Genomic DNA, 119,520 nt, shown 5'->3' with positions numbered 1-119,520 from the left:
TTTTTTTTTGCGTGTCTGTCTGAAGGATGTGAAGGTTGCAGTGGGCAAAGCTCCTGCAGAACACGCTTCTGTGGCAAACGGAGCATAGCAGGGAAGGAGGCACGCCTGGCTGCCCTCCAGCCGCCCGTCCCCCTCGAGCTGCTGCCACTGAGGAGGATTTAATTTCTGTTGGATTTACAGCACAGATAGAGTGGTTTGATTTATGTTTTGTTGTTTGTTGGGGTTTTTTTGTTTGTGTTTTTTGTTGGTTTTTTTTTTTTTTTTTTTTTTGGTTGGTTGGTTGGTTTTTTTTTTCCGGTTGGTTTGTTGTTTTTTTTTGTGTTTTTTTTTTTGTTTGTTTGTTTTTTTTTTGTTTTTTTGTTTTTTTGTTTTTTTGTTTTTTGTTTTTTTTTGTGGTGTTTTTTTTTTTTTTTTTTTTTTTTTTTTTTTTTTTTTTCCAAGAGACCCATAACTATGAAATACCAAGCGGTACCAGCTGTACTTCAGCTTGCTCCTGGTCAACTCAAGCAGGCGGGGGGCTGCGTCTGCCTCCGAGGCCACCGCTTGCCTTGGTGCCCTGCGAGCTCTGGCGTGACAGCAGCTGGTGTCTCGCTGCCTGGAAAGCACCCAGCCCGACGGGCCGACTGACTTGTGCAGTAACCAGCAGGGATTTCATACGGTGGAAAGTGAAATCCCAAGCGCTTCCCGACGTTCCCTGGAACGGTACTGTGCTCTCATCTCTGGAGAGTGATTGTGTTGCAAGGAAGAGACCAGCAACTCCGTGGAAGGTTTTTCAGGTGAGAAAACGGAATTACATGTAATTGGCTCCCTGTGTCACTATGTATTATTCATTCGGGGGGGTTTTATGCCAGTGAAAACTGTTCCTTAAGCCTTGACAGAAATCCTCACTGGGCCCCTTCATCGAATGCTTTTTTCTTAATAGTCCTGAATGCTCATGCTGTCCTGCTAAGGGACAGGTACTGGAGCAGCTGATAAAAAACCACCTTGAATAGAAAAATGCCATACAGATATGCATCATCCTTTGAGGGTATTTCTTTTTTAAACATCTACATTTCAGCAGGAAAATTTCAGAAGTTGTCAGGACCCTCTATGCAGGATATGCCAATTTGCAGATGGACTGAACCGAAGCCTTCTCTTTTTTTTTTTTTTTTTTTTTTTTTTTTCTGTAATTCATGCAGTGCAGCCTGGTTTAGCTAGGTCTGCTCATTGTGCCTCATGACTTAACTCTCCACAGTTTGGTTAGATAGCCGGAGACCACAGGTGGGCAAGAAGCTGGAAAGGGCAGTCGAGTTCCTCCCTCCTGCCCGTGCATTCCCGCTTGCTCCCAGCAAACCTGGCATTTTGCTGGATTAGTTATTCCACCAGTTGAATGAGCTGGACAGAATCGCTGGAGCCCGTGCGGGGGATCGGGGATGGGAAGGGGTGAGATGGTGTCTCTCAGAGCCAGCGAGCTGCTGGGTGTCTCAGCCGTGCCCAAAGCGGCGAGGAAACATTCCCCGGCGTGGGTTAGGCAGCTCCAGAAAACACCTCTCTGTGTGACACACAGAGGTGACGCCCTCTCACAGGTATCTGCATCTCTTCTGAACCCCAAGGAAAGGGGCTTGGACTGGTTTGCAGGTCTTCAGGAAAATTACAGGTGTTCCCCCCCCCCCCCCTCCTCTTCCTTGGAGCCCTCTTTGGGAAAATTAAACAAGCAACAGAGCTGCTCAGCGACTTCAGCCATAAAGTAGGGCAGAAAAGATTTGTAAGAAATGGGAATTATTCCTTTTAAATTATCACAGGTAGAATTACGAATACATATTGTCATTTGGTTCATTTAAAGAGCTTCTCCATTACTTACAGAATTTCTCACCCGGAGAGCATATTCCGCAGAGAGAGCAGCTGACCGTCCAGCCTGCCATCTTCCCGAGGCAAGCGAAAACTCGACTGCCAGTTTGGAAGACTTTCCATATAGTAAATTTTGCAAATAAATCTATGAACTCCAAGTCACTGAAAACTGCTAAACTAATGTTATCAGCGATAGCAGTGGGCAGAGATAATCCCTGGAAGAGCGGACAGGAGGGAATGGAGGCAGCGAGGGGCAAAGAAAATACACCAGTATCTGTGGTGTGTCTCTGATTTAGAACAAGGTTGGCTTTTTGACCCAACATTTTCTGACTATTTTGTAGATAAGAGTTAAAACCAGCCACAGAGGCTTGCTCTGGTCTGCTAAGTAATATATTATTTGAAAAGAAAGTGATTCAATATGAGCCCCCTCCAGTGTCTCCTCCATTTTTGGCAAGTTACCTTGCGTTCTCAGGAAGGTGTGCAAAGCTGTCGAAAAAGGTTGCTCAAAATTACTTGGGAAGCCAGTTTCCCAGCATTCTCTTTTGAAGCTTTCTACACAGCAATGACTTTGGACGGAGTTGTAAAAGACTTGATCTGAGGTTGTGGAAAATACCTCCGACAGCATCTTGAAAAGAAGAAATTCAAACAAACCTGTCTGTCACCCAGCAGGCTGGTCACCCTGTCCAGACTGTAGAACAACTTGTTTACCAACATGTTATGAGGTAATATGAATGCAAAATCAAAATAATAACCAACAACAGGGAACATCATTTAGGTCCTCCCCTGTGTACCTGATGCCCAGGCCTGCCCTGTGGAGAAATAATGCTGGCCGGACGATCTGAAGTCCAGAGGCAGTCTGCAGAGTGGTGGCAAGCTGTTCTGTCCCATGGATTAAACAATTAAAACCCGAAATCAGCTCGTTCAGAACATGAGACATCAAGCAATTGATTTCGGTATGGACCTACTCCTTAAGTGGGTCCAAGATTGCTCCTATCTGTTAATAGGGAGGCCAGGAGGTCATTTCTGGGGTGGTAAACACAAACCAGGGCTTCGAATACGCTGTGAGAGCAAAGGCTTCCTCGGAAATAAACCTCTTCAGCCGTGTGACTAACGCACAGGGGGATAATCCTGTATCAGCTCAGTTCCCCCGGGGAGCTGTAAAGGTGGTCTGCCTGACGACCCTGGAGGAGCCCTTTCTCTAGGATCATCCCCCGGACCAAACGAAAAGAAAGAGGGAAAGAAAAGTGCTCCTCGTCCCCAGGTACCGGGTCGCTCATACCACCCCCTCTGCTCTCAGGAGGTCAAGGGGGGGACTATTGCCAGGGAGAGACGGTTTGGAAGGTTCACCTTGGGGCAAGGCAGGGAAACTGTATTCAGAGGTGTGGTGGTTGAAGGGCGCAGATCTCAAGTCACCCAAGTAAGCAAAGCTATACGATATATTCACAGATACCTCCAAAGGCATTGCAGGCTGTCACAGCGTTACAAAGGAGGCCTGGAGAGCACCACACGGCAAATGAGAAGGGCCAACTCAGCCTGCTTTGGAGAAAAGGTGTTTTCTTCTGCCTGGCTAATCCCTACGTACAGCGAAATATAGCATTTTATGATAAATGCTCACAAACTCTGGACCCATTTTGCTTTGGCTGTGGGAATATTGACCACTGAGCAGCATAGATTATGTCAGCCAGAGCCATGCTTAGACCAAGATGTGATTTATAATGCTAAACACAATTAGTAAGGACATGCCAAACTTAGCAAACTGGATGACCCAATTCAGTTCCCTACCTATAAAATACCTATATAATTAAGAAATATTAATTATGCACAATATTAAAGTAAACCGTATCTATAAAAATACTTATTGGTAACATAGTCATACAAATATGTCATTCATATATGAAGTAATAGATGCTATATATATATAATGTCTATATATATTCATATATATATATGAAATTTATAAATTATATGAATTTATAAAGTTCAGAAATTTATAAAGTATATGCATACAAAAAGCCTCTCGCCTCCCGGTGATAACGTGAAGTACTCAAATATGTTAATGATGACCATCTCTAAGAAAGCCAGCATTAAATAATCGTTCCGTAAGAGGAACAAATCATTCAGGGTATAATATGGAGGCTACAAAGAGAAAACAGACCAGCTGCCTTTTCACTGAACACTATGGAGCACTGGCACGGGAAGAGGCAGGGGCTTCTGTGAAAAACCATACTTCCTCGGGTAATTAAAGTTATTATGCATATTAATTTTGCCCAGTCAGGTTTACATTTGGCACTGCTCTCGGCACGTTGGAATTGCCAATGCTCGTTGCATTCTTTGATGGCTATAAAACTGTGCAGAGGTTTGGGGATAACGAGCGGGCCAACTGCCGCTGTGTCAGCCCACTCTCAGGGAGACAGAAGAGGTTGGAAAAAAAGGTTCAAGCAGTTCCTTTTCCGCTTCCCCTCGCAGCAGCTTCTCGCGCGGATGATAGCCGGCTACCTCGCCCCAGCCTCTCCTCCCACACAAATAAAAAAAATAAACGGGAACCCTTAGGAAGCAGATGGGCAAAAATCCACGCTTGCAGGCACCCTCCTGGATGCGGTCGGTGATTTCTCACGCGGCACCGATCGAACTGTGAGCTCTCGTTAGGGCCCCCAAAAAGCGGCACAGGAACCACTTGAACACCCCTGCTCCAAGCGTGTGCGTGTTTGTGGTATTTTTCACTTTTGGTGCCACCAAAGGTGCTTTTCTATACGTAGCCTTCTACTGACAAAGGTGATGAAATATTTACTTCCCGGCTGCGTCCAGCAACAGGAGCTCAGGTTTCCCTGTGCTGGCTGCTGTGATACTGAAGCCAGCTCCTTGCAGGAGCCAGCAGCGTGGGGACCCTCTGCCTTACGGTGCGACAGCGTTCGTGTGCCACAAATCAATCAGCGATGACGTTAAATAACGGCCCCACCGAAAGCTCCGTTCCGAAACAAGGTGAAGCAGCCTTTCAAAAGAACGTACAAACGTAGTCGTATTGAAAGCAGACACGTTGCGTTATCAGCCTGGCTGCTCTCCCAGAGAAGTGCAGTGGAAGAGCTGCCACTCAGGATCTACCCAGTTTCCGTGCAAGGGATGCGTGGTCTTTGACCACCCTCTTCCAACAGCTGTAGTCACAGACTCCTGAAGCGCTGCCTTATGAGTGAAATAAAACAACACTGGTTTGGTGAGCGACAGAACTGAACGGACCAGCCATATTCGACTGATTTTGTTTTGCTTTGCTCTTGAGAATTTGCTTAGCGAACTCAAATTAGACTAACACACTCAAAAAAATACTTCGTGGATGTCTTCCGCGATCACTTTTTCACTCGGGGCTCGCGAAACCTGTGCTTTTTATTCTTTGCACGATGGGCTGTGTTAGCCCTTTTCTTTCCAGCCAGGGGCACTCTTTGCCTGGGGCTCTCCCAGCCACGCCGAGGCAGCCCTGTGCAGGAGCCTTTTCAGGCTTACGTAGGGTTTTCTGCCCCGGCACTCCAGAGCGTCTGCATCTGCTCTTTGGTGGAAGGAACCCTGTCAGCTGCTGCGTGGCTGGGCCACCAGAGCCAGGCTTTGCTGTGAGACGGAGGGCAACTCACTCACGGTGACTGAACCTGGTCTTGGTTCCGCGCTCCACCTGGAGAACGGTCCCCGCATTCTCGGGCAATCGGTTGTACAACTTGCCCATTCGCGAGCCATAAATGCCCTCAACCGTCGGAGGGTTTCCAGGACTGACTAAGCTGTTGGGGTCAGAGAAAGCCAAGGGTAAAATCCTGGACTCAAACTGCATGCCAGCTCTCCAAAGAAGAAATAGCCACGTACCACGGTGAGGTCTCCTCTGTATTTAAAAACACAGTTGAACCGGTTTAACTGAAAAGTTAAGCTGAACAAACGTGCACAGACTCTCTTGGGCTGTTTTTAACCAGGCTAATATTGACTTGACTTAATCAATCAGAACCGTCTTGAGGTTTAAATTGATATACATCACTCATCCTGAAATCAGAGTTTCCGCCCAGAGAGATGTGGCAGCTTAGCCAAAGTGTTTTCAGTGGGGAGCGCTGCCGTGCCACCGGGCAGAGGGCCATATCCTTGACCATAGCCCTGAGCTCTCTGCCAACCCGTTCTGGATTCCTTGCAGCTTTCGTTTACCCAACGGAATGGTAAGGTGCTTGCTTCTCTCCTACAGCTCGCTGCTGATGGGCTCTCCCGTACACAGCAGTCCACGGCACCTCCCAGAGCAGTGCAGGGCCTTTTGCTCCCTTTTGGCTAATTATCACGTCCCACTTCCATTCAGGCAGCTGGCCGCTGCCAGAGACCCTTCCCCTCGGGCAGCCCCCAGCACCACGCTGCAGCTTTGCTCTACCATTTGGATTTGGGAAACTTCAAACCCCTGCGTGCAGTGCTGGGTAAGAGCTGCATCGTCACTGTCCTCCGCGGAGAACTGCTTCTCTTTCCATCAAGTAAAGCACTGGCTTAATCTTTAATTCAAAGCTGGCTTTTGAGGATCACAGACCCAGCTCAGGAACAAAGTGAGCCTGACAACAGTCAGAGGCAGAAGATGAAATATTAATCCATGCTTTCGTGACATCCAGACTGGATTATAGTAATTCCCTGTCGGCAGGTCTTCCCAAGGCCACCTCCTCCAAAACGCGGCTCGTTTCAGAAGCCAGCCGTGAGATTTAACCACGTGCTGCCAACAAACAGCCCATCTCCCAAACACTGAGCTTGGGGCTTCCTTGGAAGACCTCTATTCCTTCTTTATCTCCAGGTATGCTGCTCTTCAACTGCCAGGTATTGAGCACATCCACAAACATAACTATTTTTAGCCACTAAAAAAAAAAATTCTCAGCCTCAGGATGTGCCTACCTGTACAAGAAAGAAAAAAAACCACAGAAAATCTATAAACATGGTAGGCAAAATATACAAGCACAGTAGGCAAGCTCTAGCTCTTTCCCTCTTAAGCCCATCATAACAGGGCACAGGACATGGTCCATTGGTTGCCCTTCTTCTTTTAGGGGATTAAGTGGCATATCCTCAGGGCAAGAATTAGTTAAATTGAAAAAAAAAAAAAAAAGAAAACCCAACAAAATTAGACTGTTGTGAAGAGCTGAGTGTTGTACACCAGTCAGCTAGGATATGACCAAAGTAAAGGGAATGTAAGGTTGGATGAGAGAAAGGAAACCGCCAGCACAGGGGCATATGGCTGAAGAAAACACTGAGGGAAGAAAACAGCTGAAAGCCAACATCACCATCCATGTATTTCCAGAAGCATCAAAGCTGCAGCTGATCCTGTGCCGGCACACGCTGGATCAAGCGCAGGGCTTGTTCCAGCCAGACTTGCTTGTCTCCTCTGGGTCTCAGTTTCCCCATAAATTCAACAGAAATATTTTCCCAAATCACAAGTTAACTCATAAGGTCAGCTCTTGGTTATCATGTAATGAGGGAAAAGGATGGGTGGGAAAACCCATAGAAACACAACCACATAATGAAAACTATGTCAATCAAGCAAACAGAGCACATGACATCTATTGGCTTTGGAAAAGCATGTGAAGTCCTTTACAGATGGCAGAGGCAGTTTGGACGGAAGGGGCTAAAAGGGAGCCTGGGGCCATCCCAGTAGCCTGCAGATGTCAAACGGTGGTGAGGCTGGGCACCTCCAGAGCGCAGAGCGTGGCTGGGGGATGGCTGAACCTGTACGGCTTCCGAGGACAGAGAAGCGTCAGATTCTTCATGTCTTCCCCACAGCACAGATATAGACTCTTAAAGGTATTATCCTTCAAAACCCACAAAAAAAAAATAAGCACATCCCTCACGGTAACAGGAAGCTGACGGTGTCTTTGGACCTGTTCTTCCCACAGAGTGCTTTCCTTAGGTGAATTAGTATTTGCCGTATAGCAAAACGTGCACTGAAAGCTTTGCCTAGAAATGCAAGACTAAAAAAAGTTTTGCCTCATATACCACCATCATGCCCTACTTTTTCCAAAGAGTTCCAGCTTTTGGAGATTCCAGTGGGCTATTTAACAGATTTATGAAGTTATGAAAGCAAAAGCCAGGTCCACGCAGTCTAAATGCCATTCAATCCCTGTGTTGCCATTTCCCATCAGCTGCTCTCTCCTGAAAGCCTCGTGCTAGCCAAGGAGCCACGTAAGGCAACGACACTCAGCAGGAATGTAAATGATGTAAATGAACCCGAGTCAGGAGAAGAGAGGCAGCAGGGGGGAGAGGCAGCGGCAGCAACCCAGCAGCGGCAGCAGCAAGTCAAACAAAGCCAAGTTCTAATTTAACAGTGATAATCCCCCGCCAGAGTTAGTTCAACATCACATTAATGTATGGGCATGAAGCTTCTTACACAACGGGGGGGTTTGTACCCACCCAAAATAACCTTTGGATTTCTGAGCCCGGGGAAGAGCAGAAGCAGCATATCCTTCAGTCCTGGCCTGAAGGTCTCTCCTCTGTGTCAGACCAGGCATGCCAGTCGCGTCACGGTTATCAAACCCAACCCAACCAGGGGATAATAAAGCTTATGAAGTGAGTAGGAGATGCTCTGAGCACGCATTGGAAAATGCTTTGGGAGAATAGCAGAGATTTCGCTACCTCCGGTCCGGGCAAGATCGCCTTTTAACCAGGCTGTGCTTGGTTATTCAAGCATCAGCTTGACTCATTTCCTGTGAACTTGTCCAGAAACGTAGCTGAGGCAGGTGGTATTTGGATGGGGCTGTAAAAACTTCCTAGGCACTGAGGGAGGGTCACGAGTGAGCAAGAAGCAGGCGGTGGTAAACCAGGCACTGGGGACACCGCAGCCAGCTGAGCCCACACTCCGTCCCAGGCTAGAGGAAACACATCACTTCCCCACCTGATTTATACAAAATTACTGAAGTAAATATAAAAATAAATACTATGGTCAGTACAGTGGTCAGACATCTTGCTGCGATGTGAACTTGAGTGTGTTTTACCCTGCTTTCAGCTTCAGTTTTAATGATGCTGCCAATCGCCGAGTTTGGGTTTACGTAGCCGGCAATCCCATTAAGATGCACGAAGAGTATTTTTTTTTTTTTTTTTTCTTAGCGATAGTTTCAGTCAGCCTGAAAACCTGCATGACAATGCGCTGGTTACACCGCACACATTTTCAAGACAGCATCAAGAAAACCATAGCGGTGGGCAGGAGCAGAAATGGGAATTCTCAAGCACCGTGTTGCACCCAGACCTCTGCAGCAACATCTACGCTTGCAAAATACTTTGTGAGCGGCTCATACCTTTCCTAGGATTCTTTGCAAAGTGTTTCTGTTAATTTCAATTATATTGGCATCTTTCCTTTGAGGAAATACGCACCGAGGCAGTGAATGCTGGAATGCTGGCAGGGCACGTAGCTATTTAAAGGCTTTTTCACATCTGTTTTCACAGGCAAGCTCTGTTAAATTGTAACAATAACCGCGTGCGTTTTGCTGGTTAGCAACCATTTCCACGAAAGTTAAGAAAAGCTTCCACCGAAGCGGGCTAGAAATCCAGATCCCTTAAAATCTGAGTCCATGTTCTAAACGCCATGCTCTAGGGATTGCTGGAAACACCGTATCGAGGGCCTGGATGGATGTGGGCTTTTATTCGGTTACTCCTAAGCATCACCCAGCAGATGCACTCACAGCTGGCGAGCAACCCCACACATCTGGTGAGCAACCCCACGCGTCTGGTGGGCAACCCCACACGACTGGTGGGCAACCCCACACGTCTGGTGGGCAACCCCACGTGTCTGGTGAGCAACCCCACACGTCTGGTGGGCAACCCCACACGTCTGGTGGGCAACCCCACACGGCTGGCGGGCAACCCCACACGACTGGTGGGCAACCCCACGTGTCTGGTGAGCAACCCCACACGTCTGGCGGGCAACCCCACACGACTGGTGGGCAACCCCACGTGTCTGGTGAGCAACCCCACACGTCTGGTGGGCAACCCCACACGTCTGGTGGGCAACCCCACACGTCTGGTGAGCAACCCCACACGGCTGGTGGGCAACCCCACACGTCTGGTGAGCAACCCCACACGTCTGGTGAGCAACCCCACGTGTCTGGTGGGCAACCCCACACGACTGGTGAGCAACCCCACACGTCTGGTGAGCAACCCCACGTGTCTGGTGGGCAACCCCACACATCTGGTGAGCAACCCCACACAGCTGGTGAGCAACCCCACGCGTCTGGTGAGCAACCCCACACGGCTGGTGGGCAACCCCACACGTCTGGTGAGCAACCCCACACGTCTGGCGAGCAACCCCACACGTCTGGTGAGCAACCCCACACGACTGGCGAGCAACCCCACGTGTCTGGTGAGCAACCCCACGCATTTGGTGGGCAACCCCACACATCTGTCGAGCAACCCCACACGTTTGGTGAGCAACCCCACGTGTTTGGTGAGCAACCCCACGCGTCTGGCGAGCAACCCCACGTGTTTGGTGAGCAACCCCACACGGCTGGTGTCGGGCGCAAACTCAAAACATATCCCATGGTCCAGAAAAACCCCCACTGTTGTTCCCCCCGTCTCCCACCAGCTGCTCACCAGTGACAAGCCTTCACAGACTCTCCTAAGGAGTGGGGCCTGACGGCTGGATGCCGCCCGTCACCAGCAATGCCCCACGCGCTGGGGGTCTCCCAGCTGCCTCAGCCCTGAAGACCATGCAAGGCAGCGTCCTGGGAAATGTCTCTGACAGTGGCCCTCCAAACTCCTACAGCACTAACACCTGGGTGTAAACCCTCACCAAGGAAGGGTACAGAGATCATATTGTGGCTGCTGGTGCTGGTCTCTGAGGCCAAGGGCTGTCCACTGCATCACGCACGGACCTGCCTGGGACAGAACAACACAGGGAGACACACCTCTAACACAAAAGGCTGTTGAGAACACTTCAAAACACCTTCTGATACCTCAGAACCCCTTTTAGGCTTTGTTGGTGTTCACAGGCAGCCTTGAAAAGCCTTTTCTTTGAGTAAATATTTGTTGTTTTTTTTTTTTTTTCCCCCCCAATGTACAGATCTCTCTCACGCTCAGACTCAGTCGACTCCAGGGGGAAATTCTGAGCAAGCCAAAGGCACATTTTGGGCGCTACGGTGCCTCCCTTTGCGGAGGGGCTCTCGTCTGGGAGGCCGGCAGCAGCGACGCACGGCCGGGAGCGTGCCTAGCTCCCTCCTAAGTTTCGGGGAACTGGGACGGGGGGGGAGTTTGGGACAGAGTTCCCTGTGCCAGACAGCGTGGCAACCTCTTCCCCGAGGGCCGAAAGGAAGGGCGGCAGACGGGATCTGTGCTTCTGGAAACGATGGGGGCCAGGCAGGTGAAAGCTGCTAGGCACACGTGTGTGGTTTTTTGATCCCTGTCACAGCTGTTGCGTCCACAGAATAGATCCTCATGTTTTGCTTGCTCCGAGTGCCTCAGACAAAGCAGCCCTGCATACTCACGTGAGATGCGTTCGCTTTCCTGAACTGCGCCTTCCTGAAGAGTCCTCCTTTCAGCCCCAACTTCAGCGTTGCCAGGGTGCGCTGCCGAGGAGGCTGTAGCAGTTCCCTCTCAAAATGCCAAGGTGAGATGAGCCCAGCTGCGACCGCGATCTGTCGTTAATACCTTCCCAGAGCTCCGCTCATCTGCCAAACCACCCCTCGGCCAGTCTACAGAAAACGCCAACCCGACTCTCAGATTTCACTGGCAATTTTAGGGAGCGAAAAGATGCGCGTTCAGCTGGAGGTCTCTCCCCCCGGGATCCTTTCCCAGCCACGGCTTTTAGACACCTCCGCACACCTGGACGGGCTCTCGCCTCTAAGAAGCCCAGCCCAAACCAGTACCAGCCGCTTTATCAAGTTTAATGTGTGACTTGGTAAGGCACGTGCAGGAGCCAGGCCTACCCTTGCCTGGCCGCCCTGGGCAGCGCGATGCCAGCAGATGGGACAGGCTCACGCATCATCCGCTGCTGCCTCGGGGCGACCCCAGCTCCAACAGGTTCTTCTTACAAGTCGAATCCCTCCTCCTACCCCTTTTTTTTTTTTTTTTTTGCAGTGTCTTTCCCTGCCGCTCTTTCTTTTCTGCTTTGTCGTTGCTGATGGGAAAGGCTGTGGAGTCCGGAAAAAAAAAATAAAATAAAATAAAATAAAAAAAAATAATCTCACCCGAACCTGCATTGATCACGTTGAAGTGATGCCCCAGCAAACTCCACCAGATGCTGTAAGCGAGCTGCACCAAGGTCAAAAATCTGATCTTTAAGGAGCATTTCTGTTAAGTTTGCAGAGTAAAAAAACAAGTTCACCTCTCCTTTTACACTCGAAGAGCTTTTGCTGCACAGCTGGTGGAAAGCAAAACGTCTTCAGCCGCACTGTTATTAATGCCAGCAAATATGGCTGAAAATACACAGGGGTAATATTCACTGCTTGTAGCTTATCACATCCATTAGAACTATAATGCTATCAAAGTAATATTCTCCATTTACATCAGCTCTAGATTTTTACCTCGAGTGCATATCATAAGCTATCAAAATGCAGTGGCCCATAATGAACACAAAGGTGCCATCTTTATTTAGACACCTTTCCGAGCAGCAGTGCTAGGTCGCTAATGCTATTTGGAATTGCTTCTCAGGGTAATTGGTACATCTCTTCTTCCTGAAGTGCTGTGCTTTAATCTTTTCACTCTCTAATCTCAGCTCCTTGCAGACAGCCACAGATATATTTGTATTTTCAGAACATAAAGGACAATAAATCAAGAGTGAAGTTCCTGCTTGGTTCTGACTATTAAAAGCATTTCAATATTATCTCCGGGCTGAGCAGATATTTTGCCAATTGCTTTCCAGTCTTGTTTGATTATAGGCAAAGCAACATATAAGTGAAGGAGAAGCTGCAGAGCAGTAACCCTGGGACTGCTTTTATAAATTAACATGGGGTTTATGTCGTTCCTCAAAGAATGTCTGTGGCAGAGCTTACGGGGTTTCTTCTGCTGAAACATACAGTACACTCATTTATTAGGAATTGCAAAATTAGGATATTTTCCCCCAGTTATTAAAATCAGGTAATACTGAATTATACAATGTGTATCAGTAAAGATGTACATGTACACCTGTGTGTTAAAATAGTAATTATTTTTTCCCCCCTTCCTATCTAGTAAGTTAATTTACTCTGAAAAATTGTGTTCAATTGTTTTCAAAGCAATTCAGGTTTTCACTCATACCATCTTTTCTTCTAAACTTGCTGTTCAAGCTAAGAGCACTGCACAGACAGGTGCTCCTTCTTCCAAGGGGCTCTGCTGAACTCCAGTCCCCTATTTTTGAAAGCATGGGGCCAACGCAGCAACGAGTTGGGGTCGTATTTTACACGCCAAATTTCATTTCATTCCCTGAAGCTTTACAACGCATTTGCGTCCACGAAACGCCCAGAAGCCAATGTTTAAAAAGTGGCTTAGGAGCCATCGAGACACAGAGCTGAAGATTGGACACAGTCAGGTAACAACACTCACGTTCCTGGGCAGAGCTCCACAGACCAAACTCACATAAAGCGAAGGGTCTGCCCCCGAGTCTCCTCCTCTTACCCTTTTCCAGGTTGATGTGCCTTACAGCGTTTGAGAAGAGAGACGTTTGGAGGTCCCTGCCTCATGTGAAATACCTCGTTTGAACGCTCCAGTCCTGCAAAAAAAAATCTGAAATGACTTGAATGCCTTGGAGAGTTACCACCGAAGTTAACAGGACTCAGTAAACACAAGCCAGAAATCCTCCGAGAGCCTGCGTGGGATGGGAGAACAACCTGCCTTGAAGGAACCTGCACCCGTAGGGACCTTAAATCTCCCGGGAGAGATCTGCTCACGCACCACGGGTAACATCTCGTATACCTTTCAAGGCACAGATTCTGCCTTTTAACCCAACAGTCCCACCTCCTGCAGAGGGACCAGCCGCCAGAGAGCGACACGCGCCGCGCCCGACGGCAGCCCCGAAAAAAAAAAACAAAACCCCCCCCCCCGTGTCTGTAAACAAACTGAACACACGGACCCAGGAAAGAGGAGTGCTACGAATCGCGGCAAGTAGTCAGGCCACGCTCTGTACTTTCTGTAAATATTTATCCTAACGACAACTGGCTGATGGTGGAGCAGCTCTTGGACACGCAAAGCGGGGCTCCCCGCGCTGGTGCGCAGTGCGGGCGCCGTTCGGCGCGGTGGGAAGCGAGGCTGTGCTTAACGAACGTCCTCCTAATAAGCTCAGTCGAAAGGCTCATCGAAGGCTTCAGCCTTTCACTGCCGACCCCTCCGGCTGCCACCGGTGTCGCGTCAGCAGCGGGCTGATGTTTATTCTGTTCTGGGTGATCAGTCAGGCCCTGAAAGAGAATTCTTGCATTTGCTATTCATTATCTTTTATCCAGTGAGTAGGAATTAGGCAACGGATCAGCTTCTAATGTAGCTTTTTTTTTTTTTTTTAATTAGCAACTCAGATTTAACACCGTAAAAATCTGCCTACAAAAAGGATGTTAAAGGTGTTCACCCAGACTGTGAGTTCCAAGGAATCCGATCTCACATTGCTTAACGCCTCTGGGATAAATAAAATATCACATCTTAGTTTCTAAAATTGACTGTTCTCTCTCTTTGTAGGTACACACACACTAGAATATTAATTAGGTCTCAACTTCAACTATAATATGTCTCAGTTCCACATCCCACATACACCTATTGCTGGCTTTTGCAGCAAAGGCAGATAATACGTATTTCTTTATGCTAAACCTTGTAGGTGAAAAGAACCACGAGTTTGTTACAATAGGTTTGCATTTGCCGATTTTCCTCATCCAGAGGTCCCTCCCATGCAAAAAGATTCAAGGACACGGGGATTTGCAAATCAATGGATTGTGCTTCCAGTACACAATTAGGCAGTGGAAACTGAGGTCACCGAGCGACATAAGAAACGGCCGGTATCCAGTTCTGAAACGAGATGGCAGCTCGGCTCCTTCGCCCTCATCACCTTCTCACAACAGCTTCCCAGAGCACACGTGAGTCCGCCTCCGTGCCGATCCACTTACCATTCTGGTTTTAACGCCCGCGGGTTTACCGCTGTGGTCACAGCTCCGGTTCGCCGCAGAGTTAAATACATCGAAAAAAAAAAAAAAAACAACAACAAAAAAAAACCAACCCCAAGGAAGCCCGAAGCGCTCCACCAGCACGCCGCCCACGCTCTGCAAGTCTCCAAGAGGCAAAGCTACGAAGCCTTCAGCTTCCCCAAGGGGTGTCCCCCCCCCGTGCAAACCCAGCGGGCCCCCCCTGCCTTTACAGGTGCCAGGGCACCCAAGGGGGGGGGATGAGAAAGCCCCCGACCACCACCCCTACAAACCCCCCCCCCCCGGCAGCTGAAGGCTCACCTCCCTCCCACCCAAACCCCTTCGGCGGGGCGCCCCTTTGCCCCTTCACCCCCCCCCCCCATCAGCGTTAGGAGTCTCTCGGCAGGAACCCCGAGGGTCACGGCCCCCGTTCGCGCGAACCCGCTCCGAATTCGCAGCAGCAACCACGGGTTGGGTTTGGAGAAACGAACCCCGAGGTCAGCAGAGCTCAGACAAATGGAAGGTTAGTCCTCCCTGCAGAGCAACACGTCACTTGAAAGATTAAAGGAAGCCTAAGATTAGGTGTACGTGACTTCAGAAAAAAGGCTTTTTTTTTTTTTTTTTTTTTTTATTTAAATACCGAGCAAACTTTTCAGATAAATGCAGCAGGTTCACAAGTAAGTGTAAAACGAGGAGAAAAATGACGCCTCTCCTCCTTCAGACCCAAACACTGGCACGTTGGTGCAATTTTACTCAGAAAGGCATTGAACATATCCGTGGTTTTAGTCACCCCTGAAACGTGACAAGATACTGGTTCTTTCAGCCGCTGGCAGCACGCAGAAATTAGTAGCTAATTTTTTATTCCATTTTAACTAACGCTGCTGTTCTGTATTTCAAGAGACACTTGTGGTTTAAGAGGGAAGCCAGTTTAGCTGCTGTGCTCTCCAGAGCACTTGATCCTCCGTACGTAAGAAAGGGATGTCATTAGCCTTCTGAACAGGGTATCAGACACCCACCGACACCTGAGAGCCTACCAAAAACGGCCTGTAAGAAGTTATTTTACATACGTCCATAACCGGCTGCTCGTTTGCCAGCTAGAAGGATAAAAAACATTTCGCTGAACCAGCTCTATCACACCAGTGTAAGAAAATACCAGAGGTAATACACGTGTCCTCGCTGTCGGCTATAGAGAGCTCACAGCTCATTAACAGCTAAACAATTTTTATAATCCTTAAAATCACTGTGGATTACAAATGCTTTCCTTCTCCTAAAGCCGCGAGTGACCTACCGAACGCCAGCCACTCCAGTTTTCTAAAAATATCTCCAACGCAAGCTGGGCAGCTGAGATTATGTTACAGGGCTTCTTCCAAGGTCACTTGCAAGATCTATGCTTGCAATGGCTCTAGCACCCACGTTTTGTCCCTGGCAGCACTGGGAGTGTGTTCTGCAAAAAATCATCTGCATCCACGCCCGCCCATCAGCTCCAAGCAGTAACACATTCCATTCTCAGAAAAAAAGGTGTTCTATGTTTTTTTTTTTTTTTTTTTTTTTTCTTCTCAGCTCTGATCGGCATCCTGAAGGAAAGGGAAAGAATCTTTGCAACAGAAGTGACCACTTCGTTCCTGGAGTGCTTCATGAAATACAACCCCTTCCACCGAGCTCTCAGGCTTCCAACCTAAACACCAGTGCTACCGTTTTATGAAAAGACTCAAACACCAGTACACAGTAAATGCAGTCTGTTCTCTGATGGTGGATGGGTAAAACCAATAAATACATGTTCTTGAAGGAGATCCTAGAGCGCAGCAACAAAATACAAACCTCTACCTTCCCAAGAAAAAAGTGTGCATGCCAGCGGTGTGATTGACAGAGAAATTTTGAGGGGAATAAAAGAATTCTTTAGGAAAGCAAATCAGCACTTAGTCATTACCTTTGCTAATTTTACAAAATACAATTATGCACAGCACTTACCAAAGGCTACAGCTACAATGAAGATTTCTTTTACTCGTCCGTTGAAGAAGTCTGAAGGTTTACTGCTCTAGACTTGACTCGGTTTCTTCTCACTGAGGCTCCTCCAGTCACTATGATCTGCATTCCTCTTTTACTGACAGAGCAGACGATGTTAGCTGTAACCAGTTATACTTAAGTGTCTTTATCCTGTGAGGGAAGAGGTTTGTGTGCAAAGAAATTGAACTAAACCAGAGATTTGTCTTCTCAGTTCTTTATGTCATTGCAGCATCTGACCAGCAACGTCTCTTCCTGCTGTAAAAGTAACTGTACCCTTCCTGACAGCCCCACGTCTTCTAAAACACAATTAATGTATCTTAATCCTACAGCTAAAGGCATCGGTCTAGATTTAAATCTCATTTTAAACTCGATATACCTGAAACTGCAGGGGACATGAGAAGTGGTTTATAAAACCCACACCTCCCTCCTCCACGAAGACGGTGAGTATTCAGAATAAAATTATTCCAAAGGGACAAAAACGTGTGCCCAATCCATCCCCGCCACCTCTGTATGAAACAGATTGCTGTGAACATTTCCACTGAACGGCCAGGAGCCTGTGAGGATCACACCACCGCGGATAAAAGTACAAGACTTATGTTTCAAGATATCTGACGACAAAAAGGGGTCAACCATACTGCTGAAACTAGAAGAAAAAAAGTTTCTAATTACTATTAACATTTACAATACTGCTGATAGCAGGGCCATGGAACTTGGAATAATTGTGGACAACCCAGGAAACAACATGCCAGGCACCATGCACAGGTATTTCCCCCAAATTTTCACGAAAGAAGACATTTTTTGAATAATGTAGCCCATCACTACGTGAGTGCAGAGACTAAGGACATACCATTGCAATAGTCCCAGGGCTGCAAATCTAGCGCATCTGTACTGCATCACATCTATTTGTTCTATTATATACACACTACACATACACTAAATATAGGATGGCCAAAGCATCAGAAAGGTTCCGGAAACATTGCAGCCATTTCTTCAAACTCTTGTGAGTCGCTTGTACTATGGCATGCACTATGTAATGTTAACTGCCGTTTTATGAGAAACTTGCCACCTCTTCTGATAGCAATACTTTATTTTTCTGAAAGACTAGAACTTGAAAAGCAAGGGAAAATGTTTAATGTCATTCCTTTTACCATACTGATTTATTACCAGGCTTAGACTCTATAGCTTCACAAAATCGAGTGAGGGTCTCCAATGTCATAGGGGAAAACAGCAACTCCCATTCTAGCTGGTAGCACCCACTTTTCATTTTAAACGAGACTGGGCTATCCCAAACAGCTCATCCACTGTGCCGTAAGACTTCCTAATAAATTTCACTATCTATAAAATGTTGATTAGTCATGCAGCATTCTGTAATAAAATCCCATAAACCCCACAAAACCGCACCCTGCTGATTTACACTGTACTTACAGAAAAAAAAAAAGAGCCCAATATACAACTCCATGCTTTATTGTTGCGTTATTGCCACACTGACAATTACAGAAAATTTCATTTGCAATCATTTCAAGGTAACATTTGAACACCTCCTATGTTTGCCTGTTATTGTAACACATTTTAAAAGTATCGATAACCATCAGTAGGCAACCCGGATCACCAGTTATGGTTATTTTGGGGAAGGTAATGCTTTGGTAAGGACACCTCTGTATAAACACGGATACCCCCCCCCAATATATAATATGCTTTCATACAGAGACATTTTCTAATCGTATAGGAATTCTAAAAGCCACTAAAGCTATCTCGAGAGTCATACTCCGTTGTACAAACTTACACATCCATCTAAGTAATCAAGGACAAAATACAGGTACTGTCTATATACGCTGCATATATTGCATGAACAATCAGGAGCAGCAGTTGATAATTCAAAAGCATCCACGTTGCTAACTTTTAGTATTAGAGTGGAAACGTGGTTTTACTTTCAGAAGCGCTTCTACCAGCTGTTACTGCACGTGGAGGAGGGGTACACAGCCCCACCTAACCGTGGGTCCTACACCGAGGTATGTTTAGTGTTCCACTGCCACCAAGGCAGTCGGCAGCGATCCGGCTCCTCTGGAAGGACACTTCCATTTGGCCAAAGGTGCTGCACCTCAACTCTACCGACCCCCCCCCCCCTTCCATCACCCCTGACTGCAGCTGGGGTCCAGGCCAACACGTCAGATGTAGGCACAGGACCAGCGGAGCCGAATCCTGCTCCCCTCACTCTCAAGCCAGCAGCTCCCAGCAGCAAGCGACCGATGCTCTGCTCTGCTGCTGGCTGCTGCTGGCTGCTGCTGGCTGCTGCTGGCTGCACCATCAACCAGATGCCGCCTCTTTCTGTCCCATCCCACCCCTGCAGATGTTCCCCCGGGCTCGACAACGCCACCCCTCACGAACGAGTGAATCACCTGCACGCTCACGAGCGGCTACAAACGAGGCCTGGGACGCACCGATGTCAGCAACAGAGAGAAGATCTTTAAAAGGGTGCATACCCTAAGACAGAATAACTCTCACAAACAACACTCACTCCTTAAGGCAAGTACGGTTATCTACTTAAATTGAAAACAAGGACTGCATGTAGAGGTTGTGCGTCATTCCTCAGGTGTAGCACAAATATATCCATGCATACCCTCTGCGAAGCATCACTTCCATTTCAAGCCTGTGAAGGGATGGAAATGCCAGGTCCCTCTCACCTACACGGGGTGAGTTATTCCACTTGTGAAATGGGCCGTATTTCACATGATTTTGTTGTTGTTTTGAATCAGCCGCTCCGGGAATAATTATTTAATCCGCAGAAATTTTTTAAAATAGTATTTTAAAATCTGTCCTCACTGGTTTCCTATACTATCTGATTTTAAACATAAATGAGCTAGTAAAGCCTCAAGCAACACCAAACTTTCAGTGAATGTTTGCAGCACTAGCTCCAGTTTTACAAACCTAGAGGATACTAAAGGCTGTACTGTATTTAAAAATTACTGTCAGTTAAAAACAGAAGTACACTTAAAACATGTAGGTGGAATGTCTAACAAATTATTTTCCTGGTTTTTTTGGAGATGAGTTGCAGAAGGAAGATAATAGAGCTCAGTGATTTTGAACTGTGCAATCTAAAGATTTAGTTACGTGGCCAAAACTAATCCAATCGCTCTATTTGAACAGTAACTTTTTTATTCCCTCATATTACTACTGTCCTTATTCACAATAAGAAGACTAGGAAAAAATACGATGCGCAACAGAGGTTTGGTCATAAAGTTAAACACGTTTACTAATGATATGTCTTAGTTTCAATCAGATATCTCAAACCTCAAGTTAAAAAAGAAAACCTGTTTTTCGCCAGTTTATTTTAACTTCAATTCTGGAGGGTCCTGAGCTCCTTCAGCTTGTTATTGGAACTAAGAAATCATCACCTCATAAAAACAGAGCCCCCAGAGAGACCCACGAGATCACAAATCCACTGCCTATAGCATCAATGTTCCTGTAGCTCTCATTCCTCTCCCCTTTCCACATCCACAGACCTCCAAATGGAAGAACCTCAGCAAGACTGTGCAAGTTCAAAGGGGTGCAAAGAAGATCCAGCTGGATTTCCGCCCACCTGAGAGTGTTTTTGGGCCCTTTTATCACCTCACTAGTGGAAATCGGAGGGCACAGTCACTGGAGTGCAATGCCATAGGATACTGAAGACTGGAAGGGCTCTATGTAATCAAGACAGCCACTGATTTCTATCTCGACACACACCACAAACTCCCTCCAGATGGTAAAGGTACTGGTACAAAAGGGCTATTCGTCCTTATTGGCTTAGCGTAAAAACTACATTAACTATCTGGTATTGCAATGCCACAACTAGAAGTACAAGTTTTAAGCTCATTAATCCTATTATTCATACCAAAGTTTTATCTTGGCAGTAAGAAAATCTTATAAAAAACCCCCACCCCTGATCAGCAAAATACTTAATAGAGAATTTTCCATCCGGGATAACAACTGAACAATGTCTTAATTCTTATTAACCCTCAAGAATTAAAGTAAATGAAACGGCATAATATTTTAGAGGTCAATTTTACTGATTTGAGTGTGAATCCTGAAGGGTTTTCATCTTCTTTTAAAAACTTATTCACTGATGGCAGTTTGGCTGAGGTTCTGATGGAGAGCTCACTTGCGAGGCTGGTGGATGTGCTGTTTGACATGTTGCGGGTGAGGAAGCTTTTCCACAGAAGGATGTGGTTTCTGATGAGCCACCTGAGCCGCAGCTGGAGGGAAGTCCTTATCACCCTGTTCAAAGAACACACCAGGAACAATTTCAGAAACCTTAAAAGCAGACTTTTCAGTTCGAGTGGATGTAAGTTTTAAACGTGTGAAAAGCAGGTGGAAATCAGTGTTGCGTGTTACCCTGAAGTCCCCCTGTACACATCCTACCTTGACATTCTTTTAGCCAACTTCAAAATTTCTCTTATGCAAGTTTCACTTCTTCCAATTCTACACACCATCCAAGAACACGGTATCTTAAAGTGACCCAAGGGAAAAAAAAAAAAAACAAAACCAATATTCCTATCTTCAGTGCTTAACAGCTCCTCATACTAAGCCACTTCCACTGGCTCTGTACGGCCAGATCTCATTGACCTGTTTGGTTTACACAAAGCAACCAGAAAGAGGAGACTATTTTACAAATACAGCAAGGCAGTGTGAAAAACCACCCCCATCAGAAAACCTACGGTAGGAGCGCCAGTTCTGTAGGAAGACAGGCAGGATCTAAACCCACTTTTGACTCCAACCTTAGGGGTGGCTGGCTTTTAAGTTTAACACGTTCTTTTGACCAGGTCTGGTGGCGTTAGTTCTCGCATGCTGCTGTTGGGCAGGCTCAGCTCAGGTGTACCCCTTATGCCACCTAGTTAGAAATGTCATTTCTAGGGTCAGTCCCACAAGGTTTCCAAAAAGCAATGGGAACCAACTACCACCAGCGCTCAGTGTCAGGGGGAGGAGAATAGCACCACAACTTCCCCGTTTAGAAATGGGGACAAATATATCATCAGCCAGAAACGGGCTGCATTCCACGGGCTCGTGGGGTGACAACCTCACGCGGAGGTATTTTGTACAAAGCTGACATCGCAGACGGCCTGTTCCACACCCGACCCCGTTTCAACCTACTCCAAACTCTTCCCTTCTGTTCTGACACAATTTTTTCTTTTTAATCTTGCTCATTAGGTTAACTTTTTACATTTCTTCACTTTGTCCTCTACTCCAAGTCGCTTCCAGTTTTCAAAGATCTGCTCTTCTCAGACCTGGCATTTTCTGCCTTCTTTCCCACTGATGCTGCTGTTTGCCTTTTCCATACCTCTCTGATCCCTCACACCTCGCTGTCTCAAATGGCTGATGGGAATGCAGCTCTTCTGTGACATGTGGGGACTGTCACGCTTGAGCAGATGACAGTCAGTCTGTAAATTTCAGCAGAAAACGCCTACCTTAGAATCAAAATATTGCAGAATAATTCAGGTTGGAAGGGACCTCAGGATGTCTCTAGCCCAACCTCCTGCTCAAAGCAGAGCCAGCTGTAAGATCAGACCAACTTACTCAAGGTTTTTGTTCAGTCTGGCCTTGAAAACCTCTAAGGACAGAGACTAAATAGCCCCTCCAGGCAACCTGCTCCACTGCCCGAATGTCCTCACGGTGAAAAAGTTCTTTTTTTTTTTTTTAATGTCTAAGTCAGGCCCTTCCATTTCAGTTTGTGTCTGCTGTCTCTCGCCCGTCTGCTGTGCACCGCTCCAAACAGCCCGGCTCCCTCCTCTTGCTAACTTCCTTGGAGATGCTGGGAGGCTGCTGTGAGGTCCTCCCCAAATCATCTCTCCCCTCCCCATGCGAAACGAGGTCTGTTCCCTCAGCCTCTCCTCCCAGGGCCGGTGCTCCAACCCCTCAGCCACCTTGGTGGCCTTCCAGCGGTCTCGCCCTGGAGCACCAACCCCTTCCACGCGCCGGGGGGGGGGTCCCAAACTGGATGAACCCTTCCAGATGTGGTCTAGAGAGTGCTGGAGCGAGGGGGATAATCCCTCCCTTCGGTCTACCAGCTGCTGTTCACGCGGCCCAGGACGGCTTTCTTGCTGTCTTGCACGTGGCTGGCTCGCGTCCCGCCGCTTCCCGACATTCTTCCAGCCTGTTGTCCTGGGGTGAGTGAGTGGGGGGTTTTTTGCTGGCAGGGGAGGGGGCTATCGGGGCGGCCCCCTGTGAGAAGCTTCTCGAAGCTCCCCCAGCTCCAAGTCAGCTCCACCTCTGCGCCAAAACTGAGCCCATCAGCTGCGCCTCTGCCAGAACGTATTTAAGAAGGGACGTGGTGAGGAGCAGTGGGACTGGTGAGGGGGAGTTGGGGCAGCTGCGTGAACACCAAGGTCAGTGGGGGAACGGAGGAAGGAAGGAGGGGGGAGGTGTGCCGGGGCAGAGACCCCCCTGTATCCTGTGGGGAGACGGCAGGGCGTCCCCCCCCTGCCACCCATGAAGATCTACGGTGGAGCAGACATTGATTTATGGCCTGTGGTTCCTGCTCAGTTGATCAAGGTTCTGTGCCCGAAGAAGGCCGGGGTCTCATGGGAAAAGGCAGCCCCACTGCTGTAATTCAGCGCTGGGAGGATTGCAGCATGCGGGGGTGTCCCACGCCGGAGCAGCTCGGGAAGGGCTGCAGCCGTGGGAGGGAATCCAGTCAGAGGAAGTTAGTGACCCATGACGGAGCAGTGTGGGGAACGCTGCGGCCCGTGGGAGGGACTCATGTTGGAGAAAATTTGTGGAGGACTGTCTGCTGTGAGAGGGGGACCACGATGGAGCAGGGGGTAACAAGTTCCGGACACTCCCCTCACCGAAGATGAAGGAAGTGGCAGCGCTGCCTGCACCCCCCATTCCCTGCCCCTGCGCCCCTGGGGGAGGAGGTAGAGATATCGGGAGCAGAGCTGAGCCCGGGAAGAAGGGAGGGGTGGGGGGAAGGTGTTCTCAAGATGGGGCAATGCTTCTCACTGTCCTACTCTGTTATGTGTTGTTAGTGTCTGTAATAAATGTATGTTCTTTTTTTTTTTCTTCCCCTAACGAGTCTGCCTTTTGCTCGTGATCATAAAGGGGGATTTTCCCCCATCCCAGTCCTATCTTGAACCCCAAGCCTGGCTCTCTGTCCCTTCTCATTGCCGGAGGGGAAGGGAGAGAGAGCTGCTGCATTGTGGTTGGCTGTCAACCAGGCCCAAACCACGACACTGTCCAGGTCCCTCCAAGCAGCAGCCCTGCCCTCAAACTTATTAACTGTTTCTCACAAGTTGGTGCCATCTGCAAAACCTGATGAGGAGCCTTCTGTTTGATAAAGACATTCAACAAGGCAGGTCACGGTATACAAACCTCCACTTGACACTGAGGAGAGCTATTTTATACCAGGAAGCTTGAAAACACAATTGAAAAATTACTCCTGTTTCAAAAAAAGCATTGCTAGGTTTTGTTTGTTACTTAGGGAAGAAATTTTAACACACGTTTGGGAGCTACAAAGTCTCAGAAAATGACAGAACAATTTTGCTCTTCATAGGTTATTAAATAAACTGGTAGCTGACAGCTTACTGGAGATTAGTACCCCATCAAGTAACTGATTAGCTGAAGCAGAGGTAGAAAATTAAGAAAATAGTTTAATTTTTGAATCTTTTGCATGCCTACTAAACAGGGGGCCTGTGTTCTTCATGTCTGAGATTTCCTAAATCACTCACTCAAAAAAAAAGAAAAAATCACTACCCCGTTAAAGTGCTATCAAAATTACTAAACACTCACGCAATAATTAGTTAGAAGTAATTAGGCATTTAAGTGCCTAAATAAGTATCCACCTTGGTGCAGACGGAGGTCCAGGACATACAGCAGTGTCTGTCCACCACCCTCGCAGGGTAGGGACAGTGGCATCAGCTCGCTCTTTCCACCTACGGGATCTGACAGAAACCCCGTCACACACCCCAGAGGTGTAAGGCCGTCGTAATAAAGCTACCCATTACGTAAAGGGCTAGTTAATACTAATGATTTCCCTCCTAGATTTCCAGGTCCCACCTGCTGCTAAAATCCAGGGAATAGCGCCGTAAAGTAAAACGGTATAAGTGATTTTAATAAATAATTTCAGTTATTTCACACGAAACCAAAAAGAATGCTCAAAGGGACTTACGCAAATATAGAAAACATAAAGCCTCTTCTCATAAAAGGGGAAGGGGAAAGAAAAAGATTAATTTTGCTCTGATCAGTGATAATTCTGAAAAGCCTACAATAATTTTTCTATGATTCAAAAAATTTTAATGATAATCTTACCCTAGCAATGACACCAGAGATGAACACCGCTGGTTTAGGTGGGCTGAAAAAAATAAAGGGGATTATTTGTACAGATTATTTAGAATGTAGAAACAAAAAGTACATCACACATACAATGCAAATAAAAGTGTTATTTTTGTCAATTAATGAACGCTTCAAGTGGACAAGACAAAGTGTTATTTTTGTCAACTAATGAACACTTCAAGTGGACAAGACAAATCAAAGTGTTATTTTTGTCAATTAATGAACACTTCAAGTGCACAAGACAAATTTCATCTTCAAATGACAACTACCTTGCTAGTTCTTACTGCAGCCAAGAACAGACCTGCAGGTTTTGGCTGCTATTACTTCACATTAGTTGTGACAGCAGTAAAGCCTACTGCAACACCACTCCATTCCTTACTTAAAGCTGACAGTGTTTGCTTGTTTGCACTGGTTTCTTAATCCTCAAATTTTATATATAAGCTGTCAGCAGTACTTCAGGCTTAGTATATTTGTATTACAACAATGACGCTGTAGTTGGACTAAACTTATCGCTGTGATGGAGAATAAAATAAAATTCAAGTTTATGTCTGTCAATCAAATGGATTAAGATACCGAGTCTCAGAAAAAACAACACTCAGTACTTTAAATCATAGATTCCAAAGCAGATATTTATCTACTCTGTTACACAGAAGGCGAATCACATCTGCAATAAAACAAAGGTTTATCGACGTGGGGGGCCAAAGTGCAGCCAGGCTGAACGGTTCATCCCCAGGGGAGGGGGGGCATTGCCACAGTGTCTAAATTAGAAATACTCAGCACTTCAGTGGTCTCCTGGGCAAGTAAAACCAGAGGCGTGGAGAGGCCTGGAGTCTGCAGAAGGATCGAGGCTAGGAGCTCCAGAAAATCTCCCCCAGCAGAGGCAGTATTCCCGTAAGAAAACCGTGCGACCCGAGGCACGGCGAAGGGGAGGGGAGCGCGGGCGTAAAGCTGTGCCCCCCTCCGAGCACGCCCCTAACCCGGGGGCTCGGGGCGGGCGGCTCGTTACCTCGCACCGTGGGAAGGGTCCCTACCTTTGGGGTGTTACAGCTGACGAGGTCTGAGCAACGGCAGGCAAATACAAACCAAATGATTTATGAAGGGAACGGGACCGGCTGTTATGACGCACTTTGCGACCACACAGCTTGTGAAGATTTATTAACGTGATGTTACGTGAAGTTAAGGTAACAAGCAGCACGGTATTAGATCTCGATATAATGGTCCAATAAATATTGCCACAGCCCTGGTTAAGTTGCAGCATTGGTACACAGTCTCTGAACATCCTCGTTATTTAATAGGACTCATCATCCCTCCTACCGATTTTTAAAAAGTCAGAAAGACAGGATCAGAAAAAGGGAGAAAGGAAGGAAGTTCTGCTCCAAAATACCTCCATTTAAGAGACCAGTGATATTTCCTGCAATAAGGAAGAACATTTTGATAGCTGTATTAAACCGCTTTGATCCAATTTTCTGTTAGTATAAACTAATAACAAGCGAAGATCAATAGCAAAACACTTTCATTTTATCCTAATTGTACTGAGCCAATTAGCATGTTACAGTCTGCATGAGATTTCCTGGATGCTAAGTAACTGACTCAAATAACTCTGAGAAAACACAGATGCACTGCAGTGGCTTAAGATACCATTCATAAACTAACACCGTGATATTATAAAGGAAATGAACAGTAAATGGAAAAAAAAAAAAATGCGTGGCAAGTTATTCTTCAACTATACGTGGAATCTGACTTTAGTAACACTCACGAGAAACAGTTATTTGTTTGACATTGCGTTATTAACAATACTGGATAGTGAGAAATTCAAATCAGATGGATTTTTTTCTCATATTCTTACCACGACCTTTCGGTGTTCACTATGCTTGGATGATGCATGAAATTCAAATCAACATTTCCCAGAAAGAGCCTGTATTTGCTGAACCCGCTACAGCTTGTCTGACCACCACACCCCGCAGGATCTGCTGTGCTGCATACTTCTTGCTTTAACGACGAGTGAAATGCTCTATGGTTTTGGCCAAAAATGACAGCTGGAAGGAATCTCTTGCCTAACAGTTGTTTCAAACCCAGCTTTCCCCATTGCATGGTGCCGAAATCTTCTCAGAAGCCCCTATCTCCTGTTTGAAATGCCATGCTATTAATATTCAAAGGACCCAAGCTTGCAAGTGCCAAGTTCCCTGGTACACAATAGAGCTGAGAGGGTTAGAATATTTGTCACGTTTCCATACTTGCTTTTACTTGGTTGTATGTGTCTTTGGCTAAGGAATTAGGATGAAGATTCCATAAAGATCGTTTTCATACTGAGTTAAGCTAAAATCCAGTCTGAGGTTTACATTTCGGGTAGTATCGCAGAAGTAGCTAGCATATCTTTACAAAGAAGACAAAAATCAGCCATGCTATTTTCCTGGTAAAAACTATATCCTTCCGATATAAAGCATTTATCTTGAACTCTATCATCAAATAACATATTTATCCTTGTTTGCACGCAGCCGGTTCTGCGACCACCTTCAGTTGCAGCGTCTGAGGAAGAGGACACTAATTAGGACTACCCCACGGGCACGTGGTAGGCACCAAAAGCATCTCGCACTCACTTGCCTAGGGTTCACGCGGAACATTTTAGGATAGCACAGGGCAATTCACTGACACACAGGGAACAACATAACAAGAAATGAGAGTCGCAGTAACGTATCTACACCCAGATGCAGAGGGACGGATTTGTCCCTGACATTCACGCTTGCTTGTCCTCTCCACGGATTTTTTTTGACAGGACTCTTCTTAGTCTCCGCTAGATTTCCAACTTTTCAGTGGAAGGACTAAAGGGAATTGGCTTCCCGCTCAAGCACCCTCTATCCCCCAGTCACAAAGATCTTTGACAGAAATCCCCGGCACTCATTCCTGGCTGACCGGAGTTCCCACACTCAGCTGTGGGCACACACTGGAAATGAGGCTTCACTTCTCAATTTATTACAAAGGCAAAATGCTTCGCTCCCATGGAAGACACACCAGCCTATTAGGAAGCTCGTTTTCATACAATAATTATTCCCTAGTAGGGGAAAAGACAGAAAGCTGGCCAGAAACGTGAATGATTGAATGTGCCTGTATTTAAGTTCTTATGCTAAAGCCACTGGCTTTCCCCTCGTTTTTACCAGGTTACATTGTCCCAGTAAAGATCTTTTAAAATTGAATATTATTAGTTATCTTTGATGATCTACAACACCAGAATCAGGCTGGAGCACGTATAATCACGTGTCTATACTAATGAAGAATTCAGCAGATCAGAGAAAGGCCTGGATAATCAGTCACCGATTCACGCTTTAATGTAATTCTTAACGAGAGAAATCTTTCTAGAGATGAACTTCTTTGCAATAAATTCAATCTCTACTGCCAGACTCTCAAACCATTGGTTTTTGCAGACCCAGATGAGCTGCCAGGACCGTAACTCTGTAACTGCACTTGGGGACATCTACTGGGAGTGCAGTGTTGCAACATTACTCATCATCTTTCCCAAGGACCTACCGAAAATAGAAACAAAAATGGAGCATATGCACAGGCTATCATCACTACATTTGTGAAACACTTTCAAGTGCTTTAAATTCCATTGGTGTTTTATGCAAAGCAGAACCTACATTTCCAGTATTTTGTAGGCTGTGATGGTTGCTTTGAGTATATACTTAATCTGATGAAAATCGGTTTGACAGATGTTGCTTTGAAGACGCAGCATTCCTTTGTCTAGGCATCAGTAAACAAAAAATCATTACTTTGACAAAAACTGATTTTGAGTATCCATATATGTGCTTTACAGCTATTTAATGCACACATTTATTTAAAATTAAATAATAGCCACAGCTGAGATCGTGTAAGGAATAAAATGGCATGTTGGCCAAAACTGCTTAGTGTGTGTGTCAATACTTTCAGAGCAAAACCTTATTTTATTATAACATATGGAGGAAAAGAATGCGTCTGTTAAGATCTGAGCATTCAAAGAACTTATGCTGATTTTACGTGTGTGATGCTGCTAAGAACTGCATCTGTTTAACATCAGACTCTCTGCTGGATTCACTTATCCCGATTGTATTCAAATAAAATAAAGATTTCTATTATTTCATAATACTTAGCTTAAGTAAGATCTTTATCTGACAGCGCAAGTAAATCACAAAGAAGATGGAATGCTTGAAAAGATCGTTAACTAGATGAAAGGAGGCATTAATAATACTAAATTCTTACGCCTTCACCTTGGAGGGATTGGCTGGCAGACATACTGTAAAGACAAACGCTCTGACATTGGAATTACTGTGCAACCTCCTACAGGCGGCGGAACAATCGGAGGGCAGATGAGTATTTATCCAATTCTATTTAAAATACAGAAACTGACTAAATTAGTTCCCCGGCTGAACAGGGGACGTCCTGGCTACTGACCACACCTACCTGCCCATGCAGTGGTATGTGCACCAACCCGGGCAGGGGCTAGGCACGTCCACCGGCCCGGCCCCCCGTTTCCCGTGGAGGACCGTGAGCATCGCTCCCGGCGCGATCCGGAGCAAAGACCTACACTTCAAGTTGGCAAACCCGGGAACAGAACCGTGCGTACGCGTCGCCCCGTTCCACGTGAACTACAACAGCTCCTGAAAAGGAAAGGAGGCTCGCTGTGGCCAGGCAGTGCCGAAGACTAGCGCTTCGCGTTCACTGGCGATCAGAAAAAGCAAGACAGCATGCTTAGGACAAATAAAGAATGAGAAAAAGCAACGGTAAAAATAGTACCTCACAGTATGCCCCATTTAAAATACTGTATTCAGGCCAGGAACTCCACAAGTAAAGAATCAGAGCAGAAATAAAGATGGAAAAAATAGCTGAGAGATCATGGAGAACCTTCTATGTGAAGAAGGAGCTAAGAACTATTTGCATACAGTATACAAAAGAGTGGAGAACATTGTTCCCATTTACCTTCATTATAATGTAAGTAGAGACACCTGAAGAAAGTAGAAGGCATACATTTAAAACTAATAATAGCAGATACCTTTAAAATACCGTAGAATTAGATGCAGAGCCTCCTGAAAATAAGGCAACGCCAAGATCAAGAATTTAGTCAGATTCGAGACTAGAATTAGACATTTATATGACACATACCTATTCACATCCATTAGGATAGAAATCCGTAAAGTTATATGAACGCCGATGCCCCAGGGCTCAAGTTATCCTGTCGTGGTTTAACCCCAGCCAGCAGCTCAGCCCCGCGCAGCCGCTCTACTTAAAAGAGGACAGAACTACGCAGATGCAAGGCTTTTGTTAGACTAGATTTTTTGGTCAATATAGGTAAAAAAGTTAAATACAATAAAACTACATCAAACATCTTCTAAATGGGAACGATTCATACTTGTCTTTTCATACTTGTGGGAATTAATGATACGGCTTATCACTGGCAATCACCTTCTGCTATTTAAGTGGGCCTGGCAAACAGATACACAAAATATATAAATAACAGCACGACGCAGCGTGCAGCCAGCATGCACCTCACCCCTCCAGCACCCCCAAACACCAGGGACTTGAGAAACGAGCAGAACCTTCTACTGAGGAGCCTGCCCTGTATTTCCTTCCTCACTTCCAAGTAAACATATCATTCACTCTCAAACAAGTCGCTTACATAAGCAAAATGAAAAGCACATATGAGACAGTAAGATCTGAAGTTACCTGTCGATCCCCTGACTGTTCCCTGACTACGGCGAGTTTTGCTATTTTCTACCTTGTCCTGGCATGACACTCGCCCCATGAACAGAAAGCTCTCCAAATATGCTGAGCAGAATTTCATCTTCAGTCAACAGAACTTCAGATTATAATCCTGTCCTTATTTTTCTGGAATTAAAAGCATTTTGGCCTGTTGTTCAAACCATCCAGCTTAATCTTAAAGGTTGCTTAGAAATTCGTATTTTCTGCTTCCGAAACATGAAAGCTAGCTAGTCTTAGTTGCAGACTAGAGCCTCTTTAAAGATGTCCAGATACTTCTTTATAGGGGTGCTTATTTTAATTTACATAGTTGCCTTTGATTTTGGCATTGTCTGCGAAAATAAATTCCAAGATGATTAAAAACACAGAGATGATTAAAAACGCATTTCTCATCAACAGAGTAAAACTAACAAGCACACTGCTCATCAGCTTGCCTGAAATACTTTCCCATTGGTTATGATATATTTAGGTTATTCATTTTCTGGACGGAAAAGTAATAATTAGTCTGACTGACTACCAGAGGGAAATATTCTAGCTGATTGCATGGGGACATACAGTATCTGATATTCTATGATAATTTATCCAGTTGGGGTCATTTATTTATCTGCCATAGCTTTCAAACCTTTAAAATCACCCACAGGATGGCACTGTTGGACCTCTGAGTATCGTGTAATGTGAGTAGGGAACAACCTCAGAGGAATCCAGATGCTGTGGCACATACTAAGCCCAGTAAAAAGCAGTACTTCCCCTTGATGCCCAATCCGGATGAAACACAATACAGATATACACACAAATTCATATACGTACCTACGGACACTACTTTTGGCAAACAATTTTCTTGTCCCTGTGCACCAGTCTGTGCCCCCATACACCCCGCGAGATAGCTTCCACTCTGCCAAATTTTCCCTTTTCCTATGCAGGCAAAATTAATGCAAGTTTGAAGGAAGAACTCAACGCCCAATCAGGAAATTTTAATGACTATTTGTTTTGCTATTCACACACAGGCAGATTGTGTGTCCTGATCTTTTAACGAGGTGGTAAATCACCGGCCATTATATTTAATAGCAACTGATTGACATTCATTGTTCTTACATTCACTGTCGATGTACTGCAGCATATGGCCCGATTAATCTCACCAGCCTCTCATTCATCTTTGTTTTTAGCACATGCGTTAGCCATAAAATATTATTTAAGAAGTATATCCACCACGTCTTATCTTGTTGCATATGACATTGCTATCAGAGAGTAAATTTTCCTTCATGCCTTCTTCTGATCACAAAAAGAAGATTTAAGTATTCCACCTTTTCTATAGACTCAGAGGACTTAGAAATACTCTGTAATTCTCCAACTACTGGTTCATTTATTAGGGTTCAACCCTGCTATCATGGTACCTACATTTAGCTCTCAGTGAACGTCATGCCATGGGCAGCCACCGCAGCATTAGCGCACTTTGTATCTGCAGCCACTTAACCGTGGAAAAAACGAGAACTAGGAAAACTGACATAAAGCAAGCAGTACTTAAAGGGCGACACGGCTCAAGGGAAACTCTAAACTAAGGAGTGAAGCCGGGCAGACTTTAAGCATTTGCCAAACGGACAGCAAAGCCCGTGGTGCGAAGGGGGGAGAGAGGACCGAGTCTCCCCTGTGTTAGTCGAGCGCCGAAGGGCGCCCCTGGGCCACGTTCCCGTGACGGTGACACCCTCCCACGCTGTGACTGTCGCGACCGTGGGCCCTGCGCTCCAGCGTCTCGGCTCCCGACGCGTCAGCTCCTCCGACTCCCAGCAGAGGAAAGATGGAGCGGGACTGGAAAAACGGCGTGACACCCCGACTAGGAATACACGATGTCCAGTGCAGTGAAGGAGACACGGAGTATGAGCTAATGGGCGGGTGAAAATCTTCTCACTCCTGTGCAGGTAAATCTGTGTTTGTCTCAGAGACACGCAGCGGTGGCCCAGAACTTCCCAACCCTTCCTGTTAAGAGTTCATACCTGAATCTTGCTTTCTGATGGCACAAGCCATTCATCATTCAGTAGATGAGCACCTTTCACTCTCCTACTACCTTGAACGGCTGAAATATTGCTTCTTATTACCTCAAACTACACGGCAGACACAAAGTCAAATGTGCATGCATGCGCTTGCACGTGCGTGAGTCCTACGTCTTCCGCAACCACAGCACTACTGTGAGGAGTCCTAACCCAATTTTACACCGCGCATTTTGCATGGGTTTTATTCTGTAGTTGCGCCCTACTGTTATGTGGAGTTCTCCAATGCAACTGCATATTAAAATCAGCATTTTTTTTTTTCACTTCTGTGGCTGTTCACGGCTCTGCCCGCAGCAGAACAGACCGTGATGAAGTTCTTTGGCCATTTCAATAGGCCGTTCCTAGGAAAGCTTTGAGCGCAATGAAGGGCGCTGTAGAAGGTCATGAAGACACCCTGGTCGTATCGGATCCCATGCTGAAGACTCTGCGATCTGGCAGTATGGGCCAGGAATTTGCTCTAGTTCAAACCCTGCCAAAGTTATCGACACAATTCTCCCTACTCTCCAGCGGCAAGTGGTGTTTATAGAGGCGTAAATCTTGTCAGAGGAATAAGAGACCAGTAAATCCCAGAAGCTGGAATTCCTCTTTATTCAGACACAGAAAACAAAGAAAACATTCCCCAAGTACACAACCTTATATTTAGAGCCCATAAAGGAGCAACAGAAGACAGACTTAAAAAATGTTTTCAACTTAACAGCTTAGTTTTAAGAGTAAAAAAAAAAAACCCTAGTCCCTAATAAACTTAGCCTACCTAGGTTTTTAATGTGACAAAAGGAACAAAGTACTCTAAAATGGATTCAGATAAGGGTGCATCTTTGTTTAAATGAACTTGGAGAAATTTCCAGGTGAGCTCTGTTGACCTTAGAGGAAGCAGCCACTTAATTCCTCTACCACCATTACTACGCCTGTTGCTGAGCTGTGGCGGTCAGAAAGGCAGCATTTTCATTTTCCTTCCAGAAACATCCAGTCACCCGAATGCAACCAGAACAGGCTGTTTCTTCCATTTTAATCTTAATTCGATTAAATGGTTTAATTTAGAAGAAAACCATCAGATATTACTACAATTACCTGCAAAACTTCCACTGTCAACGGGACCAGAACTTGGTATCAAGAAAATACACGGTAAATGACCTTGAAGAAATCAATAGCTATGGGATTCAAAGAATTACAATCTGAAAGATTTCAAGAAGAGTTCTTAGATGTAAGCTTTCACTCAGTGTGAAATAAATGTCTAAACTTTAAGAGATAATAAAAGCCATGACAACACAAATGGGTAACAGATCAATGTGCTGTTAAATCTGAATACAGTTCTATAGTAGTGCCCATTCATGTCAACTGGATATAGAAATCTTAAAGCAACTACAAACTCCTGAATGTCAATACCACTGCTAATTTTTCTGTTCATCTAACAAAATCTAGTTTGCTAGACCTGTCACATCCTGGTGCTCCATTTGTTCGAATGGCTTTTAAATGATTTAATAATAGACAAAGCAGTTCATTTCCTGTCGTGGTTTGAGCTCAGAGAGCAACTGAGCACCATGCAGATGCTCACTCTGCCCCTCATCGCCAGCACTGGGAAGGAAAAAAATAAAGCAAAAGGCTCAGGAATCCAGGTAAGGACAGGGAGGGATGACTCCCCCATTACAGTCACAGGCAAAAGACAGACTTGTTAGGGGAAGAAAAAAAGAACATAAATTTAATAGACACTAACAACAACACTTAACAGAGTGGGACAGTAAGAAGCATTACCACATCTTAAAAACGCCTTCCCCCCACCCCTCCCTTCTTCCTGGGCTCAGCTTTTCTCCTGATATCTCTACCTCCTCCCCCCCAGCAGCACAGGAAATGGGGGTGCAGTCATTCCTGCTGTTTTTAACTCCTCAAGATGGGGGGAACTCCTCGTGTTCTTCCTCTGATCCCTCCTCGTTCTCCTCTCACAGAAGACAGTCCTCCACAAACTTTCTCCAACATGAGTCCCCCTCCCACGGGCCACAGTGTTTCCCAAGCTGCTCTGGCATGGGTCACCCCCACATGTTGCAGTCCTTCCAGTGCCAAACAACAACAGAGGAGGCTGCTTCTCCCCACAGAGTCCCAGCCTCCTTCAGGAACGGTCACCTGCTCCAGTGAGGACTCTTCCACAGGCTGCAGGTCAGCATCTGCTCCACTGTGGACCTCCACAGGTGGCAGACACACACACACACAGAGCCCCTGCTGTCTCACCATGGGATACAGGGGCCTCTGGACCAGTGCACCTCACCCCCTTTCCTCCTCTGTTCTTCCACGGACCTCAGTGTTCACACAGATGTCACAGCTCCTCCTCACAACTCCAACTCCTCCTCTCAGGTTCCCCTTATTCAATGCGTTATCAGAGGCACAGCCACCACTGCTAATTGGCTTGGCCTTGGCCAGAGGCGGGTCCGACTTGGAGCTGGGGGAGCTTTGAGAAGCTTCTCAGGGGCCACTGCTACCAAAAGGAGGTAGCCCCCTCCCCTGCTACCAAAGACCCTGCCACTCACGCAGACCCAGCACGTTTTCTTAAAAAAGTCCTATAGGACCCACAGAATGGCAGCTAACCACTTGGCAACATTACCTTCTACCATACAGAACAGGGTTAGATTACATTTTTTTTTCTGCTTGTGATGCACACGTAGTTTTACTTCTTCACTTTGGTTCTGCAGGACAAATAGATCAGTCTGAGGAATGAAAACGAAATGAAACAAGCATGCATAGTCTCAGCTGAGTTTACATTTAACAAACAGCGATGTGGTTGGTACTTTATACTGTTAGTCTGTACTAGTATTTTATACTGGTCATTTCCATACAGAGTACAACAGAAAATAAAGACACTAAAAATCACTCATTTTATTTTATCTACTACCTGATGGCACAGTTCTGGCTAGATTGCTGTCTAATGTTATGTTTCTGCAGTTTTAACTGAAGGGTATCCTCAGCAAAAATAGTTTTTCCAAAACAACTACCTAGTGGTAGTAACTATGGCCATTGTCTGGATGTTACAAGTGGCTACATAATAATGGGAGTTGACTTAAGGAGTCATTAGCCTACTCGCCTTTGAAATCAGGGACAATGGGCACAAGTAAAATGTACTACTTGTTTCAAAAATGAAGTGTAGCCGAGTATCAATCTAGGTTAGATTAGCAAATAATTTTTTTTCTAAAGATTTCTCGATTCCTCTGTATGCTTCAAAAAGCCATTTCTGTCATCCTGTGTGCAGTCGGACATATAAACATTTTAATGAATAGATTTTAACTTGCTATTGAACCAGGATATACCTTTTGTAGAAGTCTATTAACATGCAAATGCAGAGATCTCTCCTGATTCAGAAGGTCATTTTTATTCTATGTAGTTCAACAGAGTAATGGAGCCCCAGTATGTCAGTGTGAAAATTACTGAAGAGGTATGACACTGCAATCAGATTTTCAATTAAACAATTAAAAGGTGGAAATAGTAATTGTCACAATAACTGCACCTTCTATCATACAGGTGCACACATGCACAAAACCAGGTGTACACATTTGTAAATGCTATACTGCATGACTCTTCATAACGTGGTACAACTTACTGACAGCTTATTCTTTTCAAATTTAAACATTCTGAAGAAACATTTTGTAAATATGAGACATTTCCATTATAAAAATATATTTCCCATTATTTATCTCTTCATTCTATTAATTTTTCTTATATCCCTTCCCACCATTAAGGCTCCCCAATCTGCTGGCACATAAACATCTGTGTAATGCTGACTCTTCAAATAAAGAGATCAGTATAAAACCCATCACCATTCAGTTTTTATTACAAAATCAAGCGGTTAGAGGGAGCTCAAGATCTCCAGGAGCCGGAACCAGAGGAGATTTTTAAATGGTACTTTTTGGCAGAGGGTACAGGGGAGGTAAAGATCCTGTCCTGCTCCCCATCCTCTCCAGCTCTAGCTACCTCTAACAGCCTTGGCCCCCAAGGGCTAGTTCCCAAACCAGTAATTTTTTCAGTTGTTTTTAATAACCACACAATAACTGTGCACAACAGCAAGTTAATCACCAAATTGTTTATTTTCTAATGAGTAATGTCTTCGAATAACGTATCTCCAAAGCCTGTGCTTTCCTGAGAAAACATCTCTAACTTACCACATAATCACTTCACATGTAAATACAGAAGATCGGGAATTTGGAACTTGTAGCAACCAAATTTTGCTGCAACCGAATTTTGCTGCAGGCTGGAGTATAAGATTATGTAGTGCCTGATTCAGCTAAACTCTTCTGAATTCACATGATCTCAGAAGCAGCTGAAAACCTCTGCAATGAGAAGTCTTGAAAATGCTTTAGAGAAACTGCACCATTCTGGATCTTAACTTTCTTCTTTTTTTCTATCACAGACTTAGGGAGAAAATTAAGGATACACTGGCCTAAATTGCCAAGTCAAAGAACACCGAGAAAGGATACAATGACTAACCTGCTCACATCAGGAAAACTTCCCATGAAAGATAGCACTGAGAGACAGAGATAGTTGAAATCATACTGACAGAAATACATGTATACGAGAAGGGTCTCACATTCTACAATAAGGGTCTAAATTCTGGTTTGATATCTTACAATGCAGATAAATCTTAAAAATTTGGCACCAAAAAGAAAAACAGAAGTCTTCATTTAACTGAAAATTATATATATTATTTGATTTTTTTATTCAGATGAGACAAAATTCTGAAACATAAAACAATGAAGGTCAATGGAAAGTAACAAAGATGTAACAATAATGTATTTTGGGAAATGACGTCTATCTGTGGTCACTTCTCAGTCTCATAGTGATTCCCAGAGCACCTACCACATGGTAGGCGCAAATTAATTGGTGAGGCCAGACTAAAATTCAGGCTGCTCCCACACACATAAAGCTCTGATCCAATGAATATCTAGTCTCTGATGGGGGCTGAAAAAAACCCAATTACATGGATTACTATAGGTTTTTGGTCACAACCAGATAGTTGTGCTTAAGAACTCAAAATCAGAACACAAGAAGCCAAATTAATGCCCGATACATTTACTGTTTGTACTTGTATTCACTTATAATCCTCCTTTCACATTATTTCCCAAGATAACAATTTATAAACTGATATATGTAAACTTTTGATCAGGAAACAGGTTTGCACACTCTTTTAATGTCTTTTCATGTCACCCATTCATTCTGAGTTTATCACCATGAAAAAAAGCAAAAGAGCAGGTGTAAAGAGAACGTTTTTAATTTATCAAAAGGCCAAACCATTTTCTAATTTTCAACCTCTATATTTACGGCAAAACTCTGTATTAACCAATATGGCATTCCTATTATTAACCTGCACTTCCAAGAGAGGAGACAGACCTCTTGTGTATACTTGCTCTGAATACTTGCCACTATGACATTAAAATTGACAGAAGGGTATTGGGCTCCTGTCATATTTATTTAAAATCTTTATACAGAAGTTGTCCATGGAGACACACCCCAGAGACCCAGATGACAGCAGTGCTACTGCTGCAACGTAATGGCCAGCTGCAAACGGAAGTTTAATTTCATTTTTGTCTATCAGAGGGATCTCTTCTAGCTACTTTCAGTTGCAAACAAAGAGAAATTTCCACAAATTTTACAGCAGCGATCCTTATTCATAACTAATACATCAAGAGAAGTAGGAAGTAAAAAAGCGTACAGGAGCTTTAGGTGAGGAAAGCAAGCTTTGTTATGAAGCTCGGCTTTGAAAAACATCAGCGTTTCCTGATGCAACACAGAGAGAATAATAGCACAATCCACAGTTCAGAAAAAAACACGGTGCAATCATGGTACTTGATCTATGAGTGAAAGTAAGAGAAGGGCCCATTCCTTCCAAAGACAGATAGGTCAAGAATTTTCTGAGTACTGGTCAGAAGTACAGTAGGTGAAGAAACTCTAGAGGCGAGGGGAGGGAAAGGATGGGGAAAGAGGAGGGGAAAAAAAAGGGAAGAAAGGACATCCTTTCATTTGGCAGCAATTTGCTGAATAAGTATCAAGAAAAATTTCCTAAAACACAGTGAAAGTAGAAGCTCCTGCGACAGGCCTGGGTGACAGTGCAGAGAATTATCCAGGGACACGCTTGGTGCTACAAGAGGTAGGTATCGTGTTTTGTAGACAATAGTAATACTAGAGAGAGCACATGAAAAGGCAATGCAGAAACTCATCTACGTATGAGTTCTGGTACCTCTGCTATTTCCAGAACCCTAGTTTCCATATAGACCACTGGAGATCCTCAATCTTTGATGAATCCAAAAGGTTATGACTTCAGCATTTGAAACAGGACGCTCACAACCGTCCACAGCAGAAGAAAAACACATGGGACATTGCCCGCGCTCTGTTACCTGCTCTGTGCTGGCATGGTACAACCATGACGTGCAACAGAAATTATATACCTAGCATTGTGCCAAAGGGGGAAGGAACTATGAGCATCCGTGGGAGTAATGGAAGTTGTGCTGATTTTAGTCTGCATTTGTTTTGCAGAGCTTCACGTAACATTAAGGGTGTTAACGCAGAACGGAAACACTACAGAAAACATGAGCTAAGCCAATTCACTAAAAAAAAAAAAAAAAAATGCTCACCCTGAAGTAATTGCTGTCTTTTTCTAGGTCTCAGACTGGCAAGCAGCCTCTCATAACCTTCTCATCAACCGATCAATATTCAGCAAGTCTAATTTTGATATCACTTAGTGTTACCTCACTGTCACTCTTGGCATATAAAGCAATTTGACCAGCTGTTACCATTTCTTTTAGGGATGGTAATCTTGAGGAACAAATTAATTAAAAACTTAAACCAGGCTGACAGGTATGACTATTCAGTGGTGGGTTTTAAATGGAAATGCATATTTAGGACTTCAGGAAGGCTTGTATTTATTTCAGGTAGGTCAGGTTTTCGATCAGATCAAAATACCAGCAGCAACGTGAAGGTGCAATTTTGTGGTGTTTATGTCTTTGGAAAACCTACAGAAAACCTATTCAGTATCTCAGCTATTGTGCACATAATGCACCAGTTTCAAAAGCAGTTTGTAAACCCGAAGACTAGGTATTTTCATTAATATTCCCTGCCACAATTTCCAAAGGGGTTAGGCATTCACAGTTTCACTCGATTTAAACAGGAACGCTGTACCTCTGAAAACTGAATGAAGAGTATCAAGTAGGGTACTTGCACTTGAGAAACCACTTCTGAATTTTCAGTAGAACGTGTAACTTAGCCTGCATAACCACTGTCAAAGAAGCACGACAAAAGGGAAACATCTGATACAACCCCCGGGAAAAATGTGAAAGGAATTTGAGCACGAATACACAGATTAAACAGGACAGACCAAAAGAGCTGGTTGTCTACCGCCTCACACAATATCTTGGTTTTTAGTCTACATAGTCTATTCTTCCATAGCTAACCGGTATTTTTCTCCAAACAATCTGGTTCTAATGATAAGGAAAGACAATATTGTGCAAAACGCGGACTCGGTAGCCCAAAAGATCATAGCCCTTTTAAGCACAGACCAGGCAGGCAACGTAAGCAGAGGCCAACTCAAATACCATTGCTAACGTGACCTTGTCCCCGGAGCTGCACATCAGTGTGTTCCCAAGCGGTTTATCCGAGTGCCACTCAGGCGCTGTTAGCAGTGCCCACGGACACGCCAGGCCACAGATAACACTCGTCACTGCAGGGGTGCACCGGCCCAGTGCCCAGGGCAGCCTGTCTCCGGAGGTTCAAACGCCCACAGCGCTGGTTCCATGCCTTGAAGATCACCGGCTGCCTCTCCCTTTGCGAAGCAGGTCGCTGTGCACGCGTATTTTCCGCCCGTAGAACGCACCCGCCTGACGCTGGCGGTCGGCTGAGCACAACTCGGATCAGACCGTTTGGCCCCAGTAAAACTGCAGAGATAACCAAGAGGTGCTTCCCCACTGTCCCATCAACCCAGCTCGTGACACCCGGGCACGCCTGCCTAAGGCGTCACTCTGAAAAAACTCGATGGCTCTCCTGGGTTATCTGGTCTCTAGTATGTGCTGCTTGAGTGGCTCTTCCTGGACAGTGGCACAAAGGACAAGTGCTTCCTCTTACTAAAGGCCTGCCACTACCTTTTAGATTGATTTAAAACTGCTGTCTTGGATTATATCACTCCTTTAAGTCTCTTCAGACTACTCAGGGTATTGGACACACTCATTCCTAACCTACCCCCTGGCCATACTATTTACAGAGTTCATAAAACAAGTGTCTTCAATGATTCTGCTTATTTTTGAGAGCTAGAAGAGCCAAGTCTCAAAGACAACCAACACTGGCAGAACTAATGAAGCATATTACAAGACCGGAATGACAGAGCAGTCCACAACAGACCCACAGAACGGCTGAGGTTGGCAGGGACCTCTGGAAGTCATCTGGCGCAAGTCCTTGCCTAAGCTGGGCCACCTAGAACAGGATGCCCAGGACCACCTCCAGGCAGTTTTGACTATCTCCACAGAGAGAGACTCTACAACATCTCCGGGCAACCTGTGCCAGTGCTTGGTCACCCTCACAGTAAAAAAAAAAAATAATAAAGTGTTTCCTGACGTTCAGAGGGAACCTCCTGTGTTTTCACTTTACTCCCATTGCCTCTGGTCACCACTGAAAAGAGCTTAGCTCCCTCTTCTTTGCACCCTCCTTTCAGGTATTTAAACATATTGATAAGCTCTCCCTGAGCCTTCTCTTCTCCAGGCTAAGGACTCCTGGCTCTTTCAACCTCTCTTCGCAGGACAGATGCTCCAGGCTCTTCCTCATCTTTGTGGCCCTTCAGCGCCGGGACTCTCTCCAATAATTCCAACTCTCTTGTACTGGGGAGCACAGAACTGAACACGATCCTCTGGCATTATCAGTGTGGTGTCACCTGCAAGCTTGCTGCGGGTATGCTCTGCCCCGTCACCCTGACCACTACTGAAGACGTTGAGCAGGATTGGAACGGACCCAGTGCTGACCACGGGGGTACGCTGCTGATTATTGGTCTCCAACGAGACTTCGTGCCACTGATGGCCACTCTCTGGGCCCAGCCGTTCGCCAGTTTTCAACGGACCTCGCTGCCTGGTCAGCCAGCCAATACTTCACCATATCACCTCTACAAAGACCTTATGGCAAGACAGCACTGAAAGCTTTACTGAAGTCTAGGCAGACAATAGCCAAGGCTCTCCTCTTGTCTACCGAGCTGATATTTTCATCACAGAAATTTGTCAAGGATGACAAATTGGCGAATGCCGATCACCTTCTCGTCCTTCTAGTGCCTGAAAATGGTTTTCAGGATTAGCTGCTCTATCACCTTCCCAGGCACTGAGGTGAGGCTGACCAGCCTGCAGTCCCCTCGCTCCTCCTGACTGCCTGTTTGGAAGTGCTTATAAGCGTTGGGAATTTTCTATCTACTTTCCTTTGTTTAAAGAAATACAGTTCTTAATCTAAGAGTTTCTCTTAGGTGCTTCAAGAAAACAAAGCTATGGTAAGGGTGGGACTGAAATGTCAAAGTTATGAATAAGATACTTTCTCCTTCAAAAGATTTTATTTTCATTTAGCTTTTAACTTATCTGAATCTTTTAAGTGTCAAATACAGTTCCATACAGAGCAATCAAAACTTTGAGACATATACATCAGATTATGCAGTGATTATTCTCCAATAAATACCAAAAATCATTACATAACTATTAACTCATGAAGCAATCATGATTTTTTTTTTTTTTTTTTATGGTTTAGAATTCACTACGTATGTGTACATTCCTCTACGAAAAGCAGAATAGCAAGTTTCAGTAGTATTGCATTTGCCCCACTGAAGCAACTTTGGATATATCTGAGGTCTTAAAAGTTATTATCTACAAAAATAGTTTTTACGTAGTGCTATTTGCACAATAGAATTTGATTTCCTCCTTCCTTCCATTTATGAACTCAACTTCTGTGTAAAACATATATTCTAACATCCTTATCTAACAGATGAGTGTTTTCTGGGGTATGCAAACTTCAGGAATTATTATATGGAAACATAACTGCAGGGGTACATGTAACACTAAAAAAGTACTGTATTGCTGATATAAGGTCTAAACAAGCCTTGAACTCCTGCAACTGCCTTGGGAAGATTCATACAGAATTCCTGGAAGGTAAACAAATGGGGAACCATGAGCCTCTACGGTCAACACTGTTCATCTTCACAGAAACGGTGTGGATTAAGAGACATTAAAAGTTAACAGAAGACGAGTGAACCTGTGACTCAGTAGCATCTTTGTCAAGTCTCATGAAAATTAACTTATAAACATTTTGGGTGTGTTTTCTTAGTGTTTTCACCCCAAAATAAATGGTATGAAGCTGTCCAAAGGTTGGCTGGTTGCTGTTTAACCCCACTCCATGGGAGACCTGAATCATGACAGAGGAAGCAAAGTCTCTGTCAGATTTACCACAGTAAATTACAAATACAAAGACTTTAAAATTCCAGCCTGAGAGCAGAGAATAGGGAATCCTGACAAAAGTGATACCATAAAAATAATTCTAAAACTGCAACACATACACATCAGCAAAGAAAGTAAATTAGTGCCTAGGAACTGCCTTTTACTTTAGTGGGCCTGAGATGCTTCATCAAGTTTATAGCTTGGACACAGGAACCTGCAACATCCCCTTAAAAAGGAATAGGTAATACCCTTCACATCAAAGCTTGCTCTGGCTGAGATGAATTCCACAGCCTGGAAAAAAATGCACGTTTCCTATACTAGGCCAATATCAACACTTTAAATTACAAGTTTCTCTTACTGTAAGACACAGGGCCAATTTTTTTTTCTATTGAAAACACAAAGATTTTAATTAAAATTTCTGTCTGTGAGAAGTTATCCTTATATTAACACAACATTCCAGATCTTTAGGCCTTATTATCTGAAGAAAAAACACACTAAGGTAACCTCAGGCCTTCTATTTATCCAGTGCATATCTGGCCAGCTATTCCTGTGCTGTACTTTGGCAGCATTAGTTCATGCACTGCAGATGACTTTATCATCCAAGATAATGTAATTCTCAGTGAGAATGAATCCCTTATCCATGGGAAGAAGTGCTCTCCGAGATGCTGAACTGTTTGGTTGCAACAGATGGATGATAATCTCACATGTTCTATATTACTATCCTCTGAATTTAAAAGAAAAAAAAAAAAAAAAAAAAACCAAGAAAAATTACCTCTTTCTCCCTGATACCTTAAGATCGGTGGATTGATTAGCTAAGGGTTGTTTTCTGGGATCAGCTGGTTCTTGGAATTCATCAGCTAATGGAAGACAAATGCAAAAAAGATAAAGACCTTGAAGAGATGTACAACAGAAGTCACAGGGTGGGATTCACATGACATTCCTCGCTGGAACACGTCTAACTATGAAGAAATCATAGCATATTACTACTTAACTTTTTAAAAATTCATCCTGAAACTACTTGAAATATTCATGCATGACTGGCAGCAGAACCAAGACAGTTCCCACCAGGACTTGACTTCCTCCACAGGAGGAACGAAGCTGCTTACCCTCTGCAGGTAGAAGAAATCTCTACCACAGAAAGTGCTGATCTCCTGAAAAACAGGGATGTAGCCCAGCTGTTTGAATGAGGGAAGGTACGTTGTTCTACCCTACTGAGAGCGGAAGCAACTTTAGGAAGCAGTAGCATTGCCACAACTTATAGGAGAGGCTCAACTGCCACTTCTTTGCCAAAAACGTTCCCCCTAGCACTTGTTGCATAAAACCACGAGATCCTGAGGTGACAGTTCCAATGATGGGTTAAGGACACAGACAAGGCAAGATCTTCAGGTGTGAAAGAAGCCTGGAAATTTAAAATGTACAGAGGTCCACAAGACTAAAAGCTCATCTAAATTTACAGCTGTGTTAGGAGGTCTAATGAGATACACCATATGCGCTTGTAGAGAAAGCATTTGTGCTTGCACACACCAGCTACCTATGTGCTCAGGCAGGGCAAATACAGTTCCACTCTGTACAAGATTCCTCAAAGCTTCATGAGCCAAATGGGGCTGTCCTGGAATTTCAGCAGACTGTAATATCCCCCAAAACACCACATAAAACACCGGCTATGCTTTATCATCACTGCTTCTATGTGTTGTCCCTACACTACACTGTTACAGAGGAAAATCCCAGGAGATCTGAGTGCAGAAAATTAGCTTCAGGGGCCAGCAGGAACAGATAAAGACAAAAAAGACAACAGATTGGGATTTGTGAAAGAGAGGTAAAGACGCTTGAAGCTGAAGTGGAGAGAAGCCTAACACGGAGTGCCAAGTGATGAGATACAGGCTGTAGACGATGAGGCTGAAGAAGAGATCCGACCAAGTTTTTCAACTAATACACCCCATTTCTCTGCTCCTGTCCTGGCGAACCACAAACTGAACACGAGCCTGCCCTCACAGCATATAAAGCCAGCAGTATTTCGCGCTGGGGATCGCCCACCTCCGCTGAGCGCTCGCCGGGCCACGGCTGGAACAGCACATCCAGTTCTGGGCCCCCCCCCGAGATGAGATGTCGATAAAGCGGAGACGTGCTCGGGGCGTCAAGACCACTCACCCTGGGAGGAAAGGCTCAGGGAACTGGGCTTGCTCAGCCTGCAGGAACAAGGGCTTCGGGGGAACCCAAGAGCAGCCTGCCAGTGCCTACAGGGGGGCTGTCGAGAGGAGAGAGCCAGGCTCTAAACAGAGATGTGTGGCTGCAGGATGAGAGACAACGGGGGGGGGGGGGGGGGGGGGGTTAAGCAGAAACAAGGGAGGTTCAGACCGGCTGTGAGGAGAAGCGTGCCACGAGGACACTCGAGCAGGAGAACAGGTTGCTCAGAGGGCTGGTGTAGCCTCCACCTCCGGCGGTGTCCTGGGTTGAGTGAGTGGTGGAGATTTTTGGTGGCAGGGGAGGGGGCTATCGGGGCGGCCCCCGGGAGAAGCTTCTCGAAGCTCCCCCGGCTCCACGTCAGCTCCACTTCTGTTTGGGAAATTGAGCCCATCAGCTGCGCCTCTGCCAGAACGTATTTAAGAAGGGACGTGGTGAGGAGCAGTGGGACTGGTGAGGGGGAGTTGGGGCAGCTGCGTGAACACCAAGGTCAGTGGGGGAACGGAGGAAGAAAGGGGGGGGAGGTGTGCCGGAGCAGAGACCCCCCTGTATCCTGTGGGGAGACGGCAGGGCGGCCCCCCCCTGCCACCCAGGGAGATCTATGGTGGAGCAGACACTGATTTATGGCCTGTGGCTCCTGCTCAGCTGATCAAGGTGCTGTGCCCGAAGAAGGCCGGGGTCTCGTGGGAAAAGGCAGCCCCGCTGCTGTAATTCAGTGCTGGGAGGATTGCAGCATGCGGGGGAGTCCCACGCCGGAGCAGCTCGGGAAGGGCTGCAGCCGTGGGAGGGAATCCAGTCGGAGGAAGTTAGTGACCCATGATGGAGCAGTGTGGGGAACGCTGCGGCCCGTGGGAGGGACTCATGTTGGAGAAAGTTTGTGGAGGACTGTCTGCTGTGAGAGGGGGACCACGATGGAGCAGGGGGTAACAAGTTTTGGACACTCCCCTCACCGAAGATGAAGGAAGTGGCAGCACTGCCTGCACCCCCCATTCCCTGCCCCTGCACCACTGGGGGAGGAGGTAGAGATATCGGGAGCAGAGCTGAGCCCGGGAAGAAGGGAGGGGTGGGGGGAAGGTGTTCTCAAGGTGTGGCAATGCTTTTCACTGCTCTACTCTGTTATATGTTGTTAGTGCCTGTAATAAATGTATGTTGTTTTTTTTTTCTTCCCCTAACGAGTCTGCCTTTTGCTCGTGATCATAAAAGGGGGATTTTCCCCCATCCCAGTCCTATCTTGAACCCCAAGCCTGGCTCTCTGTCCCTTCTCATTGCCGGAGGGGAAGGGAGAGAGAGCTGCTGCGTTGTGGTTGGCTGTCAATCAGACCTAAACCACGACAGGCGGTTTTCAGGACCTGGCTGAATAAAGCCTCGAGTGTTCGTTCTGGTCTGACTTCACAGCCAAGCCTGCATTGAGCCTGGACTAGGGATCTCCCGAGGTCCTTTCCAACCTGAACTGTTCTATGATACGGAGCCCGGACTGTGGTCATAAGATGCTGTGGTTTATAAGAAGCTTAAACATATGCTACTTTAAGCCAGACAATCTGCACCTGGCAATTTGTTTCTAATAGTGACCAACATCAAAATTTTAGCAAAAGCGCTAATGACTAAGGCAAGTGTACAGTAATCACTTCCCTGCTATTCATCTCAACAACAGCTCTGTCTCCATCTATTCCCATGGAGCTTGGCAACCAGTTGAGAGACTTCTGCCTGACCGCCTTTCCTGTCAACACACATCTGAAATAATCTCCAAAATTAACTTACACTCCCATCTGGCACATATCCAGGCACAAAACAAAATTCTGCGAGTGGTATGTACATTGTTTAAAACGAAAGAGGCTGTGAAACTGATAGAAGAGTGGGATGAAAGTGCATATGAACTGGATGTTACTTAATGAAATTTAGATTATTCTACTCAGTTCGTCTACTATTAAACAGCTAATAAACAGAATTCATAATTTTTATTGAATATTCTTTTATACTTTACCCTCTTGTTAACCTTGGCTTTCTTCAGCAAACAGAACAGACCTCTGGTGATGAATGAGGATTATGCAGGAGAACCCTTTGCTGTAACACCTGGAAAGGGTTTAGCGAATAAGCTAGAAAATGCTCAAGAGAGAAAACATCTAGGGCTAAGGGAGACTAGTGATTTCCAAGAGAATGTGCCAAAGCTATACTCAGCAAATCACATAACCAAATTTTTCACAGATTATACGTTGTTGTTTTGTTTTGTTTTGTTTTGTTTTTTTTAAATGGTGTCCAACTTGAGATCCTCAATTCAAAGAAAGAATAGCCAGTACAAAAAAAGGCAACAGGAGCTATGGTCGGAAGATACAAAAAGCTATATGCAAGCTAAGTATTCTAGCATGACTGAGTTTTAAGGTCAAGCTGGCCAGCCAATTAATTGTACTCTCTGTACTTTAGCATTCAACTCAGCCTCTTCATACTTTAAGAATCTTTTAAGAAGAAACTGATGTTGGAAGCACCACTTATAAGCACCATGAAAAAGCCCATGAGGAGATTATTCGGACACTGCTGTGAAAAAAGATTTTTAAAGTGTAATAAATAGGAACTAGAGCCACAGGAAATTCAATGGGGATTATAAAAGGTTGAGTGAGTAGCTGCTTAATGGCATATATTCTGTGAAATAAAGCAGGTTCTGAAGAAAACTTGGAGAGCTGATCATACAGCTGAAGTCTGTCAGCGAATACATAGATGGGAACAGATTAAACCCTAATTCTTCATTTTGGAAGGGTTTGTGGATTGATTGTTTGAAGTCTTACTGTTACTTTAAGACAACTTTTGTACATATGAAACTTCTGATTTGTATCACGTAAGTGTGATGGTCTAATAATTAAGAGAAGTTAAGTCTGAAACAGTTGTTACTAAATTCAAACGTGACTGAAAGAATGGACAGGTTTTCTGCAGCTTCTGCTGCTTTTAGAAGAAACCACCAAACCAAAGCTCAATGAAAGTTAAGTAGATTTTTTTTTTTTTTTTTTTTTTTTTTTTTAAGCTCAGTTAAACCTAGTAGTATTATTCAGGCTATCTTTCTTGAAGGAGGGTAACAAAAAGGAAGACAGCTTTTTTTTGTTCTCCTAAAGATCACTTTCACAAGGGCTGCGGGGTTACATATAGCTCATTTGATGGTAAGCCTACACAGGATGAAGTCTTCTGCAAGTTTGCTTTTAAAAGTTAAGTGGAAAAACAGATTTCATCACCCAGCTTCATACTGACCATCACACTGATGGAGACTTGTAGATTGTTACAGTCACTGAGAACACGAGTCACTTAAGCCGAAAGTGTAAGTGATAGTAGTAATGAGCTGCCATCCTCTGCACTGGCCAGCACTGCATGAGGTGAGGGCACCCTGCTACTATCTTGTGTCTAGTTCTTGGCCACAAAGGAGCAGCAGAATTAGAAGCAAATATGCTTTTTTACACTCCCTTCTGTTTCCCAAGTCTAAGCCCTTCTGTTTCCCAAGTCTAAGCCCTTCTGCCATTCCACTCTGAATCTTGATTTCGATCTCCTCCCTCCTCTCCCCTTTCTACCTAGCTCTTTATTAATTTCAGCAAGCCTCTCACTCAGTTTTCTACCCTATCTAGTACAGTACTCGTCTCTCTCTCACACTTAGACAACTCCACCTTCCCATTATCTTTTCAGACAATTACAATCTTTCCTATCAAGAGCCTCCTCCTACTCCCTGAACCTCCCTTCTTTGTCCTAGAAAGATATTCATCCCCTCAGGATCTTTAATCCTTTCCCTTGTTATCTAGCTCTGATAAATTACTGCTTGGAGACATTAGTCCCTGGATATTTCTACAGTCAGGATCCTCTGCCAATGTACTTCTTGTTGCTAGTATCAAAAAGGAACTTCAGGAAGTGGAACATTTCCCTGATGCCACTAACCAGTACCACTCCAGAGCTGACGGCAAATTGCAAAGAAAGAGAAAGAAACCCCAAAATTCTTCAGGAAAGAAACAAATGCCAACATATATTTAAAGTGTCAACATAGCTTGAAAGTTTTGCTAAAAACCTTTCTGGTACTGTTGTGCAGTTTTGGCCACTGTCACAAGGCAAAAGCTGATAAACATTATGTCAATTCTTCAGAAAATCCAAACTGCTGGAACAAAGCGAAGATAAGAAACTGGTGGCAGCAGTAAAGACAAGACAGCTGCCTACAAAGACAGCACTTAGTCCAGATTGGTACCTGAGGTCTTACCCTCCTGAGAAACCATTGTCTTTTCTATTTCAAGGCCAGTCTCACAGCAGTGTCTGGCAAGCTGCTTTTAATTTTGGAAAGAACCACCTGCATTCTGTGACTGCCTAAAAGGTAATGCCTAATTACACTAGTTTGAAGGGATTACAATGAAACTTTGATGATTCATACAACTGGTTCCAAGTTTATCTATGCCAGGTGCCAAGCAGCTCTTTCCAGTCTTCGCTTTGATCAGAGAAAGTGACCTCGCTGTCCTTTTAATACCAACTGTAAAAAATAAGCTTGCAATTAGCTCTTTAAAGTTCAAGTGATTCTAATGAAATCTCTTATGACTAAAAATGCAAATTAATGCTTTAGTTCTATATCTTTATAGTTTAGGGAATTCAGATTGCTCTCTGTCCCTGATACACTAGAGTAAGGAAAAAAAAAAATGTTAACAGGACCAAAAACATTGGGATAAACATATGAACATGTCACCAGAACTAGCAATATTTTTATGTCCATGTTAATTATCAAAGATTATGAAACAAAAGTACAACAGCTTTTTAAAGCATTTGATGAAAAGAACATCAGAACTTGCATTATTCTACCGAAGCAAAATTTATAGGCAGCTGTTCCTAAAAACATGCATGTTTCAGCTCTTCCTTTCTCATTAAGTCAAACAACAGCCAGATAATAGAGCTGAAAACAATTTTGATACCAATGTATTTATCATGTTTCCCAGCACATCAACCTATCAGAATAACAATTAGTTTCATTTCAAATTAAACCTGACAATCAGTCCCTTGGTGAAAGAACATGTGTTAATATAACTAAAACATATACCTCTTCTCTTTCAAAATATCTCCTCCATCAAGCATATAGAGTTTGCATTATCCTCTCCCTGCTAGGTGGTACTGCTCTTCCTGCCGTTCCACAAGTTCTTAGTGCAAATACAGCAAACCTCCAACTTACTCCCAGGTGGTAGGCAAAAATGAAGATTTTTCCCTCCTCCCTAAAGAAGCAGACATGAAAACTGGACTCGGGTGTTCCCGTCATCCATGAGCACAGCTGTCAATAATGTATAGAAATTAGAATGGGAGAGAAAACTTCTACATTAGCCTGCTTAATGAGGATGACAACACCCTCTGAAGAACTGATATTAATAAGCACAGTACTCTCTATACTTCCTTGCTTATCCTCAGACATCTTCTTCATCTATCCATGCTCTTACTCTTTTGCAACTGATGTCTGGAGAGTGGCTCCAGGATCGAGTAACAATAACCAAAGTGACACACTGAGGACACGTACGTTTGAAACCAAGGACACTGAAGGACGGCTGTCTTCCCACATCTAAGTGAAGAGAAACGCTCAAAGAAGCGCCAGCAAAATTAGCCTTGAAGACTTTGTATTTTTAATGCACTATCAGCCAGCATTCCCTCTCGTTCACAGGCTCATCTTGCCTCGGGAAGAGATTGCAAGGCACACAACAGCAAGCAAACTATGCAAGAATCTGATTATAAGGAAATTTCTTCCTACTGTATCACTGAGGCTGGCATTTTTTGAGGAAGACAGGTTATACATAAATGGGACTATAAACATTGCTATTGTAAGTCTTTCTTTTTAAACCCTCCAAAGCTCGTTTGCAATGACATCAAGTTCCTAGGTCAAATGTGCTTCAGCTAAGCATGTTTGTTTTTTTTTTTGCTTTGGCTTTTAAAAATACAGTTCTAAGCTATCCAACAGTCTGAAATTTCACCCCACAAAATAGGAAACAACGTAAGTACTACCTGTAGACATCGAATCACAGAATGGTTTGAGTTGAAAGGGACCTTTAAAGATCATCTAGTCCAAGCCCCCCACGCCATGGGCAGGGACATCTTTAAGGCTGCTTTGATCAGGTTGCTCAAAGCCCCGTCCAACCTGACTTTGAACACTTCCACCGATGGGGTATCCACAACTTCTCTGGGCAACCTGTTCCAGCGTGTCACCACCCTCATTGTAAAAAAATTATTCCTTATATCTTTTCTGAATCTACTCTCAGTTTAAAACCATTACCCTTTGTCCTATTGCTACAGGCCCTACTAAAAAGTTTGTCCTCATCTTTCTTATAAGCCCCCTTTAAGCGCTGGACGGCCACTACAAGGTCTCCCCAGATCCTTCTCTTCTCCAGGCTGAGCCCCCCCAGCTCTCCCAGCCTGGCCTCATAGGAGAGGTGCTCCAGCCCCTGACCATCTTTAGGGCCTCCTTTGGACCTGCTCGAACAGGTCCATGTCCTTCTTACGCCGGGGGCCCCCGAGCTGGACAGAGGACTCCAGGTGGGGTCTCGTGAGAGCAGAGCAGAGGGGGAGAATCCCCTCCCTGGCCCTGCTGCCCCCCCTGCTCTGGCTGCAGCCCAGGGCACGGGTGGGTTTTGGGCTGCCAGCGCACGGTGCTGGCTCACAGTCAGTTTTCCATCTACGAGCATCCCCAAGCCCTTCTCCGCGGGGCTGCTCTCAGTCCCTTCATCACTCAGTTCGTACCGACAGTGGCAACAGCCCCGACCCAGGGGCAGCACCTCGCACGTGGCCATGCTGCGCCCTGTAAGGCTCACGGTGGCTCACCTGGGTGGCCTGCCAAGCTTGCCAGTCAACCTCAGCTGAGTCCTGCTGCAAGTGCCAAAGCACCCGGCAAAGCTGACCTCCCTCTTTTTAACAGGCTTGGTATGCGTTGGACAGATTCTCAGAACCTCCTCAAAGCACTCCTGCAGCATGTTCCACTGAGGAATTTCAAGTCCAGCAGCTAGTTTTACTGGGCGCCAGGTAATGAGGAACAAAACCATTCAGGACTTACGGATTAAAACCAGAACTCCACATTTGGTTCATGAGCTTCGGTAAGAACCGACACAGACCTCCACAGAGCAGTGGCATAGTTAACTTAAGATGCAGCAGTTTAATTCATGAATAAGTTGTGGAATCTTGCACTGGATTCAGCTTCTCGGTGGGCCCGGGCAGAGCACACAGCAGCAGCAGGACATTTGTACCTCAGTGGTGATATCGCCGCACTGGGGAGCAAAGGTCCTAAATTTAAAGGCAGATACAGAGGGGAAAAGAAGTGTTTAAAGCTAGCACCCCTACACCTCTGCTTACCCTAAGAGCGATCTGATTGCCTTGCAAGGCTCCTCAATAATATCTCATCTCACCTGGGCTGAGTTGAAGCCAGCCTGCCGCCCTTAAAAATCTGCCTGAGTCCCCAAAGAATTTGTTCAGATATTACCCAGAGCAGGAGGCACTGCAGATACCCATAGCTAAAATCTAAACTAGCCCCTGGGGCAACAGAACAATTGCCTGCAATTCCTCTTGGATGATCACAGACAGGTGGGAACACGATCCAACAGTATTTCACAACCAATTTTTTTTTCAGAGCCCGCTTATAGAAGTAAACGTTTACGCTGCTTTTTTGTTTACTGCAAGATCATAAAATAACACAGTTGTAGTTTCTAACTCACAAGCAGGCTCAAATAAACTGAATGTTTCACCTCCACGGAAACCTAAGGGGAGGAAAAGAAGTCAGCTTTGTCCCTGCCCCCACAAGGCTCTTAATTCTTTCCTCCCCAAGAAGGTATCTCAAGTTGGAGTTACAGGGTTAGCAGTGTAGTCTGCAAATACAAAAGCACCACAAGCTGGTTCCTGGCTGGCCTGGAGGGTAAACGCAGGGCTCAAGCTCTGCAATAACCTCTGGCAAAATCCCTCCCAGCTGGTGAAAGCGGGGGAAGTCAATTCACATTCTTGCTGCAGCCTAAACTTCAGTCATTTTATCTGTTAACCAGCGCAGAACTGCCAGCCCCCGGCCAGGGCTCCAAGGTGAAGCTTGCAGCAGAGGCACAGCTACCAGTACAGAAGGGATATTTAACTGTTTTACCCGTTGTCTGACTCCACTGACAGCACACTGTCTCTACCTCCACCTTCCTTTCTCTCCCCACTGCCGTGCCAGACACAGGAATCTCGTCAAGATGGCAAGGTACCACATGAATATTTCAGAGAGCAACCAGACTGCCAGCTGCTCAGAAGTGTTTCGCTGTGTGAGGCAAGGCAGAGGCTACAGTGCAACTGAACAAATCTTCATCACTTCCTCACGTTGCTGTGGTATTTGATCATGAAAAACCCTCTACATACAAGCAAACCAGTCAGTTCACTGGAAGAGCTACCAGCAAAACTTCAGTGATATTTTTGTAGCTCATCTGAGAAAAGGCCACATGATAAATATTTCCTTTTATTACCTTTATTTTCACTGGATGTTCTAGTCTTGTGTTATGGAAGAGGGAAGATAGAAGCATCTCACACCATCTCTCTACTTCGTTTACTGATACTTCTATTAGATCCTTCTTATTTCATAGTACTACAGAATAATCTGAATTGGAAGGACTTTGTGAGTGACCAGTCCAACCTCCTGCTCAAAGTGGAGCAACCTTGCTGTGCCTTGACTTGAGTATCTCCAAGGATGAGGATTGCAAAACCTTCCGGGCACCTTCTTCAGTGGTTGACCAGCATCACCACTACAGTGGGGTTTTTCCTCCTTTTGTCTGTCTAGTCAGAATTTCCCTTGCTGACATTTGCAGCTGCTGACTTTTACATTTTCACTGTGGACTTCTGGGAAGAGTCCACCTCCGCCTTCTCTGTAACTGCTCACTAAGTAGTTTATTTACCAGATAATGTGGTGATAATTTCCCTAAAAGGAAAACCTTATTCTCCTTGCCTGTTTCAAACGCATTTTGAAAACACTGGTACAAGACACCAGTTGCTTTGACCAGCCTCTGTTTTGCTGAAGCGCTAAGGTGGTATCCTAGTATTCAAGGACGACTTGACTTTTGCTTTCTTAAACTACCATTTCATGACATTTTACCACGGGTGCATCTGTGCCCAGCCCTTGCCCCCGCCGTCCCAGCTCCATGAGCTCTGTCCCCACGCAGGCCCTGGCCCCGGCTCGCTGCCTCGCTGCCGCTGCACTTGCAGTATCTTCCACCTGAAGAGAGTACGGCTAGCATAAAGGTGCCACTATATTTTTTTTTTGACTAAAGGAACAGTTGGATTCCCTGCAAATGCTTTTATTACCATAGCTGGTCACCAGTTTATGGCCAGCCCCAAAAGACCTCTTGCTTCTGACAACACGTTATCCTCCTTAAGAGGCTTTAAGAGAATAATCAGAATAATTTCCCCCCCATGAAAACCTACCAAGTGTTATATATATATAAAAAAAAAAAAGTGAATTCTCACATGGATTAACAGAAATCAGGCTCAGTACTCTGTCAGGCTTACCTTTATGTTTCAGTAGCAGCCACCAGTTTTGCCCCTCCCTCCCCTAGCCATCAACTCCTGGATTAGTTATGACTGGGGGAGATTACGAAAACCAGAATCATAGAGGTTCTCATTTATCACGCACCCTTAGAGGGGAGAGCTCTGAAGCGAGCAGACGGGTCCTTCCTGAGACCAGACCTACCCACCAGCTTCAGGTCGGGTCTGCACTTTGAGCTGGGTGGTTGCGATCTTGTTCCCAGGACTCAGCACCACCCACAGCCCGAGCACCGACCCTCGGCGCCCACCAGCCGCCGTTTAAACGCCCTGCGGATGGTGAGGAACTCCAGAAGGGCATCGCTAAGCTCTGCGAAGATTAGCTTCAGATTGCAAAACCGCCTGGAAAAGAGTTTGTTGAGGGCTACTAAACACAGGGACACGAGAGGCTGCATGTTTTTGGAAGACTCTCATCGCCTCAGGAGATGCTGCTGTTGCTGTAGCTTAAAGAGATTTACTTTTTAATACCATTGAAGAAGTGTCTCTGATCCCAACTACGGGCGCGTGACAGACGTCAGTTCTGGCTGTTTCAGGATTGTTTGTAATTATCAGCTGACAAGTGCTACCACGGAAGTCGGTATTTATGCTGCCAACACTACTTCTACCAAACGCGAACTCTTCCAGGACATCCTCGCCAAAACCCCATCACTTTCAAATTACTTCAGGATGCCTAGTGGCGGATAGACCACAAACTTGCATCCGAAATGAAAATTATAACACCAGGAGCGGGGGGGGGGGGGGAGGGTACAGGGGGAGAAGAGAAGCTCATTACTGAGTATGAAAAACCATGTACACCAAGTACTACACACTGAATTAAAGCAACTCTACTTTGCATAAAGATTTTTTCAGGCTTCTTCCCATACAGCGATATTTCATCTAACAGTTTACTTTAGGGAAGTGAAAGTAAGTGACAGATGTACAGAACCAAATTAAACTTTTAGATCAAAACCATCCATGTCTTGACATCTATCCAAAGATTGACTAGTCTCACTAGAATTTATTTGCAGTAACTATGCTAGTTAGACCAACATGTGGCACTTAAAATTTTCATTTATATTTACCACGTTGTTTTCTCAATTTTCAACTGGAAAAACACAGACATTTCTCCACAAAATCCCTGCCAAGTTTGTGGTAAAATTCTTTTTTCAGACAACTCTTACATCTCCTTCCTTTTCCATCTTTCAAAAGCTAAACCATGTTTTTTAGGTGCATTTTTTTTCCCCCCTTTTAGTCAAACTGATCTTGGCAGATGATGAATCATCAACTAACACTGCAACTCTTATCTCCCTTCATCTTAAGAAAGAGGAAATCAAACTGAAAAACGTATAAATCAAGTCTCTTCTCTTCGCTTTTCATTCTTTTCTTGTATCTGCTAGAAAACCTCAGTCTATAATTATGCCCATGACGGTAGTCTGAATAAATGAGGAAAGAATTAATAATATCCCATTTATTCCACATATTTAGGACAACAGATACAAATCTAAGCAAAGCCTAGGAGAGTTAGGGTGCTATGCCAAAACTGAACTCCTGCAAACATTCTTTGGCAATCACATCTTAAAAAACAAACCAAAACAAACTTATATGCATGTCTTGAATTCCCCCCTCAGACTAATTCTCAGAAGCAAGCCAGGAGAGATTTCCTGAGATACTGTAAACAGTATCAGGGTTATGTCTGAGCAATTAGGTTTATATTTTCTCTAGCCCTTTTTGCCCAGGGAATCTTGCAAGATTAAAGGTATTATTAATATCACATGTCACCGTGGTGAATCCAGAAAATAACACAGCTTTTGAGTCGTTCCCTGAATTTGCTATAGAGCCTACAGATATGCTACAGATGAAATCTGTGTAGGATACAGAGATCAGATCCTCATCCAAGGCTATGGAGGCAGGTCTGTAGATGCCAGCTGAGAGTCCGGCCTACTTACGCTACTTAAGACAGGGTTAAGAAAAGCAGTAAATTCGTTAGCGTAATTTAGAATTCCGTTTTAAAACGCCCTCCTGGCAGGCGTTCTGATTCTAAATCCTTAAAAAAATCAACCACAAATGTTCTGCAAGCTACCGCCGCAGTACTACCGGCCTGCCCCACAGGCAACTAACACCACCGTAGCCACCGGGAAGCCAAACTCCCAAGTACATCTCTTACTCAGTTGCAACACGTAAATCTTTCACGAGATCACCACTTCCTCCCAACACACACACCGCTGTTGAAATGGCAGCTGACCGTAATGTCAAGTCAGTCCCCAATTAGCCGGACGGTGACAGACCACATATTATCCTTGATGACTCTCGGCAGGCAGCACTGAACACGTGGGGAGGGAAATGAGGACAGAGCATCCAGAAATCTGCTGCTCTGGAACCTCCCAAGGCAAAGGCTGTACCCTTGTATTTAGCAGCCCTCAACAAACTATCTTCCATGAATTTTCCAATGTCTTTTGTAACTCAAAAGTATTCCTTGCGAAGTTCAGCAATATCCTTCTGGGGTTCCTCACCATCAGTAGGTCATTTAGCTAAGCAAAACAGCTCTGTATCAACTGCAGATTTGGAGATTTCGCTGTTTACTTCCTTGTTAAGGTCACTGACAACAATCAATGTTTTCACTGCTTGAATATATGAAGTCATGTCTACCATTTCCATAAACACAGCTTCTGTTTATTCATTCAAATCCTAATGCATGAATATTAGCCCAGAAGCTTGGCCCAGCACTGCCTTCTCCACCAAAAGGTGAGAGGGGCTACAGGATTTCACGTCAGTAAACACTCACTGAAATTATGGCAGACTAAACATAAACTGTAAAGATTCAACTACTCCAGTGTTAGCAAACATACCTATAAAAGCTGTGAAAATCTGAGATGACTTCTGATAGAAAGTTTGCTGTTAGGTTCTTTGTACAGACACTTTGTTTCATTTGATAATCTTCTTTTTCACAGCATTTTGTAGTAACATCATTAAGTTCAAATAAAAACAAATGCCATTTATTTCACAGAAGCTATTTACTTGCCAAGGTTTCTCTCAAATATATACAAAGAAATAACTTAGAAAAGGAAATATTAAAACAAAGTAAACAGTTAATTTGTTTCAGCAATGTGAATGCTGAATTAGATTCAGCATATGAATCTATTATTTAATTCATTTGTTTGAATATTTTTGCATGCCACCTAGTGAGTGTAACAGCGTTAGAACACTTTAGCTCAGGATCTTCTGGAGGGAAAATTAGTGGGTTTTCAAGGGAAAATTACCATAAAGTTACCCCAAAATAGAAGTTGTATATGGTGGCTAAGTATTTGATGTGACTGGTATTAAAATCTGAATGTACGCACAGAAAAAAATTTTCAGTCTATTTGGTACACGCAGAATTCCAAAAAATGCAAGCAAGACTCCTTATTAAATAAACTGAGTTACCATGGGATATGGCAGATGACACTCTTGAGGATCAGAAACTGTAAATAAAGCATAGGAATAAATCAAATATCATAATGATAACAGTAGGATACAGCAAGAATCTCAAAAAGAGGTCTAAATTGTGAGATGCTAATAGATGCTAATGTTAGCGAATTATTCAGGATAAAAAAAAAAAATAATTCCTAAACTTCTAAGTTACAAGGGATCTCTGAGGAGTAATGGAACACTAAAAAGGAAGATAGCACCTTGATAAATGTAGAATATACACATTGGGAAAAACAAGACTAACTGCACATACATAATGATGGGCTCTAAAATGGTTATTAAACGCAAAACCAAATGTCGGAATCACTGTGAAAAGATTTTTAAAATCATCAGCTTAATACCCGAAAGGCAATTAAAAAGACAACTGGAACACAGGAACAATTAAGGGAAGGAAAAGAAGCAGAAAAATAGAACTATGCCAGTGTGTAAATCTGCGCTATTCTTTTAACCTCCACACTGCAATTCCAGTTATCCCAGTACAAGCACAAACACAAAGATAAAAGAGAACTCGGAGAAAAATATACAGTAGAGAGAAGGAGGTAAAATAAATACGGTTCTTCACCGTTTCTTTATAAGAAAGACTCAGAGGGCACAGGAAGAAGTTACCAGACAAGAAAAGCAGAAAACACTTTCTGCAGCAAACACTACTCAGAGTGGGGGGCTACCTCCACAGGAAGGTGATTCTCAAGGTGCGAAACGTACATATGCCCAAAAGAGGGGCTAGAAAAATAGGAACTAGGTGTGATGGCAGTAATTTACTGGGATTAGCAAGACCCTGTCGTGGTTTGGGCCTGGTTGGCAGCCAACCACAATGCAGCAGCTCTCTCTCCCTTCCCCTCTGGCAATGAGAAGGGACAGAGAGCCAGGCTTGGGGTTCAAGATAGGACTGGGATGGGGAAAAATCCCCCTTTTATGATCACGAGCAAAAGGCAGGCTCGTTAGGGGAAGAAAAAAAGAACATACATTTATTACAGACACTAACAACACATAACAGAGCAGGACAGTGAGAAGCATTGCCACATCTTGAGAACACCTTCCCCCCACCCCTCCCTTCTTCCCGGGCTCAGCTCTGCTCCCGATATCTCTACCTCCTCCCCCAGGGGCGCAGGGGCAGGGAATGGGGGGTGCAGGCAGTGCTGTCACTTCTCTTATCTTCGGTGAGGGGAGTGTCCGGAATTTGTTCCCCCTGCTCCATCGTTGTCCCCCTCTCACAGCAGACAGTCCTCCACAAACTTTCTCTGACTTGAATTCCTCCCACGGGCCGCAGCGTTCCCCACACTGCTCCGTCATGGGTCACTAACTCCCTCCGACTGGATTCCCTCCCACGGCTGCAGCCCTTCCCGAGCTGCTCCGGTGTGGGACTCCCCCGCATGCTGCAATCCTGCCAGCGCTGAATTACAGCAGCGGGGCTGCCTTTTCCCATGAGACCCCGGCCTTCTTCGGGCACAGCACCTTGATCAGCTGAGCAGGAGCAACAGACCATAAATCAGTGTCTGCTCCACCGTAGATCTCCATGGGTGGCGGGGGGGGCCGCCCTGCCGTCTCCCCACAGGGTACAGGGGGGTCTCTGCTCCGGCACACCTCCCCCCTCCTTTCTTCCTCCGTTCCCCCACTGACCTTGGTGTTCACGCAGCTGCCCCAACTCCCCCTCACCAGTCCCCCTGCTCCTCACCACGTCCCTTCTGAAATACGTTCTGGCAGAGGCGCAGCTGATGGGCTCAGTTTTGGTGCCGAGGTGGAGCTGACGTGGAGCTGGGGGAGCTTCGAGAAGCTTCTCCCAGGGGGCCGCCCCGATAGCCCCCTCCCCTGCCACCAAAAAACCCCCCCACTCACTCACCCCAGGACAGACCCTAAGCAGTACTTTGGGTTGCTAGATGCTGGGCGAGTTCATCGGGCTCTTTCTGCACTGGCCGCTGTCGCACGCTGCCCCGAAGCACCAGCTGCTGCGGGGTGCTGTGCAGGCAGGGAGGCCACGCGGAGCTTCGCGGGGGGGGCCCTGCACAGAAATCCGTGCTCTTTAGAACAGAAGAGGAAGGAAGAGATGATAACAGGGGTTATAACTCCCCCTTTCCTTCGCTGTATTAATAGTTCTTCATTGTTTCAGAAGACACGGCAACAGGCAGGGAGAAGAACAGACTATACAGCGTCTTAAAATGCCATTAGCTAATAAACCTACATGAATTAAAAAAAAAAAAATGCTGGGGAGGAAGAAGAAATCTGGTGTATTAACTGTGAGCAGTTATCTTCCCTTCTCTCCTCCTATTGGCAGGGGAAAACAGTGTGCATTAACTTGGCAAATATCCCCTTCCCACTAAAAGGTACTAAACCCTGAAAGAATTAAAGCAATAAAACCCCCAATCTTCTAGGTCATTTGGTACGCACACGTTTTTAAAAAATGCCAGCAAGATCCCTCATTAAACTGAGTTACCATGGGATATGACAGGAGACACTCTTGGGGATCAGAGACTGGAACAGCCAAACAAAAAAATGACACGTTACTGCTTCGAAACATATATAACTATTGCATATATATTTCTATTAGAACTATGCAGCTCCTAAATACCATTTCTATTTATTTCTCGGTCTGGCATAGAAAATATAGAAGAGTCAAATCCTGATCATCAGACCAGCAAAGTTGTTAGTCAGGTCTGCAGAGGAGGAGGAACACACGTACAACAGAGGTGTCTCAACACTAGAACTCTTATCAGAAAAAAATAGGTGATTTTAGGAAAATACAACAGGAAGAGGACAACTTGAAATCACTGACTAATACAGAAATAATTTAAGGGGTAAGAAATGTATGCAATAAGAACATGGAAGACTGGAAAACAAGGTGTCACGAGGGGAGATCCTCCAAAGGGCAGCAGCAGGAATAAATAATACAATATCAGCAGGACTACAAGTTTTCTGTAATTGCGATTGCTTACAAGATATGAAGGAAAAATGTAGCATTAACTTCAAAGCCATCTAGAGGTCATCCAAACCATCCCAAATACACCAGAACAGCCGCTGTTATCTGCCAGAAGGCCTATGTTTGGAGAAAACAGCAGAACATGAAGCTCCGTTCCTTAGAAGCTTTTGAGGTTCTGGCATTTTATTCTCCCTTGTAAACTGGAACAAGAATAAAATCTTTCAAACACACCAGCAGAAAGAGAAACGTGTAATGTCTGAAAACAGGAAATTAATTCTACAGCAGTTTTCAAAGCAATAAATAAGAATGCTAAATTTCATTTAGTCGAAAGCCTTCTAAATAGCCTTATGTAGAAGAATCTGTGGTAATGTTATTAGTGCCACTGTTGATATAAAACAGCATACACATGGCTACATACACTCTCTTCCTCTAGAATTACAAGTTAGCATGATCCCACGAATAAATGAAGAATCACAGAAGTGTAAAAATAGCCAGTTCAGCTTACTGAAATTTCATTCCATCACCTCCAATAAAAAAGCAATATTTTAACAAACAAGCCAAATGGGGTTGTGTATTAACTGGTCAGTTAATTCGTTAATGCCCCGCAAAGTCAAAAGCCTAATACATGGCATACAAATAAGTTGCTTATTAGCAAATATGCTCATATGTTGCATGCAAAAGTAAAGTAGTAAAAAAAAAAAAAAAAAAAAATCTAGCAATGACAACTTTTGTAAGTAAAGTAATGCAAAGTACTCCCGATCATTCTAATAACTACCAAGCAACGAACACAGTTTATCAATGCCTGTTGTAAATGCTAATATGAGGTTACAGTCTCAGGACAGTGTCGGTCAGGACTTGAGGACAATCAAGCTCTTTATCAACGTTTAAGGTGTACAAGGATCCACACACTCAGTATGGAAATTGTTCTCACTGAATTATTTTTTAAGACTTTCAGTAGCTCCAAATACTCCAAAAGAGACACTACAACTGAAGCTGTTCTAGCAAAAACCAGCCTAGCTCTTCCATTGCAATACCTGGAGCTTTGCATTTATTTTATTTTATTTTATTTTTTAAATCAAAAAGACTGCTTTAGAGTAAGGCTTTGGGAAGCAATGACAAACATTCAGCACTGCAAAGTAAAAAAAAAAAAAAAAAGAAAAAAACAAACAAACCAAAAAAACAACAACAAAACCCCCAAAACAAACAAACAAACAAAAACAAACAAAAACCCCCACGACCCCCAAAAAGCATCTGTCTTAAATACAGTCCCCTGTATTTGTCATTTTCCCAGAGTGAAATTTCTAATTTGAGAAGACACCGAACCCAGTCATACCCTCAGCATATTGCCGTTTGCAAGCTTGATGCAAGGTTGTATCCTGCAGCAACAAAACCAGCTCCTCTTTGAATGCCTGAACAGCCCCAGGCTCACCATGGTATATATATTCTAAGGAATGAGTCCCAGAGAAACTGAAACTCATCAGAACTAAGATTTGCGCGAATGCTGCTGAAGTATTTTTCGCTAGTTGCCATTTATTTAACGGGATGTTTGTGACCAAGATGCAATCGTTGAAATGTTACAATAAAATCCGAAGGCAGCAAGCCTACTGCAGCCAACACCTGCCCATCAAGGAACGTGCTGCAATGAGCAGTTCTATGAACTGCTACAGCAAACGAAATAAAACTCTGATGATAATATAAGCAAATTTTTTCAATCTTGTCTTTAATTACCTCTTGGGTATCTCCTGCTTCTAGTCCTGGCATCCTGGGAGCAGCCGAGTAAAACTCCTTCCTGTTTGGCCCAGTGACAGTTAACAAATTATAATTCTAGGTTTATTTTAATATTAAACGGCTTCAAAGTTCCGTGCCTGATGCAGCTGAGGCAGAAGAAACTTGAGGGAGTGGAATGTGCTACTTGAAAAACTAGATCCCCCTCCTTGGCAAACGTGGTGTCAATCTCACACACCTCCTACTCATTTTTAACTCACGGTGACTTCACTTCAATCATAGGGTTTTGATCCTAAATAAATGAGTAGCATCTGGTCCTCTGGCAGCTTTTTTTAGTAGAAATTCATACCTTTAGCTTTAGAAGTGCTCTCAGTGTTGTTGAACACTTTAATAGAGATTTGGGTTTAGTTGGCATAATGAAAAGGATTTGACTATAGTTTGGGGTTTGGAAATTTTTGTGCTTTGTAATGCCTATCTAAAATCTGTTTCAACACTGTTTGTGCCTTCAAAACCAGGCACAGTGACCTTCATCCGATGCATTCCAACCCTTCAGAAAGACACCAAGAAAAAAAAGCACCCGGGAAAATACCACCACTCGAGCTATTAGCTTAAGATATTTTGCTTTTCTGTACAGACACGCAACGCCGTGCCACTCAAGATACTACTTTCCATCCGTTTTCCTCCCGCATATGACTAAGCTTTTCTTACTTCCTTCATCACACAGAATACAAATTACAGACTTTCATTGTTTTAAAATCTTTTTCATACACCGGCTTGGCTGACGATTCAGCTCAGTTTTCCAGCTAACTTCATAAGACAGCATATGTTTCTCTGGGACTGAACCCGGCTCTCACTGAGCTGGATGGCGAATCTTCTATTCACTTTGAGGGAGGGAAAAATCAGATCTTTTTTAGGTCTTTCACACATGCACACAGTACTTCAGGAATATGAAAAGAGCTATCCGTATAATGTCATAACTAGTACTTACACTGATGGATTTATCAACTTACTGCTTCAATCCTCAAGAAATACTGGAAGCATGAAACAGTCTTTCAGAAGACTCACATCTTCCTGTATGAGAACGCTTCATTCATAATCTTGTCTAGCTTTTTCTCCATTCCCTACATTCACAGATATCTTCTCTTCTTAAATGGAGATATTCACAGCCTCTTTTCTTGCCTTACAGTAGTTCTGCATTTAAAAGTCAGTATTCCATACTCCACTCTCTGCACTTATAGTTAAATCTATAACTGTATATGCATTTGATATGGTTCAACACAGGCCATAGCAATTACTTTGCTACTTCTCCAAGTAACTGGTCATCTGCAGAAGGTATCGTCCTGAAGACCACATGAAAATTGTTAATATTGGGGTTTGTTTTCATAATTAAACAAATTAGGCACATATGAACTTGAGTAGACTTGAGCGTCTGCTAATTGTAAAAACTCTATGCAAAAGATTAAGACATGAAGATGAATAATAAGAAAATGCATTGAAGGCAGTATCACTTATGTAAAGGGAGAAGAGTGTGACACTATTAAGAAGCTATTCCCTTAACTGTGAAGTGAATTTAAGTCCATAATAAAGAGAGAGGAAGAAAAAAGAAAAAAAAGCACTAAGTACAGAATCTTTCTAGAAAATAAAGATGTTTTGGAGAAGGCAGGAAGCTATTTCCCTCACTGTGCTGTGTTCTGTATTCTGCTTAATAATATCACAAAATTATAGCTGCAAATTTTTTACAGCTCTTTTGCCAGCAGAACTGCCTTTTAGCCTTTGGAATATTTAATGAATTAAAGAAAAAGTTACAGTCACACTGAACTCTCGCAATGCCCAACGCCTGCTGCAGTTTGCATCTTTCACAGAAACTGTAAGCGCGGTATTCACAGCCAGGTTGCTTTTTCATTGCATTTCCCCCAGACATTTCATCCTCTAAGGCCAACTGCCTCCAAAGCTCCACATCTGAGCAGCGAGAGCTCAGAGGACAAAGTCGTGAATAAAACCCCTCAAGAGTCACATCCATTATATCCATACATTTAATCAAGTTTCAGGTTTTATATGGTCAAGCACTAAACAGCAGCGCACAGTCTGTGAACATTTGTGTAAAGCCACGTCGGCTCACAGAGATAACAGAACCGGGCCCCAAAAAGAAGGGGGGGGGAAAAAAAAAAAAAAAAAAAAAAAAAAAAGGAGGAGATTAGAAATATGGTGGAAGAAAGGTGAATTCTGTCAAAGAGGATCTGGCTGTCGATGACGGATGCCTGTACACAGTATCAGTCAATCCTCCCCCCGCCCGAGTTGTACACTTCCCCTCCAAAAACTATCTGTCCTGACCTGTCTCCTCCTCTTAACCTTCAATATCCATCACGCCGAGCCAATGCCTGCTTGCTTTTCCAACGTTTTGGTTTTACAGATGCACGGACATGGGTGAAAAGGTCTTTTTTTCAGCTTTATGTTGGCGAACCACATGGGAGAAACGCTAATTGGCTATTCACTCAGTGTTTGTGGAAGTGCAATGCCACCTGTTTAACGGGGGTTTGGTTTTCATGTTTAACAAGCTGCAACGTATCTCATTGTTGTTTTGTGTTTTTTTTGTTGCTTTGGGTTTTTTTTTTTTTTGCTTAGAACTCCCAAGATTTCCCCTATGTCAAAGACCTGTTGACTGTACAACAGACAACATTAAAACTACCTGGACTGAAACATCTTCATCCATGACAAACTACTCCCTCCAGGACTTGTGTGTAAGCAAGCTGAACACCAAATGTCATTTCCCAGGTCTTGGCTGTGCTGAAGGAGAGCTACTCCCAAGTTTGATTCTACAGTTTCTGCCCCAGCTAAATAACCAGAACAACAGGGTGAAATACAAGGAGTAGAAACAGTTCCAAGCATTTCCATATTTAGGATGTAAACAAACATACAAACCTATTCTGATAGCTTCATTGTATAACCTACTTCATATTTTTTCGTTCTGTCACAGGTTTGGACAACAAGGGTCACTACAAGGCAAAAATTAAATGTATTTCAATGAGAGCAGACTCTTCAGTGGCAAATGAAAAATGGAGATAATGTCTGTGATTTATTTCTTGTCAGCTTCAACAGAGCAAAGTGAGGGAAAGGAATAAATTGACTCTTGAATGAAAGTATATACCCACAGTCTAAATTGTTGAGATTTTCACTGTACTTCTGAAAAACAAACAAACAAACAGGTGCTGCTTAACCAGCATATTCAGACTTCACAAGTAACACAGAGATACCTGAAGGATAACAAGGGCCTTGGACAATTCCTCTCTCACCACATAACTAAGAACTGCGACCAGTTTTGACACACAGACACCCATGTGCTCTATTAGCATGATTCTGCTCTTCAGTCACCACATTCTAAATTATCCTCTTTTTTTAATTATTGTTTTTATTTTGCCCAATATCCACATCTTAACCAATTAAAATCCAGGCTGCATAATTTATTCTTTCTAAAGCTAACGGGAAAGTCAGACACAATGCTGGATTCACAATCTCCAGGTAAATTTAAGATACAAAACATACAATTTACACATGTATATTTAGAAACCACTCTACTGAATTGATAATTGGTAATCATATCGCTGTAATTACACAATTTGTTTCAGAAATATAACAAAAGAGAAGGAAAGAGTCTTTAGACATGAAAGCCTTTGCAGCTTACCCTGTTTGACAACAGACAAAGCGAACCAAATATTTGCTTTAAATATATATATATATATATTTTTTTAAATCCAGATGCTGATATATAATTATAGTTTCTTCTTCTTGAGGTCCCAGAGAGGCAATTAACGAAGCTCTTGGGCAACACCGAGCAGGCAGCTCTCACTTCAAATTATGTGTCTTTCAGGAGTATTTATTATGGCTAGAGTCAGATGCTGGCACAGGAGCGCACATGATATTGCAAATCTCAGTAAAACACTCATTAATGGACTTCTAATACAGCCCAGGACTATGAGAAGCTTACTTACTCCAAATATTTTCTATGGCAACATACAGTCCTGAAAAATGATGGCTTCTTTTCATAACGCTACTTCTAATTACATGTTTCACCTTCATCTAGCATCACAAAAGAAAGCCTTCCAGTGGCAGTCAGTATGACTGTCAGTCAATCAAAACCGCAACCACGTCCAAAAGCAAACCAATGCAAGTCTTATGCAATTACATAAATGTAAGAAAATCAATAATGGATCAGACCAGAAGTTCATCCAGACAGTATCTGTCCTGGGTTGAGTGAGTGGGGGGGGTTTTGGTGGCAGGGGAGGGGGCTATCGGGGCGGCCCCCTGGGAGAAGTTTCTCGAAGCTCCCCCAGTCAGCTCCACCTCTGCACCAAAACTGAGCCCATCAGCTGCGCCTCTGCCAGAACGTATTTAAGAAGGGACGTGGTGATGGGCAGTGGGACTGGTGAGGGGGAGTTGGGGCAGCTGCGTGAACACCAAGGTCAGTGGAGGAACGGAGGAAGGAAGGAGGGGGGAGGTGTGCCGGAGCAGAGACCCTCCTGTATCCTGTGGGGAGATGGCAGGGCGGCCCCCCCTGCCACCCATGGAGAGCTACGGTGGAGCAGACACTGATTTATGGCCTGTGGCTTCTGCTCAGCTGATCAAGGTTCTGTGCCCGAAGAAGGCCGGGGTCTCATGGGAAAAGGCAGCCCCGCTGCTGTAATTCAGCGCTGGGAGGATTGCAGCATGCGGGGGAGTCCCACGCCGGAGCAGCTTGGGAAGGGCTGCAGCCGTGGGAGGGAATCCAGTCGGAGGAAGTTAGTGACCCATGATGGAGCAGTGTGGGGAACGCTGCGGCCCGTGGGAGGGACTCATGTCAGAGAAAGTTTGTGGAGGACTGTCTCCTGTGAGAGGGGGACCACGATGGGGCAGAGGAAGAAGTTCCAGCAGCTCCCCCCATAGCAGATGAAGAAAGCAGCAGCACTGCCTGCACCCCCCATTCCCTGCCCCTGCGCCACTGGGGGAGGAGGTAGAGATATCGGGAGCAGAGCTGAGCCCGGGAAGAAGGGAGGGGTGGGGGGAAGGTGTTCTCAAGGTGTGGCAATGCTTCTCACTGTCCTGCTCTGTTATGTGTTGTTAGTGCCTGTAATAAATGGATGGGTTTTTTTTCTTCCCCTAACGAGTCTGCCTCTTGCTCATGATCATAAGGGGGAATTTTTTCCCCATCCCAGTCCTATCTCGAACCCCAAGCCTGGCTCTCTGTCCCTTCTCATTGCTGGAGGGGGAGGGAGAGGGAGCTGCTGCATTGTGGTTGGCTGCCAACCAGGCCCAAACCACGACAGTATCCTATTCCCAACCAGGCTGATCAAAGTCACCCTTGTCTTGAACGTGTGGGCCAAGGACACCACCCCACAGTCAAGTTTACCCCTGACATCTTGACCACAGGGGTGCCACTGGCTTTGGGTGCCACACATTTTGTTAGTTCACATAAACGAAATGATGCAATCACTCTCTTCTTCCATTGAGCCTTCTCCATATCATCATATCCAGCCATTCCTATTCAAGTAAAACTATATTTATACCAGACATATAAAATTATTTCCAATACCGCTTAAGGCTGAGAACTGCCTTGTAGGAAAAGTTTGAATTTGTATAAAATCATCTTACCACATATTGTTTTAAGGGATCACAAATCACCATTATGACAAGTCAGCCTAGCATTTCATGAAATGGTAGGTTGCCATCATTTTATTTTAGGAAACAGAACGGAATAATATACTTCGCAGAGTAAATTACAGTAACTGGATTCCAAGTTGCTGAACAACTGAGAAAAAGAAGCATCACAGAATATATACCTGGTGGACACTACTTTAAAGTCACCCTTATCACGGCACAGTTAGCTACTTCAGGGGTGTTCAGTCCTAGTGTAAACAAAGCTGATACAGGCAGTAACACTGACCCAATGTCTTTTTCTGCAAGCAGGCTGCAAAAGCAACACCAGCTGTCTCCAAAATCGCAAATACTTCTACAAACTCTATCTAGCTCAGAGTTTTCTTGCTGAGCAGCTGCTCAGATATGTGCCATCATGGGGAGGACACATGCTCTCAGAGCTCCCAAGAAACTCCGGGAGAGCTTGAAATCTTCTGCCTCCATTTACTGCCAAATCCATTAATCTGTCCTCAACTAAACCTGCAATGAGATTAAAATAATCCCTCAATCATCCTAGCCTCCCTCTTCACACACACAAATTACTCTTCTCTGTTTTACTATTGTCTCTCACATCACTGTCAGCTGCCCGTATCACCTGATACCAATGGCCTGCAGGGCTGTTTGCTTCTCTTGACTTTGAATGCAATACAGAGTAGAGATTGCATCAGATCAACGATACTACCTTAAAATGGCAAAGGTTAAAAACATGAGAGTAGAAAGTTAAACACACAGATGTCTCTGCATCTGCTTAGCAAAGGGACATAAAATACCAGCTAGCAAAGACCAAAAAAGTAAATATGTATTGGTGCCAGGGAAAGCAGAACAGAATGCTAGTGACCTCTTCTCCCCTTCCTGACAAACCCCTTCCCATCTCCTGATGGACCTCCCTCCACGAGCATCAGAAATCCAAGTGTTTTAGAAGGGTACCATGAATCACCAGGAGCAGATGCAGAAGCTCCAGGGGACTGTACCTTCCAGATCAAAAGCGGCTGACATGCTGCAGATGTAATTTAATTTTGACAAACAACTTTATGTACTATGGCCTGTGGAGTTTGCTTATTCTTTTTAAGTAACTTCTTGCTCACATCTACTGCTTGTACAGCCACCAGAGCAGTACAAGTATTCCCACAGGAGCCTACAACAGTCACATTAAACCCTTTTCCCTACAAACCCAAAGGTTTCCCACTTCCACCAGGAAAACAATTTCTCTCAGACTTGAAAACAAACTTAACAGTTTTATAATTCATGCTGCTTCCCATCTAACTATGCTCCTTCTGTCCCTCCTACCACTTTCTTTCTCAAGAGGACTAAATCAAAGAAATAAAAAGTTCAGACCAATGCTTTTTGTATTAATATACAGGCTTGATAATAACTGTATGTACAAGTACCTAATACAGACATAATGTATCCTCTACAAGAAAATCAAATCAAAGAGCGCACTCTAAGTGCATATTTTGACAATAAACTGATCAGCTGGCTGAGGGAATGGATTTTATGAGGTGCCACAGCGAACTAGTCCCTAATTAATAGAGTAGCTCTAGAGGTCATTAAACTTTCTCCTCTGCCTTTAAAGCATAAAAATTGCTCACGGACCTGCTTTACTCTATTAATATACAGTGCATATTTGCTAGCATCTTAAGGTCAGGGGTGCACTCCCCCTCCCGATCGTTCTGTCGGCCAGGCTTTGTTTCGCATTGTGGATTGGTCTCCAGGCACCTGACGTGGGCTCCCTCCAGATTATCCCAAACTGGACCACGCAGCCCAAGGAGACACCTAACACGTGCCAGCTGGGAACGGTCCTTCGGTCCGTAAAACCAGACTAAGTAATCTGCCAAACACACACAGTGGGAACACCAAGTCCCCAGCACCGAGCCTTTCCCCCTACAGATCTGCTCCTGTCGTGCCACGGCACCTGCTAAAGCCAACGCCACAAGCACCAAGGTCACATTTAAACATTAAGCAGAAATACAGCAACAGTCCATTGAACCTCCCTGCTTTCGTTTCTACCCAGAAGTTACCCGATAAAATCTAGCTAAAACTGCTAAGGAACTGCTGCCTTGATAACCTCCACCACTAAAATTGCTAGATCCCCACCTAAAATAAAAGCAGGTAGTATTCGTAGCATTTATTTGTACTTGTTTTTTAAAAGCACCGTATTGCCGAATACCCTACACGATTTGAGAGGGGAAAATTCAACTCTTGTTTGAAGAAATGAATAAAGCAGATAGCTATACTGTAACAGAGGTTTAGATCTGTGAAGAGGCAGAAGAAGTCTCCTCTTCTGGATCCTGATGAGATGCCCTCGCCGTGAGGTCGGCATGCCAAGGAAATGTAAGAATAAGCATATATACAACACTGGACCGGGCCTGGCTGAGATGGAGTTAATTTTCCCCATAGCAGCCCTCATCATGCTGTGCTGGTGAGACCAGCCAGGGTCAGTCCACCACAAACACACCTTAAATAAAAGGATGTATCCCCCCAAAAAGGTTCAATTTAATCACAAGACAGGACGCCTTCGTTTGGACAAAACGTGACTGCAGTACAGAATCTGTTCCAACTTACGTGCCACTGAACACAAGATGACCAACCCGGTTAGCGAAGAAGTGGCATAAAGTTTCATTTTCCTGCCTTGCATTTGAATATATTAATTAAAATCACTTTTCCCTTTTCATAAACATGTTCCCTATTCAAGTTGTGATTTAGTAAAGAAACACATTTGCTCTTTTCATACACCTTCGCAATGCTTATTTATTACTGTAGTCTTACATGTAAAATAAACATCATAAGTCAGTCTACTTACCAAAGCACAAGAATGGCTCTCTTTTTTTTTTTTTTTTTTGTCTTGAGCAAATAGCAAGGACAAACCCATGCAGTAAGCTAGTACATAAAAATTTCTGATAAATATAGCCTTGGCTAGGCAAGGAACACAGCACAAAACCAGGTGGCTTTTCTAGGAGCAGAAATACAGCAACAGTCCATTGAACCTCCCTGCTTTCGTTTCTACCCAGAAGTTACCTGATAAATCTAGCTAAAACTGCTAAGGAACTGCTGTCTGTCTTGATAACCTCCACCACTAAAACTGCTAGATCCCCACCTAAAATAAAAGCAGACAGTATTCGTAGCGTTTATTTGTACTTGTTTTTTAAAAGCACCGTATTGCCGAATACCTCGACGAGAAAGGAGTATGGTCCAAAGGGCAGAAGGAATCGACCAGCTCACAGCAGCAAGACCACCGCACGCACAGACTGACAGCCCCACGCTTGTGTCCGCCTCTGCCTAGCCCCGATGCTTCCGCACAGTCCAAAAAAAAATGTTCAGGGATTCCAGGAAAACTGATGGTTTACTTTAACCGTGCTTTTCTCTAACCTTCTCTTACCTGGCAGGATCATTTATAGGAGTCTCTGCAAGGTAAAAAAAATCCCAGATTCCCCAATTCTCCTGAAGGAGCAGGTAACTTGCTACCACTTTAAATCAATTTTACGATACAAAAGCAACCGCACGATTGGTTTGCTATCTGCAAGGAAAACAAACCGGCGATAAGGTTCACGGTCATGGAAATTCACTGGAGCACATGCGCCAAATCGAAGGGCTCACCTGCTGTTTTCCCAGTCTTGGTCATCCTTATCTCTTTCTTCTTTGGCATCAGAACTGTGTGGGTGTTTCTGCACGATCCGCATCCCACCAGCTTTCACTGGAACGAAAATCAGAGAGACACAACAAACCTCAGTCGAACGAGCGCAAGCGAAGATCGCCTTAAGGATGACCTTCCCCCCCCCACCCCAAATATTTTGCCGACTGGTTTAACAGTAATCACAGCTTGCAAAAGGGGCCCGATGGAAGCGGCAAGCCTGAGGAACAGCGACTTCAGGACCGCATCTGCCGTCCCCTCTCGCAGCGAGCCATCTTTGCTGACCCCCAGAAGGCGCAGCTCATTTCACCACCTGCTTCCAGTACCATTTTAGAAAACTCAATTCTGTTTTTACTCTCCCCCTCGCCCCTACTAAGCTGCAGCAGTCAGAAGAAAGAGAGGCGATGGCTTACATAACACTGTGCAAAAGGCCACAAACACAAATGTTAAACAATCCCATAAGAAGGGCAGAAGAACCTTACCGGTCATTTCAAGTTAAAAAACTACAGCTATAATAATAGTATTTACACAAAGAAGTATTTCACAAACAATATAATAAAAATCAAAGTTTAGGACAACCGTTAACTTGCATTTAAAACAGAGCTTTCTTTTGCAAAACATAAGCATTTACCATCTTTCAAATCCTCGTCACGATTTAGCTTTAGAAATGACGCAAACATGAAAGCATCCCTTTGAAACGCAAAACGAGAAGTGAAAGCAAATCCACTCCCGTTCATCATTTATCATCTCTCCACAGTAAAATATAAACCAGGAGCCACGCCAGGCCTAACACTGCAACTACGGAGCCCGGGCAAGCAGGGTGCCGAGCAGCAGCAGGATGGCACCCAGCCCCATCCCCTGCCCCAGCCCCAGCCCCAGCCCCAGCCCCTGCCCCATCCGCTGCCCCTGCCCCTGCCCCTGCCCCAGCCCCAGCCCCAGCCCCTGCCCCATCCCCAGCCCCTGCCCCAGCCCCTGCCCCAGCCCCAGCCCCTGCCCCATCCCCTGCCCCATCCCCTGCCCCTGCCCCATCCCCTGCCCCTGCCCCAGCCCCTGCCCCAGCCCCTGCCCCAGCCCCTGCCCCAGCCCCATCCCCTGCCCCATCCCCTGCCCCAGCCCCATCCCCAGCCCCAGCCCCTGCCCCATCCCCTGCCCCATCACCAGCCCCAGCCCCTGCCCCAGCCCCATCCCCTGCCCCAGCCCCTGCCCCATCCCCTGCCCCTGCCCCATCCCCTGCCCCTGCCCCATCCCCTGCCCCTGCCCCATCCCCAGCCCCAGCCCCAGCCCCTGCCCCAGCCCCTGCCCCTGCCCCATCCCCAGCCCCTGCCCCTGCCCCTGCCCCAGCCCCAGCCCCTGCCCCAGCCCCATCCCCTGCCCCATCCCCAGCCCCAGCCCCAGCCCCAGCCCCAGCCCCTGCCCCAGCCCCTGCCCCAGCCCCAGCCCCTGCCCCATCCCCAGCCCCTGCCCCTGCCCCTGCCCCAGCCCCAGCCCCTGCCCCAGCCCCTGCCCCAGCCCCAGCCCCTGCCCCAGCCCCAGCCCCTGCCCCAGCCCCAGCCCCAGCCCCAGCCCCTGCCCCATCCCCAGCCCCTGCCCCAGCCCCAGCCCCTGCCCCATCCCCAGCCCCTGACCCTGCCCCAGCCCCTGCCCCAGCCCCTGACCCTGCCCCAGCCCCTGCCCCAGCCCCAGCCCCATCACCATCCCCTGCCCCAGCCCCTGCCCCAGCCCCAGCCCCTGCCCCATCACCATCCCCAGCCCATCCCCAGCCCCAGCCCCCCCAGGCTCAGGTCTCTGCTCTCAACCAGGAGAGCGGTGGGCAGGACCCTCCTGTGTGCAGACTTCACAGCCCGGGTGGAGGCAAGCAGTAAAGGAAAAGTGACCTGCCCGAAGAGAAAGCGGCAGCTCTTTGGCCTTACGATTGTTTAAACCCATTTCAAGCTTTGGGTGATACTCGAAAGACAAATTTCTTGTTCAATAGATGATACTGAAGACAGGCAACCAACAGACAAAACCAAAGAAGTATCTTTTAAAACCTACCAAAACTGTGTCCTCTTACCATGCATTTAAAAAAACAAACAAACAAACAAAAAAAAACCACTAAAACAAGACACCAAACAGTAACCATTTTGTGTTCTCCCTCCAGAATAAAACTTACAGTACTTAAATCAATGAAAAATGTTACACATCAGACGAGGAAAACAAAGGTTAGTTAGTTAGAGGTTAGGCAACAAAGAAATGTAGTTTCAAAAATGAAACAAAAATGAAAATTCCTGTTAATTTTTCTTGATGCAAGCTCCTTAGAAATTTGAGAGCATTTGCAAAAGCAAACACTCCAAGTTCTGTCAAGCGCTGTCTTTTTTTCTAACATCTCAGTTATTCAAAGTGATTGGTATGTTTTATTTAACTTATAAATTTAACATCACTTCACAATCAGTTCTTATTAGTTCCCTTTCAGATTACTTTTTGTGGAAGATGCTGTCTCCACAGCAACATCTGCCAGGTTACAAACAGCATTTCTGGATAATGCACACACGCTTCCACGCTCTTCACCAACTAACAGAAAACAATGCCTGAAGATTTAGTGTGATTTAGGTGGTCTAAAAATCTCTCTCCTCTCATATTGTCTATCATCAGGCCACCAGCCACTTGTTTTCTCTTTATCTGTCACTGGCAAAGACATGCAGCTAACCTATTGAGGTTTGTCTGTATGTAGAATTAATAGGGATTGAAAAGCAAATAACCAGGCAGTTAAAAGGCATAATAGTGACTGACCAATTCAGTATTGTAGCAATTTCACTAATCCAATTTTTTGCACTAATAGCAACAGGCATAGTATAGACAGCTAAAAGTACACTGGTGCATAATTCAGTAATCTTTAGTGATCTAGGGTTACTGTGCAGATCTGGGAAAGCAAAAGAAGAATCCAGCAAGCAACTGCAGCAATAATGTGTATTTCTGAGACGAAAAGTGAAATAATCAGATCAGCATCCTGATGTACATCTCTGCCACCCATGACACAGCATGCTCATACCCAGTCTCATTAAGGGATTTCACTTAAGAAGACAAATACCCTTGCAAAGTAATTCACCTTCCTTTTTCAAAAGGTTTCAACCAAGCTACACTACCTCAGGGTTAGACAGAGAGAAGGAACGATGATTGCATCCACGAAGCTAAAAAACCCACTCCATTTGTGACATTTTCTTGGGACTTACAAAGATTCATCTATCTCTCACTTGCCTAGCGTTTACCACATGACTTGGCCGATGCTTACCACCGTGATTTTGTCATTTAAAAGTCATTCTTAAAAGAGCTCAGAGTTCCCTATAGCAAATCCAGCACAGAGCAGAGAAAGGATTTAAATAACTGAGAAACCGCCTTCCAGGACACTGCCAGAAATCAGTGCCCAGAAGAGGACGGTGTCAGCGACACCGTGTCGGGACGAGGAAGCGAAGCGAAAAGAGAAAAGAGAAGAGAAAAAAAGAAAAGAATGATCTCGGGGTGCAGTTGCTCCGGAGAGGTCAGGCAGGACCTGTGCTGAGGCAGGAGGGGACCGGGAACTGCTGCCCATGGTGGCAACGGCCAAGAGGCCACCAGCCTCTGAACTGTGAAGTAAAGAGGGGATCATCTGCCAGCATGCTCTGAGAAGAGCAACAGCACAAGGCTGCTGGATAAGAGCAGAGTTTGGTATTTTTATTATTTTGATTATTTTTATTATTTTTATTATTTTTATTATTACTAATACTAATAATAATAATACTACCAATACTACTACCAATACTACTACCAATACTACTACCAATACTACTACCAATACTACTACCAATACTACTACCAATACTACTACCAATACTACTACCAATACTACTACCAATACTACTACCAATACTACTACCAATACTACTACCAATACTACTACCAATACTACTACCAATACTACTACCAATACTACTACCAATACTACTACCAATACTACTACCAATACTACTACCAATACTACTACCAATACTACTACCAATACTACTACCAATACTACTACCAATACTACTACCAATACTACTAATAATGCTGCTACTAATAATGCTGCTACTAATAATGCTGCTACTAATAATGCTGCTACTAATAATGCTGCTACTAATAATGCTGCTACTAATAATGCTACTAATAATGCTACTAATAATGCTACTAATAATGCTACTAATAATGCTACTAATAATGCTACTAATACTACTAATAATACTACTACTACTACTAATAATAATAATAATATCTGCCATGTTTCCCCCTTGGCCCCAAGAGGAAGACGGGACTGTCTTGTCTGCCCTGTGAATGCCACCCCAAAGTCCTCTTGAGGGTGTGACTACTTATTTTGGAAATTTATTAAACAACTGTGTTAATCACTTACCACTCAAGATGATCTGGAGTCATTCTCAGGCTATGTATTTCCTTCCCCCCCGCCCACTGCCATGCTTCTTTCGGGCCCCTCCCAGGTGCTGAGGCTGAATTCTGAAGTAAACCCCACTGAGTCACAGCAAGCACCACCAAGCACCCCGAGAGGCACCACAGCCCCAGCTCGCTCGGTCCTGCCCGGGGAATCCTGCCAGCTCAACCCCGATCGCCCGCTGGCCACAGCGACGGGACAGGAACTCTGAGAAATCCGGAGTATAACCAAGACCTTCAGCAGCTGCTTTCCTTAAGCATCGTATTAAATATTAAGACAAAATTTATTTCTTATGTGCCGTATAATAACAGGTTCCATTACATTGATGGGATGTATGAAAAGCCAGGACCAAAGGAAACGCAAAATATGCCACTCTGCAAACTTAAGGGAGCTTACATTAGTGTCTGACAAAACAAGAATGGAAGTAAGAGTTATTATATATCTTTGTTTCACAGAAATCTTGGCTCGGAGCTGTATTTTTTTTTAATGTAGGAAAAAGCACGTATTTTCACGAACCTACTGCAAAGCTTCATAAATAGACTATTAACACAATCATCTTGCTTTATTCCTTCACAGTATCTACTAGAAGAAATGAACAGCTAAAAGCATAATTACGCAGGCCTCTTCAGAGGGACTGCAAGCTGTCCAAACCCACCCAGCAATGTATTATAGATGCATTGAGCTCCCTGACCGATGAACATTTCATAAAGCCTAAGCGGGGGCCCTCTGAAGTTTCAGAAAGGAGTTCAAAGTCACTTCCTGCACCCCACTACCAGCCTGAGGTCCTGAGGTTTCTTTCCATTTCATTATCCTTTGTCTTTTCAAGTGCTTTCCTTGTCTTTTTTTTTTTTTTTTTTTTTTTTTTTATTTTCCCCCAGGACGTGAAAGATCAATGCACAGAGGAAGCTAACAGACTGCACGCAGTCAGTATGAGAAGGGCTAACACTGCGTATGAAAAACAATGGATATGTCAATTCTTCTTTAATTTGATGATCCAAACCCTCCCTGACTTTTCCATCTCTAATTCATACCCAGTGAGGTGAGACACATCTGTAATTACAGGTAGGGCTCTTTATACAACTGTATGCAGCAAAACCAGAGCTTTTAATCCATTGGTCAAAAAGGATGACCCCTATTACCTCTTTGCTTTGCTAGGAACTTGCCTTATTATTTATGAACACCATTCCACCTATATTTATGTAGTCATTTATTTTAAGAATTTTTGACTTTTATTTTATTACAACTTGTTTGCAAACTGTCCTACTGAATTATGTTATTATTCAAGAATCTAAACTGGCTTGAGATAGAGGATTAAAACCTAGCTTCAGCCCCTAGAGTAAGTATAAACTGTTGCTAGTCAGCACATTTGTTGGGGATTTTCCAAGTGTTAAAAGACCACAAGGCCACTTTCCTCTGCCAGCCAGCTCAGAACCGTCTTTTTCCAGAAATGACCTGAAGATACTGTAAAGCATTAGGTGGTTTTGGTTTTTTTTTTGGCCTCAAAGGCAGGCTTGGCGATCGCCTTCCTTCCAAAGCTGAATTGGTGCATTCTCACAAAAACCCCTCAGGGATGCTAATGATCTTAGAAGGCACAGAGCTGAAAAGGCTCCCTGGTTTGTATGTGGATGTCTGTTTTACAAAGAAAAAAAAAAAAAAAAACAATAATACTGACATCCTCCGAGAGCAAGGGAAACCTGTACTGTACTCCAGTCGTGCTTCTGCACTGGGCATCTCTAGCTTCTCGCGTGGCCAACGGAGGCTCACTTCAGGCCTTCAGAAGAATTCCACCAGTTTCAGGTTTTGAAGCCAAACTCTGAACCACGCAACAACACCAGAAAGCAGCTACAAACCATCCGAAGGGGACGAGCCGCCGCTCCATCCTTCGGTCCCTTTCAGTCGACCCGGAGGTCTCAGCCATCCCTCCACCCCGGAGCTGACGCTTCCCTGACCTCGAGGCAAGCCAGCAAAGGCTGCCGGTGCTGGGGAAGGCGTTTTGGTTGGGTTCCCTGCTCCGGCTCACCAGGAGGTCGGGCAAGAGCTAACGCGGGGACAAGGGAGGGCGCGGGACCGGGCTGACTCCACTCTGCCAAGAGATCCGCTTAAACTGCACTGCTGGCCTGTACGTGCCATGCAAGGCAAAGCCATTATTTCTCACTTCTGTGCTTCAAGGAATTTCAGGTCCTCTTTACGAAAAGAGCAGAATTCAATCAAGGTTCAAGAACTGTTTTCAAAGCTACTCTCATCGATGGATTTGAATATAAAGCTAACCACTCCGTGCATTGAGAATTTCAGCATTTTTCGACTGAAACACTTTAAAAAAAAAAAAAAAAATACCCCAACCCTCAACTACGCTACCAGGAAACCCACGAAAAGTTGCTGATGCAGGGACCAAAGTTCCCTTTTTTTTTTTTTTAAGAACACTGTAATAAAGAAGAAAAACCAACGGTACGTGAAGGAACGGGGCAGCCTGGGTGCTCCGAGGAACCCGCCCCGTGCACAGCGGGGAGCTGCCCATACGGATCGGTGCCCCACCGCGGGCGAAACGCGGCCCCCCCCCCCCCCCCCACCCACGCGAGCCCGCGGTCGCGGGTGGAAGGTGCCGGAGCCCCGTCGCCGGGCACCCGGCGAGCGGCTCCCCTCGCTCCCTAACCCCGCCGGAACCGGGAGCGTGGAGCGCTCGCACCGTGACGCCCGTGGGGAAAACGGACTCGGCACCGCGACGCCCGTGGGGAAAACGGACTCGGCACCGCGGCGCCCGCGGGGAAAACGGACTCGGCACCGCGGCGCCCGCGGGGAAAACGGACTCGGCACCGCGGCGCCCGCGGGGAAAACGGACTCGGCACCGCGGCGCCCGCGGGGAAAACGGACTCGCACCGCGACGCCCGCGGGGAAAACGGACTCGGCACCGCGACGCCCGCGGGGAAAACGGACTCGGCATCGCGGCGCCCGCGGGGAAAACGGACTCGCACCGCGGCGCCCGCGGGGAAAACGGACTCGGCACCGCGACGCCCGTGGGCTCGGCGCAGGCCGCGGCGCCGCCCGGGCTCCGCTCCTTCCCCCGCCCGGCCGAGGAGCGGGGGAAGGGAACGCCGCCTCCCGGGGCCAGGAGCTGGAGAGGCCGCAGGGCGCAAACCGGGGAGCCCCTCCGGGAAAAAGCAGGGGAGCGGGTGGGAAAGCTGGGGGGGGGGGGGAACGACCCACGGCCACCTCCCGAGCACGGGGCAACCGCCCGCGGCTCACAGCCCCCGGCGGCGGGACCTGCCCCACACCGCCCTCACCCTCGGGCACCCCCCCCCCCCCGGAGCCCGCAAACCGCGGGCTTCCCGGGGAACGAGCGCCCGACCGGCCCCCCCCCCCCCCCCCCCGGCCCGTCCGCAGCGGCGGGAAGAGAAAGAGCGGAGAGACGGAAACCGGCGGCCGTACCAGCAGGAGGGTGTCCGGCCCGCGTCTCTGCTTTCTCTTTGGGAGGAGAAGACATTTTGTACCGGGGCAGCGGCCCCGCGCTCCGCTCCGCTCCGCGCCGCGGGCCCGCTCCCGCCCTCCTGTCAACGTGGCCGCCGGGCGCCGCCGCCAGGACACGCCCACCGCGGGGGGGGGGCGGGGCCAGGGCCCGCCCGCCCTGCGGACGTGCGGCCGCCGGCGGGGCGGGGCCAGGGCCGGGGGGGCGGGGCGGGGGCGGGGCCAGGGCCGAGGGGGCGGGGCCGAGGGGGAGGGGGGCGGGGCCTCGGGGGCGGGGCTGGGGGAAACTGCCGCCCTGCCGAAGCCTGCTTTTTTTTTTTTTTTTTTTACCTTTTTTTCCTTTTTTTTTTTTTACCTTTTTTTCCTTTTTTTTTTTTTTTACCTTTTTTTCCTTTTTTTTTTTTTACCTTTTTTTCCTTTTTTTTTTTTTACCTTTTTTTCCTTTTTTTTTTTTTTACCTTTTTTTCCTTTTTTTTTTTTTTACCTTTTTTTCCTTTTTTTTTTTTTTTATACCTTTTTTTCCTTTTTTTCTTTTTTTTTTTCTTTCTTTCCCCTGAGCAGTATGAATGCGGTTACCTTACGTAACCGGTTCCTGCAACAGACCGCCCTTACAACCCCCGTTTGGATTGTCATTTGCCGTTTTAGAGGGTAATCCACCTTTTCCTTTAATTGCTATGAGAAAACGGCACAGGCAGCTCACCTGATTCTGAATTACGTGCTTGTACACCTCAAACAACGTTCTTCATTAGTGACCAATTAGCAATTCACACTTTCCGCGTTATTTTGTTCCGCCAAACCGTGTCTGCGCGCAGGGGCGTGCGCAGCGCTCGCGGTGCCCGCGCTTCAGCTCCCCTCACCTTTCCCTTTGAAATCACAGGGCTGATTCACACCCGTTTAAAAAAATTTTTCAGACACTTCAGTTACATTTTCCAAGTGATGTGGAAAAGCACGGAGCGTGATCTCTATATTAATTATATTAGCAGCAAAGTGTAAACCGTGCAGGCTGTTCTGGTTTTCTTTTATAATTTGACAGAAGGAAAGCGAGTCCCCCGGGAGGATGGGTGTATGACGGTTGGAAGCTGACCCCCCCGAAAAGTGCTGTAGTAATACTGAATTCCAGGCATCTTACAGGGAAATTCATGTAGTGATATTTTAGTTTTTTGCTATCACCCTTCATCACAATTACATCACCATTGTCGAAACGTAAGCGATGGGTAAATATACCGGGGTTTTCTGGCAGCAGTCCAAAATATAATCACATCATAGTATCCTTAACAGCCTGCCTGAACAAATGCCATAAAAATGCTGTAACTAAAAGTTCTTGCATTTTGCTGCTGGGTAATTTCAATGTTTTACACATACAGCATTTTAGAGTCTCGGATTGTATTTTCAGCTCTGTCACCCTCTGTGTAGCCTAACACAAATGACTCCAATTCCCTTTCCAGTCTCTGTCAAAGTCTATTCAGATTATAATTTTTCCCAGGGCAGAATTATCACCTAGGTGGAGATTTTAATTCTTCTTTGTCCTCTGGATTCAAATTCAAAGATTATTTTTCCAGTATTCTCGGTTTTCCCAGGTATGTGTGGTTTGGATTTTCCTGTGCTGGTTACCAGAGTCAGTACGAATTTTTGCTGTTGCAGATTTACGCTAAACCTGCTGTTATAGAATTGAAATGAAACAAAATTTGCTTTATGCCATTAAAACCTCCACAAATTAATTTTTTTTTTTTTTTTCTCTAAGAATCGGTGATAATTTCACATTTCAGCGCAAAGATTTGGTATGTGGAGGCGCACTAGGAGGAAGAGTTACATCAAAGACGACGTGCTTTGGCTGTTCTTGCAGAAGCTGGCGGTATTTCTCAACATTACAAGACTTTGCATGTCACCATTAACGCAACGACTTGTATGAAGGCTTGCTGTAGCTCCGTGGTTAAAATGTGACATCGGCCCTGAGCATGCCTCAGAAACGCAGGGCTGAAACGGAGCGTTTGCTGCAAATGCAGCCGTGCTTTGGGTTGGGAAGCCGGGATCTCAAGGCAAACCGTGCTGATGGAGAAGGAGCAAGGACTGGAAGAGGGGAAAAGGGATGGGAACGGGAAAAACCAGGGCGCAGGAGAACTTGGCCGGAGCGGACAAGGAGCTGAGGACAAAAAGTTGAGTAGGGAGCGGTGGAGAGGCGACGTGAAAATCGCAGAAGCAGAGCGAGGGCCACGGCGGGAGGTAGGGAGCATCCTTCCTCAGGCAGAGGAGTGGGAGCCAGGACAGGCTGGGTGAGATGGGGGATGAGAAGCCCCTGGGGAGGGAGGGAAGACTGAAGGTTGGTCAGGCAGGAGCGAGCGTGCCGAGGATCAGGCTTGCAGCAGGGAGAGGGAAGGATCCTCACTGCTTTCCAGAGCCTGGAGGTTCTCAGACCTCCCTAGGCTTGTCAGTACCTATAACTACTTGTTCCCTCAGGCGACAGGGGCCTGTGCAAATGCTAAATTTCTGTGCTCGCAGAAGAATTATATAGGTGTCAGTATGATACCATAGGATAGAACTTCTTTTTCAGTTATTTATTCCATTATTGTTTTTAAAATGTTGCAAGAAAAGTAAAAAAAAAAAAAAAAAAAAAAAATTAAGCACGTAGCTTGTGCTGGTGATCAAGCACCATCAAGCATGAGGAGGTGCCGTAAAGGTTGTAAATGAGATTTCAGTTCTGTGAAACAGTGTTTGTTTCTTTGGCAAATTTAAGGCAACATGCATTTCTCTGGCTAGAGGCAGTGCCAAAATGTTTGTAGCAATGTCCCTCTCCGCTATGCCAATGTACAAGAAATACAGAGGTACCCTTAATTAATGACAGGCATTACAATGCCAGGAGTTGTTTCCAGCAGTCCCATTGTTCGTACCAGCACACGAAAATGGGAGCAACTGTGGGAAACTCCAACAGAAAGCAGGCAGAGTTTTTACAAAAAGCTGGCTGTGGAGTCACTTCCTTTGCCAAATCAACCAGCTTGGTGCTGACACCGCTTTCCCAGAGACTGTAGAAAAAGCAAGTCTATCATGGAAAACTAGAGAACGACAACATCACGAGACAGGGCACTGAAATGCAGCAGCACTGAGAGGGAAGAGGAAATAAATCTGGCTGCTTAAAAGATGTTTATTTCACATTTTAATGTGTTTTGAAGACCGATGGATGTTTTGGAATGAGAGCATTTCTGCAAAGGATTCCACAGCATACCTCTACAATTCATAGGTGAGAACTCATAATAGCCATCTCAAGTGTCTGTGACATTATCCAGCACAACCAAGAAACAGTAATCTCCAGCTACTACACTTTTTAACTAAAAGAGCAAGCGGAGAGAAGCTACGTCTTTTGTGATGACAGTGCAGACAAAAACCCAGCTCCTGCATAAAAAAAAAAAAAAAAAACCACCATACTAAAAACAGGAAAAAAGCCCTTTACAGATCCTAAAGGCTAAGTTTAAAAAAACAAACAGGCAAACAAACAAAGAAACAAAAGAAAAAAAAACCAAAAAAACAAACGTGAAGAGATTAGATGGGAAAGTATGCAAAAGCATGCATATAAAAACTATTTTCAGCGGTAGTTGACCCTTCACAGAACTTTTGACAGTAATATTAGGTTTTTATTTTTATGCTTTATAGCCCAAAGTATGTTCAGTAAGCAGTCTATTTTAAAAATAGACAGTCTGTTGGACTATGATTAGGACACCATTCATTTATGTCTATTTTGAAAATACTCCCCAGTACCCAACAGATGGCTGCAATTTTGGTGCTTTCACGCAGGGCCTGCAGCAGAGCTTTGTGTTCTTTTCTGAAAATACTGAAACGCTAAGAAAAACCGTTCCTGTGTTCAGCACAGGGGGAAATTACAACAGTGCAACCTACGGTCACTCAGCGCTTGAAAGGCAGCTAAATGTTCCACTGCTTGACTTCTGCTGTCGTTCCCAACACACGTATGCACATGCGGGCTTTAAATCCAGGGCAGCACAATAAACTGCTCTGTGTGTAGCTACAGGGTGGGCAAAACTCTCTCAGTGAATAAGTTTTTGCCAAATTTATAGGTAAGCACTGAGTCGATGAAAACTGTCAGCTGACTTTGATAATCCATCCAAAATAGTTTCGCCTGAAAACAGTGAGTTGTTTTGAAAGTTGGGCTCTTTTGTTGCAGCATGTTTTAAGATTTTGCTATTTTTAAGGATTAAAAACCCCTAAGAAACTAAATGATTTTTCTCTCTTTTTTTTTTTTTTTTTTCCCCCAGCCAGTTAAAAATATCGTTTCGCCATCTATTTCTAATCCTTTGTGACATTTTTAGGGTAGCACAATAGTTTCTGAGAAATTATAAACAAACCAAAGTGTTTTCTTTGGAATTCGATCATTCACTTTGACTTTTTGAGTTTGCAGATTTTTACTTCTATACCCACTACTTAAAACACTGGGTTTACAGCCTGATACAGTCACACGTTGGGAAAACTCCCTGACTTCCTACTTCCATGGAAATATGTAAAGCTTTTAGCAAAAGTCAAATAATGGTTGTTTCATTTCTGTCCACTGCTACTCTGCATTAAGGGTGCTGTCTTTAAGACTATGGTTTGTTGGAAATCTTCAGAGAGTGTGTGGGCAGCCATCCGAAAAGGTGATTTTGTTATAATGTGCAGGCCTGAGGAAACAGTTTGCGTGAGAAAACAAGCAAACAAATCTGGGGCAAGGAGTAGCATGTGCTTTAGTAACAATTTTCCACCCTTCCCTTACTGGCTGTTGTTGCACCGACTCATTAAAGTCACTTGGGCTGCCAGTGTTTGCTGGTTTCTCTGTATCTTGATGATCTGATCGAATCCATGTTGTTACTCTAACTGCACCGTTACTCTGACAAAGAACACAAATGTGTATGCTCACTGGATTTACTAATTCAGTTTTTGTGGGAAAACCTATATAATTATTTTTATTTTTTCTTTAGAATTAGAGTAAGTTCCCACTGGGGCAAACATATAAATCTGTTGAGTGTTAAAAGTTACTGAACTGAGTCATAAGGTAATTGTAAAACTCAAACTCTCTTTTATCTCAGTGTTCTCTTACATTTCCTTGGAAATGTTTCTGCTGAAAAGCGTACAGTGGGTCTGTCTCGTCAGAAAGGTGGAATGATGTTTTCATAAAGAAATGTTGCAACCTTACATTGCCACTCTTACATTATATTGTCATAAAGTCCAGACTTCTGAGCTGTTACCAAAGGTTAAATCAGCACAAAGAGCTATTTCTCAGTATGATGGATTACTGCTGAGATGCGAATCAAATTCAGGAGGTTTGTGGCAAATTAAGAAGTTGCTCTCTATGCCTTTTTCACAAGAGCATCCTGTTTTTCTGTTATCTTAGATGCGATCATGACTTTTTACATTTGCTTCTCCCCACTGTTGTTTGCAATATTACATTACCTGCTAAGTTTTAGACATGGTGCATGCTAGAGTGACACAACTGGTAGTAGGTTTCTTTTCTTTCAAGAACAGTTACAGGCTGTTATTGGCTGAAGTAGAAATTTATATTGACTTCACAGGAGAATTCTGCCTTTAAGGAAAAATGGAAACCAAATGGAAACCACTATCACAATACGGCCTCACATTAAGCTAAAATTTAGGGCTTTTCATTAAAATCTTTATAAATGTCTCTACCACTATATACTAGAAGGATAATAAAGCAAAATAAAGTGATAAACCCTTGTGAGTTTCCAGAGACCTTGCTCTACAAAACATCGCTGTTCGTTCTTCCTCCAATTCAGTGCAATTCAGTTCTGCTTTAGGACACTATTCACAGTGGCAATATTAGAGAAGCTCTTTGATACGGAAGATTAATAAAGTAATTCGTAGGTTCAAAGGAAGGAAGGGAGGAAGGAAGGAGGAGGAGGGAAGAAGAAAGATAGAGTGAGAGAGAAAGAAGGAAGGGAAGTAGGAAGGGAGGGAGAGAGGAAGGAAGATGTCTAGTGCAACACAGACAGTAACAGCCATCCTTTGGAGTTTCTTCCTCCAAAGATCTCAACATTCTGCATAAAGGTCATCATTTTCATTATCCCCTGCCTTACAATGAGTAAACGGAAGTACAGAGAGGTAAAAATAAGTTGCCAAAGCCAAATTAGCAGCATAGATGAAAACGGAAGCCAGGCCTCTTGAGACACAGTTATCTCCATTAAGTCTCATTAGTCAGGGACTTACTCAAGAGATTGCTTATTTTATCATTATAGATAATGGGCATATTCCTACTGCTCAGTTAGGGAGAGTCTTGTTCTTCTAGCTCTGCAGACAACAAGGCTTCCCTCCGCATTAATGTGAGCGTGCACAGCCTCTTGGGGTTTTTGAGTCATATGGCATCTCCAGTGTCAGTGGGAATGGGGACAGCAATTGCTACTGGGAGCTACTGGTATGGCCCCCAAATGAGGCTCAAGAGAATTAGGTGTTGTGCTCAGCTTTGGGTCTTACCACTTCTCTGTTCCTATGTTTCTCATCCCATTCTGCCTTTGAGATTGCAGCTGTTTGGGACCTGTGGAAGCTGTGCTATTTCAAAAAAGGGAAGAATGAATGTTGGTTCAAAAGTGAAAACGAAAAAAAAGTCAAGCTAATTTAAGTTTTTAGTATTTCCAGGCACATTGGATTTGGGACGGGGTGTGGGGGGGTGTCTATGTTTTATTTCTAAATACAGTTAACATCCGAACGTGGGGGTTTTGTGGTTCTGGTGGGAACTGAGAACCTGCCTGACTGCAAGCCTTGCAGTAAGCACTCATTACAGAATTGATGGTTGCTTAGCGCCCATATTTCAGATTTAGAGACAGATACCACATCCATGGTAAATAACACCAAACTTCCTCGATTCCTATATCTTCAGGTTCTTTCTATTCTTTCACAGGAATTGTTCCTGGCTTCAGAGGGAGCTTCCCCCAGCAAGAGCAGCCGACATAGGCTTTACCTGACCCCACTTTATCCCTCCAAGGCACAGCCAGACCTATTCTAAAACCCAGTTTTTCTCCTAGAGGAGCCTGAGTGCCTTTGTTTCCAGCTTTTGGTAGCTGACCTAAGATTTCTGTTAACTTTGCAGCAAACCTATCAATTGCAAAGTTCAGGTCTTTATGCATTATTTATTTACATTCCTTCTAGAGAATGTTAAGTAATAGACAACAAGAAATTATATATTGTGGTGTATATTTAGTCCAAATGTGTCTTTGTCTAGAGTAATGTAGTCGTTTTTTAATCTCTGAACTGATCTTAACACATAGCTCAGTCATAAATTTACCCAATGACTTTCCTTTAGAAACACTACTTTACGTTACAGAGAGAACTAATTGCTAAACAGCAAAAATCCCTTTTCAGTTGAATTCTAGATGCCAGATTTCCAACTATAATTCTTCTTCATTCTTATTAGAAGGAGTCTGAGTGTGTCAACATTCTTATTGATGTTTTCTGCTGAAGGCTTTGTTATAAACTGAACATAATTAAATGTAAGTAGACTGGTATTTCATCACAGCTCAAGGGTATGAGGCTAACACATTCTTTCTCCTGTTATCTCTCCAGTCCTCTTTCTTCTTACATGGAAAGAATGCAAAGTATCAGCATTATTTAGGGTTGGGAAGTCTTATGACCTCTCCTTAGCAAACTGCCGCATTGTAAAAATGGTGGAAATGTTGTTTCGCTTTTCAGTTGCATTCCAGGATTATGTCGGTTTTAATGAGTATATTTTCAAAATACTTGCTGGCTGAGAGCTAAAGGTTATAAGATGTTTTTAAAGTATGCATCTATATTTTATTTTTCTTTGCACAAAGTTCGTTTACCAGTTTTCATTTTTTTTTCCACTTGTCCAGACTATGTAATTTAAATCAATTAAATTTAGTGTCTAGCATTACAATTTTCATAGTTTTCACAGAAGCCTGGTTTTATGTCCAACAACTTTCCTGTGTCAAGCATATATCAAAATATCACTAGAAGGTTTTTCACGCGTGTACTGGGTCTGGCTGGGGATGGAGGTCCTTGTGGGACTGTGTTTTGGATTTGTGACCAAACCAGCGTTGGTAACGCAGCAGTGGTTTGGGTACTGCTGAGCAGTGCTCGGGCAGCTCAAGGCTTTCTCCTTTTCCCACTCTGTGCCCCGTGGTGAGTGGGGGAAAGGGAGGGAGTGACGAGCTGTGCGGGTGCTTGGCTCTTGCCCTGGGCTGACCCACCACAACACTGTGCTGAGTGGGAGTGGGAAGCTGAGCACCAACTTCCCTTGTGTCTTACGAGCGACTGCTTGTGCCTAAGCTCCGAGACAGCCACCCTGTCAGGCACTGAAAGGTGCTGAGCTCGTGTTAATGGGAGCTGATTAGCACCTGTAACAGTCAACTCTACATTCCTAAATGGCTTCCAGGAAAACATTTTCCCCAACTCTTCCATGCGCGGCTGGCTCGTCTGTGTTTCTCCAGATCTTCCTTCTTGCCTGTCTTGAAGAGAGGTGTGATATTTGCCTTCCCCAGCCTTCAGAAGCCTGCTTGTGATTGCCATCACTTTTCAAAAGTGATAGAGATCTTCCAGTGACAGCAGCCAGCTGTCCCAGCACTCTTGGATGCACGCACCCTACCCAGTTTCATATGTCCAGATGGTTTAAGTGATCCCTGACTCTGCTAGTCACCCTCTACCATGAGTAATGCTTCAGTTCCACTGACTGCTATTAGGTTCCTGGTACATCTGATGGAAGAACATACCTGTAAAAACTGAGGCAAAAAAAAGCACTGAGTACCTCACCTCCTCCACATCCTTTGTCACTAGTTCCCCTAGGCAGGGGACCTACAGCAGATCTAAGTTTTCCCTAGCCTTCATTTTGCTGCCAATGTACTTAGAGAAGTCCTTCTTGACAGACCCTCCTAGCCATGTTAGTTTCTCATCCAACTAGGCTTTAGTTTTACTAACTCCACCCTTGCACATAGTATAATATATTATAGAGTATAAGGATGTCATTAGATAGTATGTATATACACATATGCAGCTATATCTAATAAAATACGGTAGTACTATACAAGGTGAAAAGTTAAATCCAGAGTGGATATGTCATCAAACTGTGTGCAAACAGATTTTTATATTTAAAAAAATAGAATACAGATAGGTATGTTTGTTGCCTGTATGGCACATATGGATAAATCAGTTGGACTGTCATATCAGGAGTCACTTCGGTTTATTCTCAAAATTCCAAAAGAACGGTAAGATACACTTTACTGTGCATCACATGCTACGTAACCAACAGCCGTATGTGAAGGCAAAAGTCTGTCTAGCCTAATGAGTGAAGCTCTGTAACTGCTGGTAAGTATGAGGCCTGTAGTCTCTCCACTTGTTTGCAAGAAATCCAGGTCTCACCATCTCAGTCCCAACTCGTGAATTGGGACCCCTACACTGTTCCATGGGGATCCATCAGCCCTGTACTCAGAGCAATGGTTATGGACTGGCGTTCTCTAGTGGATGTTGCCAGGGCCTGCTCGATGAAGAAACTCATATTGTGCTACATATGCACTGCAGAGGTCATTTCCCTCCAGATTTACCTTCCCGGAGAACTTCAAAAACTCCTCACAATGTGCTTTGATAGGCTCTCCGTATCTTTGGTGCAAAATAGGCCCGCATCCCTTGACTTGACCCTTACTCAGCATCCACAGGCGCAAAGACCGATGGCTGAGGAGCTAGTTTCCCAGACAAACCTGAAATTGAAGTGAATTGTCTCAGATACATTTACTCAGGCCTCCTATGTCCTTGGAATAAGGTGTAATACCACCAACATTGTGCCGCAGACTCCTTAAAAGTTTATGGTATGGTGAATCCCATTGCTCATTAACAGATAAGCCTTTTTTTTTATATGACCGTCAAATTTTGCACCGTGCCTTTGCGCAACCACCGCCACTGTGCATCCAAGATCTAAGTGTTCCCCAGCAACACCTGCAATTATTTGAATGATCTGTCTTGACTCCTTTTGTTCTTCTAATTTCTATCCACTCCTTCTGTGGCAGCGTGGGTTCATCCCACGTGGGTGTCTAGCTTGTTTACCTTCCGAAGGCAGCTTCTGCACAGAAACCCTTTGTCCCCTTATGTGGCCATAGGGACTTCTGACCTCTCTGCTACCACAGTCTGTGACCACGTTGTTGGGTACTACTCTCCCTTCTTCCCTCCCTTTCCAGCAAAGTCCCGAGGACGGTAAGCTACCAGAGGCTTTCCACTTCCCATTTCACTGCCTGTACCGCATTTTGATGAATTATCAGAGGCTGTACCGGCCACCGAGCAACCTATTGACATTGCTTTCTTGAAGAAATACTGTCCCTGCAACTTGAATCCCAGCAAATTGAAATCATGATGGTGAGCTGGTAATAGCTGAAATACCAATTTGGTGTTACAGTTTGCGAGACATGTTACAAGGCCGTGGGGAAGAATGACTGATACTGCTAGGTCAAGGAAAATGTGTATCAAAGAGCTAATCGAGGGTCACCACCATCATTTATGGACACTCTGTGAGGATAAGAGGGGGGCTTAATGGATCATTCTGAATTCATCACATCCTTTTGTCAATATCTGTCCTAGAGGAGTAAAGGGGCCCATAATACTCTTTGCAGCCACCTCATTTATTTTTTTTTATAGGCCATTTCTTTCCAGACCTTTACTGATTTTAAATTCTTGGCTATTACAGTACTCCTGGTTCCCCCCTCAAGGACAACTCTGCTAGAATTACTGCTCTTATGGTCATCCTGAAACAGAGTCTCAAGTTCATACAGATTAACTGGGAAAGTTCTGGCTCTCCAAACTGCCTCATTCTTCTGCCCAAGGATTAGTGTTCCTATCTTGCCCTTTTTGTCTCCTCCTTATCGTCCTAGTTGCCCTCTTCCATGGCACAAACTTAATCTCAGTTTCCAAACCTGGTGTGTAAAAGTTGATGAGCTGCCTAAAAGACAGCGCTCTACATTGAACCTGAACTGCACTTTCGCAGTCATTATCAACAGCCACAAGTCACACTTCTCTCCACTGTCCCCTGTCCATCAGTTAATTCTTGTCCAAATTCAATCACAGGTTAAAAGCACATCCTTCAAAAGACTCTGTATGGCCTGCCTCTGCTTCTGTAATGCTTGTTGCTAGCTCTGGCTTCTGCTTTCTTTGGTCTTGTTATCTTTACCCGATGCACCGATGAAAATAGCTCCATACAGTCCTGTTCCAAATGTCTTTCCAGAAGATTAGCCAGTCCCTCCATATTGCTACCAACTCTGAACACCTGATAGAAATCCCTCCACCACCAGACTGTTCAGGAAAAAGTGCCCAGTTTCTTTGCTCTGCTCGGTCCCATACATCAGTTAAATACCTGCTGTTTTGCCTGCCTTCTGTTCACGTAATCTTGTTTGACCTTCGGAGACGGACCCGGAATAAAGTTCTGCTGGATCAAACTCATGCACAGCAAATGAAATATATATATGAAAACGATCTAGTTGCTTTTACGTCTCACGGGCATTTCTCATATCTCATGATTCCCGAGTCTGTAGGGAAAAAAGAGGAATGTAGAATACCAAACAAAAAACTGTCACGCAGTCCTCAAGTGCTTCCACTCCATCTGTTGGGGTGGGTTTTGTGGCCTGTTGCCCACACTCCTTGTCCCACTGGGGTGTCCCTGCTGTGCCCTCGGCTAGGAGGGGCTTTACCCTGGACACATGCTAACCAAATTCGGGGGCTCCAGCAAAGGTAGACTGTGCCTGGAGGACTCGTCTGTTCCTGCAGTGACCTTGCGACGTTGCTGCGATGTATGAGAAGTGCTGTGTGAGAATCTGTGTGCTGCACTGACCCCAGTTAGCTGTGTCATGGACCAAAAGTGACTCAGACCCTGTGCTATGAACGTAGCTGTCAGTTGGGGATGCTCTTCAGATATCCCATGCCCGACCTACCCTATGGGGTAGGGCTCAGTTGCGCCTGGCCCAGTGATCATACCCGATAGAGACATGTATCATAGTCCATTGTCATGTTTGTGTAAAACACAAGTGAAGCCCTACGTGAAATAAACCCTTCTGATTAAAGAGATAATACACACTGGCCTTCAGAAGCATTTTCGGTTTTGAAAGAGAAGTGTATCAGTTGGTGATACACTGATTAACGGTTTGCTAATACTCAAGCCAGAAAGATGACTATGTCTGGTTTGCCAAAAAGAAGGCAGCATTTTCAAAGAGTCGAGGGCAATTAATATTCAAGGAAAAGATCCAAAGTGAGGGATCACCTTTCACATAAGAAATGAAGATTCAAAATTTTGTGGGAAGAGAAATTTGATTTTGAACACATCCTTAAAATGTGTTAAAGGAACATATAATGAAAGGTAACATTCTTCCCTGAGCCAAGATCCCCTTCCATGACCCCAACCTGAGAATGGAGTTATTTCAAGGCTGGATCCTCAGTCAAGAGGATGTAAATTTCTAACAGTCTCTCAGCTGCCTCATAATGGGTGAGGAGAAACTTTAGAACCAACATAAATAATGGCCAAAGATCTGCATGCGTTTTCCATTTCCTTTTGGCACTTTAACTTTTGAAAATTTCGCAACCACCTGATTTAAATTCTGTAGGCAAACATTTTTTCTTCCTTTTTACTTTAGGCTGGCTTGAATTAAGGATGATTTCATGGTAAATAGCTAACGATTTAATCCCATAGGTGCAACTAACCTTAGAACCGCTTTACTGGAATATTCTTGCAACACCCAGCATCCCAATGCTTTTTCTTCTCTTTTTTTTTTTTTCTTTCTGGAGCTTCTCAGATAGGTGTTTAAGTGGAAGAAGCATTTTCTGGTGACTGGTGCTAGTCAGGGAAGCAGCAGAATACTGGAAGAGAATGCTTAACCCAAGAATTCTGACAGTTTGGGTGTCGAAGTATTTCCTAACACTGAATGAAAGAATTTTTTAAATGTTGAGTTTCATAAAGTGAAAGGCGTACGTCACTGTGAGAAGCAGTAGCAAAATGATCTGTTATAAATATTTGAACTCTTTCTGAGGTATCTTTTCTCCTTTGTCCTCCCTGGAATAACTAAAGCTAACATCTCTATTGAGCTTAAAGAATCAGGTCAATCAACTATTGAACACAGAGCATTTGTCACCTAGAGGAATGAATAATTAATGTAGCCTCACTAATCTGATATCAAAGGGAAGGAAATGTAATAGCAAATATGCCTATGCATAAGAGGAAAAAAAAGACAATAGAAATATCCTTTCAGGTCTGCTTAAGGGGTTCACTCACATGAATCAGAGCTGAGGATGCAAACTGAAATGCCTAGTAAAAATAGGCTGACTAAGAAACCAAAATAATTTCTTTTGCTGGGGAGAGAGATTAGATGAAGGCAGAAAAGATTTCTGAGCCTGTTCAAAAGGAAGCAAGGAAAATATTTCCAGCTGAAGATTTTGGACTTAGAGATGAAATAACTACTGCTAAGCTTGGCTATTCTCTAAGGTAATGAAAAATTCAGGCTTGTTGTATTTCTATGACTTCTTCAGTATATCTTGCCTCTGAATATAACTTAGGTGAATCTAGAGGTAGAAATCCATTTCATTTTCTATTCACTGCAAAAATATTTCTTTGTAATGGTTCTTTCTCTATTAAAAGGTAGAAATGTGTCAGATGATAGAAAAAAAAATAATATTCTGAAGATATTCCTAGAATCTTGGTTACATTTTTGAAGGGAGATGCTGTAGTCTAAACGTTTGAAATTGCTCTAGAGCCAGTACAATCCACAGATACAGTGTGGAAAAAGCAGGGTAAAAAGGGAAACAGGAACTGGTGAAATGAAAGTGTAAACACAAGAACATTTTTGGAGATCGTTGAGGTCCCCAGAAACTGCAGTGAAATTTATGCAAGTTTCTGTTTTGGGAAACAACTAAAAACCTGTGCTTGCAGTCAGAGATAGAAGTGTGGAAAAGATGGGGAGCTAACAGCGTGGAGGAAAAAATAATTTAGGGGTCTGTATATACATTTTTCTTATCTTACTGTGTATAGTTTAAAGCCTTTTCTCCATGTGAAAGTTGTGCCAGTCTGCTCAGGTATGCAGTTTTAAGTAAATACAACAGACATTCCTATTTGAGTTTAAACCGGTTTGTTTTATTTTTAATTCAGGACAATGAAAAACTTGTGTATGCTATACCAAGTAAGAAGGTCTACACAAGAATTTACATTAGTTAAATTAGATTGGTGTAAAACTTGGTTTCAATTCAATCAGTGCGTCTTTCTGTTGTAAAGAAGGCTTTCGGCAGGTGCACTGTCCACATCAGAGACACACCTGACAAAAGTATTTCGCTGCTGAGGATATAACTGAGGATTCATCATTTTTCAGAGAAGCACTTTGAAAAAGAAGCTAGAATTAAGAAAAGTCGACTGCCTTCTAGAAAAAAATCAAACCAAACCAAAACAACACAAAAAACCCTAACCAAACCAAACAAAACACAAAAAACCCCCCCATGAACAGCAACAAAAAAAAAAAAAAACCCAAACCACCACACCCCAAAATAAACGGGAAATTCCACACACACAGCATGGAATCGGACCACAAAATCAGGGATTATAGACAACGAAAGACAGAAAGGCCTGTTCAACGAGCAGCATTAAGGAAAGCCAAGATCATTGTTACAGACAGAGAAACGTTGCACTTAGCTTGGTGAGGAAACCAGCTGACAAATTCAGAGAATTTAAAGCATGTAATGTTTAACACGCTGAACGATACAGGAAGATTCAGCGAGGTGCCTTTGCTCATCGTGCACAGAAGTGAAGTTGGAAAAGCCGCTAGGTTTGCGTGTCGCAGGCGAAGAGGAGCACACACAAAGTCACGTTCAGCCCTGCTCTGCTCAGCACGTAAGAGAACTGCAATCTGGGCTTCTAAAAAATCAATGCCGAACCCTGCTGCGAGGTGGGTGGATCGTTGAAAATCTGTTGTGGGAGAAGGAAACAGAAGTCCTTGCTCAGTAGGTTGACATGGAGATTTTCTCTTCTCCAGTAGCTCGTATATCTTTGTAAAAACATCGTAATCAGTAGAAGGGAGTCTGGGTAGAAGGCAGACTGTACAGATATAGGAAATGATGCAAAGTACAGAATCTGAGAAGAAACAAAGGGCAAATTTTTGCAATAATTTTACGGAAAGATTTCCTCATTTTTCAACCATCTGCATGTTGTAATGAGCTGACCAAGAGAGAAATATGAAAAGGTAAAGCATATGGGATTCTTTCAGCAACACAGAATGGCAGTGAAGGGAAAAAAGCAGCTCTGATAATAAATGTAAGCTAGGAAAAGAAAGAAGGCATAGCTGAGAAATAAGAGAATCCATGGACTAAAAATACCTAGTGGTAGTAGTAGGAGACCATTACATGGCTGACTGCAGACTAATTGCATTTGTTCAGTCATTGTGAAAATGGATACAGATGGGGTACACAAGTTTGGAAATATCCTACTGTTAAAAAGAAAATAAAGCAAATGTTACGTGATAAGCCATTACCTAAGATGATGTTGTTGGAAAAAACTCAGAAGATCATATGTCTAAAATATTCTTTTCTGCTTTAGCAGCTCTTTTAATTAATTTTTACTGTGGTGGGTTTTTGTGTTGTGGTTGTTTTTTTTTTTTTTGGTCATTAAAAATAAATGTAGGATAGTAATTGGGGGAAAAAGGGAGGCAGCAGATCTTAGCCGGTGAGATATGTTTTCTTAGACTGCCACTGACTGAAGTAACATAACACTTCCTTGTTTGAAAGAGAACTTAGTTTTGTGATAATCTGTTCAAGGTGGTTGCAGAGCTTCAGTGGCTCAATGAGTATTTTGCATTTTCTTCACTGCTGTGGTATTGCAGGTTCTTATTGGGGTGCCTTTGAAGGCACAGTCCAGTTTTTACAAGCTTTTTATAAGAAGAAACAGCTGGGGAAACAGCTGATATCAAAGTTAACAATTCCTCAGAGATCTGAATACATTCCAGATTAAAAGGGAGAAAAAGAAAAGTCCATCCCAGTCTTTTGTAACTGGTTTTCATATACTGATAGTATACCTAGCGGCAACTGGGACTCACAGCTGTTATTCCCAACTGCTCTGACTGTATTGCATGGCTCCTGGAAAGTCACACGGGGTCCCAGCAGGTCTTGTGTTGGTCAGAACAAAAGCATAAAGCATAAAAACTCCGTCTACAGCTGCACAAACAACACGGTGGAGTCCTACTTAGTTCTCGGAATAAAAGGAGATGGCTGACGTGTGCCAGGGAAGAAATCTTCCTGGCCAGTTCGTGTCTATCATGTCCCTGCACCCCAGGTAAATCAGCTTTACTGAACGCCCTTTTGTGTTTATTTGTCTTTAGAAACACCCTGACACAAAACTAGTATTTTTTTTTTTTTTTTTTTTTTTTTTTTTTGCAAAATGCTTTGAGGCTGCTAGATAAAAGCAGAAAGAAAATGCAAAAGACATTTTGTGGATAGATTTAAGTCTGAAGATTAAAATACTACTACGCGGTGAGCAACACCGAGGCATTTATAGCACTTCTTTAATGCTTTGTCAGTTACTCAAATAAAAAGTCAGAAGGGCAGGCCCCTGAGTTCTGGTTATTTAAACACAAATTTTCATTCATTTTGGATAAGTTGCTAGAAACTTGTGTAAGCCAAATTAATTAGATAGGCCTGGGGAACATTCTGTATTTCAGCAGGAACAGCCTGTAAGAAGGGAACTTACGGCCTTTGAATAAAATTCTAGAAAACCACAGGGAAGATTAAAAATATACTGCAGAAACTCAGAAAATTGAATTGTCAGGGGAAAAAAGAGCTTGGGAAGAAAGGAACAATATGGAGGGGAAGACAGAGCCAGTGATAACAGTTTCAGTATCATTTAGAAGAAAGAGGAGGTGAGGCGGAGTAGTAGACACCAAAGAATTGTGTCTGAAGCTTCGCAGGTCGGAAGGAAAAGCTCACACACTTGCTATCAATAATCCACACTTCTCACGTTTAGCCGACAGCAACAGGGGAGACTGAAAAAGCACTCCTGCAGGTGCATAACTAAGAAAGTTTGGAGATCATTACTATGCACTCTGTGAAAGACAGACATTAAATATTTAAATCAATTTAAATGCGGCTGTTCTGTTCGAAGTCAGAGAAAATCCGCGAGCGCATCAAAGACGCGTGAGGATTTGGGCAGCAGGCTTTCCAAGGAGAGGACCCAAAAAGCAATTACCTGAGATGCAATATCTAAGCGTCTGTCAGCCACGTCTGAAACCCAAGTGCTTAAGCTGGTGTGACAAAGCCATTGCCCAAAAGCGCGGGCTGGGGCTGCAAAGGAGAGGCTTTAATTAGTACCCACCCACCTGTGTCCTGCGAGCAAACAGCCTGGGAGGCCTTCGTGTGTTCTCCCACCCGAGCCCACGGCGGAGCGAGCGGAGGTTCCTAACCCAGGCTGCGTTCCTCGCAGCGTCACTAACACCAGGGCCCCCTCCCCGGGCGCGGGAGAGCCGAGCTCCCCGGTGGGCTGGCTGCGAGGTGGCAGCTGCTCAGCCGTGCAGAGCCCCAGGGAAACGCGTTGCAGAGGTGTTGCACAGGCAGCCACTGTTAACGCTATAATCTTACCGAGTCTTTTACCATTTACCTGAAGCCCTTGCCATCGAGACTTGCGCATTTAAGGAACCTTTTTGTTTCACTTCACTGTATTCAACTGCCTATACATTTTATTGGGAATTTTTCGCCCTGGAACAATGTGGTGGTGCGTTGGCCGGCCGTGTCCAACTTAACAGCTGGCTTTTCCCTTCTGTCTTGATTAATTATGGCTTTTTCTGCGCCCCACCAAGGCGCAGCCCAAAGCTACCAGCCGTTGGCTGGGCTGGGACTGCCGGTTTCCCCCTCGGGGGCTGCTGCACCTCCTCTGCTGGTGACCAGGCTTGAACGATGACACCCACGGGTTCATTATCCGGCTTAACGTCCTTCTGCAGAGGATTGGTAGCCGCTGTCTGTCTGAGCTAGGAGGCCCAACTCGGCTCTTCTGTGGTCTCCACTAGCACAGCTGGGTTGTCCTTGCTGCCTCGCTACCTGCCCTAGGGTGACTGGAGCTCTCCCTCGTAGTAATGGTTGATTCTGTGATGTTCCTTCCACCACATGCTGCGTATATGTCCGGGTCAAACCAAACTGCTGTTCAGGGCTCTGAACGTTTCAATGAGTGAACCATCCCCTTGGGTATCGCGTAATATTTTCACCAGCTACGTTTATTGGTTGGGGGATGCCACTGGGAAGAAGATCCAGAGCAGCAGGATTCACTGTGTGACTGAAATAATGTCTGGGCGGAAGCTGCTCGGAGGCTTGACGTGATAACAGCTTTAACTTTCGTCCCGGGAAGCAAAGTACAAGCCCAACAGTGTATTCTTGCCTGAGTCCAGGAGTTTATTTGGACATGGAGCCACGGTGATGATGGCTTCTGGCAGTCATGATAAACAGTAGCTTGTGGTCAGGCCAAGATGCCTCCCTGCTGCACACAGCTTCGTCGGTTTGTGATATTTACTAAAAATTCAGTCTTTGCGATAAAGATTAATTTGTATCTTTTCTCATTACGCCTTTGACATTTGATTTATTTAGAGTTTCTGTACTTGAATATTTCATTGTCGTGCTTAATCACCCCTCAATAGCTAACATTTACAGATCTTCTGGGACTTCCCTATCTTCAGCGAATGCATTGACCAGCTGCATTTTTTAACATAATACCACAGACTCTCGGTATTCAATTAAATATCCAATTAATTTAAATTGTGAAAATATAAATGGGATTTTTGCTCTCAAATTACTCTAAGTAGTTATTATCTAGCAGAGTAGTTATTTAGTTATTACATTTTATTTCGGGAAATTCTTTATAGTAATTGCCCTACCTGATCTCAAGATGTAGTAAATACTCTGCCTTAGTCTTCACACCTTGCCAAACATTTTTCTTGCTTTAATGACATTTCCTACTATATATGTGTCCTGATACTTGGGTCGTATGTCTGGTAAATTGAGCAGAAGCTTCAAGTGGCATGACTTAGTTTTTCATTATACCAGTCCTTAGGTGATACAAATAATGTCTTTCACACTGGGTAAAAAAAGAATTACAAGGGTAACAGGTTTTAGGAGTGGGTCTTGAAACCATTATTCCTATTGTAAAGGACTGGCTTTTAGTAAGACAGGCTCTTCATACTTTATGGAAAATTAATGAGTGAGAAATAGAACTGAATAGAAGTTGGGTATTAGTTTGATACGCACTACATGGCAAATTCCAGCAGGTTAGAAAGAAGAGCAGCTGGGTGGATGGATGACATATCTGCCTACAAGTCTGGTTTGGTTCAGTGTACTATGATACGTGAGGTGGCCTGAAAAAAGTCACTTGAGAATAATTCTTTGGAAAGAATCAGTTAAGTGCCGTATTGCCTGATGTCATAGCTCTTAACTTTGAGGTATGCAGTCACCTGAGTGGGAGCTCTTACTAGGAAACAGAAATCAAAGACCCCGCTTCTTCCAGTGCTTGAGGAAGATTCAAATCCGTATCGGTGGTTTTCTAGGAAGATACTCCCAACACCAAACAGTTCGTTATCCTAATGGAAAGGAGTAGGAAAGACGGGTCCTTCTGGGACATACGTCTTGGCTGTACTGGCTGGAGCACACTTAAACTAAGGATCCATATTATATTTAGAGACAATTTCTCAGCTGCAGTGATGTCTCTACCAACACACTAAGCAGGACTAAAGAGTATTCTGTGGCCCTGAACTTAGTTGATCTGGCCTGGCTTGGCCTGAGTCCATCCATGACATAGCAACTAGCCTTAAGACCCCTCCGTGGGGTGCTTCAGTGGCTCCAGGATGTAAATATTATGTTTCTGCCTATCTTTTAGCTCCCAGTGTCCAAACCAACGAGAGCTCTGTAACACAGCCTGTCATTGCTGAAACAGACGGTACGTGTGGCATGCGTTCTGGTGCAGCGTGACAGCATGTGAAAATGCCTGAGATTGCTCAGTCGCCTGCCGTTGCACTGAAGGACAGTGCAGGCCAGACAAATGTTCAGTCTTGCCCGGTGTTCCTGGTCTTTGATCCAGCTGTCCCAGAGGCTGTGGGTAGGTGTGGGCAAACCCTTGCTAGGGAGCATGGTAACAACAAAGCGATAAGAACGGAGTAAGGCAGCCACAGCGTGCTTGAACATGCCTCTCAGTCCTGTTCCAGTAAGGTGCACAAGCGCAGGCAAAAAAAACGATCAGTCCATATACAAGAGCAAAACTTTAATCATCTAAGTAGCTTGACGGTTGGAAACAAAACTGCTTATTGGAGTAGAAAGGAGCTTTTAAGAATTAGGTGCTTAAATTGATCTCTGGCCTTCCTGTGCCTCAGCTGATCAGCACTGAGGGTAATCACATGCCCCTCCACTCAGTGTTGTGAGGATGAATAACACAACGATTTTACAGGATTCAAATAAAAGAATAATGAGGGCCAAACAAGGACTTTGAGTCATGAGAATGGTTTGACCATGAGAACAGTAATGCAGTTTGACTGCAGTAATATCCTCCAGTGTTGCAGACGATCTCAGCTCTGTCAACTGCAATTAACTGCAGTATTGTAAATTGACCGTAGTATTGTGTTGAGATCTTCCAATTCCAGTTACCTGTGTAGCCATTTGGATGGTTACTGAAGCAGTAGTACATGCTTAAACCCGGTTCCTCTGATATGACTGTTGGTGAGGATCTGAATCTCCCACGTTACTCGACGAAGTGCTCCAAGTAGAGCTTGTTAGCCTCCAAGGTGCACTGAGGCTGCAGGTGGGACAGGCTCTCTCCGCTTCACACTATAAACTACATGGCAACACTACGAAGTGTGAACCCCCTCCAGCCTCCTGAAATTGGAGGTTCATTGCAGAATAATGTGTTCACCCTTTCCCAGGCTAGGCTTAGTTCATCGTATTTTATGCTGGGTGGCAATCTGTCTGATGCCAGCATCTGAGTTCTGTTAAGTGTTGGCAGAAGTCCCAATTAGCTGTTTTTCCCTCCGCAGACTAGAGAAAATATTTTAGGCGTCCTCTAGTGTGTTGCTTTTGTAGTACCTTTAAATCTTCTGAGCTTCATGGCGCCCCTCTCCTTCAGGCTTTGGTGCTGTTTGTGTAACGTATTGCTGCTTCCAACCATCACACCCTTTGAAGGACACACCATAGAAGAACTTGGTCTTTTGACTAAGCACATAACATGGCAATATTTTAGTTTAGAAACATGAAAGCCTTTGCTTGGGGTCACTGGCAACTTTGTGAAAGGTTAGTAACTTTAGTGGTTGAACTAGAGTGTGTTGCAGGGAAACAGGATCTCTGGTTTTGGGATCTACATGCTCATTTCCAAGGGGATGTACAGTTTACTTCATTTGTAAAAGTACTCTGTACTGTTCCTCCCAGGAGCAGAAGCTACTAATGCTGGACTGACAGACTTGGAGTAAGGCCCTGGGCATTGTCTGAGGCTTTTCCTTCCCTCCCCTGATGAGAGGCAGCTCTACTTGAAGCTCCCTCAAATTTAAGCACCCCAGCAGCTTTGCAGCTTCGTGGAGAAACGCTGCAAAGACTCAGTCAGCCCCGCTGGGAGCCTGACTCTGCCCCCACTCAGAGCTCCTTGGGGAGCGAGGATGGGCACCCACGGGAAAGGGGACAGCACCCCTGCTAATAATCAAAACAAGGGATGGACACAGGTCCACAGGACACTGCCTGGTGGCTGGCCGGACTGTTTAATTGCTAGAATGTTCTCCCACCCAGCCTTGACCCACGCTGGCTGATATTCCCCGAGACGCTGCCGGGACACCGTTCGGAGTTAGCCAGCATCAGAAAATGTTCTTAGCTGGTGTTATCGGTCAGGACACACTGTTTTGGGGAGGAAGTGTTCAGCTGTATGCATTCCAGTTGTGCCATGGCATCGGCCCTCGGGGCCAGGGCAGAGAGGATCTAGGTGATGGTGGGATTCAGGAATGAACGATTACTGCCCTTCGGTGGACTGTAAGCTGGCGCTGGAGGGGGGGTATGTCTGTCCTTCACCTCCCATGGTCTCACTTCTGCCCCCAATGTACAAGATACTGTTGAAAGGGACCTTACCGGTTGATTTCCAGGCAGGGAATGGCCTGGCAGCGGGTGAGAGTGCCTTCTAGCTGAAATCATGCTTCAAGGAGCTACCCTCCCTGCCGTGTGTCCCCAACACCCCTCCCGATCTCTCTGCCCATGTAATGCAGTGCCGGGACGTGACCCGTGTTGTGGTTTGAGCCTGGTCGGCAGCCAACCCCCGCAGGTGGTCACCCTCCCTTCCCCCTCCCCACCTGGGAACGGGGGAGGGATTAGAGGGGTGAAGGGAGACTCGCAGGCTGAGATAAGAACAGTTTAATAATGGCAATAAAATGAGAACAATAACGATGATGGGGAAAACAAAAAGAGATATATAAACAGGCGATGTACGGCGTAATTGCTCACCACCCACTGACCAATGCCCAGCCCGTTCCCGGCCAGCGACCCCGAGATACCAAGATCCCACAATCGCAATCCTGGAAGCGAGAGAACCTTCCCACCCACCCCTCCTTTATACAGTGACCATGACGTTCCATGCTGTGGAATATTTCACTGGCCAGTTTGGGGCTGGTGCTGTGGCCGTGCTCCCTCCCTGCTCCCTGTGCCCTTGCGCACGGGCAGGACATGGGCAGTCGGAGAGTCCTTGAAGTCTCATCAGCAGCTGAAAACATCAGTGTGCTGTCAGCATTCTTCCCATACCAAACCCAAAGCTAAATCCAAAACACAGCACTCATCTAGTCCCGGAAAAGGAATATTAACTCTATTTCAGCCCAAACTAAGACACCCGGCACGTAGCAGAGAGCAGGGATCCCAGGAAATCTGTAGCAGTGGGGATGTTTGTTGCGATTACGGACTGGCTTACCTTCTTGATAATTTTTCCCTGCAACTGAGCTTCAACGGCCGTCTTTCTGAGGTTCACTTTTTAATGCTCTGATTTCCCACCTCCCCTGAAGTCGAAGGACTAACTTCAGATTGGCTTTCTAGTTTGAAAGAGAAAGTTTCTGCATAGCAGCTCTGGCCCTGGGTTTCTGCAAACGGGGGTTGTTCAGCAGCGTGGCTGTCTTTGTGAAAGGAATTTTTGAAATTATTACTGCTCCAGTAATGAGATCTGGGCTGTAAATTGCTTGGCAGTTGGGTGGGTGATCATCAGCTGATATGTTTTTCATTCTGTTTACGTTGTAAGACTTGGCAGCTTTGCAGTTTAAATGCACTGTGCTAGATTTCTAAACTGTGCTTTAATAGAGCACGAAGTCTAGTTCTGGCCTCAGCAGTGCGGATTGGGCAACTGTGGTTCGATAACTGATGGTTAGGTCTCAGTGGACTAAGTCTATCAGAAATCAAAGCTATCTGACACTGAGTTAATTTTTATTACTTTTTTTCAAATGTGAGCAAAAATTCGTTGAACTCAGAGGCCGTTTTATCAAATCTTCGGTCCCTCATTGCACAGAAAATATCCCTCTGGCTGAAAAAAAAAAAAAAAAAAAAAAAAAAAAAAAGATTCCATAGTATTTTTTTCTCTGAGATTTAACATTAACAGTCCCACTACAGGAACCGTACCAGTTGTTACTTTTCTACCATCAAATTGGGTGAGATGGCTTTTACAGTTCAAAGATAATTTCGGTATACAGGAGATAGTTCCCCATCAATTTAATACAAATTTAAATTTTTAATTAGTGGTATTTTATGTTTTATATATCATTGTTCTAGACAACTTCAAGAAATCCAAGTAAGATATAAGCATATAAGTATCTTTATTTTTGCAGATATTATTATCAGAATGATAATATGGTATGTGGATCACAATAATGTATTGGTGTCACAATATCTGTGCCCATTTCAAATGTAAAGTTTTAAGTTTTTAATAAGTTGACCAGAAGATCTTTTTAAGCCAGAGAAAACTGTGTATTAAACATACAGTGCTAACTTAAGGATATTAAATGGAGTTACAGTCCTGCCAGAAGCAAAATTCTACTACAGGGACAAGAGGTTTTTACTACTGTACATGCCATACATTTTGTAAACAGTGAAAGAAATTGCTGTAATGATGCTTGGTAAACTCAACATCAGTATACAAATGAAAATACAAAAGATAATGTATCGTTCTGTACAACTCTATGCAGTCTAATATATGCACTCTAGCTTTCCCTTTTGAATCTGTCTGGTGACTAATTCATCAATCCTCTGATAATGATTGCAGGAATTGTCCCTCAAACGGTGATAAATCTGATGCCAGTTATCCGTGAATGTTATTTTCAGTGTTTTCAATGAAAATGCAAGATGTTCTCCTAAGGATTTTGCAAGCAGTAATTAAGGTAATTACTGTTTAAATATTCAGATATTACTGTTTAAACTCTGTGGATTTTTTAAATCTTAAGGTTATTATAGGTCTACATGCTATAATATGACAAATATTAGATCCTACAGAATCTTTTTGTAACTAAAGGCTGAGTCTTTATGGAATAGTTAGCAATGTTTGATAGAAGTTGACAAAATCCCCAGACTCTTGATGTTGTTTTAATCAGGTACTACTGAATCATGTTTCTGCTTTTAGAAGTCTTTTGAAATAAGCTTAGCTTTTATATTTTGGCTTGTTTTTTTTTTTTTTGTTTTGGTTTGGGTTTTTTTTTTTTTTTTGCTAGATAGGGAGGAGCTGAGCTTCAGCTTGTTAAAATTTTTGAAGAACTTCAAAGGCCAGTAAAGAACTGATGTTTTATCCCAACTGAACATGCCCAAGATTTGTATCAGAAGTTTCCAAAGTACTGGCTCTATACTTCCTCTTGTTTTCATGTATGTCCCCTCCATGTAAGGTCGCCCTCATAGATACACAGGGTAGCCTAATTTTCCATCTAATTTTTACCATTTTGGAGAACACTCTTGAACTATGAGTTGGCTTTCCTCCAGTATTTCCTTATAATATAATGGGAAGTCTTGCTTTCTGCTGTAGCACAGCTTCAGATGACAGCAAGTCCAATGAGGCTGGGCAGAACACCATGCTAGTACAGGCTTTGTTGTACCTGGCAAGGCACTGACATTCTCAAAACTCTGCTAATCAGTTTCCTGTTCACGGAAGTTCCTCAGACCTGGAAGTTTCTTAGACTGAAGTTCTCATGGTGCTTGAGTTTCTGTGGATTTCTCATGGTGCTTAAGTTTCAAGCTCAGAGAGCTGCTCCGCTACAGCTTGTTAGTCTTATTTTGTGATGGACTGATAAGACTCTTCGGGAAGGGCAGGCTGGGAAGGCAAGGAGAGGTTGCCCTTTTTTGTGAAATAGCAGCTGGAATGCATGGAGCTGTGCCGACGGCTGGATGATGAGCCAATGACATCTTACAGGTAAGGATTAGACCAACATGGGTGATGTTGTTGTGGCTGTCACAGTGGACTGCCTGATCATGAAGAATAAGATGATGAGTCTTTCTTCAGACAACTGGAAGAAGCCTTACATTCACAGGGCTTGGTCCTCTTGAGATCTTAAACCAGAGCCCAGCAGGCCACAAGCATTTCAGGAGGCTTCTGTGACAAATTCCTGACACAGAGGATTGGGGAACTGCCAAGGAAAGACTCTCTGAGGGTTCTGATACTTATAAACAAGGAAGGATTTGTAGAGGATATGAAGGTAAGGAGCAGCCTTGGTTGCAGTGACAACAGATGGAGGATCTTGTGCAGAGGGAGCAGGAGTAAAAGCTGGATCACAGCCCTGGGCTTTGAGAGAGCAGACTTTGGAAGCATCTCATGGATTAGAGCCCTGGAGAGGAGTTCAAGAGTGCTGGTCAGTGTTGAAGTATCACCTCCAAACTCAAGAATGATCCATCTTGATGAGAAGGAAAACAAACAAAGATAACAGAAGGCCTGCATGGATATATGAGGAGCTCCAGATTAAACAAATGACCCAGCTGGAATATAGAGACACTGAGCATGCAGGGGTGGATTTAGTAAATCCAAAGCCCATCTGGAGTTGAATCTGGTAAGAAACATGAAGGGCAAAAAGAAGGGCTTCTACAAGTCCATAGGCAGCAAAAGAAAGACTAGAGAAAATATGGTCTGCTGCTGAATGTGGCTGGTGATCTAGTGACAGAGGGCATGTAAGAGTCCAAGGTACACAACTCCATCTTTGCTTCAGTCTTTACTGGTAAGATTTCCCTTCATGAATCCCAGACCCCTGAGACCCATGGGAAAGTCTGGAGCAAGAACTACTTACCTTCAGTGGAGGAGGATCAGGTTAGGGAACGTTTAAATAAACTGGACATGCATAAGTCCATGGGACCTGATGGAATGCAACTGTGAAGGCTGAGGGAGCTGGACAATGTTATTGGGAGGCCACTCTTGATTATCTTTGAAAGGTCATGGTGATAACAAGAGGTTCCTAAGGGCTGGAAGAAAGCAGATGGCTCTCCTACCTTCAAGAAGAGTAAGAGTGATGATCCAGGGAACTACAGATCATTCAGCCTCACCTTGACCCCTAGGAAGGTGATAGAACAACTAGCCCCCAAAAGCATTTCTGGATGCCTGAAGGACAAGAAGTTTAAAGAACCTGATAGCCTTCTGCAATGAGATGACCAACTTGATTTACCTCAGCTTTAGTAAACGTTTTGGCAGTGTATCCCATAACATCCTCATAAACAAGTTGATGAAGTACAAGTCAGATGAGTAGACAGTGAGGTGGATTGAAAATTGGCTGAACTGCTGAGCTGAAAGGGTTGTAACCAGCGCCACAAAGTCCAGCAGAAGGCCAGTCACTGGTGGTGTGTCCCAGGGGTCAGGACTGGGCCCAATATTATTTAACCTCTTCTTTACTGACCTAGATGTTGGGGATGAGTGCACACTTGACAAGCTTGCAGATGACATAGAATTGGGAGGAGTGGTTAATATTACAAATGCACGCACCGTCATTTAGAAGCACCTTGTCAGGCTGCAGAAATAGGAAGAGAGGAGCCTCACGGAGTCCAACAAAGGAAAATGCCATGTCCTACACCTGAGGAGGAATAACCCATGAACTAGTGCAGGTTAGGGGCCAACCATCTAGAAAGCAGCTTGGTAGAGAAGGTCCTGGGGGTCCTAGTAGGCCAGCAGTTGAGCACAAACCAACAGTGTGCATTTGAAGCAAAACAAGCCAACAGTACCCAGGGCTGCATTAGGAATAACATTGCCAGCAGGTTGATAGAGGTGATCCTTTCCCTCTGCTTGGCACTGGTGAGGCCACATCTGGAGTGCTGGCTGAAATTCTAGGCACCCCAGTACAAGAAAGACATGGACTTGCCAGAGCAAGACTGAAGAGCCACAAAGATGATTAAAGAACTGGAACATCTCTTATATGTGGAGAGGGTCAGAGAACTGGGGCTGTTCAGCCTGAAGAAGAGAAGGCTTAGGGTCAGGCTCAGGCTCAGGCTCAAGCCCATCTACATCCTCTTTTCACATATTTATATACATCTCATCAATGCAAATAAATACATGAAAAGAGGACGTAGATGAGATGCAGCCAGACTGTTCTCAATAGAGCCCAGTGACAGGACAAGAGGCAATGGGCACAAACTGACACACAAGAAATTTTACTTAAACCTAAGAAATTTTTTTTTTTTTACAGAGAGGCTGAGTGAGCACTGGAACAGGTAGTCCAGAGAGGTTGTGGAGTCTCCATCCATGCAGATACCAAAAGCTGACTGGACATGACCCTGAGCAGCCTGCTCTTGTTGACTCTGTTTTGAGCAGGGGGTTTGGACTAGACAATCTTCAGAGGTCCTTCCAGACTCAGGGATTGCCTGATTCTGTGATTCTGTCTTATCTCAGTTTCCAAGGTGTGTTTTTCTATCTCGCAGGGACACTACAAGAGATGATGAAGGCTGTGAGGTGCTTAAACACTTCAGTAATAGTATGAGAGATTACCTATAAAGCCTAGTTTTGAAAATAGAGTTTTCCCTGTAGTACACTGAAGAAAGAAGAGGCTGGTGCTGTCTTCCTTCATGCCTAAATACATTGCTCACTGAACCCTGTGCAGTTTCAGGTGTTTTAAGTACAGTCATTTGCTATTTGCTCAGTAACAGAGATACAGTTCAGGCTGTCCAGGCACATTTAAGAACTGTATCAGGAACTTAAAATGACATGGAGTCAGTGCAATGAGTGCTATACTAAGAGTTTCCCATCTTTGTTTTCTGTCATGTTTTAGCAATCATTTCGTAGACTGCACTGCCAAGATTCAATTCTAGTACAAATTGCATTTATTTATTTATTTGTTTGCTTGTTTGTTTATTCATTTATTGTAAGAGGAAATTGATTATGGCATATAATCTAAGTAACCTAATACAAATATTCCATGATTTGAAAAGCCTAAAGTTAAGTTACATTGTGTTATTATTTTCCTGTCGTGGCATATTTCATTATTGCCAAGCAGGGTACATTTCTGTAAAGCCATGGCAGATTCTCAGCGGAATGGAGTTTTTATCTACCATATTAATGACTGGTTTAATAATACAGTAAGAAAGACTACTCACATAAAATGCTTTAATGATGGATGTCAGAACAGTTTCTGGAATGGATTTGTTTTAACAAAGGCAAATGTGCTTCCTCAGGCATCTGTGGGATTGCTACTAATAAAAGGAATGAACGCCATTAAATTGGTAACATCATGTGCCTACGCTTTTATTATCCTTACTTTTTCTTTTATTATATTTTATTAGATGTTTTTGGAACATGAATTGTAAAATACTCTTTGTCACTTTTATCAGTAGAGTTGAAGAACCTGTGTTCATTGCAGTGTTCCCCACAGTGGGTTCCCCTCGTAGTATGTATTTAAATATATCTAAGCCGCACACACGTAGAGGTTAGAAGACTGCCACTCTGTCTATCAGGGTGAAGTTCCCTGGGAATAATCAATAGCAAGTGATGATGCTATAAAAAATACAATCGCTATTCTGTATTTGAGAGAGAGTATTACAAGCTTTCTTTTTTCTTTGTTTGACTTGCAAGTAAGCCATGGCTACATTTTGAACCCAGGATGGAATAAAGGCTCCACCAGGCAATTTAGATTATTATCCGAAAGTACTAAGCACCAAACCTTTATTCTGAGTGTTTCTGTAAAGACATAATTAGAAAAGTTATGTGTTAGTTATGTGGTTTGGTTTGGTTTGGTTTGGTTTGGTTTGGTTTTCTGATACCACGCACAGAAACAAAACAGATGTGGAAAGGAGAAATCCTGAGTAAAAGCAGCAGAAGAAAAACAGTTTAAGGACAGTACAGATTTCTTTACAATACTTAAACTCCTTAGGATTATAAAATAGCAATTCCTGTTGATTGTTTCCTGCTGTAATGTTATACTAGTCTCTAAAATCATGTACAAAACAATTTTAATTAACAGTCAATACCTGCAAAATATCTAGCCTTTCACTTGCTTGCTGAAGTAGAAAAAGTTGTGAATTACATTCATCTTGTATGAAAACACATTTATATTATGTATGTCCTATGTACATCCTAGATAATGCACGCAGGAGGCAATCTTTCCTCCATGCACGAAACTCTCATTTCTTTGAGCATAGTGAACCTCAGATTAAATTATTTATTCAGTCTCCTATTACTGTGTTTTTGCTGCATAGGAAACAAGGAGTTCCAAGATTATATGAAATATATTTCAATTCAAGTCTGACAACCTGCCTCTTGCAGTGGCCGTCACTTGGTGCATCAGAGGGCAGCAAACAAACAAACCAAAATCAGCTATATCTGATTTTGTACTACTAAACATCTAGGGGAGAAATTTCATCTTCACTCTTGCTGAGATCATTATTAGACCTGGGGCAAGAGACATGAATGCCCCTGTTTCTAACATTTATGTCCTAATTTTGTCCAAAATTACTTTTTGGAAACCTACTGCCGGTAAAAGAAATATCTAATGTAATATTATACATATATCATATATACATATGTATGTATATCAAGTAAATAGATATATATATGTAGGTATATCAAGTAAAACAGAAGCAGAATATATAATTTTGGTCAGGCATAAGGTATTTATTCTGAGAAATCTTCCACATTGTTAGTTTTGCTGATGAAAATAACATTTAAAGGTCAATTGCAAATTGTTTTTAAAGTATTCCTTTTCTGCGTTTTTTGCCTTGACAGCTGTACTATAAAGCTTTGACAAGTTTCCAGGGGAACTAATGGCTACAAATGTGACTGATAATTGAATAATACAATTTTATTTCCTAATGGTACTCCTAAATTTAATTGGTACAATGCACTTCCTGAAATCTTTGTGTCTTTAGAAAGTGACTCTTCTTTCTTCACTTCTGTAAGAAATACATAATTAGTCCTCGTTATTACACAGAAGTATGATTTATCCTTTCTCCTACCACTCTAGAAAGCTGCAAAAAAGCTGTTTACAAGCAGACCCACATAACTACTTGGACTCCCTCAAAGTTACTTCTCTTTTTTTTTTTTTTTTTTTTTAGATATTCATATTATGCATGCACTTCTGCTTGTGAGTAAACTTAAAAGTCTCAGTCCTGACAGGGCAGAGCCTCTTGAAACCTCTTCATGCATAAGCCCCATAAGCAGCCATTAGACAGGTACTTGGACACTATTTTGCCAGAGGGACCCTGTCAACAGGCACTGCCTAAGTGCATTTAATGGCTGGTTATTTTCTTGGAGGGCAGCAGCAGCTGCCGTTCTCCTCCACTTCCACCCACTTCTCCTCAGTGGCTCTACCATCAGCACACTGGCGCGGGCAATCTGAATTTAAGTCCCTGCTTTTGCTTTGCAGAATCCGGTTTTTAGAACCCAGCTTTGGTGAGACATACATTATACAATTTGCACCTTTTCTGTTTTAAAAGCTTCTCAAAAAATCTCCTGTAATTGATTAAATAAATTGAGCACTTCATCTTGGAAAATGGCAAATTTTTAACAGATTTTATGATTTCCTGTGTCTGGTACTTCATGTACCCAGAAACCCTGAGGCTTCTGTCATCCAAACAGGTTCCCTGAAAGCAGGAATTATTCCCATTTTACTGTGCTCATCTACAGATGCTGTTTTTCTTGAGAAGGTCATTTTCCATGACGTCTCAGGCCTTGAGCTCCCAGCTAAAAACAGCAACAGGGATCCTGGATAGATGCGCCAGTCATTTTTTTTGCAAGGCACCTTCTTAATAATAGACCAGCTGCGGGAGACGCAGATACCTGCAGAGCAAACACCCCCCCCCATCCTTTAGGAAAGGCCGGGAAGAGAAGCCAAGAAGGATGTGCCAGGTGTAGAGGGAGCAGCAGGGTCCTAAAAAAATCCCGTATGGCAGAGATGTGGTATGAACCAAAAGCCCCTGGAGAGAGGGGAAAGGAGGTCAGCTGGTGTCAGACAGAGAGGGAATGACTACCAGTGTTGTGGCTGCTACTTGCCACCCAGGGGGGCATCAGGCAAAGTGAACTGGTGGAAAGTTCATAGCAAACACTCGGGGGCAATTTCTCATATATCATGTAGCTCACCTTCCAAACGCCTTTCCATCAGATGCTGCGGTTGCTGGAAGTTTCTGTGAGTTAAGGGTCAACTGGCCAATTCCGTGGGGGAAGAAAATTAATTACCTGAAAGTCATCGAGTACCAAGTCACCACACCTGGCTCATGTGGTCCCTGAGTCATAAGCTGTGGAATGCTGGGACAGAATTTGGGGAAACAGAGCACATTGTGGAACCAAGAATTTATTGTTAGCCCAGTTAACGTTTTAACAGTATACTTATAAATGTTACATAGTCAATATAAAAAAGCCTCGTTAACAATGCAATTAAAATTTTTATACACCAAAACTTGTTGGTACCTACCCCTTCTCTCTGGTGTTGTGCTCACCCTTCTGATGTCCTACTGGGTACCAAATTAAAGACTTGAGTCTTCCTCAAGATGAATGGAGGGAGTCAGAACAAGTCATCAGCATCCTCAGTCTTAGCCGAGCACAGAGCAATGTCTGCGATGGGGGTTGTCCCTCTCTCCTCAATCTTGGGGGCTGCTCTGGGTTATTTTCATAAGTTTTCCTATCTCTTCTGCTTCCCAAAGTTTGGGAGCTGTACACTGCCTTCCCCCAGGACTGTTATCTCAGAGGGTCTGTGTTTTTTTCTGGAAGTGACTACACAGGGGTGCCAGACCCCTGCCCTGGGTGCTCCCAGACCAAGGCCAGAGCAGGGAAGCCACAGGTATGAAACCACCAGGCAAATGCTACCACGGCTAAAACCAGCTCCTGCCAAGGTGGGGACAGACATGTCCTGAGACCCCGCGCTGCCAGCTGCCCACCTCTGACCTCGGGCAAGCGACGGCCAAACGAATATTTACTGGGTTGTAATATGCTTGCCCTGTTTTCTCCTCTGCCGTAAGTTTGGGTCAGTTTTTCCTAGTTTTGTTCATTGTTACAACTAAGATCCAGATTGTTGGACTTTTGGATCAACCTAGTACAGCTGCTCTTATTCGCCAAAGCAAGGCTGCTTCTCTTATTCAGGGCTGATTAGCTGAGGGAAGGGTTCATGAAGGGGGGGAATCAGATCTCCAAAATTCACACTGGATCTTTCTGTTCCTCCATCCCTAGTCAACAGATATTTTACAGATCACTTCCAGTCACTCCTGAGATTCTTCCAATCTTCCCCAAAAGGGTAATTTTTCTGTGAGAAATTATTTTGTTGCTTCAGAATGACAACAAAATAAGTTTTCACCTCCTTTTTGGACAGAAAAATTCAAGCATGCCTGTACTACTAGGTTTAAGCCCCCAGAACCCGAGGGGAAATGGTTAGCAACCTGGCCCACCACTTGGACACACGCATCTATGAGACTGGAGGGGATCCACCCAAGGGTTCTGAGGGAGCTGGCGGAAGTGCTCACCGAGCCACTTTCCATTATTTATCACCAGTTCTGGCTAACTGGGGAGGTGCCAGTGGACTGGAAGTTAGCAAATGTGACGCCCACCTATAAGAAGGGCTGGAAGGAGTATCCGGGGAACTACAGGCCCGTCAGCCTGACCTCAGTGCTGGGTAAGGTCATGGAGCAGCTCATCTTGGGTGCCATCATGTGGCATGGACAGGACAACCAGGTGATCAGACCCAGTCAGCATGGGCTTATGAAAGGCAGGTCCTGCTTGACTAACCAGATCTCCTTCTATGACAAGGTGACCCACGTAGTGGATGAGGGAGAGGCTGTGGATATCAACCTGGACTTTAGTAAAGCCTTTGAAATAGTTTACCACAGCATTTTCCTGGAGAAGCCGGCTGCTCAGGTCTTGGATGGGTGTACACTGCTGGGTAAAAAACAGGCTGAATAGCCAAGCCCAAAGAGTTGTGGTGAATGAAGTTAAATCCAGTTGACAGTCGGTCACAAGTAGTGTTCCCCAGGGCTCAGTATTGGGGACAGCTCTGTTTAATATCTCTATCAATGATCTGGACAAGGGGATCAAGTGGACCCTCAGTAAGCTTGCAGATGACACTAAATTGTGTGGGAGTGTTGATTGTTGATCTGCTTGAGGGTAGGAGGGCTTTACAGAAGGATCTAGACAGGTTGGATCGATGGGCTGAGGCCAACTCTTTGAGGTTCAATAAGGCTCAGTGTTGGGTCCTGCACTTGGGTCACAACCACCCCACGCAATGCTACAGGCTTGGGGCAGAGTGGCTGGAAAGCTGCCTGGCAGAAAAGGACCTGGGGGTGTTGGTTGACAGCTAGCTGAATAGGAGCCAGCAGTGCGCCCAGGTGGCCAAGTGGCTGCTGGCCAAAGCCAGTAGCATCCTGGCTTGTATCAGAAATACTGTGGCCAGTAGGACTAGGGAAGTGATTGTCCCCCTGTACTCAGCCCTGGTGAGGCTGCACCTCCAATACCATGTTCAGTTTTGGGCCCCTCGCTACAAGAAAGACATGGAGGTGTCAGAGTGTGTCCAAAGAAGGGCAACGAAACCGGTGAAGGGTCTAGAGCACAAGTCCTGTGATGAGTAGCTGAGGGAACTGGCGTTTAGTCTGGAGAAAAGGAGGCTTATGGGGAGACCTTATCACTCTCTTCAACTACCTGAAAGGAGGTTGTAGAGAGGTGGGTGTCAGTCTCTTCTCCCAAGTAGCAAGTGATAAGACAAGAGGAAATGACCTCAGGTTGTTCCAGGGGAGGTTTAGATTGGATGTTATGAAAAATTTCTTCACCAAAAAGGTTGTCAAGCATTGCAACAGGCTGCCCAGGGAAGTGGTTCACCCACCACTCCTGGAGGTATTTAAAAGATGTGTAGATGTGGTGCTTAGGGTCATGGTTTATTGGTGGACTTGGCATGCTAAGTTAATGGTTGGACCTGATGATCTTAAAGGTCTTTTCCAACCTAGAATCCAATGATTCTAATTCTGAAAAGCCTTGAGCCAGCTCTGATTCAGGTTAGAAATGTGGGTTTCATATCATATCTTTACTCAAGCTTCATCACATATTTTACTCAAGCAAATTACCTCAGCAATCAATGGAGTAAAAGCTTTGGAGTCTGCAACAGTTGCAATAAAAATATCAGTTAATAAATAAGCCTCCAGGACAGCCACAGTGCTTTCGAAAAAGATAAGACTTTAATCATTATACTAAACTTGCAGAAATATTTTCTCTACTACAGAGAGCCATGTGTCAAAACAAGGCTACAGCCTGCCACTAAACCAAGGTACACGACTTCAACACGACTTCATGAATAAAACTTTCAGAACAGAAAATTTTGATTGTGCAAGAGTTGACAAAAGTAGAAAAGATAGGGAAGGGACATTGGCCTCCTCCAATGTGCGGAGCAAGTCAGCAGATCATAGTGAAAGATGCTGCTGACAGACTTCATTCAACATTGGCAATACTCCAATTTTGCTCCAATTTTAGTGTCTTTTGTCTTTTTGTCTTTACTCAATCAGCACAGTATGTCAAACCCTCCAGGTATGGAGAGGTCTATGACCACATGTACACTGTTCTTCCAGGAGGGCTCTTGGGTTTCTGAGTCATAAAAAACGTGATTCTGATTTAATAATATGCTTTAATTTTGTTCCGTTCTTTGCTACTCTTCTTTAAAATCAAATTTAAATTAAAAACAAGAAAAAGGAAAGAGTCAACTTTTTTGTTATTCCTGGACTGTTTGGCTAGAGTTATGCTGCCAGACCCAGATCAGTAATCACATATGACAACGTCAAGTGAGGGTGTATGCTTGACTAAGGAGAAATAAAAGTTAGTACAGAAGGAATTTATTTGCAGAATGATCATTTTTCTCTATTACCTTACATAGAAGTTTCACAGAGATAGACTGAATACAAGACACTGAAGAGTACTAAAAAGGCCACAAGGTGTTTATTTATAGACAGCTGGAATATTTCCCAGAGGCCTAACTTAACTGCAGCACCCTTTTTATCCCAGTATAAATTGACTTTGATTTTAGAGGCAGAAGCTAGCCACTAATATACATTTAAGTGATCTTCATCACTTCCTACAGCAGAAAATTCCTCTTCTATTTTTTTTTTTTTTTTAACAGCACACAAATATCTTTCCATTTCAGCACACAGCATGGGCAGAAAAAAAGGCTCAGGGGCAGGTGTGTGCCTGACAGAAAGGACAGAAAAATGCTTTAGTGATTGAAATTGTGCCCTATATTTAACAGTTCTGAGAGAAGTTCAGCAGTGAATTTCCTTAAGAGTGAAACTCCCTACTCTGTCTAGATAATTTCCCAGCTTATGAAGGATGTAGAGAAATTAAAGTATAATTCCAAGTGGTCTTTAGATGTTTTTTTCTTACAGTTCATATGTAAACTTTGCACAATAGCACTCCAACAAGTCCTCCATTTCCCTAACTACAAGACACAGGAATACTACTATTATTATTGCCAGTACTATTCCAAGTGCTTTAACTGTTGAAAAATGAAAATGGTAATCTATACCTCCCATTGGGTTAGTTTTGCACTAAAGTGTAGTGTTCAAGTTAAAGAGATTCTTGATACATCTCTCTGGAACCAGTCTTCCTTAATGTTTTGGAATGACAGACACAGGTGCATTTCTTTTAACTGAACTTCATGCTTGCTGAAGGCTGTATATCTTTTTATTTCTATTAAAAGACATTTTAAGGTTTTCCAGCAATAATTTTTTGTTTCTATAAACATTAATGTTCAAAATCCATTCCTCATTTCCAATGCATCGACATACAACTTTTTTAGAGCAAGTCCTTAAAGTTGTGAAATTTCTTGCTCTGCCCATTCAACATGGCAAGAACCATCTACTTTTACCAGGCATTCCACTTAGTAACTGAGAAAAGCAGTTCCTACATTGAGAAGCAGGCAAGTGTTCTTTCTTCTTTTGAGGTTATTTATAAAATAATTTATTTTTCCATCAGGCACCCAGGTTAGAGTGAGGCTCTACTTCGTGGGAAGGCTTATGAAGAAGAACTACATCCTATACCCTAAAAATATTTATAGTCCAATGCTCCAGCCACATTGGGATTTATGTTTCTACTTTGTCAGGGCCTTAATGGCAAGCACATGGAAGAATGCTTGAAGGACTGGACCAAGCTAAGGTAAGAGCCAAGAATAAGCATAAAGATGAACAGAGAGGTGGGGAAGACAGGCAGAAAAGAGAAGCCTGGTAAGAGAAAACATCTGTGAGAAGTAAGATGGTTGGGTTTTATTTTCAATTTAATTGAAAAACACCAGACGTAACCTGTGGGAAATGTTACAACTAGCAGAAATAAAAAGTTATTAATGAAAGGCATATTTGTGCTATGAGTTTCATCAAAAGTTGCTACAGACACTTGGCTTTCCTCTAACACACTTTATATTTTTATTTTCTAGGGTCTTGGCAGATACACGGAGCAAATTACAACCACACTGAAGCTTTACTCATTCAGGAGACCTTTCGCAAAACAGACAACATTGGAGATGCCCCAGTGAAGAGATGTCCAATTCAATAAATGCAGTATGCTCCATTTTTTCATGCAGTCCAACTTGAAATAAACAAGATCCTGATTCTCTGTCTTAAAAAAAAAAAAAAAAAAAAAAATAATGCCAGAATGCTTCCAGCAGAAGAAGCAGCTCAATTCTACTTACCTATGTCAGAGAAAAATTAATTCAAGCTGGACCTGATGCTGGGAAGGTCTATCAGCATTATGTGAAAAAGAGAGGTTAGCATACAGAAAGCTAGTCAGAGAGCCTTGTTAGCGAAAGGATTATGAATGTTGTCTAAAAAAACCAAGCCAGGCACCTTCCTCTTCTTTAGGGTAAGGCATCCAGGCTCTAAAGAGGGCAAAATGTAAGACAGACATCTCAGCTCTTTTTTTTTTTTTTTTTTTTTTATCCTTTTTGGTTAGGTAAGCTAACTGCCTGGCAGAGCCAGCCAGCTGGCTTATGTGACTCCCTTAGGCATGTATCCCTCTGTCTCCATGGATTGTGCAGAGAACATAAGCCTGAAAAAACTTCTCTGTTCCACCTTGCTGATGGCTTCAGTGTGCAAGATGGAAGAGTATGAGAAGAAAAAGTTGTGACAGATGTTAGTCAAATTGCTTCACACTCTACTGGAAGGTCCTCAGATGGCAAAAAGTGTAGCCTAGTTTAAAAATTTCTGGATGCTGATGGTAGAGATCATATAAGGGTTTGGTTCAATGGAAGTGCTTGTTTACATAAATCTAGCTGGAAATCTTGCAGTCCAGTTCAGGTTATTGTACAAAACACATCTTTATTCTATTTTACAATCTATCTTATACTTTCAGTACATGTATACATAGTCTGTAAATTCAATACATGATTTTTAGTGCATCAGTGTTCAAATGACTAGAGGCCAAGATGGTCTCATCTCAGTATAAACTTTTCATTGTTTTGTCACAACAAACTTGTTAGTCTAAAAACCAGACACTGAACACAGTGCCACTAGCTTTGCCTTGATGCTTTTTTTCCTTATGTCACATTTTCCCAAAACACAAAGTTATAAAAAATTGAAAAGTAGAACTATTAAGGAGTCTCAGCCAACATGACAGTTTCTCTTTTTTTTTTTTTTTTTTTTTCTGTGCATCAAAGAACCATGCTTCTTTTTTTGGCTTTTTGCCTTTTTTTTTTTTTTTTTTTTTTTTTTTTTTTTCCCTCCAGTGTAGCACAGTTCCTCGAGGCATCTAATCATAAAAATGTTGGCTCCAGTCAAGGAAAGAGAGTGAAATGCTTAGCCCAAAATCAGTCAAAATCTTTTGAAAAATCCCCGTCAAGAACATAGTCTAACGCTGCGTTCCTTGGCCATGCTCACTTTCTGCACAGCCTCCCTGTAGCATTGTAATTTGCAGCCAGATCTCAGAATTCCCAAAAGATGGCTGCTGGAATTGGTGAGCAGCTAAAGAGAGCATCAGAGGTAAAATTGCTAACACTATAGTTGAAATGACGTGTGAAATACTGGAATAAAAAAAGGTAATTAACTTTGAGACTGTTGCCAGAGCAAAGGCAGCATAATGAGCACCACAGATTATTCAAAATTGAGGGATTTGGGTTTGTTCCGAAAATAGTATGCAGATTACGTTTTGAATGTCTTCTTTTCACAGCCTTGTTTGTGAGCAGTCCCATGAACAGCTGTTTAGACCAACACTGAGCAAAAAGCCCAAATGACTGACCTGGTGTAACCTCTTTCCAGCTACCATCCCTCATCTAGACTGCAGTCAGAGACTGACACCACTCTACAATCACCAGAGTTAATTAATAGATTATTTTCTCTCCCTGTTTTTATGACCTCACTGAAAAAATACCAGTGAATAGCCAAGCTGCGGGCAAAAGTAATAAAGACCTTACTATATAAAAGGACAAACAGGGAGTAATTCATTATGCCTGAGATGTGCAAGACTGCATTGCAAATTAAATACAAAGGATTTTACTATGTGATATTTCACAGGTGTTTGATTCTTACTTTCATACACATGCTTAAAACCTTTGAATGGTCCAATTTTGTCCTTACAGATAAGCCTATCTTCGGGATTGTTTTAGGATGTGGGCAGTTTGTAGCTGCAAGTGTACCTTTCAGTCTGCACCATTACACAGACAACTCTCTCAATCAGCGTTGGGCATGGTTTCCGTGAGCGGTTTCTAGGAAAAAGAGAAAATCGCCTAGTTTGAATTGTGGTTTCCATGAGTTGACATTATTTGTATTATTACAACTGAGGCTTCGCCAACGTAGCAAGCAAAAGTTTGCTTCAGCCTTTCAGAACACAGCCTCAGGTCTGGG

The 119,520-nt window shown here is 44.2% G+C and overlaps 1 protein-coding gene across 2 annotated transcripts; it reads right to left on the bottom strand.

Annotated features, from left to right (window-relative positions):
* Positions 1-18,322: 18,322 nt before the first annotated feature.
* LOC104360733 (death associated protein) lies at positions 18,323-80,452 on the bottom strand. 2 transcript variants are annotated; one of them, XM_042806901.1, is made up of 4 exons: positions 80,287-80,452; positions 72,398-72,494; positions 25,152-25,194; positions 18,323-21,125 (listed from the first exon to the last, which is right to left on the bottom strand). In XM_042806901.1, exons 1-4 carry the CDS (start codon positions 80,339-80,341, stop codon positions 21,006-21,008), a joined length of 315 nt encoding a protein of 104 aa, XP_042662835.1. In that variant the 5' UTR covers positions 80,342-80,452; the 3' UTR covers positions 18,323-21,005. The 2 variants fall into 2 exon arrangements, with proteins under 2 accessions (XP_042662835.1, XP_032844971.1); XM_032989080.2 differs by lacking the exon at positions 80,287-80,452 and adding an exon at positions 73,063-73,183.
* Positions 80,453-119,520: the final 39,068 nt, after the last annotated feature.

This window comes from Tyto alba, unplaced genomic scaffold (assembly GCF_018691265.1).
Source record: "Tyto alba isolate M040663 unplaced genomic scaffold, T.alba_DEE_v4.0 Super-Scaffold_48, whole genome shotgun sequence".
Classification (NCBI taxonomy): Eukaryota; Metazoa; Chordata; class Aves; order Strigiformes; family Tytonidae; genus Tyto; species Tyto alba.
This window is presented reverse-complemented; position numbering and strand designations above follow the sequence as displayed.

Coding starts and splice junctions, on each gene's coding strand:
- LOC104360733 (XM_032989080.2), bottom strand. CDS start 73,171: ATGATGAACGGGAGTGGATTTGCTTTCACTTCTCGTTTTGCGTTTCAA. Junction 72,495..73,062: donor TGACGAGGATTTGAAAGATG/GTAAATGCTTAT, acceptor TTTTCGTTCCAG/TGAAAGCTGGTGGGATGCGG. Junction 25,195..72,397: donor CAAGACTGGGAAAACAGCAG/GTGAGCCCTTCG, acceptor TATTTTTTTCAG/CCCACCTAAACCAGCGGTGT.